The sequence below is a fragment of the Physella acuta genome, unplaced genomic scaffold (assembly GCF_028476545.2).
Source record: "Physella acuta isolate Inbredline_101_S28 unplaced genomic scaffold, ASM2847654v3 ptg000196l, whole genome shotgun sequence".
Taxonomy (NCBI): domain Eukaryota; kingdom Metazoa; phylum Mollusca; class Gastropoda; family Physidae; genus Physella; species Physella acuta.
In genome coordinates, this window is record NW_026731715.1 from 355,615 (window position 1) to 485,000 (window position 129,386).

The 129,386-nt window shown below is 41.5% G+C and overlaps 1 protein-coding gene and 1 long non-coding RNA gene across 7 annotated transcripts; both read right to left on the reverse strand.

Annotated features, from left to right (window-relative positions):
• Positions 1–30,592: 30,592 nt before the first annotated feature.
• On the reverse strand, positions 30,593–31,950 carry LOC131936937 (uncharacterized). 2 transcript variants are annotated; one of them, XR_009386124.1, is made up of 2 exons: positions 31,743–31,950; positions 30,593–31,405 (listed from the first exon to the last, which is right to left on the reverse strand). It is a non-coding gene; the product is annotated as an uncharacterized LOC131936937 (long non-coding RNA). The 2 variants fall into 2 exon arrangements; XR_009386125.1 differs by lacking the exon at positions 31,743–31,950 and adding an exon at positions 31,557–31,586.
• A 2,049-nt stretch (positions 31,951–33,999) lies between these two features.
• On the reverse strand, positions 34,000–121,687 carry LOC131936928 (homeobox protein six1). Of its 5 annotated transcripts, XM_059294058.1 has the most exons (5): positions 121,041–121,687; positions 107,914–108,134; positions 73,396–73,452; positions 45,695–46,358; positions 34,000–35,345 (listed from the first exon to the last, which is right to left on the reverse strand). In XM_059294058.1, exons 2-5 carry the CDS (start codon positions 107,972–107,974, stop codon positions 35,027–35,029), a joined length of 1,101 nt encoding a protein of 366 aa, XP_059150041.1. In that variant the 5' UTR covers positions 107,975–108,134; positions 121,041–121,687; the 3' UTR covers positions 34,000–35,026. The 5 variants fall into 5 exon arrangements, with proteins under 5 accessions (XP_059150041.1, XP_059150045.1, XP_059150046.1 ...); XM_059294062.1 differs by lacking the exons at positions 107,914–108,134; positions 121,041–121,687 and adding an exon at positions 107,842–107,860; XM_059294063.1 differs by lacking the exons at positions 107,914–108,134; positions 121,041–121,687 and adding an exon at positions 107,806–107,819.
• Positions 121,688–129,386: the final 7,699 nt, after the last annotated feature.

A 129,386-nucleotide genomic window follows, 5' to 3' on the forward strand; every position in this document is an offset into this window, starting at 1 on the left:
CTCACAACCCTAACACCTCACCCCACCCTAACCCCACCCTCACAACCCCAACACCTCACATCAACCAACCCCACCCTCACAACCCCAACACCTCACCCCACCCCACCCTCACAACCCCAACACCTCACATCAACCAACCCCACCCACACAACCCCAACATCTCACCCCACCCCACCCACACAACCCCAACACCTCACCCCACCCCACCCACACAACCCCAACACCTCACCCCACCCTAACCCCACCGTCCCCAACACCTCACGAAGGTTTAATGGTCGTGTCCAACAGACCGTTACATGATCACCTTACATAGGTGGGGTCAGATCACGTGACTCCCGTCTCTGCTCTAAACTCGACATATCACGTTGCTGACACCGCCGCCATTTTTTTACCACAAATTATCTTGGCGTTCACATTTCAGTCCAGATGTGATGTCGTAAATCACACAATTGGAACAAGATACACCAGCCACACCATGGCATTGGCACGTTTTTTTTTGGTAACACTAACATACACGCATTTATATATATATATATATATATATATATATATATATATATATATATATATATATATATATATATATATATATATATATATATATATATATATATATATATATATATATATATATATATATATATGCGTATATACGTATATGTATGAATATCAAGTATTGGCAAATAAAAAATTGTCCAAGAATGTACCGAGCAGATGGTAAATTTATCTCGACTATGAAACCAGATTTGGCATCCCAACTTGTCCCGGCCAAAGTTTTTATTTGAAAAGTTCATTTGAAGATCTAATATATGGCCAGAATCGTGGAATAATAAAAGCCGGGAGCTTGTTCCAGGCCCGCCAACAAGGTGCTGGTAATGCCATTAGGGGCGATATCATTACGGTCTCAACTCATCCGTGACGGCCTCGGCTGGCACCGGCCCCGGTCTCACGTGATTTGCCTGAGCTGACACCGTGAGCAAAAACTTGAGGCACGCGCACTCACCTCGGCCAGATTAAAATAAACAACGTCAACAAACATGGCGGATGATGAGCGCTGGCCGACTTTGCTTTTCTTAAGTTGATAGATAAACGACGATGGGCGGTTTTTTAATCTATCAAATAAAGATTTGTTTTTAAATTCTACAGAAGTAAGAATTTTTTTTTTTTTTTTTTTTTTTGTAAATAGAATAGCTGGTGAAACATCGCATGATGGCCAAAGTTCAAAGTTTATGGTCAGATTTGTGTGTGGGCTGTGTGGTTTTTGTGTGGGCCGCGTGGATTTTGTGTCGTTAAAAGTGTACGAGATTGGTAGCCACACCAAATCGTGTGGTGGCTACCACAACCCAAAATGTGTGGCTACCACTGGTAAAATGTGTGGCTACAACCACACGAATCCTGTAAACGTGCAATAGTTGAAGTGTCACCCACAGCAACTAGTTTGGAATATGTCGTTTTTGTTGTACAACATTAGATACAACAAGAGTTTCTTCCAGGCATCTCTTCGGGGGGGCTTTGCCCCCCCCCCCCCCCCCGAAATTTTTTTACCGCCCCCCCCCCCCCCCGAACGAAATGAAATTTATATAATTTATATAGAAAATATATACTTTTAACAGTGTCCGCCCCCCCCCCCCGAAGAAAGTTTACCGCCCCCCCCCCCGAAGATTTCAAGTGCCCCCCGGAGAAAAAAGTCTGGAAGAAACACTGGATACAACTAGCTCCAACAAGATGGGGTTAGATCAAACTTATGTCAATTGATTTAAATCTCGACATCTTCATCTATGACGAGTAGTTGAAAGCTTTAGAGATGGGCGGACACACAAAGATGGGTCAACTCAATTGATGGGTCACCATGATGGGCAGTATGATGGGCATCCAAGGATGGTACCCTAAATAGTCGGAAAATGTAAATAGACATAGCATAATTATGTCACATGGTTTTAAAAAGTATAATTTTATTTTAAAATAGTATCGGCAAAGTTTGGAGCCCACATTTCTACAAATTGGGGTTTACAGAATATCGATCAATAATCGATCACGCAGTATCTGTACAATGCTTGTCTTACGAAAGTGAAACTTTAGGTTATAATTTAGGCTTAATGAAAATTTGCAACCTTCATATCATTATTTCTTAAAATATTAAATTTAAAAAAAAAAATTAAAAACTAGTTATTTAGTTTTTTAATTTTTTTTATGGCCGCCATGAAGGCAAAGTTAACCAAAAATGAACCAATCTCTACAACGTCTTTTGCTTTCATTGATAGACATCAAATGATGGTACCCCATATTGACTGACCCCCTAATGATGGTACCCCAATCGGAGTGTCAGCAGTGATGGTACCCATCTAAAACGTTTCTCTGGTCTTGCGGTCAACTACCACCACAGGAGAAGTGCGCTACATGCACCCCTCCCCCCAACCGTTACACCAGTCCATCATTCACCAAAGCTAGCTAGCATCCCGGGACTCATTCCAGGTTTCATCGCTTGTGTTTGTGCCGACGCCGCGTCACGATGACTCCCCAGACTGCTATTATTGAAAGCGTAGCACGGAGAAACTTCTAGTGCTCCACAAGCTCACCTCTAAAGCTGGTGCACAATTGCCTGGTTTTCCTTGCTTTATACCATCTTTACACCATCTTTACACCATCGACCTCAACTTTTCTGTCCACCTTTTAAGTCAAGCTCTAATTATATTTACTTAAAACTTTAAGTCAAATTCTAAATATATTTTTTTAAATCTTTAAGTCAAACTCTAATTATATTTACTTAAATCTTTGAGTCAAACTCTAATTCTCTAAATAAGTCAAACTCTAATTATATTTACTTAAATCAGTCAAACTCTAATTATATTTACTTAAATCTTTAAGTTAAACTCTAATTATATTTACTTAAATCAGTCAAACTCTAAATAAGTCAAACTCTAATTATATTTACTTAAATCAGCAAACTCTAAATAAGTCAAACTCTAATTATATTTACTTAAATCAGTCAAACTCTAATTATATTTACTTAAATCAGCAAACTCTAAATAAGTCAATCTCTAATTATATTTACTTAAATCTTTAAGTTAAACTCTAATTATATTTACTTAAATCTTTATGTGACGTCACGAGGTTAGAAAACAATGGGCGAGAAAAAAGTCACAGAAATAAAAAAATATATTTTTGATATCTGATGTTGTACTACGTAATATATAACCATCTGATGTCGTTGTACCACGTGGTCTAACCATCTGATGTTGCTGAATTATTTTTATTTGACAAATATTTTCTAAAAAATGATTTGTCCTTCTATAATGCTACGCTACCATATATTTTTATCAGCTGTTCTAAACATTTTCGCCAAGAAAGAACTGCATCCCCATGACAAGCCGGTGGGTCAGTACTGAGAGCTAAGCTGTTCGTTGTGTGTTGTACTTGGCGCTAGCCTCCCCCCCCCCCCCCACAATCCCACCCCACCCACGGATCAATCCCTCTCCGGGAGACAAAAATCGCTCCATCAAAGGAAACCAAAAAAAAAAAGGCAGGCTGTGGTCAGACAAATCGCTTGTCCGATTTCTGAGATCAGTCATCTTCTAGAACAATCTGGGACCTCTGTCGTGTGACAGCCAGTAGGTCATCCGTCATCCGCGGCCTGACGTCATCTTACACACGTGCGTGTCAACACACGATGTGACACACACACACACACTTGTGTCGATCTGTGGCTGTATCACACACACACACACGCAGACACATACACACATCTTGTGATAACCGAATGCCTAAGATACCAGACTTAAATAAACTTACACAATATCCGACTCGTTTAGTAATAAATAATCTAATTCTAATTTAATTAATTGCAACTTGCAATTGTGCTGACCACTGACACATGTTTGTCATTAATTTATGCTAATTATTACGATCTCTGTGACGTCACGTTTATGTTACTGGCTGTGTTGTTGGACTTGCTTAGCATAAAGATGGGTGAACAATGATGTGTTGATGGGACGTGTTTGATGTTAGATATGTTTAGAAATGATGTGTTGATGGGAAGTATTTTTGTTAGACCTACATTTATAGAAGACCTCTAGACCTACATGTATAGAAGACCTCTAGACCTACATGTGTAAAAGACCTCTAGACCTACATGTGTAAAAGACCTCTAGACCTATATGTGTAAAAGACCTCTTGACCTACATGTGTAGAAGACCTCTAGACCTACATGTGTAGAAGACCTCTAGACCTACATGTGTAGAAGACCCTTAGACCTACACGTATAGAAGACCTCTAGACCTACATGTGTGTTTAAAAGACCTCCATGACGTGTACCCCACCTCTAGTTAGCCAGTAATGCATGACACATTCTCCTGCCATCCTAATCCCCGCTACCTATTTAGCATGGAGGTATGTTCAGCACTGAAGCTACTGCTGGGGAAAAAGACGTTAAAAAGAAATGGAATTGGGAGAGAATGATTGTGTCTTGTAGCTGGCGTGGTTGGCCGCAGTGCGCATGCTCCATCACTCGCCATCCACCAGGTCCCTAGGAGACGAGCTGCGCCATCTGACGAGCAAGCAGCAGAAACAAAGAGAAGGTAACCGGATACTTTCGAGCCAATAATGGATTTTGCTCAACGGTTATTCTTTCCCTTACAAGCCGTACTCCCCCCTCCACCCCACCCATAAGGTTGTTTTTTTTTTTTTTTAAAAAAAGGAATTACTCTTTAGTTTTTAGATTTTTTTTACTTCATTTTTTTGTTTGTTTTTAAAAACCGTATCATTTCTTTTCTTCAGCAATTGAAAGAAAAAAGAAGTTAAGTAATTAGCAGTGAGGTAACGAGTTTAAGTATTATTAGTCGCCAGTGTGAAAATTGAGCTTTATTAGTGGGCCCTATCTGAGAGTAGGATCTTAGAAAGGGACATCTGTTAAGGTTTGAAATAACTGTTTTGTTGTTGCTTGCCCCGAGTTAATACCATGTCATCAGACGGGGGCAAGCGGGGAGAAATTAATCTCATTAGAGCTGCCAGCCCTACAGGCTGCTGTAGCGGGGTATGCGTGTAATTACCACAGATCATAGTCCACATCATCGCCGTCTTGGCCGGCTGGAATCCAATTGATCCACCAGTCAAATAATAACGGCACGAAGGCGTCAAGCCTAGCCTTAGGGCCCGGGACTCACCGGGCGTCCAACAAACAGCTCTCGACTAGGTGGGGAGGCGGTGCTACCTCAGTCCTCAAACTCTCGGGTCCTCGAGGTCCTACAGGTCCTGTAGGCTCACGAATGTCCTACTAAGTAAACAAGTGAAATCACGCCTACAAAACAAGAGCCACATCACGACAATCAAAGTCTCTCACGCTCATACAAATCTTTCAAGCACAGCTCAGATCGGCGGCTAAGTATAGACAAGCAGCGGCTAAGTATAGACAAGCAGCGGCTAAAGGCTAGTCATCGACCAGACGCTCCTCTCGGGCAATCGGCCTAAATAAATATCTGACCTGAGAGGACGTAAAGCGCTTGCTGTTTGGGAAAGTTCGATATTCTCTGGTCGATCGCCGGATCGTTGGTCTAGCTGCTGGGCCGTCATATGGCCAGGATTGTACGCACTGGTGGGCCGTCATATGGCCAGGATTGTACGCACTGGTGGGCCGTCATATGGCCAGGATTGTACGCACTGCTGGGCCGTCATATGGCCAGGATTGTACGCACTGGTGGGCCGTCAGATGGCCAGGATTGTATGCACTGGTGGGCCGTCATATGGCCAGGATTGTTCCCTCTGGTAGGCCGTCATGTGGCCAAGATTGTACGCACTGGTGGGCCGTCATATGACCAGGATTGTACGCACTGCTGGGCCGTCATATGGTCAGGATTGTACGCACTGGTGGGCCGTCAGATGGCCAGGATTGTATGCACTGGTGGGCCGTCATATGGCCAGGATTGTTCCCACTGGTAGGCCGTCATGTGGCCAAGATTGTACGCACTGGTGGGCCGTCATATGACCAGGATTGTACGCAGTGGTGGGCCGTCATATGGCCAGGATTGTACGCACTGCTGGGCCGTCATATGGCCAGGATTGTACGCACTGCTGGGCCGTCATATGGCCAGGATTGTACGCAATACTGGGCTGTCAGATGGCCAGGATTGTACGCACTGGTGGGCCGTCATATGGCCAGGATTGTACGCAATACTGGGCTGTCAGATGGCCAGGATTGTACGCACTGGTGGGCCGTCATATGGCCAGGATTGTACGCACTGGTGGACCGTCATATGGCCAGGATTGTACGCACTGCTGGGTCGTAATATGGCCATGGTTGTACGCACCACTGGGCCGTCCTAAGGTCATGATTGTACGCACTAGTGGGCCATCATGTGGCCTACCATGGTTGTACGCAATATTCCGCCACCCCAATCCTGCTTCCACGCCTAGGCTCAATCTGTCACCCACGATAGCCTCAATCTGACACCGACCTATCCCGACCCATCCCCGACCCATCCCCAACCCATCCCCAACCCATCCCTCTACCAAACTTGAAGCCCATCCCTCTACCAAACTTGAAGCCCATCCCTCTACCAAACTTGAAGCCCATCTCTCTACCAAACTTGAAGCCCATCCCTCTACCAAACTTGAAGCCCATCCCTCTACCAAACTTGAAGCCCATCCCTCTACCAAACTTGAAGCCCATCCCTCTACCAAACTTGAAGCCCATCCCTCTACCAAACTTGAAGCCCATCCCTCTACCAAACTTGAAGCCCATCCCTCTACCAAACTTGTCACTACCTGCTGTAGCTTGTCACTACCTGCTCTAACTTATCTGGTCACTACCTGCTCTAACTTATCTGGTCACTACCTGCTCTAACTTATCTGGTCACTACCTGCTCTAATTTATCTGGTCACTACCTGCTCTAACTTATCTGGTCACTACCTGCTCTAACTTATCTGTTCACTACCTGCTCTAACTGATCTGGTCACTACCTGCTCTAACTTTTCTGGTCACTACCTGCTCTAACTTATCTGGTCACTACCTGCTCTAACTTATCTGGTCACTACATGCTCTATCTGGTCACTACCTGCTCTATCTGGTCACTACCTGCTCTAACTTATCTGGTCACTACCTGTTCTAACTTATCTGGTCACTACCTGCTCTAACTTATCTGGTCACTACCTGCTCTAACTGATCTGGTCACTGCCTGCTCTAACTTATCTGGTCACTACTTGCTCTAACTTATCTGGTCACTACCTGCTGTAGCTTGTCACTACCTGCTCTATCTGGTCACTACCTGCTCTATCTGGTCACTACCTGCTCTAACTTATCTGGTCACTACCTGCTCTAACTTATCTGGTCACTACCTGCTCTATCTGGTCACTACCTGCTCTAACTTATCTGGTCACTGCCTGCTCTAACTTATCTGGTCACTACCTGCTCTATCTGGTCACTACCTACTCTAACTTATCTGGTCACTACCTGCTCTAACTTATCTGGTCACTACCTGCTCTAACTTATCTGGTCACTACCTGCTCTAACTTATCTGGTCACTACCTGCTCTAACTTATCTGGTCACTACCTGCTCTAACTTATCTGGTCACTACCTGCTCTATCTGGTCACTACCTGCTCTAACTTATCTGGTCACTACCTGCTCTAACTTATCTGGTCACTACCTGCTATAACTTATCTGGTCACTACCTGCTCTAACTTATCTGGTCACTACCTGCTCTAACTTATCTGGTCACTACCTGCTATAACTTATCTGGTCACTACCTGCTATAACTTATCTGGTCACTACCTGCTATAACTTATCTTCTATCTGACCACAATCCCCGTATTTACAGCCAAATGGACAAAACATTCCCGAGTGACCTTTTAATGTTTTGTTTTACACCAATTCGTTCCCCTGTTTTCCAATGCTCTTCTCATCCCCCACCCTTTCCCCCACCCTTTCCCCTACACTCCCCCTACCCCACCTGTCAGCATGTCTCCTCCCCCCCCCCTCCTCCGTTAGCATGTAGTTTTCTGGTTTCAGCCTTTCAAAAGCATGTCAGTTGTTTCACATTCTGGAACTTTTTATACAGTCGCTTGAGTTGACTGGCTAGTTCTCAGCCAGATGTAGCTCACTCTAGCTAGTTCTCAGCCAGATGTAGCCCACTCTAGTTAGTGCTCAGCCAGATGTAGCTCACTCTAGCTGGTTCTCAGCCAGATGTAGCTCACTCTAGTTGGTGCTCAGCCAGATGTAGCTCACTCTAGCTAGTGCTCAGCCAGATGTAGCTCACTCTAGCTAGTGCTCAGCCAGATGTAGCTCACTCTAGCTAGTGCTCACCCAGATGTAGCTCACTCTAGCTGGTTCTCAGCCAGATGTAGCTCACTCTAGTTGGTGCTCAGCCAGATGTAGCTCACTCTAGCTAGTGCTCAGCCAGATGTAGCTCACTTTAACTAGTGCTCAGCCAGATGTAGCTCACTCTAGCTAGTGCTCAGCCAGATGTAGCCTCACTCTAGTTGGTGCTCAGCCAGATGTAGCTCACTCACTCTAACTAGTGCTCAGCCAGATGTAGCTCACTCTAGCTAGTGCTCAGCCAGATGTAGCTCACTCTAGCTAGTGCTCAGCCAGATGTAGCTCACTCTAGTTAGTGCTCAGCCAGATGTAGCTCACTCTAGTTAGTGCTCAGCCAGATGTAGCTCACTCTAGCTAGTGCTCAGCCAGATGTAGCTCACTCTAGTTAGTGCTCAGCCAGATGTAGCTCACTCTAGTTAGTGCTCAGCCAGATATAGCTCACTCACTCTAGCTAGTGCTCAGCCAGATGTAGCTCACTCTAGCTAGTGCTCAGCCAGATGTAGCTCACTCTAGTTAGTGGTCAGCCAGATGTAGCTCACTCTAGTTAGTGCTCAGCCAGATGTAGCTCACTCTAGCTAAAGCTCAGCCAGATGTAGCTCACTCTAGTTAGTGCTCAGCCAGATGTAGCTCACTCTAGCTAGTGCTCAGCCAGATGTAGCCCACTCTAGCTGGTGCTCAGCCAGATGTAGCTCACTCACTCTAACTAGTGCTTAGCCAGATGTAGCTCACTCTAGCTAGTGCTCAGCCAGCTGTAGCTCACTCTAGCTAGTGCTCAGCCAGATGTAGCTCAGTCTAGCTAGTGCTCAGCCAGATGTAGCTCACTCTAACTAGTGCTCAGCCAGATGTAGCTCAGTCTAGCTAGTGCTCAGCCAGATGTAGCTCACTCTAGCTAGTGCTCAGCCAGATGCAGCTCACTCTAGTTAGTGGTCAGCCAGATGTAGCTCACTCTAGTAAGTGCTCAGCCAGATGTAGCTCACTCTAGCTAGTGCTCAGCCAGATGTAGCTCACTCTAACTGGTGCTCAGCCAGATGTAGCTCACTCTAGTTAGTGCTCAGGCAGATGTAGCTCACTCTAGCTAGTGCTCAGCCAGCTGTAGCTCACTCTAGCTAGTGCTCAGCAAGATTTAGCTCACTCTTGCTAGTGCTCAGCCAGACGTAGCTCACTCTAGTTAGTGCTCAGCCAGATGTAGCTCACTCTAGCTAGTGCTCAGCCAGATGTAGCTCACTCTAGCTAGTGCTCAGCCAGATGTACCCCCCCCCCCCCACACACACTAGGACAGCAAAGTTGACCAGCTTGTTTGGTCTAGTCTAGCCCCCCCACACACTAGGTCAGCAAAGTTGACCAGCTTGTTTGGTCTAGTCTAGCCCCCCCCCCCCCACCCATACACATACACTAGGTCAGCAAAGTTGACCAGCTTGTTTGGTCTAGTCTAGCCCCCCCCACACACTAGGTCAGCAAAGTTGACCAGCTTGTTTGGTCTAGTCTAGCCCCCCCACACACTAGGTCAGCAAAGTTGACCAGCTTGTTTGGTCTAGTCTAGCCCCCCCCCCCCACACACTAGGTCAGCAAAGTTGACCAGCTTGTTTGGTCTAGTCCCCCCCACACACTAGGTCAGCAAAGTTGACCAGCTTATTTGGTCTAGTCTAGCCCCCCCCCCCACCCATACACATACACTAGGTCAGCAAAGTTGACCAGCTTGTTTGGTCTAGTCCCCCCCACACACTAGGTCAGCAAAGTTGACCAGCTTGTTTGGTCTAGTCTAGTCCCCCCACACACTAGGTCAGCAAAGTTGACCAGCTTGTTTGGTAGCTCACTCTAGCTAGTGCTCAGCCAGATGTAGCTCACTCTAGCTGGTGCTCAGTCAGATGCAGCTCACTCTAGTTAGTGCTCAGCCAGATGTAGCTCACTCTAGCTAGTGCTCAGCCAGCTGTAGCTCACTCTAGCTAGTGCTCAGCAAGATGTAGCTCACTCTTGCTAGTGCTCAGCCAGATGTAGCTCACTCTAGCTAGTGCTCAGCCAGATGTAGCTCACTCACTCTAACTAGTGCTCAGCCAGATGTAGCTCAGTCTAGCTAGTGCTCAGCCAGATGTAGCTCACTCTAGCTAGTGCTCAGCCAGATGTAGCTCACTCTAGTTAGTGCTCAGCCAGATGTAGCTCACTCTAGTTAGTGCTCAGCCAGATGTAGCTCACTCTAGCTAGTGCTCAGCCAGCTGTAGCTCACTCTAGCTAGTGCTCAGCAAGATGTAGCTCACTCTTGCTAGTGCTCAGCCAGATGTAGCTCACTCTAGCTAGTGCTCAGTCAGATGTAGCTCACTCTAGTTAGTGCTCAGCCAGATATAGCTCACTCTAGCTAGTGCTCAGCCAGATATAGCTCACTCTAACTAGTGCTCAGCCAGATGTAGCTCACTCTAGCTAAAGCTCAGCCAGATGTAGCTCACTCTAGCTAGTGCTCAGCCAGATGTAGCTCACTTACTCTAGCTAGTGCTCAGCCAGATGTAGCTCACTCTAGCTAAAGCTCAGCCAGATGTAGCTCACTCTAGTTAGTGCTCAGCCAGATGTAGCTCACTCTAGTTAGTGCTCAGCCAGATGTAGCTCACTCTAGTTAGTGCTCAGCCAGATGTAGCTCACTCTAGTTAGTGCTCAGCCAGATGTAGCCCACTCTAGCTAGTGCTCAGCCAGATGTAGCTCACTCTAGCTAAAGCTCAGCCAGATGTAGCTCACTCTAGCTAGTGCTCAGCCAGATGTAGCCTACTCTAGCTAGTGCTCAGCCAGATGTAGCTCACTCTAGCTAAAGCTCAGCCAGATGTAGCTCACTCTAGTTAGTGGTCAGCCAGATGTAGCTCACTCTAGTTAGTTCTCAGCCAGATATAGCTCACTCTAACTAGTGCTCAGCCAGATGTAGCTCACTCTAGCTAGTGCTCAGCCAGATGTAGCTCACTCTAGCTAGTGCTCAGCCAGATGTAGCCCACTCTAGATAGTGCTCAGCCAGATGTAGCTCACTCTAGCTAAAGCTCAGCCAGATGTAGCTCACTCTAGCTAGTGCTCAGCCAGATGTAGCTCACTCACTCTAGCTAGTGCTCAGCCATATGTAGCTCACTCTAGCTAAAGCTCAGCCAGATGTAGCTCACTCTAGCTAGTGCTCAGCCAGATGTAGCTCACTCACTCTAGCTAGTGCTCAGCCAGATGTAGCTCACTCTAGCTAGTGCTCAGCCAGATGTAGCTCACTCTAGCTAGTGCTCAGCCAGATGTAGCTCACTCTAGCTAGTGCTCAGCCAGATGTAGCTCACTCTAACTAGTGCTCAGCCAGATGTAGCTCCCTAGCTAGTACTCAGCCAGATGTAGCTCACTCTAGCTAGTGCTCAGCCAGATGTAGCTCACTCTAGCTAAAGCTCAGCCAGATGTAGCTCACTCTAGCTAGTGCTCAGCCAGATGTAGCTCACTCTAGTTGGTGCTCAGCCAGATGTAGCTCACTCTAGCTAGTGCTCAGCCAGATGTAGCTCACTCTAGCTAAAGCTCAGCCAGATGTAGCTCACTCTAGCTAGTGCTCAGCCAGATGTAGCTCACTCTAGCTAGTGCTCAGCCAGATGTATCTCACTCTAGCTAGTGCTCAGCCAGATGTATCTCACTCTAGCTAGTGCTCAGCCAGATGCAGCTTCACTCTAACTGGTGCTCAGCCAGATGTAGCTCAGTCTAGCTAGTGCTCAGCCAGATGTAGCTCACTCTAGCTAGTGCTCAGCCAGATGTAGCTCACTCTAGCTGGTGCTACATTTCATTCACTGCCGCATGTAGCTTTTGCTTTTTTAGCTTTCACCAGCTAGTATTAGAAATGTTGTTGGTAAACCGATCTTTTTAAAGGTTTAAACTAAAAAGGTTAACGTTTTATGATGCACTTTTTAATATACATCGACCGAATATATTTAACCTATAATAATTAGTGAAATTATTAAACCTAAAACACCATCTAACTTTACAGCATGGACGATTGAACCTATCAAACAACATGTTGAACAATGTGAAACCACCATATTGTCTTGCACTACACCTCACCAAAGCAAGTCAACATGAGCCGAGATCTAGCAGCGTAATCAAACATGGAGAATTATGATACAGAGAACGGCCACTTGCTTGATGTACGTTACTGAAGGACCGTGTGATCAAACGCTACCACACACAACCACACAGGCTACCACGACGTCTTGGCTTACTGTAAGACGAAACCACAACAGCTGGTTAGCGTTACGTCTTGGGCTGGTCACGTGACTGTTCTCACACTAGGTCAGCAAAGTTGACCAGATAGTTTGGTCTAGTCCCCCCCCCCCCCACACACACACTAGGACAGCAAAGTTGACCAGCTTATTTGGTCTAGTCTAGCCCCCCCCCACCCGTACACATACACTAGGTCAGCAAAGTTGACCAGCTTGTTTGGTCTAGTCTAGCCCCCCCACACACTAGGTCAGCAAAGTTGACCAGCTTGTTTGGTCTAGTCTAGCCCCCCCCACACACTAGGTCAGCAAAGTTGACCAGCTTGTTTGGTCTAGTCCCCCCCCACACACTAGGTCAGCAAAGTTGACCAGCTTATTTGGTCTAGTCTAGCCCCCCCCCCCCCCACCCATACACATACACTAGGTCAGCAAAGTTGACCAGCTTGTTTGGTCTAGTCCCCCCCACACACTAGGTCAGCAAAGTTGACCAGCTTGTTTGGTCTAGTCTAGTCCCCCCACACACTAGGTCAGCAAAGTTGACCAGCTTGTTTGGTCTAGTCCCCCCCCCCCCACACACTAGGTCAGCAATGTTGACCAGCTTGTTTGGTCTAGTCCCCCCCCCCCCACACACTAGGTCAGCAATGTTGACCAGATAGTTTGGTCTAGTCCCCCCCCCACACACACTAGGTCAGCAAAGTTGACCAGCTTATTTGGTCTAGTCTAGCCCCCCCCCCCCCACCCATACACATACACTAGGTCAGCAAAGTTGACCAGCTTGTTTGGTCTAGTCCCCCCACACACTAGGTCAGCAATGTTGACCAGCTTGTTTGGTCTAGTCCCCCACACACTAGGTCAGCAAAGAAAAACGTGTGTCTAAAGCCAACATACTTGGTCTGTGTTCTGTGGCAAGTGACATCTATATGTGATAGTCTACCACTAGCTGGTTGTCATTGTGACATCTATAGTTTTATTCATGTTTTATGTGGGCTGTTCATGTTTTATCTAGGGATGTTCATGTTTTATGTGGGCTGTTCATGTTTTATGTGGACTGTTCATGTTTTATCTAGGACTGTTCATGTTGTATCTAGAGCTGTTCATGTTTTATCTAGAGCTGTTCATGTTTTAGCTAGGGCTGTTCATGTTTTATGTAGACTGCTCATGTTTTATGTGGGCTGTTCATGTTTTATCTAGAGCTGTTCATGTTTTAGCTAGGGCTGTTCATGTTTTATGTAGACTGCTCATGTTTTATGTGGACTGTTCATGTTTTATCTAGAGCTGTTCATGTTTTATGTGGACTGTTCATGTTTTATCTAGAGCTGTTCATGTTTTATCTAGAGCTGTTCATGTTTTATCTAGGGCTGTTCATGTTTTATCTAGAGCTGTTCATGTTTTATGTAGACTGCTCATGTTTTATGTGGACTGTTCATGTTTTATTTAGGGCTGTTCATGTTTTATCTAGGGCTGTTCATGTTTTATCTAGGGCTGTTCATGTTTTATCTAGAGCTGTTCATGTTTTATGTGGACTGTTCATGTTTTATCTAGAGCTGTTCATGTTTTATATGGGCTGTTCATGTTTTATCTAGGGCTGTTCATGTTTTACCTAGGGCTGTTCATGTTTTATCTAGGGCTGTTCATGTTTTATCTAGGGCTGTTCATGTTTTACCTAGGGCTGTTCATGTTTTATCTAGGGCTGTTCATGTTTTATCTAGAGCTGTTCATGTTTTATGTGGACTGTTCATGTTTTATGTGGGCTGTTCATGTTTTATCTTTTGACGATTTATTTGTTTAGAGTTATCAACCAACGGAATAAATAAAGTGCCCAAGTTTCATTAAAAAACGTTTTATTTGCGGGAGAAAACAAAAAATCCATCGGAATTATTTGTACGGCTCTCAGCTCTGGCGACAAGAAAAACACGCGTAATTCGGCTCCGTTTTCTTTAGACTCCCAATGGGGGGACGGGGGGTGCCACGGGAGGGGGCACTGGAGGGGAGGTAATCCTGCAACTCCAAGATTCCCTTGGAGTCTGGAGAAGTAGGAACAACAAACGGGGAAACCCGATATGGCACAGGAATCCTTGACGAGGAAGGTGTGGCGAGAGAGGGAGGGAGAGATAAGGAATGAGAGAAAGTGTTTGTGGGGAGAGGCTGAAGTTGGTGGACCAAAATAGACATCAACATTTCCCCCACATTCTGGGCATTCGGTCGGTAAAGAACAAAATACTATTGGCTACAGTGAGGTGTAGAGGAAATATACAAGACTTGACTGTGCTAAAATATACAAGACTTGGTGCTTGACTGTGCTAAAATATACAAGACTTGGTGCTTGACTGTGCTAAAATATACAAGACTTGGTGCTTGACTGTGCTGAAGTATATTTTAAAAATTAAACTATGACCAGCAGTGTAATACGCTGCAACATATGAGAACTATGACTGTTAAGTGGAGGGTGTTGGATGGTGGATGGTGGATTGTGGAGGGTGGATGGTGTATGGTGGATGGTGGGTGATGGATGGTGGAGGGTGGATGGTGTATGGTGGATGGTGGGTGGTGGATGGTGGAGGGTGGATGGTGTATGGTGGATGGTGGGTGGTGGATGGTGGAGGGTGAATGGTGAATTGTGGATGGTGGAGGGTGAACGTTGGATGGTGAATGGTGACGAGTAGTTGATGATTGGTGGCTGATAATTGTTGTCTAGCTGATGACGTGTACTGTCGTACCAATTTTACTGTTAGTAAGTGGTTTCTATATTTTGACGCTAACATATTTTAAACCCAAGTTCAAATTGAACGTTTAAAAAAAATTACCAAAAAGAAAGATAAACAGATAAAATTTGATCTTCTTTTATCTATTAACTGCAGCGGCAGACAACTCCAATTTTTTACCTTTAAATATGTGTAATGATTGTGGAGATAAGATGATTAGTTCAGCATGGATTATTTGATTACATAAATCACTCATGAGCTCTAACCGACAAGAGAAAATAGAACTCGGGTGTGAAGGTTCCCGAGGCTTGTTTGACCAGTTGATGTTCCTTTCAACAGCCAGGGAACAAATTGGCGCGGACATGCTTAGCGCCAGACGGAGTTACGCGCCCCTGGTATATTATGATTAGCCCAGACTTTCCGCTAGTCCGCTCACGTAGAAATTTCTTGGAGATTTTTTTTAACTTCTGGCTCACACTTGGTCTTCTCGTCCGCAGGTTCTAAAAACATCTGGCCAAATATCTGCCTTACATGATAAGTTGGCCAAATATCTGCCTTACATGATAAGTTGGCCAAATATCTGCCTTACATGATAAGTTGGCCAAATATCTGCCTTACGTGATAAGTTGGCCAAATATCTGCCTTACATGATAAGTTGGCCAAATCTCCGACAATATAATATTTTATCTATGGCATTTTGGTCAAATTTCCACCAAACGTTATATTGTGGTTAATTGTGCTCTAAGCGTGATATGTTTGCAAAATATTCGCCACCAATGTTATTTTGGCCAAATTTCCAACACAATTTAATATAATATTTTGGCAAAATATCCCCTAAACACGAGACTTTTGCCAAATATCCGCCATACATCGTTTTGCCAAATATGTTGACATTTTGGCCTAATACCGATAAAAGAAAAGACACATCATTTTTTTTCCTTTTAAAAAAAACAACAAAACAACTACTCAACCCATATTTTTTTTGTCTTGTTACAACAAAAAAAAAAACTACTCAACCCATATTTTTATTGTCTTGTTTTGCCTTTCAAGCAAATGGGCGGGCCACGTTAGATCTATAAAAAGAATTCCATAACTTTGCTTGCTGAGTTTTCTTGAACCTCTAGACTTACTGTAAAACATTTTATAATCGGCTTCTTCTTGCTAACCCCAGTAATCTTTCTAAGGCGACTTGTTAGAGATAGGATGGATCGAATGTCATTTCTTCCCGCCGAGAAAGACATCACTTCCGTTTCCGGTTCATACTTTGACTAGCAGAAGATGACTTGAAAACAGTTGAAGTTGTAGTCTTGGCGTAGCAGCAACATCTACTCCTCTACAGGGGAGCTCTCATTAGCTCCATATAAGGTCTTCTGACGTCATGGCCTGCTTATACTGACCTATAGGCTTAGTGGATTCTGTAGACGACATTTTAAACTTTAGCTGGGTAACTCGCCAAAGTTTTCTGTTGGTTTCTGGAAGAACTGGGGTAGCCGCCTAACAGCTGGTGTAGCCGGCTCACAGCTGGTGTAGCCGGCTCACAGCTGGTGTAGCCGGCTCACAACTGGTGTAGCCGGCTCACAACTGGAGTAGCCGGCTCACAACTAGACTAGCCGTCCACAGCTGGTGTAGCCGGCTCACAGCTTGTGTAGCCGGCTCACAACTGGTGTAGCCGGCTCACAACTAGACTAGCCGTCCACAGCTGGAGTAGCCGTTCACAGCTGGGGTTATTCCGGCCTGTTTTGTTTTACCGGAAAATATCAGTGTTTGTGCTAGATCTTTGCTGGGTTGGTGCTAGTTGTGTGTTACATGGGTCTTAGCACCAGAGTTGGTGCTAGTTGTGTGTTACATGGGTCTGTTAGCACCAGGGTTGGTGCTAGTTGTGTGTTACATGGGTCTTAGCACCAGAGTTGGTGCTAGTTGTGTGTTACATGGGTCTGTTAGCACCAGGGTTGGTGCTAGTTGTGTGTTACATGGGTCTTAGCACCAGAGTTGGTGCTAGTTGTGTGTTACATGGGTCTGTTAGCACCAGGGTTGGTGCTAGTTGTGTGTTACATGGGTCTGTTAGCACCAGGGTTGGTGCTAGTTGTGTGTTACATGGGTCTTAGCACCAGAGTTGGTGCTAGTTGTGTGTTACATGGGTCTGTTAGCACCAGGGTTGGTGCTAGTTGTGTGTTACATGGGTCTTAGCACCAGAGTTGGTGCTAGTTGTGTGTTACATGGGTCTGTTAGCACCAGGGTTGGTGCTAGTTGTGTGTTACATGGGTCTTAGCACCAGAGTTGGTGCTAGTTGTGTGTTACATGGGTCTGTTAGCACCAGGGTTGGTGCTAGTTGTGTGTTACATGGGTCTTAGCACCAGAGTTGGTGCTAGTTGTATGTTACATGGGTCTGTTAGCACCAGGGTAGGTGCTAGTTGTGTGTTACATGAGTCTGTTAGCACCAGGGTTGGTGCTAGTTGTGTGTTACATGGGTCTTAGCACCAGAGTTGGTGCTAGTTGTGTGTTACATGGGTCTGTTAGCACCAGGGTTGGTGCTAGTTGTGTGTTACATGGGTCTTAGCACCAGGGTTGGTGCTAGTTGTGTGTTACATGGGTCTTAGCACCAGAGTTGGTGCTAGTTGTGTGCTACATGGGTCTGTTAGCACCAGAGTTGGTGCTAGTTGTGTGTTACATGGGTCTGTTAGCACCAGGGTTGGTGCTAGTTGTGTGCTACATGGGTCTGTTAGCACCAGAGTTGGTGCTAGTTGTGTGTTTCACGGATCTGCTCGTATGAAAGCTGGTGCTAGAACTCATTCTTTCCTTTGCACGTTTCGTCCAGTTCACCACTGGATGTCCTAGTTGTCCTGTTCATCACTGGATGTCCTAGTTGTCCTGTTCATCACTGGATGTCCTAGTTGTCCTGTTCATCACTGGATGTCCTAGTTGTCCTGTTCATCACTGGATGTCCTGTTGATTGTATCCAATCAAATCTCACCGAACCAATCAGGTGATATTTCCGGCGTACACACTTGAGCTCATTTTTCACCTGTAGCTGGCGATGAGGAGACCCCTACCCCCCCCCCCCCCCTTTCCTCCGTTCCTACCACCACCCCTCGAGTCAGATTGAAACGTTTTCATCACATCTTGAAACTTGATCTATCACAAATTGACAAGAGCCAATTGACAAGGAAAAAAAGTGTCAAATTTAATCATCGACCGCTGGTTGTTCAAAACATTTTTTTTTCATATGTAGAGTTCAGTTGGCTCGCCAAAGACAGCATTTGAAATTAGTTTTGCAACAATCATTATCAGACAATCGTTAAGTTTTTTTTTAAAGCGTCATGGTGTCATTTGGGATTGCGAAGTTGCGACAGCAACAATCTACAACATATACGTGTCGCAAATACCTCAAACTACAACATATAAGTGTCACATATACCACAAACTACAACATATAAGTGTCACATATACCACAAACTACAACATATAAATTTCACTAATACCTCAAACTACAACATATAAGTGTCACATATACCACAAACTACAACATATAAGTGTCACAAATACCTCAAACTACAACATATAAGTGTCACAAATACATCAAACTACAACATATAACTGTCGCAAATACCTCAAACTACAACATATAAGTTTCACTAATACCTCAAACTACAACATATAAGTGTCACAAATACATCAAACTACAACATATAACTGTCGCAAATACCTCAAACTACAACATATAAGTTTCACTAATACCTCAAACTACAACATATAAGTTACACTAATACTTCAAACTACAACATATAAGTGTCACAAATACCTCAAATTACAACATATAAATGTCACATATACCACACACTACAACATATTCCAACTATTCCAACCACATGTACAATTAATCTCAAGTCATGCCATATGTTGAAGTCAAATATTTTATTTTCAAGATTTAGTGTCAGAAACCAAATATTTCACTACAGTTTTTTTATTAGATGTCACCAAACTGATCAAGAAAATAGTTGTAATGGAGGCAAAGTAGTGGTCTAACTTTGACTGTTGTCTACTTATGACAGTGGTCTAACTTTGACAGTTGTCTATTTATGACAGTGGTCTAACTTTGACAGTGGTCTAACTTTGACAGTTGTCTACTTATGACAGTGGTCTAATTTTGACAGTGGTCTAACTTGGACAGTGGTCTAACTTGGACAGTGGTCTAACTTTGACTGGTCTAATTTTGACAGTGGTCTAACTTGGACAGTGGTCTAACTTTGACAGTGGTCTAATTTTGACAGTGGTCTAACTTTGACAGTGGTCTAACTTTGACAGTGGTCTAATTTTGACATTGGTCTAACTTTGACAGCTGTCTAACTTTGACAGTATATAATTCCTCAATGCAGCTCAGAACGAACCTTTTATATTTTTACCCCGTTTGGCGCCCCTCGACCCTAATATCTGTGCCTGGGGCGGCCGTCCCACACGGTCTCACTTAGCTACGCCTCTGGTGGGGAACCACTGGTAGCGGTCAGACTGACACTGTAACTAAATCCACTGCCACCAACTCATAAATATTGAAAGGTAAAGCCCCCCCCCCCCTCCATAGGTAGCCGGAGTTGTCACCCGGCCAACCAAACCGGGAGGTGTGAGACACATCCCCACATAAATCAGCCGACCGCGGCAGAAAAATGGAAGCACCAAATGACGAAGGCCACATCTCGGCTTTCCGTCGAACCGTAAGAAAATCCTGGTCTACCTGAGGTAACCGTATACTTCCCACTTGATCCGCTGCTCATAAATTTAATATGCCACGGTTTCAATCGCTGAGCTGCCGGCCTGACAGCCATTAAATTCTGCCACAGTTTTGGGGCAGCCATTGTTGGGGTCTTACCGCCAGTTTTCCATGTCACCTTATCCGGCTGGCTAATCGCTGCTTGTTCATTTCAAGGCCCAGTTAAACCAACAGTAGGACGGGGAGAGGGGGGAGGGGGGGGGGGGCGGGTTGAGGTCTTGGGGTAGGTATGCGGGCTGGGGGTAGATGAGTGGTGTGGGTAAGTGTGAGAGGCGTGGGGTAGGTGTTATTGGGTATGAATTAGTGGGGTTGGTGTGAGTGGGTGGGGTAGATGTGAGTGGGGTTGGTGTGAGTGGGGTAGGGTGGGTGTGAGTGGGGAGGTGTGAGTGGGGTGGGGTCGGTGTGAGTGGGGTAGGGTGGGTGTGAGTGGGGTAGGGTGGGTGTGAGTGGGGAGGTGTGAGTGGGGTAGGGTGGGTGTGAGTGGGGTAGGGTGGGTGTGAGTGGGGAGGTGTGAGTGGGGTAGGGTGGGTGTGAGTGGGGAGGTGTGAGTGGGGTGGGGTCGGTGTGAGTGGGGTAGGGTGGGTGTGAGTGGGGTAGGGTGGGTGTGAGTGTGAGTGGGGAGGTGTGAGTGGGGTGGGTGTGAGTGGGAGGTGTGAGTGGGGTGGGCTAGGTGTGAGTGGGGTAGGGTAGGTGTGAGTGGGGTAGGGTGGGTGTGAGTGGGGTAGGGTGGGTGTGAGTGGGGAGGTGTGAGTGGGGTGGGTGTGAGTGGGAGGTGTGAGTGGGGTGGGCTAGGTGTGAGTGGGGTAGGGTAGGTGTGAGTGGGGTAGGGTGGGTTTGAGTGGGGAGGTGTGAGTGGGGTAGGGTGGGTGTGAGTGGGGTAGGGTAGGTGTGAGTGGGGTAGGGTGGGTTTGAGTGGGGAGGTGTGAGTGGGGTAGGGTGGGTGTGAGTGGGGTAGGGTGGGTGTGAGTGGGGTAGGGTGGGTGTGAGTGGGGAGGTGTGAGTGGGGTAGGGTGGGTGTGAGTGGGGTAGGGTGGGTGTGAGTGGGGAGGTGTGAGTGGGGTAGGGTGGGTGTGAGTGGGGAGGTGTGAGTGGGGTGGGGTCGGTGTGAGTGGGGTAGGGTGGGTGTGAGTGGGGTAGGGTGGGTGTGAGTGTGAGTGGGGAGGTGTGAGTGGGGTGGGTGTGAGTGGGAGGTGTGAGTGGGGTGGGCTAGGTGTGAGTGGGGTAGGGTAGGTGTGAGTGGGGTAGGGTGGGTGTGAGTGGGGTAGGGTGGGTGTGAGTGGGGAGGTGTGAGTGGGGTGGGTGTGAGTGGGAGGTGTGAGTGGGGTGGGCTAGGTGTGAGTGGGGTAGGGTAGGTGTGAGTGGGGTAGGGTGGGTTTGAGTGGGGAGGTGTGAGTGGGGTAGGGTGGGTGTGAGTGGGGTAGGGTAGGTGTGAGTGGGGTAGGGTGGGTTTGAGTGGGGAGGTGTGAGTGGGGTAGGGTGGGTGTGAGTGGGGTAGGGTGGGTGTGAGTGGGGAGGTGTGAGTGGGGTAGGGTGGGTGTGAGTGGGGAGGTGTGAGTGGGGTAGGGTCGGTGTGAGTGGGGTAGGGTGGGTGTGAGTGGGGAGGTGTGAGTGGGGTAGGGTGGGTGTGAGTGGGGAGGTGTGAGTGGGGTAGGGTCGGTGTGAGTGGGGTAGGGTGGGTGTGAGTGGGGTAGGGTGGGTGTGAGTGGGGTAGGGTGGGTGTGAGTGGGGTAGGGTCGGTGTGAGTGGGGTAGGGTCGGTGTGAGTGGGGTAGGGTCGGTGTGAGTGGGGTAGGGTGGGTGTGAGTGGGGTAGGGTGGGTGTGAGTGGGAGGTGTGAGTGGGGTAGGGTGGGTGTGAGTGGGAGGTGTGAGTGGGGTGGGTGTGAGTGGGGTGGGTGTGAGTGGGGTAGGGTGGGTGTGAGTGGGGTAGGGTGGGTGTGAGTGGGAGGTGTGAGTGGGGTAGGGTGGGTGTGAGTGGGAGGTGTGAGTGGGGTGGGTGTGAGTGGGGTAGGGTGGGTGTGAGTGGGGTAGGGTGGGTGTGAGTGGGGTAGGGTGGGTGTGAGTGGGAGGTGTGAGTGGGGTAGGGTGGGTGTGAGTGGGAGGTGTGAGTGGGGTGGGTGTGAGTGGGGTAGGGTGGGTGTGAGTGGGGTAGGGTGGGTGTGAGTGGGAGGTGTGAGTGGGGTGGGTGTGAGTGGGAGGTGTGAGTGGGGTAGGGTGTGAGTGGGGTGGGTGTGAGTGGGAGGTGTGAGTGGGAGGTGTGAGTGGGAGGTGTGAGTGGGGTGGGTGTGAATGGGGTGGGGTAGGTGTGAGTGGGGTGTGCTAGGTGTGAGTGGGGTGGGGTATAAGTGTGTGGGGTAAATGTGATCTGGATAATAGACTAAGCAGGTGGTCTTCTCATGCTAATTACTTTAATAGTGACCTTCATGACGGTAACAGACGAGAACATAAACAACGGGAACATTGGAACATAACAGGTCACTAAACAATGGGAACATTGGAACATAACAGGTCACTAAACAATGGGAACATTGGAACATAACAGGTCACTAAACAATGGGAACATTGGAACATAACAGGTCACTAAACAATGGGAACATTGGAACACGAAGGAACATTCATAATTTAACTTAAAAAAAAATATTTAAAAAAAAATTTTTTATTCTGAACATTGAAACATCAGAAATATTTGAAAAAAATATATAAAAAAACCGGGAGTGATCTCCCCTAAACTTTCTCGAATATTCTTATATAACACTTTTTGCATTTCTGAGTAGCCATACACAAGATATGTTATTCTAATGTGCAGTGTTTCTTCCAGACTTTTTTCTCCCGGGGGGGGGGGGGGGGGCACTTGAAATTTTCGGGGGGGGGGGGGGTTGAGCGGACACTAGTAAAAGTGTATGTTTACTATATAAAATCCATGCCTGGAAGAAACTCTGCTAATGTGTATTTAGGAAATACATTTTGAAAGTATTTTACAATTTTACAAATCCTATTTTTGTGGAAGTCAAAAATGCCTGAGCCCTTATCCCGCGAACGTTATTTTATGTCAAGTCCCATACACATGTCAACAGCAGCATCGCAAAATGATCACTCAGAGATGATGTGTAATTCCCTTGTAAAATTTAATTGAATCTAAATCAATGTTATTCCAGGGTCTCAAGTACCCCCTCCCCCACCCCCCTAACGCACGTAAGATGGGCACGCGATGTTTTATGCTCTGTTGGTTCAGCGGGGATTGTTTGGCGAAACCCAAGATGGCGGAACAAATACGAGTCAAGCCCGCGCCCAGTGGCGGGCCGGGACCCATTCAAATCTCATCAAACCCTGGCTAAAGGCTGGAGGGCCGCACACAGAAAGGATGAGACGCTCTTTAGGCTCAGCCAACTTGACATTACATTATGGACTCAATGAACATCGGCGCTAACAGCTAATTATGAATAATATTATTCTATTTTAATGGGAGAGTTCTCGCGCTTCCTAATGTTTTTGGAGCAAACAGATTTTGGTTGAACGGGACCAACTCAAAGGCCGGATGGTCACAATTTGATTGACTGGATGGTCACAATTTGATTGACTGGATGGTCACAATTTGATTGACTGGATGGTCACAATTTGATTGACTGGATGGTCACAATTTGATTGACTGGATGGTCACAATTTGATTGACTGGATGGTCACAATTTGACGAGATGCTCACAATTTGACTAGATGGTCACATTCTTTTATCAGCAGACTTGACCAAATCCACTAATAACACACACACACACAGAGACAACGAGTCCCTGTCCCTCACTATATATATATAAATAAATATATATATATATATATATATATATATATATATATATATATATATATATATATATATTTATATTTATATATATATATATTTATATATATATATTTATATATAGATGAGTTAGGGCAGACATAGTTTGTTGACCTAACTATGGCCGTCACGGGCTGTTGCTTGCTACAGTCGAGTGCCCGCTGATGTCAATAAACAGACGAGAGCGGCTAATGAAGTTTCCCCAGAAGGCCATTCTGGCCAAAGTTTGGACAGTAAACTTGACCAGGGCCTCCACCCGCTGACACTTGCCGTCAAACCCTGCCCCACCCCACGTGACCACGGACCGTTTGTTTGCCCCTGGGTGCCGGGATGGGCAGGTGTAACCAAGCGTGGCGTAGAATCAACAGCTTCAGCAGGCACTAGCCATCCATTGTGGCGTCTCCTCCGCTTGTTTCAGTCGACCGTGACGACCTTTCACGGCAGGCGTCAATACTTCCGGTCATTAAGCGCGGGACAAAACTGTGACAACTGGCCTCACCACAGAATCAATGTTAGTCTTCGGCTGGATGTCCGCGCGCAAACATGGGTTCATAATGGGGAGGGGGAGGGGGAGGGGGGAATCTTGCCTGTAACAACTTTTTTTTTGCTGTCTACCACACTCTGTTTGCCATATTCTGCTTACCACACTATGCTTGCCATATTTTGCTTGCCATATTCTGCTTGCCACACTATGTTTGCCACACTATGTTTGCCACACTATGTTTGCCACACTATGTTTGCCACACTATGTTTGCCACACTATGTTTGCCACACTATGTTTGCCACACTATGTTTGCCACACTATGTTTGCCACACTTCACGAGCCACATTATCTCTATTACCACACGACTTTACCCCCCTATGTTTAGGTGAACGGAAAGAAAAGTCACAGGAACAAAAAACACAAAAAAGTCAATTTTTGCTAAGAAAAAAAGTCACAGAAAAAAGGTCACAATGGAAAAATTTTATCGGAAAAAAAAGTCACAGAAATAAGGTCACAGAAAAAAGTCATGTTAAGAATTGTAAAATTTTGTATGTTTATTGTTGTGGGTTGTATTTTTTGGATAGCATAAATTAATTATCGACGTTAAAAGCATTATGGTTTATAATAATTGTAAGTAAAACTACTCTAAGATAATTCACACAATAATCTCAACTTTTGTTACGTATTTAATTGAATACACGGTAGAAAAGTTAATTATAAAAGAAATTTAAACACATTATTGTGTTTTATATATGTTTTGCCGTAGGCTATTCTCTGGTCGGTTTCTCCTCAATCGGCCTTGTCCGAACATATGGTGTGTTGTTAGCGTTTTGTGTCAATGACAGCCTTTGAACCTTGTCGGCTTTCTGTTTTGATCGCATGCTTTGTTATGTAATGAGCGTGATAAATAAGGGCAGTAAAGGTGGTTGAACTAATCATAACTATTGTTGCGATGATTTGAGGGCAGCAAGTCAGAAGAACTTACCATTTCACTGTAATTTAATGTTAGTACTTTTTAAAAAAACAAGATGAAAACCAACGACGCTCGAACATTCTATTAAGTGCTATTAATATTATGTTTAACATAAATACAATCAATAAACTTCATAGTAAATATTTTAGATGAATTATAAAAATTACCATGCGTATACAACCTACACACATTACATTATATTTAGTTAATCCTTAATTAATTTGCACTCTCTGAATATTTAATACATAAAAGTATTAAGAAATTCCATGCATATATATATATTTGTAACTTTTTTTCCTGTGACTTATTTTTCTTTCCTGTGACTTTTTTTCTGCGCTTTTTTTTTCCTGTGTTTTTTTTTTTTTTTTGTGACTTTTTTCCTGTGACTTTTTTCTGAGTTTTTATTTCCCGTTGTTTTTTTTTTCCTGTGCCTTTTTCCTGTGACTTTTTTCCTGTGACTTTTTTTCCTGTGACGTTTTTCCCTACAATCTGCCTGTCGCCTCCCCTGAGACATTGCCGCTGACAAGAGCTTTCTAGGCATCTCTGTCCTGGGCTAGTCTCTCCAACTGTCCCCAGGTGTATCCGATCTTCTTGGTGATTCTTCCAGGTCACGTCTCCAGGTCTTTCTTGGTCTGCCTCTCCTCCTCCTGCCCTGTGAATTTCAGGTGAGGGCCTGTCTTGTTATGCTGGATACAGGCTTCCTGAGTGTGTGGCAAATCCATTTCCATTTTCTCTGGAGGATCTCTACTTCCACTGGCAGTGATTGGTCCACTATGTTTACCACAAGACTTTACCCCCTATGTTTACCACACAATTTTACCCGCTATGTTTACCACACAATTTTACCCCCTATGTTTACCACACAATTTTACCCGCTATGTTTACCACACAATTTTACCCCCTATGTTTACCACACAATTTTACCCGCTATGTTTACCACACAATTTTACCCCCTATGTTTACCACACAATTTTACCCGCTATGTTTACCACACAATTTTACCCCCTATGTTTACCACACAATTTTACCCCCTATGTTTACCACACAATTTTACCCGCTATGTTTACCACACAATTTTACCCGCTATGTTTACCACACAATTTTACCCCCTATGTTTACCACACAATTTTACCCGCTATGTTTACCACACAATTTTACCCGCTATGTTTACCACACAATTTTACCCGCTATGATTACCACACAATTTTACCCCCTATGTTTACCACACAATTTTACCCCACGATGTTTGATGGTCCCAATGTTTGCTGTATACCACAAAGCTTGACTATAAACTTTTGTACATGAATTAACCCTACATATGAACTATAAATGCCTCGATTGGTATTAACCCCATAGAGTGTCATAGACTCGATTGGCGATACTTACCTACCCCATTTCTTAAAAAAATAATCTAAATTTTTCCGGCCGACATAAAACTTCGCACCGGAGCGGTGACAATAGCGTCTCCACGCTTGACGCCTCCATGACAAAAGCCGTCTCCGCCACCACGCAACCCTCCATTCAGGTCGCCGCCCAGCCTCCGCCATAAAACCAGCTCCCCGTCCGCCCGGGCCCCCAGAATACATGCCAGCCCAGAAAATACACCTCGCGTCTAATCGTCTGATTCGATCAGCCCAAGTCAAATCCAGCGCTGCTATCTTACAGCGCATCTAGGCCTGTAGCTGGGAGCTCTTTTCATTGGGGGGAGGGTCTATTCACGGCGGCTCTCTAGGTAATCAACTCCACTGTATGAGCGGTGACACCCGGGCACAGGGCACTGTCTGGGGCATCGTCAGGGGCATCGGCATGGGCATCGTCAGGACTACTTTTACAACTGGTACAAGGTCTGGTGTTATGGTTGGCTCTAGGTGACTGGTGTCATGGTTGGCTCTAGGTGACTGGTGTCTATAAGCTCTAGGTGACTGGTGTTATGGTTGGCTCTAAGTGACTGGTGTTATGGTTGGCTTTAGGTGACTGGTGTCATGGTTGGCTCTAGGTGACTGGTGTCTATAAGCTCTAGGTGACTGGTGTTATGGTTGGCTCTATGTGACTGGTGTCTATAAGCTCTAGGTGACTGGTGTCTATAAGCTCTAGGTGACTGGTGTCTATAAGCTCTAGGTGACTGGTGTCTATAAGCTCAAGGTAAATGGTGTCTAAAGGCTAAAGGTTTGAGGTAGTCCAACATCTCGGCATTAAAGTTTTGTTTTAACAAATGATTTAGAATGTGATATACAGAGAGATGTTTGAGGAAGTAGCCGGAGAATGTAGAGCTGTATACCTGACCCTCTCATGGCTGTGTGACCATAGTGGACCCGGCTAATGGGATGCTTGTTGTGGTAACCTGAGGTGGAGGCTGGATGGGGGGGGGGGGGTACTTGACAGGGCGGCCACTGGCAGCATAGACGGCAACCTCATGCTTGTAATAATGGGCCCCTAGAAGTGCACGCCGGGCCCCCGCAAGTGCTCGGCGGGTACTGTCAACAAAAAGACGTTTTCTGCTGGAGTCTTCCCATTCACCGAGGACGAGACGAGTTCCGTCAAATAAAGTGGGCTTTTGGTACGCCAAGTGCGTGCTTAGGTGGCTTAGATTAGCACTGGGTGTCCATTACTAGCTATTTCATGCATGGACAGCAGAGCTGGTCTCATGGTTATACACTTAGGTCCATATATATATATATATATATATATATATATATATATATATATATATATATATATATATATATATATAATACACATATATATATATATATGTGTGTGTGTGTGTTTGTATTTGGCTAACACCTAGAGAGAACATTCACACCGGGGTTAAAATGTTGATGCTCTACGTTTGGAGTGTCACATAAAAATATCAACTGTAGACAGCCCGGATGGCAAGTGCTCTGAGACACGGTTGATGTTTGTTTGTGCCGCGGTGACTTATCTATTCTCCTCAAAGACATCAAGTCTGCGGGCAGGACAAAGGCGAGTCAGCAGGATCCCGTCCCACGGGCCGGGTCTCACCCCGGGGTATCAAGTGATTTCGTCTGGCGGACAAAAGCCGTCACGGTCCCATCCGTGCTGAATAGATCGTCTATTACAGCTAGCCCGTCGCCAGATCTCTCACCTCGTTTTACGTCGCCAGATCACTCACCTCGTTTTACGTCGCCAGATCTCTCACCTCGTTTTACGTCGCCAGATCACTCACCTCGTTTTACGTCGCCATATTACTCGCTTCGTTTTACGTCGCCAGATCTCTCACCTCGTTTTACGTCGCCAGATGACTCACCTCGTTTTACGTCGCCAGATCACTCACCTCGTTTTACGTCGCCAGATCACTCACCTCGTTTTACGTCGCCAGATCACTCACCTCGTTTTACGTCGCCAGATCACTCACCTCGTTTTACGTCGCCAGATCACTCACCTCGTTTTACGTCACTATATTAATGTTCTACTTCAGGCATAATTTGTGTACATGCTATAAAAATAAAGAATACAATTCAAAGTACGTCAAATCGTACAAAAGCGTGTAGTTGAGTTCAACAACTGTGAGTAAAGCTTGGCCTATACATTCAACTATTCTCTGTGTTTAGGGGCGGCGTGGTCGGACAGTAGAGCGACTGATTGCTAACTCCTAAAGTCCCGAGTTCGGACTCCCGTGGACAGCAACCCATCTCGGAGCGAAAACTCCAAAAATCAAACAACTGCTGCCTTATAGATTGTTCTTGGTTGGACTAAGGCTATGGAGAGCATAGGTACACAGAAAAGCAAGCTATGAACGGAGTCAACGGGCCATATTACATGTTGACACACTGTATACTCAAACATCCTAATATATAAAAGCCCATGTGCGCACTCCACTCTCTCTCTCTCTTTCCGCAATTTTTTTAGGCAATGTGGTCAGAATGTTTAGCGATATATGGAGAACTTTAAGATACGGACTTTTGTTGAAAATAATATGTTGGATGTTTAAAATGTATAAACTAAATTTTATTTAAAGAATGAAAATAAAAATAGAGGTATATTCGAATTTAGAAACACAATTTTAATTATGCAACCGGAAAAGCATTTATTGTTGTGAAAAGAAGGCTTCAAACAATGATGTCTTATGTCACATGTTTGAACTACGGAAAGAACACAAAACTAAAGGCGTCATCTTCCAATTTTAAAATATGAAGAAATGAACTATTTCATTCAAATCTGATTTAGATCTATAAAATGTATACACTTTTCTAGGCCAAAAGTAATACACATTACTTTTAAAAAAACCCCATAAATACCATTCAACGGAATCATTAACGGAATCTTTTAAAAGTCTCTTGATAAGTGCGTGCATAATAAATATGGTGTTGTGTTGACTAATATTAGTAATAATGTATATTATTTGTTTTTTTTCTAATAAGTATCGGTAGCCTTTGTTATTTTAAATGTGCTGTTATTTTTGGCTATTTAGTTATTTCTTTGCTTTGTCACTAATATCGCAATGTGTAGTGTTGCATTTAGACTTAGGATTAATTAAATGTAATGTAATGTGTGTAGGATTTATACGCATGGTATTTTTTTATAATTCATATAAAAATATTTCGTATGAAGTATGTAGAATCTATATTGTAACTATGTTAAACATATTATTAATAGCATTTAATAGAATGTTCCAACGTCCTCGGTTTTCATTGTGTTTTTTTTTTAATGCTAACAGTAAATTACCGTGGTAAGTTCATCTAACTTGCTGCACTCAACTCATCGCAACAATAGTTCAACCACTTTTACTGCCCACATTTATCACGCTCATTACATAACAAAGCATAGGATCAAAACAGAAAGCCGACAAGGTTCAAAGGCTGTCATTGACACAAAACGTCAACAACACACGATATGGACGGACAAGGCCGACTGAGAAGCCAAAAAGGAAAGGCCTACGATTTGTACTTTCTGGATTTTAACTTACGTAGAAGTATTAAATTCCATACAAATACTTATTTGTGACTTTTTTCCTGTTTTTTTTTTCCTGTGACTTTTTTTTTTTCCTACAATCCATCAGTCAGTAGGCATGGCGTCAGTCAGTAGACACGGCGTCAGTCAGTAGACACGGCGTCAGCCACTACACACTGCGCCAGTAGACACTGCGTCAGGCCACGCTATAAACACCCGCTAACAACACAGTTTAAGTATTGATCGTGTCGAGACTTAGAATGGCCTTAAAAAAATTAATGTGCATTAATTATTCACACCACACACAGAGTAATTGTTAATTACTGCAAACACATGATCTTAAGCATAACTACACACAAGCTGACACCCTCCACACTTACACACACACACACACATCCTGTTAATAAAAACAATGAAGTCTCAACTTGATTTAAAATTAATTTCTATTTATTTATGGCAAAATGACTGAATAATATTTGAAAAACTCCGCTGTATGTGTGCGGATATTAACACATCTACCCAACACATAGATTTGACATAAGAATGCTGTCAACATACAAAGTCTATTTATAGACACGTACATAAAACATCAAATACTTCGCTTGCACTCAACTTAGTGGAATAGCAATACACACGTATCAATAATACACCAAGATATACATCATAAAACTAGTGTACATTTTATTATGCAAAGTTCGCCACGTGTAGTCATACACGAACAAATAAAACGTCATGTGACGTCATACACGGACAAATATGGCATTGTGGCCTTGGCTCTTTGGTTGGTTGTAATAAAAAAAATGCAATCGAGCAGAACAGTGAGCACCTAGCGAGAATTGTCTTCTCAGAGACATCGATCTATCGATACATGACGAGCATCAAAATCACTTGAGATAATCGATCTATCGATACATGACGAGCATCAAATCACTTGAGAGACATCGATCTATCGATACATAGCTAGCATCAAATCACTTGAGATAATCGATCTATCGATACATAGCTAGCATCAAATCACTTGAGATAATCGATCTATCGATACATTGCTAGCATCAAATCACTTGAGAGACATCGATCTATCGATACATGACGAGCATCAAATCACTTGAGATAATCGATCTATCGATACATGACGAGCATCAAATCACTTGAGATTGGAGATACAAGATTTTAAAATACAAGAATTGCACTGATTCATGTTTGCAGCAAACATCACTGATGATACCACTAAACTTTACCTGACCCCCCGCCACTAAACTTTACCTGACCGCTACTAAACTTTACCTGACCCCCCCCCCCCCCGCCACTAAACTTTACCTGACCGCCCGCCAATAAACTTTACCTGACCCCCCCGCCACTAAACTTTACCTGACCGCCACTATACTTAACCTGACCGCCACTAAACTTTACCTGACCCCCCCCCCCCCGCCACTAAACTTAACCTGACCGCCACTAAACTTTACCTGACCCCCCCCCCCCCCGCCACTAAACTTTACTTGACCGCCCGCCAATAAACTTTACCTGACCCCCCGCAACTAAACTATACCTGACCCCCCCCCCGCCACTAAACTTTACCTGACCGCCACTAAACTTAACCTGACCGCCACTAAACTTTACCAGACCCCCGGCCACTAAACTTTACCTGACCCCCGGCCAATAAACTTTACCTGACCGCCACTAAACTTTACCTGAACGCTACTGACCGCTACTAAACTTTACCTATTCACTTATTATGTTGCTATAAAAATGTAAGCTGGCCAAACACTATGGGCATCAGCCGTCTAGGGGGGGGGGGGGGGGGGTTGAGGGGGGAGGGGGAGGTTGATCTACTAAGTGTTGACAGTAGCACTGGGTTGAAACCTTCTGGAAATGTTCACACGAGATTGTCACTAAACAGTGTGTGTGTGAGAGTGTGTGTATGTGGGGGGGGGGGGGATTGTTGGTTATTATATACTGGCGGGTGGGGGGGGGCTGTTGGTATCGATACAGTATGTGTGTATGTTTGTGTGTCACTATACAGATGACATAGCTTAAATGTGGGGGTCTAGTGGTCACTATACAAAGCTTGTGTGTGTGTTTGTGGGGGGGGGGGGGGGTTCGGTTAGTCACTATACAGTGTGTAAGTATGTTTGTGTGTGTGTCAGTTGGTTACTATACAGATGACAGAGCTATTGTGTGTGTGTGGGGGGAGGGGGTCGTTAGGCTTAAAATGTATTTGGAAGAATAAAAAACATTTAGGTTGAAATATGAGATAAACAAGACTTCCTCCATACTTTGTATATACGAGAAAGTAAAAATTGTGTTGAATAAAGTTCGGTCAAATCATCAGACCGATACGCTTGATTGATCAGAGACGATGGTCATACAGCATTACAACAAAGTCACATACCAGTTTCATACACTATCAAATCAAGCCAACTCAAGTTTACCATACACTTCCATATAAGAAGTTTATCATACACTTCTATACTAGCAGCTTACCATACACTTCCATATAAGAAGTTTACCATACACTTCTATACTAGCAGTTTACCATACACTTCCATACTAAAGTTTACCATACACTTCTAAACTAGCAGTTTACCATACACTTCCATACTAGAAGTTTACCACACAGTTCCTTACAAGATGTTTACCATGCTTGACTTGGGTTAGCCAATAAATTTAGAACATATACAACACATTGTCCAAAACATTTCCAAACATTTTAAATATAATTTTATACCGGTACCTGCACATACAAGCACATATTTTACAGTATTTTGTGCCGGGCAGTGGGCAGATTTAGGCACGTCTGTCCAAGTATGCCCTTCACTATTACAGCGGCTACAGCATTACGCATACATCACAATTACATCATGTAAGCTAACTTAGTACCATGTACACATGTAATAATAGCACATTAGGTTAGTCAAACTCCAATACACACACACACGCACACACACAAAGACACACACACTACAATTACATGGTGTAGGGTAATAATCATGTCACAATTACATTAGGTAAGCTAACACATATAATTTATTATGTTTCACACACCAGGACAAACAAACAAACCAACAAACATAACGACGTATTGACAGAATGAGTGGTTTAGTTAGATGACCAAATCTATCACTGACAGACTGACACATAGATAGAAACAACACCTTCGTAGTCCGGGTCTGGTGCGGGGGGGGGGGGGTAGACTGTACGTGGGTCAGGTCAATGTTGACCCTGGGGTAATGGGCTACACACATAGCTACAAGAGTGTCCGTTCATGGTAGCTGGTGCTAGCTAGTGGTAGCCGGTGGTAGCTGGTGCTAGCTGGTGGCAGTGTAGTGTGGTTGTTTTTAAACGTCACGGGTACAAGTTCTAGCACGTGATGTAACTGGTTGCAGATTGTTTTTTCTTATAAAACTCCATCAACTGACAAAGGAAAAGTTGTCAACAGAATAAACAATCAAGGTGTCAATATTGGTGTCATGACTCCACTGACTAAATAAATATTGACATGGCAGACTGACCGATCAAGTTAATGATGTCACGCTTGTATGTGAAGTTTATACTGTCGTGATTTATCACTTTAGTTTGAGTCACTTTTGTGACATTTCACTGTAGTTTAAATCATCTGTGTGAAGTTTCTCTTTAGTTTGGCTCATATTTATGACATGACTTTGAGTCATGACTGTACAGTTGATGTGTAGGACGCCTTATAGTTGATGTGTAGGACATCTTAGACACCTTATAGCTGTGGTGTCGGACACCTTATAGCTGTGGTGTCGGACACCTTATAGCTGTGGTGTGACACCTTATAGCTGTGGTGTGACACCTTATAGCTGTGGTGTGACACCTTTTAGCTGTGGTGTTAAACACCTTACAATCAAAGTTTTAGAGTGTGCATCTCTCGAGCGATGTCATCAAGACACAGTAGACTGTAGAGCATCGTGTCCAATGGTGTCAGATGTACACACTAGCATGGTGTGTTGGACACATGTGTCGACTGGGTGTGTTGGACACATGTGTCGACTGGGTGTGTTGGACACATGTGTCGACTGGGTGTGTTGTCCTGGGTTCTCGTGTCTGACCCCGTGGATCTCCAAATGGACACGAGATATCCACTGGATACAACAAACACAAGGCTGGACTATCCAGTAGATACTGCTGCAGCATACTTGACATCCACGGAACATCCAGATCAAATAGGGAAATATCCGGGCATACAGTGTGGAGCTAACTTTTATGTAGTGTCAACCAGAGTTATCGCACCTAGCATCACCAACGGAAGGTAATTACCGCCCTTAGACAAGCCTCATAACGATACGACTAATTAAATGTAATCGAATCCCTGCTCCGTATTTAGCTCACCGCTAGCTGGATCAATGCTGGCCGCTAGATCTTCAACGTCACAAACTTGTGTAGGACAAAGCTAGGCAGGGTGCGTGGCGCCGTGTTGGGCTGGGCTCCTCTCTCTCTGAGCCCGGACTGTGAGGGCGCCGTGGGCTCTTCTAACTCTGAGCCCGGACTGTGGGGGCGCCGTGGGCTCTTCTCTCTCTGAGCCCGGACTGTGAGGGCGCCGTGGGCTCTTCTAACTCTGAGCCCGGACTGTGGGGGCGCCGTGTTGGGCTGGGCTCCTCTCTCTCTGAGCCCGGACTGTGGGGGCGCCGTGTTGGGCTGGGCTCCTCTCTCTCTGAGCCCGGACTGTGGGGGCGCCGTGTTGGGCTGGGCTCCTCTCTCTCTGAGCCCGGACTGTGAGGGCGCCGTGTCTCTCTGAGCCCGGACTGTGAGGGCGCCGTGTCTCTCTGAGCCCGGACTGTGAGGGCGCCGTGTCTCTCTGAGCCCGGACTGTGAGGTCGAAGGTGTTGTTGTCTTCAATGTCATAAAGTCTGATAGTCTTGTAACATGTGGTTTACCCCCGGGTTGCCACCCACAGCCGGGTTCTGCAGGTGGTGACTCATGTGAACACCAGGGTGACCGTGGTGACCCATCATACTGTGCATCATACTGCCAGCAGAGGCGGCCATACTGGAGGCCTTCTGGAGGTCAGCGTAGATGGCGGACGGGTGGGGCGGGGACTGCTCATCCAGTTTGGTGTGGGCGCCCAGCGAGTCGGGGCTGTGCTCCTCCTTAATATCTGACCCCGGGGAGTTGGGGTCTTGGGGCATCCCTGGTTGGTTGGGCATACCCGGATGTTCTCTGTGGATACAGGAAGTTCTATTAGATGGACACGGACAAACATGATGAAATAAATACATAAATATAATATTAAAATAAATTTATATATATATATATATATATATATATATATATATATATATATATATATATATATATATATATATATATATATATATATATATATATATATATGTGTGTGTGTGTGTGTGTGTGATATATATGTATATGTGTGTGTGTGTGCGAAATATCAATAAACAGCAATAAATAGCACTGATTCTGCGAATGATATTTTATACTTTCAGCAATAAGTAAATAAATGAAATGTGTATTTCATTTCCTTGTTTGTTTTTCCAATTTTTGTCAGACTAAAAGAGAGTATAATAATTGGTTTGCTTAGCGTGGAGTAGCCGTGTAGTATATAGCGTTTTAAAGTTGTTTTTTTAGCGTGGAATAGCCGTACATTATAATAAATAAAGCTAAAGGTTGTTTTCGCGTGTCATAAGAGCGTAGTATAACAACTAGTGCTAAAGGGTTGGCTTAGCGTGGACTGGCCACTTTGCTAAAGGGTTGGCTTAGCGTGGACTGGCCACTTTTCTTTATTAGTTTGAAGTAATTGACCCGAGCAGAGGAGTTGATAGAATAAATGGTGGCCGGTGCGCGTCCATGGGTCCACTAGTGCCGCCCCCCGGGTCCACTAGTGCCGCCCTACGGCCCTGGGGCCTGGAGTGCCAGACACCACCCTGACATGACGTCACTTCCTATTAGCAGCAGCTCTCCTGACGAGTTAAGTGGCCGTCTAGTGACCGCCCAACCCCCCCCCCCCCCCACGGCAACCAACTGACCGGACCACTAGTAGCCACAAGCCTGTGGCGAATTACCGGCTAATTCTAGCAGCCGGCGAGTTACCGGTTTATTCCGGCTGTAATTGAATATCAGCATTTCTTATTGCAACTAGATCTAAATATACTTCAATAGACTATTCTTGTCAAGTCGGCCGACAACAAAAACATTTACGTTTTCCATCAACTGATTATAGTTCCATCAGTTTCAAATCAACATACAATACTGTCATCCATTTAAAATCAACATAAATACTGCCATCCATTTAAAAAAAAAATATTATAATGTCATCTATCTAAAGTTAACAAATAATAATGTCATCTATTTAAAGTTAACAAATAATAATGTCATCTATTTAAAGTTAACAAATAATAATGTCATCTATTTAAAATAACGTTTACCAAAGTCATGTATTTAAACTCAACGTGCAATAAAGCAATTTATTTTAACTCAACTTGTAATAATGCCATCTACTTAAAATTAACATACACTAAAGCCATCTACATCTGACAACAAAGTACAAAAATAAAAGTCTGAAGTTTAGACAAGTATAATTTTAAGCCGGCGGTTGGAAATTTGGATCGAAATAAAAATTCAGTGCGGAGAAAAGGTCGCCCGCCGGTAAACGCATTAACGCTATGAGGCCGTCATTTGGTGGCGTGTTTGCACACTTTCATGCCGTTGCTAGGCAAAATAGAAACCAATATGGCCGACCAATCAAGGAGGTCAAAGGGCGCAATGCTTTTTTGAGTTTTTCTGTTCAATGGTGACTTCATCTAATGAGGCCATTTTTTTTTCTCCCGCCGTTTTTTTAATGCACAGACATGTACTGGGACTGGTCGGTCTCACGTCAATATCAGCTCATTTTGGGCAGGTTGTGACAACCCCAGTCACACAGCCAGACAACCCACAGACAACCCACAGACAACCCTACATGTGTAGTACATGCATATAATGTAGAGTTAAATATGTGACACAATCACTTCTCAGAGGTGTCGTGTTGCGTCAGTCTACGTCAAGACGGGAGTGTTAAGGTATTATGGGTCTCTGTGTATATGGGTCAACGTGTTTAAAGCTATGTGTCCATGTGATCAGTGTTTCTTCCAGACTTTTTTCTCCGGGGGGGGGGGGGGGCGGACACTGATGAAAGTATATATTTTCTATATAAATTATATAAATTTCATTTCGTTCGGGGGGGGGGGGGGGCGGTAAAAAATTTTCGGGGGGGCCTGGAAGAAACTCTGGGGGGGGGGGGGGGGGTGGGGGGGAGGGTCGGTAGGTCGGGGGAACTGAAAACATAGCTGGAAGAACCACTGGACGTGATGTTTGTGTTGATGGTGTTATCCTTGACATGTACAGTACATGTATAGGTTAACCGCACGAGGTTCTACAAAAGTCTGTTGTTCTACAAAAGTCTGTTGACCGCTCGAGGTTCTACAAAAGTCTGTTGTTCTACAAAAGTCTGTTGACCGCTCGAGGTTCTACAAAAGTCTGTTGACCGCTCGAGGTTCTACAAAAGTCTGTTGGCCGCACGAGGTTCTACAAAAGTCTGTTCTACAAACGTCTGTTGTTCTACAAACGTCTGTTGTTCTACAAACGTCTGTTGTTCTACAAAAGTCTGTTGTTCTACAAAAGTCTGTTGTTCTACAAAAGTCTGTTGTTCTACAAAAGTCTGTTGTTCTACAAAAGTCTGTTGTTCTACAAAAGTCTGTTGTTCTACAAAAGTTTGTTGTTCTACAAAAGTCTGTTGTTCTGCAAAAGTCTGTTGTTCTACAAAAGTCTGTTGTTCTGCAAAAGTTTGTTGTTCTACAAAAGTCTGTTGTTCTACAATAGTCTGTTGACCGCACAATGTTCTACAAAAGTCTGTTGTTCTACAAAAGTCTGTTGTTCTACAAAAGTCTGTTGACCGCACAATGTTCTATGAAAGTCTGTAGACCGCACGAGGTACTCGCCACAATCAGACCCTACCGTCAGACTGTTGCATGTATCAAATGACAATTTTTCCACCCTGCTAGCAATCAATACTGAAACCGTGTGGTTTACACATCTTAACACGACCAGCACAAAGACACACGGACAGACACACGGGCAGACACACGGGCAGACACACGGGCAGACACACGGGCAGACCCGCGTCGTGCCACGACAAAGACAACGTTCAAGTATATGACGTGCTGCTCACAGTACAGGTAATTAACGGCACGCCAACCTGAGACTCGCAGACGTTGAGTTTCACATTTTTAGAACACAATATTCTTTTAAAAGAACAAAATAAAATAATAACGTACCACTATAAAGGAAAGCGTGGGTCGCTATAATATGTATTTATTACCCTTGATAAAATAGTATACACGACAAATATTAATGCGAAACGTTACAATTGAAGGTTTTAAAAAAAATAACGCACAACTAAAAACTTTTGCGTAAGAAATGAACGCCACGAGTATAGTGCTGAGAAAACATGTATAAATAAATCAGTACTTAATTAATTAAATCGGTACTTAATTAATGAAACATCTAATCATGCCAATCATGCCAAATTTTATGTCATATAGCACTGTCATGGGATCTTGACCTACATGTCAAGTTTGAAACAAATCGGCTCGGAAAAAGTGGGTAAAATTTAGCTCGTAAGTTTCGGTTCATCACAACAGTCAGGGCAGGTTGGGAAAATTAAAAAACAGGAATCTAATTCAATACAAGTGTTTGATCAAAACAAACGGGGAACATTGAGACTTCAGTATAAAGCATGGGAATATTGAGACGTTCTTTACATTTTAAATAGTTTTTATTATTTAAAATTCCAAGATCATACATTTTGTTTTTAGTATTGTAAATTTCAAGACCATAAATGTTATTATTTTATAGTACTGAAAATTTCAAGTTCATAAATTTTAGTTTTAAATTTTGTATGGTTCCAGATGTTCAAATTGTAAGGCAATTCTTTATTTTTTTCTGTGTTTTCTGTGTTTTTGTTTTCATAGTAATACAATCATCATTTAGACATTTATTTAAAATAACGTTACTCTCGTAGGGTTAACATTTACAATTATAAAATTTGGTAATTAGTGTAAGCTTTCAAGTTGATTTCATTTTAAAATGTTGCAATTATAAGCTACTTGATATTTAAACTTTCAAATATTCTAATCGTAGGCTTTTGTGTAAAAAAAAAAAAGACGGTAATTACTGAATGCTGCGCGAATTTTGTATCAAGTTGAATGAGGTCCAGTTTGATAAGGTGAAGGTCAGTTGTCCAGTTTGTTAAGGTGAAGGTCAGTTGTCCAGTTTGTGAAGGTGAAGATCTACTGTCCTGTATTGACTTAGTCAACGGATATAGCATCAAACATCTAATGTGACATTGTCTGACACGCGCGAAACCTAAAGCATAGACTTCATTTATATGTGTGTAGAGCCTATATCAACATCAGCTGGTATATAAAGTTATATATTTCTATATCAACATCAGCTGGTATATAAAGTTATATATTTTTCTATATCAACATCAGCTGGTATATAAAGTTATATATATTTCTATATCAACATCAGCTGGTATATAAAGTTATATATTTCTATATCAACATCAGCTGGTATATAAAGTTATATATATTTCTATATCAACATCAGCTGGTATATAAAGTTATATATTTCTATATCAACATCAGCTGGTATATAAAGTTATATATTTTTCTATATCAACATCAGCTGGTATATAAAGTTATATATATTTCTATATCAACATCAGCTGGTATATAAAGTTATATATATTTCTATATCAACATCAGCTGGTATATAAAGTTATATATTTTTCTATATCAACATCAGCTGGTATATAAAGTTATATATATTTCTATATCAACATCAGCTGGTATATAAAGTTATATATTTTTCTATATCAACATCAGCTGGTATATAAAGTTATATATTTTTCTATATCAACATCAGCTGGTATATAAAGTTATATGTTTCTATATCAACAACAGCTGGTATATAAAGTTATATATTTTTCTATATCAACATCAGCTGGTATATAAAGTTATATATGATTCTATATCAACATCAGCTTGTCTATAACATAACGTTACATATGTGTAGAACCTATATCAACATCAGCTGTTATATAACGTTACATCTGTGTCTATATCAACGTCAGCGTGTCTATAACATCCCGCTCTATTGTTTTGTCTCATTATCTGTGTCACTGACTGGCCAGATCAATACAGGAGTCAAGAGACCAAACCAATCAGCAGACGACAGAGTTGCCATAGAAATCTCGCGTTCTTGTCCACACGCTACATGTTGGCACTTCACTTGATCATTCTTGTACAATGTAACCTTATTATTTTTTTAAATTTTACATCTAGTTGTTTGAAGGTACAAATCTCATTTTTTAAAATAATATTCTATCTGTACGGGCGTAACAATCATTTAAAAAAATTTATTCTGTTTAAAAGTAACACTTTTGGCAAGGCAATATTTACTTTTCTCATAGTAAAATTTACTATAAACCGTGTCCGATTTTTTTTAAATGGTTGAAAGACAAAACAGATAGACCCCAAATGTGAAACAAAGGTGAAACAAAAATAAAACAAAGGTGAAACAAAGGTGAAACAAAGATGAAACAAAGGTGAAACAAAGATGAAACAAAGGCGAAATAAATGTGAAACAAAGGTGAAACAAAGATGAAACAAAGATGAAACAAAGGTGAAACAGAGGCAAAATAAATGTGAAACAAATGTGAAACAAAGATGAAACAAAGGTGAAACAAAGATGAAACAAAGGCGAAATAAATGTGAAACAAAGGTGAAACAAAGATGAAACAAAGATGAAACAAAGGTGAAACAGAGGCAAAATAAATGTGAAACAAAGGTGAAACAAAGATGAAACAAAGATGAAACAAAGGCGAAATAAATGTGAAACAAAGGTGAAACAAAGATGAAACAAAGGCGAAATAAATGTGAAACAAAGGTGAAACAAAGGTGAAACAAAGGTGAAACAAAGATGAAACAAAGGTGAAACAAAGGCGAAATAAATGTGAAACAAAGGTGAAACAAAGGGGAAACAAAGATGAAACAAAGGTGAAACAAAGATGAAAAAGATGAAACAAAGGTGAAACCTATAGAAGAATGAAGCTTAACTAACATTTACACATACAAAATAAAAATAGAGAACAATAACACAATTACTAGACAATAATAGCACAATACCAGCCGACAATAACAGACAAACTTTAAAACTTTTACGCAATAACCTGTCAACAATTACATACAAGTTTGGGAAGTTTAAAAAAATTATCCTATGCAATATCGTATTTTGGTCCTCTCAAGTTAAGTGAAGAGAGAGGAGGGGTGGGAGTGGGTGGGTTCAATGAATAGTGTGGTTTAATTATAGAGCTCATGAACTGACATCAACTTAAAGAAAAGTAAACGATATCCGTGGTTTAAAGACTTGAATAATCAAGATTTCAGTTGTTTAGTCCCTATGAAACATCATTAGTTTTAAACGACACAACTGATGACAAGATACAAATCTAGAAGTGAGAGAGCCTGCCCAGAGTGCCACTAAAGAAAAGCCTCCCAAGTACATACACAGAAACCCCAACAACACCTCCATATGCCAACACCTCCATATGCCAACACCTCCATATGCCAACACCTCCATATGCCAACACCTCCATATGCCAACACCTCCATATGCCAACACCTCCATATGCCAACACCTCCATATGCCAACACCTCCATATGCCAACACCCCCACCCCCACAGACATATATATATAGTCGTATCTCCTTGTATCTCCGCCCTGGCCAACTGGCCAACCTGTCAAGCGGAAGTGGTGGGACCGCCATCTTCTCTTATATCTTATCACTTTGTTATCGGCATTGTCGCTTCTTTCATGGGACAAAAGATGACACCTTTTTCACGGCCACAACCTCTCTGGGACAAAAGATGACACCTTTTTCACGGCCAAAACATCTCTGAGACAAAAGATGACACCTTTTTCACGGCCACAACATCTCTGAGAAAAAAGATGACACCTTTTTCACGTCAACTACCCCGATCTGAGGGACAATTCGAAAACTAAACATTTTTAAGTGTTGCATAATTAATTGCTAGCACATGACTCAATCGCCGTCACTCATCGTGTTTTAGCGTTGTGTTTTAGCGTTGTGTTTTAGCGTTGTATTTTATTGTTGAATTTTAGCGTTGTATTTTAGCGTTGTATGTTAGCGTTGTGTTTTAGCGTTGTGTTTTAGCGCTGTGTTTTAGCGTTGTGTTTTAGCGTTGTATTTTATTGTTGAATTTTAGCGTTGTATTTTAGCGTTGTATTTTAGCGTTGTATTTTAGCGTTGTGTTTTAGCGTTGTGTTTTAGCGTTGTGTTTTAGCGTTGTGTTTTAGCGTTGTGTTTTAGCGTTGTGTTTTAGCGTTGTGTTTTAGCGTTGTGTTTTAGCGTTGTGTTTTAGCGTTGTGTTTTAGCGTTGTGTTTTAGCGTTGTGTTTTAGCGTTGTGTTTTTGCGTTGTGTTTTAGCGTTGTGTTTTAGCGTTGTGTTTTAGCGTTGTGTTTTGGAATTCACGAAAATTAAATAAATTAGAAAAATGTCTTATTTTTCTTATTCTAATTCTACCCCCCCCCCCCCCCCCCCCCCCCCCCGTCAAATTACGGAGAAAACGGCTTATCCCAGTTTTTATCTCAAGTTGACTAGTTGGAACAAGAAAGAGATCGGGAATTCAACTTTTAGAGTTAGTCGACTGTGCTGTAGAGCTGTACTTTTTACTTTCTCGTATACAGAGTACAGAGGAAGATTTGTAATCGTGCACAAAAATCACATGACATTTTGACAGTTTTCCCCGTATACGGAGTATAGGGGAATTATTTTAATCGGGCAAAAATTATAAATCTAGATTTATCAAAATTTCGGCGTTTTATGCTTAATCGTGTCGGAAAAACTGGGTTCTGCAATTCAGCCCGTATGTCTGAGTGTGTGTGTGTGTGTGTATCTCTGTAAACACGAAAACTTGAGTACCGTTATAGCTATGTTGATGTAATTTTATATATAAATATTATATCAATTTTGTAGTTCTGTATCAACTTTTCAGCAATTTCTGATAACCGGAAGTGGGACTTATTCTAGTTTTAGATTTTTCAGATTGATAAAGAAATTTCACATATAAGTAAAAGATCTAGTTTTCTGCCTTCTGTCAAATTTTGAGTAATTTCCGTCCACCGGAAGTAGTAATGTACGCTCTTTCCGATTTCTCAATAAACGAAAATGTATTTATAAAATACTAATAATATTCCTAACTAGTATACATATATTGTTTGCCATTTACTTGGTGCGCAATTTTTTTTCAGCGCGATTCTATTCTTTTAAAAAAAATTAAGTAATTAAAAATGGATTAAAAATCATGTCTATATCCAGAGTTGCCATTTCGGGGAGATCACTTTTACTAGTAAATCTCTGCAGGTCTGTTGGCTGATACCCCGAGCCAGGGTATGTTGTAGCTAACATCTGTGGACATGGCGCGAGCTACATCAAACATGTATAACTATGTAGACTAAATTTTGTAACATATAGCTAGCTACATCAAACATGTATAACTATGTAGACTATATTTTGTAACATAAAGCTAGCTACATCAAACATGTATAACTATGTAGACTATATTTTGTAACATAAAGCTAGCTACATCAAACATGTATAACTATGTAGACTATATTTTGTAACATAAAGCTAGCTACATCAAACATGTATAACTATGTAGACTATATTGTATAAATGAAGCTATCTGTATTAACCAGAGGGGTGTAAAACTGTTGTATTAAGAAAGACCTCAAAAACAAAGTACACTGGTGCTATAAACACATGCATAAAAAAAACCAATTACATTACATTTCAAGTAGGCCTAATTTCTGATATATCGCCCCCATAAGCTTTTTCGATTTTCTGTCCGCTTTCTGGTAAACCCCTAGGATATATATATATATATATATATATATATATATATATATATATATATATATATATATATATATATATATATATATATATATATATGTATATATATGTATATATATATATATGTATATATATATATATATATATATATATATATATATATATATATATATATATATATATATATATATATATATATATATATATATATATATATATATATATAGTCAATCAGGGCAGATAACTCTACTGCCCTATCATCACGGCAGATAACTCTACTGCCCAATGAACACCACTTGAATAGAGCACGTAATAAAACAACGCAATTAAAAATATCATTTCTCTGTACGTGAGAGTAACAAAGCAATACAAGCCATAAAACCCACGGAGTGCAACTTTAATGAGCTGCGATGGTACATTTTGTACGGTTAGATTGATTGGAAACTGAAGAAAACAATTTTAATTAATTTTACCATTAGTTGAGCCCAGCTCCCCCCTCCCTCGCACATGGCGGTCTTTAGAATTGTACCACGTGACTTGAGAGGCTGAATATTTGATTGGTTGCTTTTATTCTACTAGCGACGCAATCTAACAAAGCCTACTTTAGTTAATTATGCTAATGAATGCATAAACAATCTGGTTAAACCAAGATCGGACTGATATTTCCACATCGGTCGGATGCCGTTCATTAAAAAAATACGTATGCATATAAATTATCGCTAATAAAAGTTACACTTTTTTTTGTTTGTTAGGGCGATACTAGGGTTACATAGGGTTACACGGGCAAATGTCAGGTGTCTAGGTCACGTGATGAAACGTTAGTGTGAGACATCACGATGTCAAGATGTCATGGGTAGAGACATCACGACATCAAGATGTCATGGGTAGAGACATCACGACATCAAGATGTCATGGGTAGAGACATCACGATGTCAAGATGTCATGGGTAGAGACATCACGATGTCAAGATGTCATGGGTAGAGACATCACGATGTCAAGATGTCATGGGTAGAGACATCACGATGTCAAGATGTCATGGGTAGAGACATCACGATGTCAAGATGTCATGGGTAGAGACATCACGATGTCAAGATGTCATGGGTAGAGACATCACGATGTCAAGATGTCATGGAATAGAGACATCACGACATCACGATGTCATGGAATAGAGACATCACGATGTTGTGGTCTAGAGACATCACGATGTCATGGACTAGAAACATCACGATGTTATGGACTAGAAACATCACGATGTTATGGTGTAGACACATCATGCCATCATGATGTATTGTATACATCTGACACACAAAGATCAAATGCTCTATGACTGTAATGTCCAATGTAGGTGTGGGCCGTGGGTGTGAAACAACAAGTTAATTACAACTCCAGCAGTCCCAACCCCCAGATTACCCGGGGGGGGGGGGGTGCTGATGTAAACAGACAAGACCCGGCAAGGGAGGGCAGCGCTCAGTGTGTAAACATATCATAAAGGGAAGTAGGAAAGGGATATAAAGGGAAGTAAGAAAGGGCTATAAACATATCATAAAGGGAAGTAAGGAAGGCACGACTTACCTGTCTTTTGCCTCTGCGGCTCTGTCTCGCTGCCGCCTGTTTTTGAACCAGTTACTGACTTGTGTCGTCGTCAGACCCGTCGCCTCGGCCAGCTCCCTCTTCTCGCGGGGGGAGGGGTACGGGTTGTGTGAATACCATTCCCTTAAAACGGTCCTTGATTTTTCTTTGAAGCAGTAGCTAGTTTCCTCTCCGTCCCAAATGGTTCGGGGAAGCGGGAATTTCCGACGAACTCGGTATTTCCCGACGGCACCTAGCGGCCTGCCCCGAAGTTTCTCGGCCTCGACGTAATGGGCCTTGAGCCAGAGGGCCTGCAGCTTGGGGTGGTTGTGGGGGGAGAACTGGTTGTTCTCCAGGATCTTGTACAGCTCCTTGAAGTTGCCGCGGTGGAAGGCCACAACGGCCTTGGCCTTGAGCACGCTCTCGTTTTTGTGTAGATGTTCACATGCCGGCAGGGACCAGAGAAACCTGGCCAGTCGGTCAATGTTGCCGCCCTGTTGCAGGACCTCACACACGCAGGCCACCTGCTCCTGCGTGAAGCCGAAGGATGGCAGCATGGCGCCCCCGCCCCCGGACGGGGAGCCCCCCACGGAGCTGCCGGTCTGGTCGTGTAGCATGGGGACGCTGGGGAAGGGACGGACGGAGGCCCCGTTGTCTGGCCTGAACACTGTGGACGATAGAAGGTTAAACCGTCGGTTAAACAGTCGGTTAAACAGTCGGTTATACAGTCGATTAAACGGTCGGTTATACAGTCGGTTATACAGTCGGTTATACAGTCGGTTAAACAGTCGGTTAAACAGTCGGTTAAACAGTCGGGGTTACACAGTCGGTTAAACAGTCGGTTAAACAGTCGGGGTTACACAGTCGGTTAAACAGTCGGTTAAACGGTCGGTTAAACGGTCGGTTATACGGTCGGTTATACAGTCGGTTAAACAGTCGCTTAAACAGTCGGGGTTACACAGTCGGTTAAACAGTCGGTTAAACGGTCGGTTATACAGTCGGTTATACAGTCGGTTATACAGTTGGTTATACAGTTGGTTAAACGGTCGGTCATACAGTCGGTTATACAGTCGGTTAAACGGTCGGTTATACAGCCGGTTATACAGTCGGTTAAACATTTGGTTATACAGTCGGTTATACAGTCGGTTAAACAGTACAAGTAACTGTGGTATGACTTCATGTGGTGACATTTGTGATTTGTTACAAAATAATCCAACAACTTTGTTTTCTGTGGTGGCTTTACACGATACAGTGGCCTTTTCCCACATTGGCAGTTGCAAACATGCATTTGAAAAAAAAAATAATAGAATAACATAAAATATAGAACAAAGACATTAATATGTAAAAAGCTTGGATACATATATATATATAGAAGGATATTTCAAAATAGGTGGGCCATCAACACAGACTGGGCCATCAACTGACGCCAATACTGAGCCATCAACTGACGTCAACACTGGGCCATCAACTGACGCAGATTTTCCAAAGCGGGGTGGTGGTCGCGTTAGAATTCCTAATGTCACATGACTAGGTAATGATAGAGTACCATGTAAAGTTGAAGTCACATGACTAGGTAATGATAGAGTACCATGTAAAGTTGAAGTCACATGACTAGGTAATGATAGAGTACCATGTAAAGTTGAAGTCACATGACTAGGTAATGATAGAGTACCATGTAAAGTTGAAGTCACATGACTAGGTAATGATAGAGTACCATGTAAAGTTGAAGTCACATGACTAGGTAATGATAGAGTACCATGTAAAGTTGAAGTCACATGACTAGGTAATGATAGAGTACCATGTAAAGTTGAAGTCACATGACTAGGTAATGATAGAGTACCATGTAAAGTTGAAGTCACATGACTAGGTAATGATAGAGTACCATGTAAAGTTGAAGTCACATGACTAGGTAATGATAGAGTACCATGTAAAGTTGAAGTCACATGACTAGGTAATGATAGAGTACCATGTAAAGTTGAAGTCACATGACTAGGTAATGATAGAGTACCATGTAAAGTTGAAGTCACATGACTAGGTAATGATAGAGTACCATGTAAAGTTGAAGTCACATGACTAGGTAATGATAGAGTACCATGTAAAGTTGAAGTCACATGACTAGGTAATGATAGAGTACCATGTAAAGTTGAAGTCACATGACTAGGTAATGATAGAGTACCATGTAAAGTTGAAGTCACATGACTAGGTAATGATAGAGTACCATGTAAAGTTGAAGTCACATGACTAGGTAATGATAGAGTACCATGTAAAGTTGAAGTCACATGACTAGGTAATGATAGAGTACCATGTAAAGTTGAAGTCACATGACTAGGTAATGATAGAGTACCATGTAAAGTTGAAGTCACATGACTAGGTAATGATAGAGTACCATGTAAAGTTGAAGTCACATGACTAGGTAATGATAGAGTACCATGTAAAGTTGAAGTCACATGACTAGGTAATGATAGAGTACCATGTAAAGTTGAAGTCACATGACTAGGTAATGATAGAGTACCATGTAAAGTTGAAGTCACATGACTAGGTAATGATAGAGTACCATGTAAAGTTGAAGTCACATGACTAGGTAATGATAGAGTACCATGTAAAGTTGAAGTCACATGACTAGGTAATGATAGAGTACCATGTAAAGTTGAAGTCACATGACTAGGTAATGATAGAGTACCATGTAAAGTTGAAGTCACATGACTAGGTAATGATAGAGTACCATGTAAAGTTGAAGTCACATGACTAGGTAATGATAGAGTACCATGTAAAGTTGAAGTCACATGACTAGGTAATGATAGAGTACCATGTAAAGTTGAAGTCACATGACTAGGTAATGATAGAGTACCATGTAAAGTTGAAGTCACATGACTAGGTAATGATAGAGTACCATGTAAAGTTGAAGTCACATGACTAGGTAATGATAGAGTACCATGTAAAGTTGAAGTCACATGACTAGGTAATGATAGAGTACCATGTAAAGTTGAAGTCACATGACTAGGTAATGATAGAGTACCATGTAAAGTTGAAGTCACATGACTAGGTAATGATAGAGTACCATGTAAAGTTGAAGTCACATGACTAGGTAATGATAGAGTACCATGTAAAGTTGAAGTCACATGACTAGGTAATGATAGAGTACCATGTAAAGTTGAAGGCTTGAACTGCGACGGGTAGATTTTAGTAGATTTTTGTTGGTATCTTTCAACAAGGGTAGATTGTGACGGTATCTTTCAACAAGGGTAGATTGTGACGGTATCTTTCAACAAGAGTAGATTTTGACGGTATCTTTCAACAAGAGTAGATTTTGACGGTAACTTTTGACAAGGGTAGATTTTGACGGTAACTTTCGACAAGTTGAAATGTTGTCAGGTAACTTTTGAGAAGTTGAAATGTTGTCAGGTAACTTTTGAGAAGTTGAAATGTTGTCAGGTAACTTTTGAGAAGTTGAAATGTTGTCAGGTAACTTTTGAGAAGTTGAAATGTTGTCAGGTAACTTTTGAGAAGTCGAAGTAACAAGTTGGGCAACAAACAAATCAGAATCTATCGCCCGACATTGTTGCAATCGGCTGGTTGTTTGACCTCCTGTGATGGTTTAACACAGCGATGGAGGGGTGGAGGTTAATCTGGCCCTGAATATCGGCCACAGTAAGGTCACATTTTTTTTTTTTAGTTGACACCCGGTGCTCAACATGGAGGTCTGTTGTGGTCTGTTGTGGTCTGATAAAAGTACTATCTGTCAACGTGTGTACTTAGAGCATTAAAATTGACATAATGTTGGACATTACTTTTCATTTTATTGCTAAAAGTACATAACCGGCGTGTGCAATTTGTGTGAGTAGATGTGTGCAAGATGTGTACAAGATGTGAGCAAGATGTGTACAAGATGTGTACAAGTTGTGTATGAGTACACTTTAATGGATAGCAAATTATTGATGTTCAATGGATGAACAAATAAATGTGTTTGATGTTCAATGGATGAACAAATACATGTTTGATGATCAATGGGTGAACAAATACATACGTTTGATGTTCAATGGATGCACAAATACATATGGATTAACAACTACATGTGTTTGATGTTCAATGGATAAACAAATACATGCATGATGTTTGAAGAAAAACATTATCTCCCACTAGGTGATCGTGTTTCTTTACTAGCACCCCACGCCTCCAACCCAACGCCTCCACCCCCACCTACGGCAATACAATTTACAGGCACTCCCCTGAGAGATCTACACCCCCACACCCCCACACCCACCCACATATACCCTATTCACTAGCCTCTCTACGTTGTTCCCATATTGAAAGTAAACCATGCTAGCGTCAGTGTGGCTGTGATTAGAAATTAATTATTAGACATATGGAAACAACACTCTGTTTACTTGGGTTTCAGCGGACTCTTCTATAAACGAATCAAGTCAGTCTATGTAATGAATAAAACTAACACATCAAGTCAGTCTATGTAATGGCCAGTCTGTAATGAATAAAACTAATACATCAAGTTAATCCATGTAATGGCCAGCCTGTAATGAATAGCGACACATTTAGTTGTAAAACTGGGAAATAACACACACTATGTTCAATCTTCTAATATATATATATACACACACACACACACACACACACACACACACACATATATATATATATTTATTTATTTATTTGTATAGTAGAAGATTGAACATGGTGTGTGTTATTATTTTTATTTTTTTTTTAAATTAAATTTATTTTTTATTATTTTATTAATTTATTAGTTTAAACACACCCATACAGACAGAAATAGTAACCTATTTTTAACCTGCGTAACACTTCTAACCTATGTCAGATTACACATTTAGCCTGTGTAACACATTTAGCTTGTGTCACAGATTTAGCCTGTGTAACACACAACACATTTAGCCTGTGTAACACACAACACATTTAGCCTGTGTAACACACAACACATTTTGCCTGTGTAACACAACACATTTAGCCTGTGTAACACACAACACATTTAGCCTGTGTAACACAACACATTTAGCCTGTGTAACACACAACACATTTAGCCTGTGTAACACATTTAGCCTGTGTAACACACAACACATTTAGCCTGTGTAACACATTTAGCCTGTGTAACACATAACACATTTAGCCTGTGTAACACATTTAGCCTGTGTAACACACAACACATTAAGCCTGTGTAACACATTTAGCCTGTGTAACACATTTAGCCTGTGTAACACACAACACATTTAGCCTGTGTAACACATTTAGCCTGTGTAACACACAACACATTTAGCCTGTGTAACACATTTAGCCTGTGTAACACACAACACATTTAGCCTGTGTCAAACACAACACATTTAGCCCGTGTAACACATGTAGCCTGTGTAACACACAACACATTTAGCCTGTGTAACACACAACACATTTAGCCCGTGTAACACATGTAGCCTGTGCAACACACAACACATTTAGCCCGTGTAACACATGTAGCCTGTGCAACACACAACACATTTAGCCTGTGTCACCCACAACACATGTAGCCTGTGTCAAACAACACATTTAGCCTGTGCAACACACAACACATTTAGCCTGTGTCACACACAACACATTTAGCCTGTGCAACACACAACACATTTAGCCTGTGTCACCCACAACACATTTAGCCTGTTTCACCCACAACACATTTAGCCTGTGTCAAACACAACACATGTAGCCATGCATCAGAAGCTACAGTGTGAGCAGTAATCAGTTTGAAAGCTCCCCCACCCCCTGATGAGGCCAGGTTTTGACGAGTGCCGTGAGGGACACATGGAACGTCCAGATAACGAGCCGGCCATGAGAGCACAAATACAAAGATGGCCACAAGATGACGTCATAGCACAACAATCGGGAGACAGTTTTTTGTAATGGATGATTGAAGCTATTGTCTGTTAAGTTAATTAGACATGCTTAACGAGGCCTTTGGATTATGCCTTGCTAAACGTCGGTAGTTTAACTTAAAGGAATATGAAAATGTCTATTATGTCTATTTTCTATTTTGTCTATTTTGTCTATTTTGTTTAAATGCAAATGTCGATTTTTATTTTTTAACGGGCTATGAAATTATCCAGAAATTAAAAAGGTTAGCTGTTAATTGGTCCATTTTTTTTGTAAAAAATTACTTTTTTAAAATACCATAAGCTAAAAAAAAAAATCAAAATCGAGATTTTCACAAATCTCAACGTTTTACACCTCTCTGAGTCGGAAAAACATAGTTTTGCAATTGTATCCGTCTGTATGTCTCTGTGTGTATATGTGTGTGTGTGTGTGTGTGTGAACACGATAACTTGAGTACCGTTACAGCTAGGTTAATGACATTTCATATATAAGTATTATTTCAACGCTGTAGTTTTGTAACAGCGTTTCAACAATTTCCGATAATCGGAAGTAGAACTTATTCTGCTTTAAGTTTTTCAAAAGCCTATAACTTGAGTACTGTTTCAGATAGATAAAATGAAATTTCACAAGTAAGTAACATATTTAATTCTCCGCCTTCGTTCAAATTTTGAGTAATTTCCGTTGGCCGGAAGTAGTATTTTACGCTATTTCCGATTCCTCAAGAAAAAAAGTACTTATAATATTCCGCACTTTTATATACATAATGTTTGCCATTCACTTGATGCGCAATTCTTATTTTCTACAATATTCTATTTTATTTTAAAAAGTTTAAGTAATTAAAAATCATGTCATGGGAGATCACTCCCGATTTATATATATATATCGTGATTAAATTGTGTTGGTTGTCATCATATTAAGAAACAGTGTTTATTTCCGGGGGGGGTGGGGGTGGGGAGGGGTTGGTTCTAAATAATATTGATTAGACTCATTAATAGAGCATTAAACTAATAAACCAGTAAGTACATTTTTAAAAGTTTGAAGTATTATTTTAAGGCAAATCATCCGCTTGATAGATCTGAGTAACGAAACAGCTTTATGTAAATAGACCAGCTTTACAGCTAGTGTCAGTGTGTATGTATGTTTTTGTATATGTGTATGTGTATCTCAATAATAAAATAAAACTGAAAATATATTCAAATCTAAACTAAAACAACTTCTATTTAATGACCTCATTGCAACATTTCTCATTCATCTGTTTTATTCTCATTCTATCTCATTTTGTATTATAACTATGTAATATTATTTCTTTATTCCAAATCTTTGAATGCTATGTTACTGCTATGTGTTTACTACCCCATTGCGTTTTATCACAATGCTGTTATGTTGTTTTTTAACGACCAATGTGAAAACAGACCTCTGTTGTTACCATTAGTGAATAAATTGAATACAAAAATTGAACCAGTGTGTAATGTAAACTGCTTTGGTAATATGACGTGTACCACAAAACTGCTACACACATTACCCATATCAGCCGAGATGAACAGACAAAACAATCATCAGCACAGGCGCAGGCAATCATTACAAGCAATTACACAATACGATACAAGCAGTAGCGACGATGACACACATACATACAGTTACACATTATAAAAACAACACATATATTAAACAGAACAGTTACACGTTATGAAAACAAGACATACATACAGTTACACATTATGAAAACAACACACATATACAGTTACACATTATGAAAACAACACATATAGTAAACAGAACAGTTACACATTATGAAAACAACACATACAGTTACACATTATGAAAACAACACATACAGTTACACATGAAAACAACACATACAGTTACACATTATGAAAACAACACATACAGTTACACATTATGAAAAAACACATACATACAGTTACACAATATGAAAACAACACATAAAAACAGTTACACATTATGAAAACAACACATACAGTTACACATTATGAAAACAACACATACAGTTACACATTATGAAAAAACACATACATACAGTTACACAATATGAAAACAACACATAAAAACAGTTACACATTATGAAAACAACACATACAGTTACACATTATGAAAACAACACATACAGTTACACATTATGAAAAAACACATACATACAGTTACACAATATGAAAACAACACATAAAAACAGTTACACATTATGAAAACAACACATACAGTTACACATTATGAAAACAACACATACAGTTACACATTATGAAAACAACACACATGATAAACAGAACACGCCTATGGCCTTTGTGGCCAATGTTTATCTTTGTTTTTATCTTTGTTTTTGTATCTTTGTTTGTATCTTTGTTTTTATCTTTGTTTATATTTTTGTTTTTATTTTTGTTTTCGTCTTTGTTTTTATCTTTATTTTTATCTTTGTTTTTATCTTTGTTTTTATCTTTTTTTCAGTTTACAGCCAACATCACTAGAAATACAACATCTTTGTTTATAAACATCACCAGAAATACAACAACTTTGTAACAAATAACATCACCAGAAATACAACAACTTTGTAACAAATAACATCACCAGAAATACAACATCTTTGTAACAAATAACATCACCAGAAATACAACAACTTTGTAACAAATAACATCACCAGAAATACAACAACTTTGTAACAAACAACATCACCAGAAATACAACAACTTTGTAACAAATAACATCACCGGAAATACAAAATCTTTATAACTAACAACATCACCAGAAATGGTGTAGGGATTATAAACAGATCAACACCACTTGATGGGATGTGTGTATATTGAAATACACGTTGTATGCTTGTATGTGGTATGTGTATAGGCAGCATAATGTCAAGTGTTCACTAAGAACATAAAGAACAGACAAACTTCGCGTCTAGATTGACCAAGGAACAGATAACTCTAGCCCGGTGTTTTAGCTATACAAATAACTTCCCGCTACTGCTGAGATGTGCGGGTGAAGTAGATCAGCGGCCCTTAGGTCGAGGCTAAAGTGAAATATTCAACCCAAAACAAAACCTACTCACCGCTTTAAAAAAATATACTCAACTCGCAACATTAACCGGCTCAATGCTATAAATAAACCTATCAAACCTAAACCTACTCGCAACAAACATGTTTGTCGGGATAAAAATTAAATCTAAATATCGCTAATTATGAAACTTCTCACAGTTAAATTTAAACTTTACAAAAAATAAAAAAATAAAAAATATATAAATTTAAAAAAAAAAAACCAACAGCAAACAATGGATCCGTTTATTTTAAGGAGCCTTGACGTTAATAATTGACTGTCGGACCGCTAATTGTAATATTATAGGCCGAATTCTACCGAACACAAATGTAAACATACTTACCGCTAGTTATAAACCTACTAACTTGAACCTACAGGTAAAATAAATAAACCTACTCATTGCTAAACACGAAATCATTGCCCGTAAAATTGCAACTTACTTAATTAAACCTACTCACTTGACTCACCGCTAAAAATTGAACCTACTCACCGCTAAAAATTAAACCTACTCGCCGCTAAAAATTAAACCTACTGGATACTCAATTAAACCTACTCACCACTGAAATAAACCTACTAATCGCAAGAGTAAACCTACTGACGGCAAAAAATAAACCTACACGCCGCAAACTAAACCTAGTGACGCTAAAAAATAAACCTACTGACCGCAACACATGAACCTACTCACGGCTAACAGTAAACCTAGTGTCCGCTAAAAATAAACCTACTCACCGCTGATAGTAAGAAATAAATCCCTGACTACATCCCGAAGGTTCGAACCTGCCCGTCAAACAAGCGAATGTACTGAAACACAGAGGCGGCCCAAGTTTCTACAACTTGTCTAGCACCGTCATAGGTGAGAGACTCCATCGAGTGGTCAGTGGGCCGGTCATCTCGGTATAGGAAGTCTGGCACCACAAGACAGGTGGGACAGCGGTCACTAGGTCCAGAGACCAGCACAATAGATGCTGGCATAGAATCAAGCAGCGGCCGCTGGAAGAATGAAAGCGCTGGGCAGGCGACTGCTGCCGTGTGCACGTAAACCAGCCGACACGTCTCAAATTCCATTGGCTGAGGCCGCCACCTCGCCCGTATAGCGTTACGGGCTGCGTGCTATTCAAACACGTCCCCATGACAACCACGTCAATCAAGTCACTCGAGACGCCGAGAGGCGGACTTTAGAGGAGTCTCGTTCTGTTAGGGCTGGGGCCTCCACCGCTAGCTCTAGACTTTAGAGGAGTCTCGTTCTGTTAGGGCTGGGGCCTCCACCGCGGGCTCTAGACTTTAGAGGAGTCTCGTTCTGTTAGGGCTGGGGCCTCCACCGCGGGCTCTAGACTTTAGAGGAGTCTCGTTCTGTTAGGGCTGGGGCCTCCACCGCGGGCTCTAGACTTTAGAGGAGTCTCGCTCTGTTAGGGCTGGGGCCTCCACCCACTGGCTCTAGACTTTAGAGGAGTCTCGTTCTGTTAGGGCTGGGGCCTCCACCGCGGGCTCCAGCGTACAGGGCCTGACACACGGATATACCCGGGTATCCAATACAGCCTGACAGTGATATACCAGGGAACACAACCCGACACAGTAATATACCAATGTATAAAACCTGTTATATATATACCAATGTATAAAATCTGTCACAGGTAATACCTATGTATAAAACCTGTGTTTGCTATTTGATTACTCTAAAGCGAAAAACAAAAGGAAACTTTGATTCAATTTACTTTGGAACTCCTAGGTAAGTCGTCTCTGTTAGACGATTTACCTGGATCTGTTGATGACGTCATCAGTACCACTGGCCTAACCCCCAGAACACCTCACTGTGATTTATGTCCGAGGTTACAAGTTTAAAAACTGGCCCTAACTTTTATCCTAACCCCTGCGTTTGATAACCGCCCTATCATACAATAATTAGAATAAATTAGTTAAAACACGCTCTTTAAAACACAGCCATTTTTTTATACTGCTTGTAAAACCGGTACAGAAATTTGGTGGACCGCCTAGAAGAACCGGCACTAATGGCTGGACCGGCTAGCTAGAAAAACCGGCACTAATAGCTGAACCAGCTAGAAGAACCGGCACTAATAGCTGGACCGGCTAGCTAGAAAAACCGGCTCATTATTAGCTATATAGACGCTGGTCTATATGACCTGGTATAAAACACACTCCTAAGGCGTTGTCTATTGAGTGCCGTCCCTTGTCTATTGAGTGCCGTCCCTTGTCTATTGAGTGCCGTCCCTTGTTTATTGAGTGCCGTCCCTTGTTTATTGAGTGCCGTCCCTTGTCTATTGAGTGCCGTCCCTTGTCTATTGAATGCCGTCCCTTGTCTATTGAGTGCCGTCCCTTGTCTATTGAATGCCGTCCCTTGTCTATTGAGTGCCGTCCCTTGTTTATTGAGTGCCGTCCCTTGTCTATTGAGTGCCGTCCCTTGTCTATTGGCTGCCGTCCCTTGTCTATTGAGTGCCGTCCCTTGGTCCTAAGATGAGACAACTCTCCTCACCAACGGGCCATCCTTGAATCAAGGGGACTGAACCACAGGTCTACTGGTCTATTGTATGGATCGTAAGGGGCACTAACCGCGGCCAGGTATTTCAACACAATGGCAACAAATGTCGCCAGCTACAGCTTGTGTCGTTAGCCGTTGTGACGACACAGGGTCTAACGGCAAGACCAATAGAGACCTAACGACATTAGAATAAGGCCTTACAACAAGACCTAACGACATTACTACAGGGCCTTATAACAAGACCTAACGACATCCTTAAAAAAGACCTACTGACATTACAACAAGACCTTACAGCAAGACCTTACAACAAGACCTTACAACAAGACCTTACAACAAGACCTTACAACAAGACCTTACAACAAGACCTTACAGCAAGACCTTACAACAAGACCTTACAACAAGACCTTACAACAAGACCTTACAACAAGACCTTACAACAAGACCTTACAACAGGACCTTACAGCAAGACCTTACAACAAGACCTTACAACAAGACCTTACAGCAAGACCTTACAACAAGACCTTACAACAAGACCTTACAACAAGACCTTACAACAAGACCTTACAACAAGACCTTACAACAAGACCTTACAACAAGACCTTACAACAAGACCTTACAACAAGACCTTACAACAAGACCTTACAACAACAAGACCTTACAACAAGACCTTACAACAAGACCTTACAACAAGACCTTACAACAAGACCTTACAACAAGACCTTACAACAAGACCTTACAACAAGACCTTACAACAAGACCTTACAACAAGACCTTACAACAAGACCTTACAACAACAAGACCTTACAACAAGACCTTACAACAAGACCTTACAACAAGGTGTATGCCCGCATGACTAACACACCCTCACACGACAGCAGTAGCGTGACGTCATCGTATTGACTGGTCACGAGTGAACACCTGAACCAGGCTTGATGGATGGGGGGGGGGGGGGGGGGAGGGGCTGGCTAACCGACCCTGTTGGAGGGGGGGGGGTGGGAGAGGGGAGGGGTTGGCTAACCGACCCTGTTATCTTTAATGTTGACACATGCGGGACAGTTAACACGGACATATTACGTCATAGTTTTAGCCGGCTGTCCAGCAATCGCAAAAAGTGTACAGTGACGTCACTTTAATTAGTCCAATAATGCCAAGCTCTAATCAAGTAATATTGGAGTTAAGACCAAAAACTAAATGTTAAAAGTCTTAATTGCAGGTTAAGGTCAAGGTGAAATCTGTAGAACAGCCGACGTGGTCCAATCATTTGATGCAGCTTTTTATTTAGCGGACATCAGCAACTGTCGTCTCTTGGACGTCTTTCATCATTTACATAGCTCACTGATACAGCCCAAACATACGGTAGCGCTAGTCGCTACAGGTAGCCCATAGAAGGTAGGAGTAGCTGCTAAAAGAAGCTATAGAAGGTAGCACTAGCCACAACAAGAAGCCCCATAGTAAGGTAGCACTAGCAGCCACAGGTAGCCCGACAGAAGCCAGCCAGGTTCTGAGACTCTAGCAGCAGACGATATTTGAATATGGAAATGAGGACAAGAGCGTGGGCAGACGTTAAGCAAACCCGGCCTTTCATATTTTATAAGCTCTTCAATCGTTAACAAGTGAAAAGTTTGTCGTCTCATTCAACAAGTGGGGGACGGACGGCCAACGGTGACATTAGATTATTGGACGGCCGGACAACGGTGACATTAGATTATGGACGGCCGGACAACGGTGACATTAGATTATTGGACGGCCGGACAACGGTGACATTAGATTATTGGACGGCCGGACAACGGTGACATTAGATTATGAACGGCCGGACAACGGTGACATTAGATTATGGACGGCCGGACAACGGTGACATTAGATTATGGACGGCCGGACAACGGTGACATTAGATTATTGGACGGCCGGACAACGGTGACATTAGATTATGGACGGCCGGACAACGGTGACATTAGATTATTGGACGGCCGGACAACGGTGACATTAGATTATTGGACGGCCGGACAACGGTGACATTAGATTATGGACGGCCGGACTGGATTAGGTGAACAAATTGGAGAGCCAGCAGTGACGCTCTGATGTTGAACCATAACAGTTAGATAACAGACCGGAAACACAACTTCTCTATTGGAGGAATGATGGGAAGATGTACTGATGAGTGGCGGGGTGGGGGGGGGGCGAGTAAGGCGCCTCTGGACGCCAGAACAAGAGAGTGACCGGCAAGGACATGAGATTGTGTCTTCTAAAAGACAATGACTAGATGAGCGCTGCCAATCAGCTGTCATCCCTGGGACCGGCTAACATGCCGGGGGTCAGGGGGGGGGGTCGCTACAGGCGTCTAACAACATTTGATGGCCAACTGGTCAAAGCTCGCGGGACTGGCCGCCATATTGTTACGTCATCAGAACAAGCCCGTGTTCTTTTGTTTCAGACAAGCTGTATACAGCTACAGCTAATGGTGTCTGGACCACAGCTGATGGTGTCTGGACCACAGCTGATGGTGTCTGGACCAGCTACAGCTGATGGTGTCTGGACCAGCTACAGCTGATGGTGTCTGGACCAGCTACAGCTGATGGTGTCTGGACCAGCTACAGCTGATGGTGTCTGGACCAGCTACAGCTGATGGTGTCTGGACCAGCTACAGCTGATGGTGTCTGGACCAGCTACAGCTGATGGTGTCTGGACCAGCTACAGCTGATGGTGTCTGGACCAGCTACAGCTGATGGTGTCTGGACCAGCTACAGCTGATGGTGTCTGGACCAGCTACAGCTGATGGTGTCTGGACCAGCTACAGGCTGATGGTGTCTAGACCAGCTACAGCTAATGGTGTCTGGACCAGCTACAGCTAATGGTGTCTGGACCACAGCTGATGGTGTCTGGACCAGCTACAGCTGATGGTGTCTGGACCACAGCTGATGGTGTCTAGACCAGCTACAGCGTATTGTGTCTGGACCAGCTACAGCTGATGGTGTCTGGACCACAGCTGATGGTGTCTGGACCACAGCTGATGGTGTCTAGACCAGCTACAGCGTATTGTGTCTGGACCAGCTGCAGCTGATGGTGTCTGGACCACAGCTGATGGTGTCTGGACCAGCTACAGCTGATGGTGTCTTGACCAGCTACCGCTGATGGTGTCTGGACCACAGCTGATGGTGTCTGGACCACAGCTGATGGTGTCTGGATCAGCTACAGCTGATGGTGTCTAGACCAGCTACAGCGTATTGTGTCTGGACCAGCTGCAGCTGATGGTGTCTGGACCACAGCTGATGGTGTCTGGACCACAGCTGATGGTGTCTGGATCAGCTACAGCTGATGGTGTCTTGACCAGCTACAGCTGATGGTGTCTGGACCACAGCTGATGGTGTCTGGACCACAGCTGATGGTGTCTGGACCACAGCTGATGGTGTCTGGATCAGCTACAGCTGATGGTGTCTTGACCAGCTACAGCTGATGCTGTATATGGTTTAGCCAATATATGGGCGGGGTAAAGTAAATAAAGTTTTAGGACAAGAAATTTTACAAAATCAAATTGAAGACAATATTCATGGACCTCATTTCTCATACATCTTCTACAGCAACAAATGCCTACCCCATACAGAAACAAATGTCCTACCCCATACAACAAATGTCCTACCCCACACAACAAATGTCCTACACCATACAACAAATGTCCTACCCCATTCAGCAACAAATGTCCTACACCATACAACAAATGTCCTACCCCATACAGAAACAAATGTCCTACCCCATACAGCAACAAATGTCCTACCCCATACAACAACAAATGTCCTACCCCATACAGCAACAAATGTCCTACCCCATACAACAACAAATGTCCTACCCCATACAGCAACAAATGTCCTACCCCATACAACAAATGTCCTACCCTATACAACAAATGTCCTACCCCATACAACAAATGTCCTACCCCATACAGCAACAAATGTCCTACCCCATACAACAAATGTCCTACCCTTTACAACAAATGTCCTACCCCATACAGCAACAAATGTCCTACCCCATACAACAACAAATGTCCTACCCCATACAGCAACAAATGTCCTACCCCATACAACAAATGTCCTACCCTATACAACAAATGTCCTACCCCATACAACAAATGTCCTACCCCATACAGCAACAAATGTCCTACCCCATACAACAAATGTCCTACCCTTTACAACAAATGTCCTACCCCATACAACAAATGTCCTACCCTTTACAACAAATGTCCTACCCCATACAACAACAAATGTCCTACCCCATACAGCAACAAATGTCCTACCCCATACAACAAATGTCCTACCCTATATAACAAATGTCCTACCCCATACAGCAACAAATGTCCTACACCATACAACAAATGTCCTACCCCATACAGAAACAAATGTCCTACCCCATACAGCAACAAATGTCCTACCCCATACAACAACAAATGTCCTACCCTATACAACAAATGTCCTACCCCATACAACAAATGTCCTACCCCATACAGCAACAAATGTCCTACACCATACAACAAATGTCCTACCCCATACAGAAACAAATGTCCTACCCCATACAACAACAAATGTCCTACCCCATACAACAAATGTCCTACCCCATACAACAACAAATGTCCTACCCTATACAACAAATGTCCTACCCCATACAACAACAAATGTCCTACCCCATACAGCAACAAATGTCCTACCCCAAGCAACAAATGTCCTACCCCATACAACAAATGTCCTACCCCATACAACAAATGTCCTACCCCATACAGCAACAAATGTCCTACCCCATACAGCAACAAATGTCCTACCCCATACAACAAATGTCCTACCCTATACAACAAATGTCCTACCCCATACAACAACAAATGTCCTACCCCATACAGAAACAAATGTCCTACCCCATACAACAACAAATGTCCTACCCCATACAGCAACAAATGTCCTACCCCATACAACAAATGTCCTACCCCATACAACAACAAATGTCCTACCCCATACAGCAACAAATGTCCTACCCCATACAACAAATGTCCTACCCTATACAACAAATGTCCTACCCCATACAACAAATGTCCTACCCCATACAGCAACAAATGTCCTACCCCATACAACAAATGTCCTACCCTATACAACAAATGTCCTACCCCATACAACAAATTTCCTACCCCATACAACAACAAATGTCCTACCCACACAACAACAAATGTCCTACACCATACAGCAACAAATGTCCTACCCCACACAACAAATGTCCTACCCCATACAACAAATGTCCTACCCTATACAACAAATGTCCTACCCTATACAACAAATGTCCTACCCCATACAACAAATGTCCTACCCCATACAGCAACAAATGTCCTACCCCATACAACAAATGTCCTACCCTATACAACAAATGTCCTACCCCATACAGCAACAAATGTCCTACCCCATACAGCAACAAATGTCCTACCCCACACAACAAATGTCCTACACCATACAACAACAAATGCCCTACCCCATACAACTGCCGTGGTCTTCCAGCCCCTAGAGCGCCACTAGACCCCCCTCCCCCTCCCCTACCTCTAGCACCTCTGGAAGCGTCTAGCGCCGCTAATTCGACCTATTGTTTATGTTTACACCAGGCTAATACGACATAATCTCCCGTGTAAACATGGACGCTGACCTTTAGCAGCGGAAATGCTTGTGAGCGGCGGGCAGGGAAAGGTCTTCTATCGCCAGATACTGTGTTCCTTTACAGATTTACAGATTACACCGAGTTTACAAGCTGTGGCTCCGTCTGTAGGAATATATGGCTCCGTCTGTAGGAATACATGGCTCCATCTGTAGGAATATATGGCTCCGTCTGTAGGGATATATGGCTCCGTCTGTAGGAATATATGGCTCTGTCTGTAAGAATATATGGCTCCGTCTGTAGAAATATATGGCTCCGTCTGTAGGAATATATGGCTCCGTCTGTAGGAATATATGGCTCTGTCTGTAGGAATATATGGCTCTGTCTGTAGGAATATATGGCTCCGTCTGTAGAAATATATGGCTCCGTCTGTAGGAATATATGGCTCCGTCTGTAGGAATATATGGCTCCGTCTGTAGAAATATATGGCTCCGTCTGTAGGAATATATGGCTCCGTCTGTAGGAATATATGGCTCTGTCTGTAGGAATATATGGCTCTGTCTGTAAGAATATATGGCTCCGTCTGTAGGGATATATGGCTCCGTCTGTAGGAATATATGGCTCCATCTGTAGGGATATATGGCTCTGTCTGTAGGAATATATGGCTCTGTCTGTAAGAATATATGGCTCCGTCTGTAGGGATATATGGCTCCGTCTGTAGGAATATATGGCTCTGTCTGTAAGAATATATGGCTCCGTCTGTAGGAATATATGGCTCCATCTGTAGGGATATATGGCTCCGTCTGTAGGAATATATGGCTCTGTCTGTAAGAATATATGGCTCCGTCTGTAGGAATATATGGCTCCATCTGTAGGGATATATGGCTGCGTAGTTATGGTGAGTTGTGATCACCATCTATAACAATGGTGAGTTGTGATCACCATCTATAACAATGGTGAGGTGTGATCACCATCTATAACAATGGTGAGTTGTGATCACCATCTATAACAATGAGTTATGATCACCATTTATAACAATGGTGAGTTATGATCACCATCTATAACAATGGTGAGTTGTGATCACCATCTATAACAATGGTGAGTTGTGATCACCATCTATAACAATGGTGAGTTGTGATCACCATCTATAACAATGGTGAGTTATGATCACCATCTATAACAATGGTGAGTTATGATCACCATCTATAACAATGGTGAGTTGTGATCACCATCTATAGCAATGGTGAGTTGTGATCACCTTCTATAACAATGGTGAGTTGTGATCACCATCTATAACAATGGTGAGTTGTGATCACCATCTATAACAATGGTGAGTTGTGATCACCTTCTGTATTCAGACAAAGACAATCCCTCAACAGCCCGAGATAAAAGTGGCCCTCGTCTACAAGATGGCGGAGCTTGGAATAAATCTCTCTCTATTGTTTACACGAGGAGTCAACATGCCAGGGGCGATGACTGGGTCTCAGCACTTTAGTCCAGAACATTCTCAGGCATGGGCGGAACCTACAGCCTGCAGGAATACTAGGCCGGTCTTTAGAGATCCCACTGTGTTTAACTGCTAGAGATCCCATTGTGTTTAACTGCTAGAGATCCCACTGTGTTTAACTGCTAGAGATCCTAACTGCCAGAGATCCCATTGTGTTTAACTGCTAAAGATCACATTGTGTTTAACTGCTAGAGATCCCATTGTGTTTAACTGCTAGCGATCCCAATGTGTTTAACTGCTAGAGATCCCACTGTGTTTAACTGCTAGAGATCCCATTGTGTTTAACTGCTAGAGATCCCATTGTGTTTAACTGCTAGCGATCCCAATGTGTTTAACTGCTAGAGATCCCACTGTGTTTAACTGCTAGAGATCCTATTGTGTTTAACTGCTAGAGATCCCATTGTGTTTAACTGCTAGAGATCCCATTGTGTTTAACTGCTAGAGATCCCAACTGCTAGAGATCCCATTGTGTTTAACTGCTAGAGATCCCATTGTGTTTAACTGCTAGAGATCCCATTGTGTTTAACTGCTAGCGATCCCAATGTGTTTAACTGCTAGAGATCCCACTGTGTTTAACTGCTAGAGATCCTATTGTGTTTAACTGCTAGAGATCCCATTGTGTTTAACTGCTAGAGATCCCATTGTGTTTAACTGCTAGAGATCCCAACTGCTAGAGATCCCATTGTGTTTAACTGCTAGAGATCCCATTGTGTTTAACTGCTAGAGATCCCATTGTGTTTAACTGCTAGAGATCCCATTGTGTTTAACTGCTAGCGATCCCATTGTGTTTAACTGCTAGAGATCCTATTGTGTTTAACTGCTAGAGATCCCCATCCCATTGTCCTATGTCCGTTAGATGTTGAATGGACTTTAAATGAAAACAAAATGCACCACGGTGCTATGGCATCACACGTAAAGCACCATTCTCATTGTACGGGAAATGTTGTAAATACAATGACATAACTAGAATATAAGAAACATAAACATAGTGAATACAATCACATAACTAGAATATATGAAACATAAACATAGTGAATACAATGACATAACTAGAATATATGAAACATAAACATAATGAATACAATGACATAACTAGACTATATGAAACATAAACATAGTGAATACATTCACATAACTAGAATATATAAAACATAAACATAGTGAATACAATGACATAACTAGAATATATGAAACATAAACATAGTGAATACAATGACATAACTAGACTATATGAAACATAAACATAGTGAATACATTCACATAACTAGAATATATAAAACATAAACATAGTGAATACAATGACATAACTAGAATATATGAAACATAAACATAGTGAATACAATGACATAACTAGAATATATGAAACATAAACATAGTGAATACAATGACATAACTAGACTATATGAGACACAAATCAGCTAGACCATGCATAACAAAGACGTTGGACCTAATTAGTCAGACTACAAGATGATTGAATGAAGTCTGGCGTCTGATGACGTTAGCCATTGCCAGAATCAAGTCCAATCCATGATCACAATCATTTCAGTTTTTTATTTGCATCTTTACCAGGTTCCTTAATTCACAGTTAGTAGTTATTTAACCAAGTAAACAAAGTAGATTTTTTTAACTAAGTAAGATTTCAACTCCAAAATATTAGAAAATATGTCACTAATCAACAACTTATTGGTATACGACCTTCATTGACGGTAATGTATGGCGAAAACGTCACTGGGGTTTAAATGTGGCAAAACCTTTATTGACCATTAATTAGTGTACAATCGACATTGACCATTAATTAGTGTACAATCGACATTGACCATTAATTAGTGTACAATCGACATTGACCACTAATTAGTGTACATTCGACATTGACCACTAATTAGTGTACAATCGACATTGACCATTAATTAGTGTACAATCGACATTGACCATTAATTAGTGTACAATCGACATTGACCACTAATTGTTGTACAACCTTGACCTCATTGACTCCACTAGCTCAAACAATAACATGACCTACTTACATGAACAGCCGTGAAGTTCGAATCACGCTAAGAGCAACAGATCCCTTAAACTTCTTTCAATAGCACAGCGGTGGATCTAGAACAATATCCATGACACAGCGGTGGATTTAGAAAAATGTATCCATGGCGTCCAGAAGTGGATGACTGGTGCTAAATGCTAATCAATCATGACCTTTGCGCGTGAGTTGGGAGCACACAGTCCACCATTGCTCCCACACACACACTGAGGCCGCTCTCACCCCACACACAACACAGATTAGCACAGGAACGCTGGGTACAGGCGAAGGTAGGAATCTCGCCCCCCTCTACCCCACCTCCCTTATCTACCCCCTGATTTCCATCAGCGCATTATTGCTTTTCTCTCGACGTGACGGGATCTAGAACCAAGGATGAAGATGCCAGAACAACTGGAATTCCCGTTCCATTTTTTTTTACAAAACTTGGGCAAGCTTCAGCAGGCGAAAGATAAGCGCGGCAATAACGGGGGGGGGGGGGAGTAAGGGAATGAGTGAGGTAGGGAGGGAGTGGGGAAGAGGGTGGGGCATGGTTTAGAGCAGGGTGGGGCAGAGTTTAATCGTGTTAAGAGAGAGTGTAAGGCTGGTCAGTGGAGGGAAAGCTTGAGGAGAGGCAGGGGAGAGATGGGTAGGACAACAGGGAGGGTAGGGGAGGACCATAGGGAGGGTAGGGGAGGACAACAGGGGGAAGGGGAGGACAACAGGGGAAGGGTAGGACAATCGGGGAAAATCTGTTTTCACAAACGGGGACCTTAAACCACGGATTTACCCTACATTGGTCTGTCTTTTACAGTGGTATTTTTTTTCCCTATCCGGTGTGTGGTTCACTTCTCCCTATCCGGTGTGTGGTTCACTTCTCCCTATCCGGTGTGTGGTCCACTTCTCCGAGGTTCACTTGATCAAATTATGTCCAAGACCACTTCTAGCAATTAGATACAAGGTACACTTTTGAAAATAAAATACAAGGCTCACTTTTAAATTAGTGGTTCACTTATTGAGATAACTGACGTCAGAATTGGGGTCTCTCGCCAGATCTTCGTACACGGCTGTGTAGAGATGTAGGGACCGGCAGACCAATGTAGGGGACCGGCAGACCAATGTAGGGGACCGGCAGACCAATATAGGGGACCGGCAGACCAATGTAGGGGACCGGCAGACCGATGTAAAAGACCGGCAGACCAATGTAGGGACCGGCAGACCAATGTAGGGGACCGGCAGACCAATGTAGGGACCGGCAGACCAATGTAGGGACCGGCAGACCAATGTAAAAGACCGGCAGACCAATGTAAAGACCGGCAGACCAATGTAAAAGACCGGCAGAACAATGTTGTAGACCGGCAGACCAATGTAAGAGACCGGCAGACCAATGTAAAAGACCGGCAGACCAATGGAAAAAAACCGGCAGACCAATTTAGGAGCAATGTAGAAGACCGGAAAACCAATGTTGTAGACCGGCTAATAAATAAAGACCGGCATGCTGTTCTCAACACTGCTGTTTGTCTGTGGTTAACTCTTTATGTCGCCCTCTTGTTAAACATCGACAGGTCATGTGCTCGCCACCTTTAAGGGGTTAAACTTGTCACGTGATTTAGGTATCTACTCAGTCAAAAGTTGTTGTGGTAGGCACGAATACACAGTCAAGAGTTGTTGATGTGGTAGGCACGAATACACAGTCAAAAGTTGTTGTTGTGGTAGGCACGAATACACAGTCAAAAGTTGTTGTGGTAGGCACGAATACACAGTCAAAAGTTGTTGTGGTGGTAGGCACGAATACACAGTCAAAAGTTGTTGTTGTGGTAGGCACGAATACACAGTCAAAAGTTGTTGTGGTAGGCACGAATACACAGTCAAAAGTTGTTGTGATAGGCACGAATACACAGTCAAAAGTTGTTGTGGTAGGCACGAATACACAGTCAAAAGTTGTTGTTGTGGTAGGCACGAATACACAGTCAAAAGTTGTTGTGGTAGGCACGAATACACAGTCAAAAGTTGTTGTTGTGGTAGGCACGAATACACAGTCAAAAGTTGTTGTGGTAGGCACGAATACACAGTCAAAAGTTGTTGTGGTAGGCACGAATACACAGTCAAAAGTTGTTGTGGTAAGCACGAATACACAGTCAAAAGTTGTTGTGGTAGGCACGAATACACAGTCAAAAGTTGTTGTGGTAGGCACGAATACACAGTCAAAAGTTGTTGTGGTAAGCACGAATACACAGTCAAAAGTTGTTGTGGTAGGCACGAATACACAGTCAAAAGTTGTTGTGGTAGGCACGAATACACAGTCAAAAGTTGTTGTGGTAGGCACGAATACACAGTCAAAAGTTGTTGTAGTGGTAGGCACGAATACACAGTCAAAAGTTGTTGTTGTGGTAGGCACGAATACACAGTCAAAAGTTGTTGTGGTAGGCACGAATACACAGTCAAAAGTTGTTGTTGTGGTAGGCACGAATACACAGTCAAAAATTGTTGTGGTGGTAGGCACGAATACACAGTCAAAAGTTGTTGTTGTGGTAGGCACGAATACACAGTCAAAAGTTGTTGTGGTAGGCACGAATACACAGTCAAAAGTTGTTGTGGTAGGCACGAATACACAGTCAAAAGTTGTTGTTGTGGTAAGCACGAATACACAGTCAAAAGTTGTTGTTGTGGTAGGCACGAATACACAGTCAAAAGTTGTTGTTGTGGTAGGCACGAATACACAGTCAAAAGTTGTTGTTGTGGTAGGCACGAATACACAGTCAAAAGTTGTTGTTGTGGTAGGCAAGAAACGCTGAGAACGTTAACGTAGACACAGCAGTAGCAGGTGGAAGAGGAATCGGCAGGCTACACACGTCAGTCTCATAATGTGAACATAGGTCTTTTATCTCTACCAGTCTCATAGTGTGAATATAGGTCTTTTATCTCTACCAGTCTCATAATGTGAATATAGGTCTTTTATCTCTACCAGTCTCATAATGTGAACATAGGTCTTTTATCTCTACCAGTCTCATAATGTGAACATAGGTCATTTATCTCTACCAGTCTCATAATGTGAACATAGGTCTTTTATTTCTATCACATCAGTCTCATAATGCGAACATAGGTCTTTTTTCTCTACCAGTCTCATAATGTGAACATAGGTCTTTTATTTCTATCACATCAGTCTCATAATGCGAACATAGGTCTTTTTTCTCTACCAGTCTCATAATGTGAACATAGGTCTTTTTTCTCTACCAGTCTCATAATGTGAACATAGGTCATTTATCTCTACCAGTCTCATAATGTGAACATAGTCTTTTATCTCTACCAGTCTCATAATGTGATCTTTTGTCTCTTTTATCTCTTTTATCGCTATCTTTTATCTCACAATCTTGACTGTACAATACCATTCTCATTTTAATATTTAAGAAGACAACAAGCTAAATCTGTATGAGGAATAGATTTTTTAAATCAAAACCTGTTTCAATGTACGTCAACAAAAGATGTTTATGGCAAATATTCCATAAGCACGTATTACATAAAGTTGACTAGAAATGTAAGTACACAATGTATCGATACCATCAAGTATTGACTAGAAATGTGAGTACACAATGTATCGATACCATCAAGTATTGACTAGAAATGTGAGTACACAATGTATCGATACCATCAAGTATTGACTAGAAATGTGAGTACACAATGTATCGATACCATCAAGTATTGACTAGAAATGTGAGTACACACAGCAATGTATCGATACCATCAAGTATTGACTAGAAATGTGAGAACACAATGTATCGATACCATCAAGTATTGACTAGAAATGTGAGTACACAATGTATCGATACCATCAAGTATTGACTAGAAATGTGAGAACACAATGTATCGATACCATCAAGTATTGACTAGAAATGTGAGTACACAATGTATCGATACCATCAAGTATTGACCAGAAATGTGAGTACACAATGTATCGATACCATCAAGTATTGACTAGAAATGTGAGTACACAATGTATCGATACCATCAAGTATTGACCAGAAATATGAGTACACAGAGCAATGTATCGATACCATCATGTATTCGGCATGACTCAAATAAGAGTACTACCTACTCCCACCCCCTCCCATTTGTCAAGTTTCCCACAGCCAGGAGCAGCAGGTCCCAGACTTTTGATTGAAGGCAGCAGTCACGTGGCCATGTCTGTAGTTACAGTAGTCACTCAGGTCCCGCTCTATCACATACCTGTAGAGGTCCAGTCTATCAGGAACCTGTAGAGGTCCCGCTCTATCACATACCTGTAGAGGTCCAGTCTATCAGGAACCTGTAGAGGTCCCGCTCTATCACATACCTGTAGAGGTCCAGTCTATCAGGAACCTGTAGAGGTCCCGCTCTATACCTGTAGAGGTCCAGTCTATCAGGAACCTGTAGAGGTCCCGCTCTATCACATACCTGTAGAGGTCCAGTCTATCAGGAACCTGTAGAGGTCCCGTCTATCAGGAACCTGTAGAGGTCCAGTCTATCAGGAACCTGTAGAGGTCCCGCTCTATACCTGTAGAGGTCCAGTCTATCAGGAACCTGTAGAGGTCCAGTCTATCAGGAACCTGTAGAGGTCCAGTCTATCAGGAACCTGTAGAGGTCCCGTCTATCAGGAACCTGTAGAGGTCCCGCTCTATACCTGTAGAGGTCCAGTCTATCAGGAACCTGTAGAGGTCCAGTCTATCAGGAACCTGTAGAGGTCCCGTCTATCAGGAACCTGTAGAGGTCCCGCTCTATACCTGTAGAGGTCCAGTCTATCAGGAACCTGCAGAGGTCCAGTCTATCAGGAACCTGTAGAGGTCCAGTCTATCAGGAACCTGTAGAGGTCCCGCTCTATACCTGTAGAGGTCCAGTCTATCAGGAACCTGTAGAGGTCCAGTCTATCAGGAACCTGTAGAGGTCCAGTCTATCAGGAACCTGTAGAGGTCCTGTCTATCAGGAACCTGTAGAGGTCCAGTCTATCAGGAACCTGTAGAGGTCCAGTCTATCAGGAACCTGTAGAGGTCCAGTCTATCAGGAACCTGTAGAGGTCCAGTCTATCAGGAACCTGTAGAGGTCCAGTCTATCAGGAACCTGTAGAGCAGTGGCGTAGCGAGGTCGGGTGTCACCCGGTGCGGCACTTAATGGTGTCACCCCCCAGAGGCTTAGCGACCCTTCCCGGGGACAAACTTTCAAATTTTCGATTTGTACCCCGTCCTCAAACTTTCGATTTGCACCACCTCCCCCCCCCCCCCCCTCAATTTTTCTCTATATATTTTGCTATTTTTTGCCTTGGTGTCACCCCCCGCCCCCTAAATGGTGTCACCCGGTGCGGTCCGCACCCCCGCCCCTCCCCCCCCCCTCGCTACGCCTCTGCTGTAGAGGTCCAGTCTATCAGGAACCTGTAGAGGTCCAGTCTATCAGGAACCTGTAGAGGTCCAGTCTATCTATCAATATCCAGTGTATTAAAATATCAGAAAGTTGGAAAAGTGCAATTGGTCCAGTCAATCCATGGTTTACAAACATGAAAGTTTAGAGTGTATCAGGCTGGTAGAGATTAGAGGTGTTGGACGCTGTTATCGTCTTCACTCGCTCAATGGGTTGTTTACTTAAATACATTGTCGGAAATTTATGTGCTCAAATACATTGTCGGAAATTTATGTGCTCAAATAAATTGTCGGAAATTTATGTGCTTAAATAAATTGTCGGAAATTTATGTGCTTAAATAAATTGTCGGAAATTTATGTGCTCAAATAAATTGTCGGAAATTTATGTGCTTAAATAAATTGTCGGAAATTTATGAGCTCAAATAAATTGTCGGAAATTTATGAGCTTAAATAAATTGTCGGAAATTTATGAGCTCAAATAAATTGTCGGAAATTTATGAGCTTAAATAAATTGTCGGAAATTTATGAGCTCAAATAAATTGTCGGAAATTTATGAGCTTAAATAAATTGTCGGAAATTTATGCGCTCAAATAAATTGTCGGAAATTTATGCGCTCAAATAAATTGTTGGAAATTTTTTGCGTTTAAATAAATTCTCCGAGAAATATGTGCAGGCATAAAGTGTGTGAAAGTTGTGTGGTTGACAGATCGAAGTGTGCACGCACATAATTCTGTGTGTGAGCGTCTGGTGTTAACAGGCCGTTGGTGTCATTTCCTTTTGTTAAGTCATTAATTAATGAGGTGGGCGGGGCTAAAAATACCCGACGAAGACAAACATGAGATGACGTGAATGAGATTTGGTTGGTACATTTACTTACACAGCCAGCTGGGGTTTTGTAGACAGTCAAAAACACACATCTGGCTAGTAGGTTTGTTGTATACAGCAACCTACTCGAACCTAGCAAGTAGGTTTCAACTTGGTTTAAAACCTAGCGCGCTGTCTGCCGGCCAAAGGTTTCTTCTGACTCCCACAAATCACCCGCCCCGCTTATCCGCTCGTCATGCTATTGCAAATTTACGTCGTTTCCGCTACAAGCCAGGGGCGATAACTAATCGCGTTGGACTTACGCATGCGCATAACAAGACGAGAAATGGATAGAGATTGGGGTTAAATGTTATGCACGTGTTGTGAATGTGAGTAGATTTGGGCCACAAATTCTAGGGAGTGGGGGTCTAAGGGTGGGGCGGGCAGGATTTAAGCTGAAAAACTTGCAGTGTTGAAGGTTTAAGCTTGGCTGTATGTGGCTTTTCTTTTCTTTTGGTGGTGTGGGGGGGGGGGGGGGGGGGGGGTGGGGGAGGGGGGGGGGGTTGACTTGCTGCGTGAAGTAAACAATAAAGACACGGACAATAACAAACGAAAAATAGATGACATACAAGGAAGACAGAATATAAATGTCAGACGTTGTAACCAACAGACAATAGAAGATACAGAAAACAGAATACAGACTAAAGAAGAAAGACGACATCAGACAAGCACATCAGGACAGAAAACAAGAAGTAAGACGGACAAAAGTAAGACAGACAAAAGTAAGACAGACAAAAGTAAGACAGACAAAAGTAAGACAGACAAAAGTAAGACAGACAAAAGTAAGACAGACAAAAGTAAGACAGACAAAAGTAAGACAGACAAAAGTAAGACAGACAAAAGTAAACACAGATAACAGACAGCAGCGACCACGCTAACTTTGATCTAAGAGCGAGCTAGCAAGGGTAGAGAACTCACCATCTGATTTGCTGACGTAGCCACTTGAAGGAAAGGCCGACAAGCGCGGGAAGTTGCCTGGGGAAGAGAGAAAGTTGTTTGACATTTTGTTTTCACAGACTCATGGTGGTTGGTGGTAGTGGTGGCAGCTGCTGGTGTCATGTCTGGTGTTAACATGGTGTCATATCTGGTGGTGATTGAGGGTAGTCCACCTACCTCGATTCTCAACAGCGTACAACATCATGCGGGTCACCACATACTACCACGCGGGTCACCATATAACTACACTAGGGTCACCATATAACTACACTAGGGTCACCATATAACTACACTAGGGTCATCATATAACTACACTAGGGTCATCATATAACACCAGCTGCCAGTGGCTACAGGTGTCGGACACACCAGCTGCCAGTGGCTACAGGTGTCGGACACACCAGCTGCCAGTGGCTACAGGTGTCGGACACACCAGCTGCCAGTGGCTACAGGTGTCGGACACACCAGCTGCCAGTGGCTACAGGTGTCGGACACACCAGCTGCCAGTGACTACAGGTGTCGGACACATCAGTGGCTACAGGTGTCGGACACATCAGTGGCTACAGGTGTCGGACACACCAGCTGCCAGTGACTACAGGTGTCGGACACATCAGTGGCTACAGGTGTCGGACACACCAGCTGCCAGTGGCTACAGGTGTCGGACACACCAGCTGCCAGTGGCTACAGGTGTCGGACACACCAGCTGCCAGTGACTACAGGTGTCGGACACATCAGTGGCTACAGGTGTCGGACACATCAGTGGCTACAGGTGTCGGACACACCAGCTGCCAGTGGCTACAGGTGTCGGACACATAAGTGACTACAGGTGTCGGACACACCAGCTGCCAGTGGCTACAGGTGTCGGACACATAAGTGACTACAGGTGTCGGACACACCAGCTGCCAGTGGCTACAGGTGTCGGTATATTATAACAGTGCACAATTCTATAAAGGCCAATGTCATACCCGGCATCTGTATATACATGCATGCAGTGTTTCTTTCAGACTTTTTCTTGAAACTTTTGGGTAGGGGCGGACACTTTTCAAAGTATATCTTTTCTATATAAATTGGCCGACATGTCGTACTTGTTAGCTCGGTGTTAGAAAACAATTTTAATTTTTTTTATATTTCAACAAAGAAACAAATCGCCAGCATCCCACCAACATCCTGAATAGATGTAAAGATAGCCCTTACAATGTGTGAGTTATGCTGTATATTACCCAATCGATATCCCAATAACCAATAGCCGGCCACAGATCGATGTCCCCATTGATCCCCATCCGTCAATGTCTGGTACCCACCCCACGACTTTAAAGCACGCCACTGACTAGCTCACGTGACGCCCGTCAATGTTTCATGGCCGTTACACTCAGGATATGAACAACATAGCCGTTCTTACATCAGCATGAACGACACCCCACCCCACAATTACTTCCCTGAATGCCCCTTCCCCCCCCCCCCACAATTACTTTCCCCACACACCGACTGACCCTTCCCCCCACAATTACTTTCCCCACACACCGACTGCCCCCTCTCCCCACACAATTACTTTCCCCACACACCGACTGTCTCACACACTGCCCCCACTCACTGACTGCCCTTTCCCCCCCCCCCCACCCCACACATACCTAAAACGCATCTATCAAACAGCAACCAGCATTGACAGCAAACCACAAGTACTCTAGAAACTTCAAAGCCATGTGATATTTAGCCGGCTAAAAATAACCGAAACATCTATGGCAGATTGAAACATGATAGGCTGTCTCTCGTGAGATGATTGACGTCTGTCTAAGAACCAATCAAATCGCCCCGTCTGACGAGCGTAATGCATGCTCCCATTCGATCGTTTGTTTGTACGGCGAAAGTAAAGACAAACACAATAATCCTTTCAACTCGCCGCTCCATTGGCGCTCCGATCTTTAGTTTCAAGGGGCGGAACTCCGGCATTGTTTTCCCCGAGTTGCGTGGTCTGTGTACACATGTAGTCGTGCTCAGTGGACGGGCGAGCACGGTACACACTCGGGGCAGGGCAAGCTTAGGGCTGGTTAAACACCGGTTAGGGTTAGGGATGGTTAAACACATGATGGGCGGGGGTGGTTAAGTCTGTTGTCGTATGGGTGGTTAAGTCTGTATGGGTGGTTAAGTCTGTATCAGGTGGTTAAGTCTGTATCAGGTGGTTAAGTCTGTATGGGTGGTTAAGTCTGTTGTGTGGTTAAGTCTGTATCAGGTGGTTAAGTCTGTATGGGTGGTTAAGTCTGTTGTGTGGTTAAGTCTGTATCAGGTGGTTAAGTCTGTATGGGTGGTTAAGTCTGTATCAGGTGGTTAAGTCTGTATGAGTGGTTAAGTCTGTATGGGTGGTTAAGTCTGTATGGGTGGTTAAGTCTATATGGGTGGTTAAGTCTGTATCAGGTGGTTAAGTCTGTATGGGTGGTTAAGTCTATATGGGTGGTTAAGTCTGTATGAGTGGTTAAGTCTGTATGGGTGGTTAAGTCTGTATGGGTGGTTAAGTCTGTATGGGTGGTTAAGTCTGTATGGGTGGTTAAGTCTGTATCAGGTGGTTAAGTCTGTATCAGGTGGTTAAGTCTGTATGGGTGGTTAAGTCTGTATCAGGTGGTTAAGTCTGTATGGGTGGTTAAGTCTGTATGGGTGGTTAAGTCTGTATGGGTGGTTAAGTCTGTATGGGTGGTTAAGTCTGTATGGGTGGTTAAGTCTGTATGTGTGGTTAAGTCTGTATCAGGTGGTTAAGTCTGTATGGGTGGTTAAGTCTGTATGGGTGGTTAAGTCTGTATGGGTGGTTAAGTCTGTATCAGGTGGTTAAGTCTGTATGGGTGGTTAAGTCTGTATGGGTGGTTAAGTCTGTATCAGGTGGTTAAGTCTGTATGGGTGGTTAAGTCTGTATGGGTGGTTAAGTCTGTATCAGGTGGTTATGTCTGTATGGGTGGTTAAGTCTATATGTGTGGTTAAGTCTGTATGTGTGGTTAAGTCTATATGTGTGGTTAAGTCTGTATGGGTGGTTAAGTCTGTATGGGTGGTTAAGTCTGTATCAGGTGGTTAAGTCTGTATCAGGTGGTTAAGTCTGTATGGGTGGTTAAGTCTGTTGTGTGGTTAAGTCTGTATCAGGTGGTTAAGTCTGTATGGGTGGTTAAGTCTATATGTGTGGTTAAGTCTGTATCAGGTGGTTAAGTCTGTATGGGTGGTTAAGTCTGTATCAGGTGGTTAAGTCTGTATGGGTGGTTAAGTCTATATGTGTGGTTAAGTCTGTATGGGTGGTTAAGTCTGTATGGGTGGTTAAGTCTGTATGGGTGGTTAAGTCTGTATGGGTGGTTAAGTCTGTATCAGGTGGTTAAGTCTGTATGGGTGGTTAAGTCTGTATGGGTGGTTAAGACTGTATGGGTGGTTAAGTCTGTATGGGTGGTTAAGTCTGTATGGGTGGTTAAGTCTGTATGGGTGGTTAAGTCTGTATGTGTGGTTAAGTCTGTATGGGTGGTTAAGTCTGTATGGGTGGTTAAGTCTGTATGGGTGGTTAAGTCTATATGTGTGGTTTCGCCAAGTTATAAACCTATCAGTATGAGAATGAGATCTACCAGCTAATTTGTTACTAATTAATTGTTTTTATATCACCATCGTGAGCTGTTGTGTGCATGGTTTGTACATGATGTGTACACACTTCCCTCACATACACACATACTCACACACTCACATACACACTTTATTTACATACACACATACACACTTTAATCACATACACACTTTACTCACATACACACTTTAATCACATACACACTTTACTCACATACACACTTTACTCACATACACACTTTAATCACATACACACTTTATTCACATACACACATACTCACACACTCACATACACACTTTACTCACATACACACTTTAGTCACATACACACTTTAATCACATACACACTTTACTCACATACACACTTTATTCACATACACACATACACACTTTACTCAAATACACACTTTAGTCACATACACACATACACACTTTACTCAAATACACACTTTAGTCACATACACACATACACACACACTCACATACACACTTTATTCACATACACACATACACACTTTACTCAAATACACACTTTAGTCACATACACACATACACACTTTACTCAAATACACACTTTAGTCACATACACACTTTAATCACATACACACACACTCACATACACACTTTACTCACATACACACACACTCACATACACACTTTACCCACACCCACCTCCTCCATCCTAGAACAACTTTAGTGTCTTGTAAGGCCACAACCGACTCATAACGACATAATCTTACAGCCCCCCCCCCCCCCCCCATCCATCAGAGGAAAGAACTCGATAAGACAAAACGTTTTTATCTGCTCTAGGCCACGTCAGTGAAAACCTACTGATAACACAGGTCAGCGTGACACTAAACCTACATGTGTAGGTTGCTATGTGTAGGTTTAGGTTAGGTTTATGTTTAAAACTGTATCAATGTTAAATGTTTAGGTTAGGTTTATGTTTACAACATTATAATGGCCGTGTCCTCTATAAAATACCACATTATAATGGCCGTGTCCTCTATAAAATACCACATTATAATGGCCGTGTCCTCTATAAAATACCACATTATAATGGCAGTGTCCTCTATAAAATACCACATTATAATGGCCGTGTCCTCTATAAAATACCACATTATAATGGCAGTGTCCTCTATAAAATACCACATTATAATGGCAGTGTCCTCTATAAAATACCACATTATAATGGCAGTGTCCTCTATAAAATACCACATTATAATGGCAGTGTCCTCTATAAAATACCACATTATAATGGCAGTGTCCTCTATAAAATACCACATTATAATGGCAGTGTCCTCTATAAAATACCACATTATAATGGCAGTGTCCTCTATAAAATACCACATTATAATGGCAGTGTCCTCTATAAAATACCACATTATAATGGCAGTGTCCTCTATAAAATACCACATTATAATGGCCGTGTCCTCTATAAAATACCACATTATAATGGCAGTGTCCTCTATAAAATACCACATTATAATGGCCGTGTCCTCCGGCATCTAGGACCAGGACGATCAGAGGACACGTGACAGGCGGCGAGGCTCGGATAGAGTGACACGACTCATTAAAAACTGCGCTAAGTCTGATGGGGAGTGGGGAAAATTGAATAGAACGGAATGGCTGGCTTAGTGAGCGAGAAACCAAGGGACACGATCCATGAGATATTGTTCTCTCCCCTTACACCGTCTTCGTGTGACGAATAGATTAGGAAGTCACACCGCCTCAAGGTGAAAGTTAATTCTAGAATTTTTTTTTTAAATAGCCACAAACTGACACCAGCTCCCATGTTAATATCTGGATATTGACCATCACATGTAGATATTGACCATCACATGGAGATATTGACCATCACATGTAGATATTGACCATCACATTCAGATATTGACCATCACATTCAGATATTGACCATCACATGTAGATATTGACCATCACATGCAGATATTGACCATCACATGTAGATATTGACCATCACATGCAGATATTGACCATCACATTCAGATATTGACCATCACATGTAGATATTGACCATCACATGTAGATATTGACCATCACATGTAGATATTGACCATCACATGTTGATATTGACCATCACATGTAGATATTGACCATCACATGTAGATATTGACCATCACATGTAGATATTGACCATCACATGTAGATATTGACCATCACATGTAGATATTGACCATCACATGTAGATATTGACCATCACATGTAGATATTGACCATCACATGTAGATATTGACCATCACATGTAGATATTGACCATCACATGTAGATATTGACCATCACATGTTGATATTGACCATCACATGTAGATATTGACCATCACATGTAGATATTGACCATCACATGCAGATATTGACCATCACATGTAGATATTGACCATCACATGTAGATATTGACCATCACATGTAGATATTGACCATCACATGTTGATATTGACCATCACATGTAGATATTGACCATCACATGTAGATATTGACCATCACATGCAGATATTGACCATCACATGTTGATATTGACCATCACATGTAGATATTGACCATCACATGTAGATATTGACCATCACATGCTGTACAATATAATTCCTTCTGAGCTTTGAACTAAGCTGGATAAGGCCAATATCCACATAACTTAGACAAAACACAACGACCATCTGTCAACTTTCAAGATCCTCCTACATGACGTAATACGTCAAGCGGTCTGTCATGACGTCATCGAGTAAATCAGGTGACGTCTAACCCGACAGCTCTACCTCAACATACAGTTAGAATTAGACACAAAACATTAGCCATTTTAACTCAAACAAACATGCCGTTTAAAAAAAACGAATCTCTAAAGCTGCAGCTATTAAAGTTTATGGTCTATAAAAAAACAGGAATCAAAGTTGTCTTTTTTCGGCAACTGAAAAACAAACGGTAGTTTGAAAACACTAGGGCATTGTGTGGTCTATCTTCAAACCGGTCTCAGTTTACTCAGAGAAATGTAGTTAAACCCAGAGAAATGTAGTTAAACCGGAAAACGTTTCTCTTACAAGAAACACGAGGCTCGTATTGAGTTAGTATCTATTTGAATTGGAGAATGACTCCATGATTCCAGACGGTTACCAGCATCGGTCTAAGCTTACAGCCTTGCCAGATATTGATACGTCGCTCACAACGATGCTCCATTCATAGCTGATCAATACTCCTTCCATCACGATTTCTAACCATTAAAGCGATAAACATCCGACATTCTGAGATAACGATTCTTCATTCCGATACCAAGTTTGGTTGGGTAATGATTAATGACAAGATCATTGCGGTTATAAGCAATGCAAATAACGAAGATAAAAAAAAACGATACTTTAATACTATAACCGTTTTTAAGACAGGCTACAACAAAACACGTTAACTAGACAGGCTAGGGTTAGGGTTAGTGTTATGGTCAAGGTTAGGCTTAAAAAAATGTCTAGAGTTGGTTTGGTTTTGTGTTAAGTTTTAGGCTGAGTTGAATGCTTAGGTGTTGGTCTTTTTATTAAGGTTAGGATTAAGGTAAGATAAGGTATAGAATTTGCGTTAGAGTTAGGATTCTAACTTGAGGGGGGAGGGGGTAATTCCCCGGGGTTGTAATTGATAGGGAATAATTGACGGGAGGGGGGAATACGGGGGGGGGGGGGAGTGCGGAGAGTAATTGACGGGAGGGGGGGGAGTAATGACGTCTTTTAGACAACTAGACAGGCTACCACAAAACATGGTAGCTACCCATCAAATAAGGTAGCCACTAACTCAGTGCTACTTAAAATGCTACGCTGGATCACAACAATCCTATGTTGGCTCGTCGTTGATTCGTCCAGTTTCGTAACACACTTTAAACTGTTGATTCGTCCAGTTTCATACCACACTTTAAGTTATTTAAACTCTATAACAGTCACACTATTTAAGCTCTATAACAGTCCCACTATTTAAGCTCTATAACAGTGCCACTATTTAAGCTCTATAACAGTCCCACTATTTAAGCAATAAGTCACTTATTAAACATTAAAATAATTAACATCGGCCTGAACTAGCAGATAATGTAATTAATGTGACGCTTGATGAAGCCACCGTTTAGCCACTGGCCGCCACTTAGTGGCTACAGCCCCGGTAGCAACAGGTGCTGTCAAAGAAAAAACAATCCATTAAAATTTGATGCCGACTTTTTAACCACTTCAAGCGACGCAGGTTGGCGGACGTCCGCGAAAAGCGTGTTTAAATGTCATGATACACAAATCATCTTCAATTCAACTCAGGCGTGTTTGGCTTAATGTCACTCATTAACATAATGTAGCACCACTTGAAACAGGACTGCACAAGCTGTCTCACACCAACAGCTGACCTGGAGTGTCACACATTCAAATCTTCACGACACACGTGCATACACCGCACCACTACACACGACATACGACATACACCGCACCACTACACACGACACAAACACACGCGCTTCATTACTCCGACAAAGCGCCACAGATAAAAATACATGCGACAAAATGACCGACGACGTATTGGCTCCCGACAAAATGACCGACGGCTTATTGGCTCCCGTCAAAATAACCCCCGACAATTTCGGGACCGATAAAATGACCCCGACTTCCTACATCGCCATACAGGTCCTCTTGACAAACTATCCCCAACAACTTGACCCTTGCAAACTGTCCCCAACAAAATGTTAAAGATGTGCTAGTGTGAAATCAATGACACGTAGAGATGGGCCAAATGTGCTAGTTTTGAAATATGAAAGCATACCAACGTGGAACTTCGTGTTTTACTTGAGTATGACCTAAGCTCATGAGATTTGATGTACAGTTATGGCGCGGTCCTATCGACACGGGAACTTTTGTCTGCAGCCCTTTGCTCGTGAGTTTTATTGTCTGTTTGCTGGGGGATCATTTTACCGCAGGAAATATTACCAGTACAATTAACGAGAGAATCAATAGCTGGCGACTTTAAGACAGCTCGGTCTATGGGTCTCTGGTCTAAAGATCTGTATTAAAACCACACACATTACCTCAAATATACCATTCTCATTTACACGAAATAAATTTATAACCGAAATAAATTTACCACCAAGATTACCGCCGAAATAAATTTACCACCAAGATTACCACCGAAATAAATTTACCACTAAATAAATTTACCACCGAAATAAATTTACCACCGAAATAAATTTACCACCGAAATAAATTTACCACCGAAATAAATTTACCACTGAAATAAATTTACCACCGAAATAAATTTACCACCGCCAATCATTGACCACCAGTAGCCACCATAACACCTGTTGACGTCATCTGACGACCGTCCTGACCACATCCGGTACGTACCCGGCCTGGTGTGTCATGACGCATCGCAGACGGTCAGTGAAAGTTTTTTTTTTTTAATAAGACGTCATTATATGCCAACAGTTTTACCAGTAGGATGACGTCATACAGTCCAATAGTTTGACCTGCAAGAAGACGTCATACAGTCCAACAGTTTGACCTGTGGATGACGTTGTGATGTAGAAAGATGCTAGAGAGACGAGTGGGGGCGGAATATTGATGGTTAATATCTGAGATCAATTGGTAGGACAATATCTTTGGGGACCCAAGGTCATGTAGTCTCACTACATGAAAGAGGTCATGTAGTGGACTAACGGAGGTCAATCTATTACGACAAGAGAACAATGAACCGCCGTCACAGAGATGAAAGACACGCTAGAGTGAGCAGATAGCGCGAGATTCTCTAGTGGCACCAGGCTGGTCCTGCCTCTGATGTCAGGATAACATTGGACCATGCTTGTCGCCACCACCTCACCCACTCCCCATGATAACACTACATCCCCCCCTCACCCCCGCCCCGACACTCCGGAATAAAAAAAAATATTCGAGCACGTTGGTCCCCGGTCATGTCAGCCGCCAGTTGTAAATCAAAGTTTCCTGTCAGACGATTGACATCTGGACGGCAGCCGTGCTTCCTTTATCGTCTGCTCATAAAGGCTCGCTTTGGTGCCGTCCATCTCGGTCTTAGCATTGGTTCCATTCACGGGACCACACAGCAGTTCAGTGTATTTGTTAACACTAGCTTGTGATGTTAACACTAGCTTGTGTTGTTGACACTAGCTAGAGAAACGGTAGTGTGTCGCTAACACTAGACTATCAGAGAAAGTTAGTGTCGCTAACATTCGACTATCAGAGAAAGTTAGTGTCGCTAACATTCGACTATCAGAGAAAGTTAGTGTCGCTAACATTCGACTAACAGAGAAAGGTAGTGTCGCTAACAACATTCGACTATCAGAGAAAGTTAGTGTCGCTAACATTCGGCTAACAGAGAAAGTTAGTGTCGCTAACATTAGACTAACAGAGAAAGTTAGTGTCGCTAACATTCGACTAACAGAGAAAGTTAGTGTCGCTAACATTAGACTAACAGAGAAAGTTAGTGTCGCTAACATTAGACTAACAGAGAAAGTTAGTGTCGCTAACATTCGACTAACAGAGAAAGGTAGTGTCGCTAACAACATTCTACTATCAGAGAAAGTTAGTGTCGCTAACATTAGACTATCAGAGAAAGTTAGTGTCGCTAACAACATTCTACTATCAGAGAAAGTTAGTGTCGCTAACATTCGACTAACAGAGAAAGTTAGTGTCGCTAACATTCGACTATCAGAGAAAGTTAGTGTCGCTAACATTAGACTATCAGAGAAAGTTAGTGTCGCTAACATTAGACTATCAGAGAAAGTTAGTGTCGCTAACATTAGACTATCAGAGAAAGTTAGTGTCGCTAACATTCGACTACCAGAGAAAGTTAGTGTCGCTAACATTAGACTATCAGAGAAAGTTAGTGTCGCTAACATTCGACTATCAGAGAAAGTTAGTGTCGCTAACATTAGACTATCAGAGAAAGTTAGTGTCGCTAACATTCGACTACCAGAGAAAGTTAGTGTCGCTAACATTAGACTATCAGAGAAAGTTAGTGTCGCTAACATTCGACTATCAGAGAAAGTTAGTGTCGCTAACATTAGACTATCAGAGAAAGTTAGTGTCGCTAACATTCGACTATCAGAGAAAGTTAGTGTCGCTAACATTAGACTAACAGAGAAAGTTAGTGTCGCTAACAACATTCTACTATCAGAGAAAGTTAGTGTCGCTAATGTTACGACCACTTGGTGTTTAACCTGGGCTGACCCGTATGTTGGGGTAGCGATCTCACGCTCATCCATCAACCTGGCGGTGGTCAGAGGCTGACCAGTGCTGGCCGTGAGAACCTTTGGGCCGTGACGGCCACACCGGATTGGGTACCACACTGTGGGCAATGCATACCTGGTGTCTTGGGGGACTCGGCTATTAACGTGGCCAACAGCCCATAAATTACCTGGTGACACCACGGGCTGACCGTTGATGCTTGATCTAGGCTAGTGACGGTCCGTGTTTTACGGCTGGGAAAACCTTCCAGATCGCACAGGGCCGAGATGGACGGTCATGTCCTGACCTGACCTGACCTTGGGGTCAGGCTCGATTAACAAGGTTCCCACACTAGCGAGGGACGACTTGAGTACTTTAGGAGGGTATACCGGAGACTAGGGGGACACAGACACTCTCGACAGACACTCGGGGGACACACTCGGAGACGGACGGACGTCTCGGATAGCTAGGTTTAGAGGAGACATGGGTCGTCTCTGTGAGCTAGTGGAAAGCCACGACATGTTTTAGACTTAGGCTAGGCTTGACAGTTAGGGACAAGTAGATTAGTCAAATTAAGGACTTTAGTTGTAGATAGTTGTGTATTTTTCCTATTGTGTTCCATGTGGTGGCGGGTTAATGTTAGATGTTGTGATTTGTGGCGAATAAATAGAGATTATTGAAGTTGGCTTTTATTTATTTTTATTTTTCTTCTTCTTGTTTACGATTCCCCTGACTAGTTCGAAAGGATTAGAGAAGGGGGTACGTAACAATTGGTGGCTAGCGTCCCGGGATTGAATAGACAACGAGGCCGTAGTTGAATAGTTTCTTTATATGCCATTTTCAGTTGGGGGCTCACGAGCTTGTGTTTTAGTTTTAAGTTTTATGAGTAGTGACAGTAAAATTGTTCACGGAATCAGGAGAGTTTTCCAAACATTGAGTAAGTAGCGAGCTTATCACCTTTGTATTGACACTGAGTTTATTTTGCTTGATTTTTATGTTGGTCCAGTAGAGCTGGAATTTTCTTTTTTATTCAGTATAGCTGGAGGGATTAATGCCCAGTATACTTGAATGTTTTTTGTGTGGTCCAGTGGAACTGGAGTGTTCGAGTTTATTCAGTACAGCTGGAGGGTCATTCCCAGGTACGTGAATAAATTCGTAAATTTTTGTTTGGTTTGCTCAGTATAGCTGGAGGGTCAATTCCCAGTATACGTGAGTAAATCGTTTGTGGTCCAGTGGAACTGGAGTGTTCGGGTTTATTCAGTACAGCTGGAGGGTCATTCCCAGGTACGTGAATAAATTCGTAATTTTTGCTTGGTTTGCTCAGTATAGCTGGAGGGTCAATTCCCAGTATACGTGAGTGAATCGTTTGTGATCCAGTGTAGCTGGATATTTAGTTTGGTTGGCCCAGTATAGCTGGTGTCTACCTGTTTCAAGTGTCAAAGGTGATAGCCCTACTTTTAATGTTTAAGTTAAAGTGTTTGTTGTAAGCCACATTTTAGTAATTAACCGCCACCATTTAGCTGGATAAGTTCCGTAAGTGTGAATCATGGACGTAATGAGTTTTATTGAGTGTCCAACTCTAGAAGTTTTAGACAGGTTTTGTCGCTTAGAGTTGTTGTGTCTAGTTGAGGAGCTAGGACTAGAGGTTGATGTGTCGGATAGAGATAGAGTTCTACGAGATCATATTTGTGTGGAGTTAGTAAATACAGGTAGATTAGAGGAGGAGTGTCTAGACTCGATAGAATATTATGAGATCGGACGTATTAGGGTTGAAGAAATTGAGAGAAAGTTTCAAGTTAAGTTGTTAGAGATCGCGAGAGAAAAAGAGGAGAAGTTGTTAGAGATCAGGAGGGATATATTCATGTCAGAATCTTGGAAGGAAATTAACATTAAAAGTTTAGAGAAACTGTTCGGACATGAAGTTAAACTATTAGAGATCAGGAGGGAACGGGATTTACTTAGGCTATGGGAGGAGGCGCAGCTTAGTGGGTTGTTTGACTTTCCAGAATCTGTCTCTGTTTTCTCTCAGGCTAGTGTAGTAGTTTCCGAGGATCGGTATAGAGATGAAGATAGTTTGTTGTCTGATAGAGTAGGTAGTGAGTTTTGTCAGTCTCAGACTAAGGCTGCCACTAGCTTTGGCTCAGTCCCTGAAGTCGACTCTAACCTAGCAGAATCAGCACAAACGTCAAAACGTGCTGATAGCTTACGAGTCGAAAGTTGTCTGCCGACAAGTACTGAAGGCAGTCAGCAAATTATTGGTTTAGATAAAATCACGGCGACCACTCTGTTGTTGACCAGTCATGAAAAGGGGCTGTCAATATCTGACCCAGTGGATACAACCACCGATGATATAACGGCAACCACTCTGATGTTGACCAGTCATGAAAAGGGGCAGTCAATATCAGAACCAGTGGTTACAACCACCGCTGAAATCACGGTAACCACCGAGAGAGTGAATACCCATGAGAACAGGCTGTCCTCGTCTGAACCTGAACCAGTAACTGCATCTGATCAAGACCTTACTACTTGTCATCTTGATGGCGTCATGACCTTATCCGGAGGTCATGTGAATGGTGACCTACACCTTCAGTTAGACGAGTCAACGAATCTTCTGCCAGCCGCGGTAACAGACGAAATTGTTACCCATTGTCTTGGAGGTGAGCCTAACACGGGCTGTCCTCCCATTATCACGGCAGTATTTGATTTCTCCCCGACCAAGTCCAGCAACCCAGAGGCCATGACCTCACCTGGAGGTCACGTGGATGGTGTTCTACATCCAGAGATAGACAAGTCAACGAATCTTCTGCCAGCATCAGTAACGGACGGAATCGTTACCCATTGTCTTGGAGGTGAGCCTAACACGGGCTGTCCTCCCATTATCACAGCAGTATTTGATTTCTCCCCGACCAAGTCCAGCAACCTGGAGGCCATGACCTCACCTGGAGGTCACGTGGATGGTGTTTTACATCCAGAGATCGAGGAGACGGTGAATCTTTTGTCCGCGTCGGCGACGAGCCAAGTCATTACCTCTTGTTTTGGAGTTGAGCCTAACTCAGGCTTCCCTCCCCTTATCTCGGAGCTGATTTATTGTTCTTTGACCGACCCGGGGAAGATCGGTAATGTGACCTCAGCGGGTCACACTTCTCCCGTCAACCGAGAATGTGTACATGTGAGCGCATATCACCTCACTTTCACAGAGACGGGGCGTGAAATCGACCTCTCTTTGTGCGGCTCGGTGTATTTGTTGTGGGCGGATAATATCTCCGTCACTAAAATTGTGCTGCGCCGGTATAAAGTTCGGCTAAAGATTTATATTTACGGACTCATGATGACCCGCAAGACGGAAACATAATGACAATGTGTACCTTTGTGTTTCAAACCTATTAGAACTGTTCCCAAGATAGACTGTTTCATGTTTTCCCAGGATGCAAGTGTTCTAATCAAAATGAACTGTTTTCAGGCTTAAAGAATGTACCTTTTACATGTCTTGTAAAAAAAAAAAAAAAATGTGTTATTGATGTTTTACATGATGATGAATTCGTGACAGTTTTTAATTGTATTGACAGGTTTTGTTGACTGATGACGTAACTATCAGTAAAACGAAGACTGTTGGTTTTCAATCTTAGCATTATTTGCGACAGTGACACATGTGTTGCAGATTTGCTGTTTTATTTACTTTGATGTCTATGTTTGATGACATTGTGTTTGGGGTATTTAGTCAAACTTGTTATTGTGACTAAATCATCCACGTTTCTTATCTTTTTAGTAATGATTATGTTAAATGGATTTAGTCCCATTTAGGTTTATTCTGGGACTTTTGAGGAATTGTGAGATTGGTATGGTTGTCTAGTAAGAGAGGTTCAATTAATTCACCATGTGGTGGCGAATTAATTTCTTGAAGGGTGGGGGTGTTACGACCACTTGGTGTTTAACCTGGGCTGACCCGTATGTTGGGGTAGCGATCTCACGCTCATCCATCAACCTGGCGGTGGTCAGAGGCTGACCAGTGCTGGCCGTGAGAACCTTTGGGCCGTGACGGCCACACCGGATTGGGTACCACACTGTGGGCAATGCATACCTGGTGTCTTGGGGGACTCGGCTATTAACGTGGCCAACAGCCCATAAATTACCTGGTGACACCACGGGCTGACCGTTGATGCTTGATCTAGGCTAGTGACGGTCCGTGTTTTACGGCTGGGAAAACCTTCCAGATCGCACAGGGCCGAGATGGACGGTCATGTCCTGACCTGACCTGACCTTGGGGTCAGGCTCGATTAACAAGGTTCCCACACTAGCGAGGGACGACTTGAGTACTTTAGGAGGGTATACCGGAGACTAGGGGGACACAGACACTCTCGACAGACACTCGGGGGACACACTCGGAGACGGACGGACGTCTCGGATAGCTAGGTTTAGAGGAGACATGGGTCGTCTCTGTGAGCTAGTGGAAAGCCACGACATGTTTTAGACTTAGGCTAGGCTTGACAGTTAGGGACAAGTAGATTAGTCAAATTAAGGACTTTAGTTGTAGATAGTTGTGTATTTTTCCTATTGTGTTCCATGTGGTGGCGGGTTAATGTTAGATGTTGTGATTTGTGGCGAATAAATAGAGATTATTGAAGTTGGCTTTTATTTATTTTTATTTTTCTTCTTCTTGTTTACGATTCCCCTGACTAGTTCGAAAGGATTAGAGAAGGGGGTACGTAACACTAACATTAGACTATCAGAGAAAGTTAGTGTAGCTAACATTCGACTATCAGAGAAAGTTAGTGTCGCTAACATTCGACTATCAGAGAAAGTTAGTGTCGCTAACATTAGACTATCATAGAAAGTTAGTGTCGCTAACATTAGACTATCAGAGAAAGTTAGTGTCGCTAACATTCGACTATCAGAGAAAGTTAGTGTCGCTAACATTAGACTATCAGAGAAAGTTAGTGTCGCTAACATTAGACTATCAGAGAAAGTTAGTGTCGCTAACATTAGACTAACAGAGAAAGTTAGTGTCGCTAACATTCTACTATCAGAGAAAGTTAGTGTCGCTAACATTCGACTATCAGAGAAAGTTAGTGTCGCTAATAACATTCTACTATCAGAGAAAGTTAGTGTCGCTAACATTAGACTAACAGAGAAAGTTAGTGTCGCTAACATTAGACTAACAGAGAAAGTTAGTGTCGCTAATAACATTCGACTATCAGAGAAAGTTAGTGTCGCTAATAACATTCTACTATCAGAGAAAGTTAGTGTCGCTAACATTAGACTAACAGAGAAAGTTAGTGTCGCTAACATTAGACTAACAGAGAAAGTTAGTGTCGCTAACATTAGACTAACAGAGAAAGTTAGTGTCGCTAATAACATTCGACTATCAGAGAAAGTTAGTGTCGCTAACATTCGACTATCAGAGAAAGTTAGTGTCGCTAACATTAGACTATCATAGAAAGTTAGTGTCGCTAACATTAGACTATCAGAGAAAGTTAGTGTCGCTAACATTCGACTATCAGAGAAAGTTAGTGTCGCTAACATTAGACTATCAGAGAAAGTTAGTGTCGCTAACATTAGACTATCAGAGAAAGTTAGTGTCGCTAACATTAGACTAACAGAGAAAGTTAGTGTCGCTAACATTCTACTATCAGAGAAAGTTAGTGTCGCTAACATTCGACTATCAGAGAAAGTTATTGTCGCTAATAACATTCTACTATCAGAGAAAGTTAGTGTCGCTAACATTAGACTAACAGAGAAAGTTAGTGTCGCTAACATTAGACTAACAGAGAAAGTTAGTGTCGCTAATAACATTCGACTATCAGAGAAAGTTAGTGTCGCTAATAACATTCTACTATCAGAGAAAGTTAGTGTCGCTAACATTAGACTAACAGAGAAAGTTAGTGTCGCTAACATTAGACTAACAGAGAAAGTTAGTGTCGCTAACATTAGACTAACAGAGAAAGTTAGTGTCGCTAATAACATTCGACTATCAGAGAAAGTTAGTGTCGCTAACATTCGACTAACAGAGAAAGGTAGTGTCGCTAACATTCGACTATCAGAGAAAGTTAGTGTCGCTAACATTCGACTATCAGAGAAAGTTAGTGTCGCTAACATTAGACTATCAGAGAAAGTTAGTGTCGCTAACATTAGACTAACAGAGAAAGTTAGTGTCGCTAACATTCGACTATCAGAGAAAGTTAGTGTCGCTAACATTCGACTATCAGAGAAAGTTAGTGTCGCTAACATTCGACTATCAGAGAAAGTTAGTGTCGCTAACATTCGACTATCAGAGAAAGTTAGTGTCGCTAACATTCGACTATCAGAGAAAGTTAGTGTCGCTAACATTAGACTAACAGAGAAAGTTAGTGTCGCTAACATTAGACTAACAGAGAAAGTTAGTGTCGCTAGTTTCATTAACCTCTGACTACCGCGTCACGATGCCCCTCCCACTTGTGATTAGATTTTTTTTAAATGACGACGGAAAAAATTCTAAGCAATAATTCTTCGCATCGGGAATTGTTCGTGGCAACCATGGACGGGGTCAAAGAGACAGGGGTCACGGAGACAGGGGTCACGGAGACAGGGGTCACGGAGACAGGGGTCCCGCAGACAACAAAGGGGACAACACTCCGTGTACACGGTCTGAACTAACGCACACAGACTGTTTGCGAACGTTTGTCATTTTCATCTCCGCGATCTTAAACCCTTCATTAGCGTGCCGGGCGATAGGATAACGCCCCCTTCTAGGTCGGCGGAGAATTTACTGTTGGGTGGGCGTGACGGTGTCGACTTAATGAAGGGGTGGGATACCAGGCCGGGGACGGGACAAAAGGATCTGGACTAGCCCGATTGAAGACCATTAAGTTTGGCCGTACGACATTTGTTATGGTCTGAGTGACCCACTGAGAGGGACCTTGAATCAGGCCACAACCCGCCCAGCGGAACCCCCGCTCCCTAGACACGCCCTAACACAGTAAACACGATGGGCAGCTTAAACTACTTTAAGTGGCTACCTCTATCTTCAAATTAAAATCTTTAAGTGGCTACCTCTATCTTCGAATTAAAATCTTTAAAAGGCTACCTCTATCTTCGAATTAAAGTCTTTAAAAGGCTACCTCTATCTTCGAATTAAAATCTTTAAAAGGCTACCTCTATCTTAAAATTAAAATATTTAAATGGCTACCCCTATCTACGAATTAAAAACTATAAATGGCTGCATATATCTACGAATTAAAACCTTAAATTGCTACCTCTGTCTACGAATTAAAACCTTAAATTGCTACCTCTGTCTACGAATTAAACCTTAAATTGCTACCTCTGTCTACGAATTAAAAACTAAATGACGCCTACACTATGCGAACAAAAAGCAAGTTTGATACCCAGTCCATGAGACTAGCATATGAGAGGAGACTAGCATAGAATAATGTCCATGAGACTAGCATATGAGAGGAGACTAGCATATGAGAGGAGACTAGCATAGAATAATGTCCATGAGACCAGCATATGAGAGGAGACTAGCATAGAATAATGTCCATGAGAGGAGACTAGCATAGAATAATGTCCATGAGACCAGCATATGAGAGGAGACTAGCATAGAATAATGTCCATGAGACCAGCATATGAGAGGAGACTAGCATAGAATAATGTCCATGAGACCAGCACAAGAGATGAGACTAGCATAGAATAATGTCCATGAGACCAGCATATGAGAGGAGACTAGCATAGAATAATGTCCATGAGACCAGCATATGAGAGGAGACTAGCATAGAATAATGTCCATGAGACCAGCATATGAGAGGAGACTAGCATAGAATAATGTTCATGAGACTAGCATATGAGAGGAGACTAGCATAGAATAATGTCCATGAGACTAGCATAGAATAATGTCCATGAGACCAGCATATGAGAGGAGACTAGCATATGAGAGGAGACTAGCATAGAATAATGTCCATGAGACCAGCATATGAGAGGAGACTAGCATAATGTATTGATTGAATCCAATTATTAGAGTCTGACAGGTGACACACGAACAAATGGTACCCCCATCTAGGAGTTCCATTTAGATTCTAGACAAACGGCAGGGCACCGCCGGCCCAGGGTCTGTCTCGGCAGACAGATACCCATTTTACCCAGTGGTGGTCGGCGGCACGTCAGTCACTCTGTCACGTGGTCTCTGGCACCGTGGCAGACCTGTGTGTGGGAACGTCGACCAGACGTGTGGCTGTTACGTCACAGTTGACCCACTTTATTCACATGTGTCATTTACACCGACACACAATAAACAATAGCAGTCAGACGTTGAGTAAAACTAGCAGACGTTAAAGTAAAACTAGCAGGCGGAAAGTAAAACTAACAGACGTTAAAGTAAAACTAGCAGACGTTGAGTAAAACTAGCAGACGTTAAAGTAAAACTAGCAGACGTTAAAGTAAAACTAGCAGACGTTAAAGTAAAACTAGCAGACGTTGAGTAAAACTACCAGACGTTAAAGTAAAACTAGCAGACGTTGAATTAAGCTAGCAGCCAAAGATTTAAAGTGTACAAAAGCTCTTAGTGAAACTTAACCAGACAACAAACCCATTTGCCATCAGTTTAGATGCCGTAGTTGCACACTAAACTGCACCTTAACTAGAAGTTTAGATGCCGTAGTTGCACACTAAACTGCACCTTAACTAGAAGTTTAGAATCAACAGTTGTGGTCTTAAATGTTTGACAACTTGGTCATTCGATACATTTGTTTAATCGAATCGATACCCAATCCCAGTATGTGAATAAACGTAGAAAAATTGAGGAATCGATTTTATAGTTCACACGCAAACGATAATGGGCGAAAAAAATTCCACCGGCGCATACCTTGCGAGATTGCCATTAAAATTCTCTGTCCTTCTTCTTTGTAAATGTCCCTGTGGAAGTTTTCCCTGTGCCCTGGTTCGGGAATTCCCATTTAGTACTTATGTCGTTAATTTCCGTCCCATTGTCCGGGCTGGCTCAATGGGGAGACAGGGGAAAGGAGATCACGTGATGCCCGACATTTATCACAGCTGCTGTTTTCTGGGCGAAATTTGAGGCTGAACTTTTGTGGGGGTGGGGCAGGAGTTGGGGGTGGGAGATGGGGGTGGGGGAAATGTTTTAAAAAAGAATGGAAATAAACAAATAACAAAAACATGTCTACAATGAACACGTTACATAACATCTAACATGAATAATTTTCCAACTTTAAGACTCTAGAATTGAATACCTCAACTCAGTTATGTGTAGTGTACATGACAACGGTGACTTCATTAATGTGTACATGTGAACGGTGATTACACAATACATCCGCAGTCCCTACTACACATCAACAGTGAAGACAAGATATAACACATCTGATATCTCCACACGATATAACACAGCTAGTCTACACACGATACAACACAGCTAGTCTACACACGATACAGCACAGCTAGTCTACACACGATATAACACAGCTAGTCTACACACGATACAACACAGCTAGTCTACACACGATACAACACAGCTAGTCTACACAGGATACAGCACAGCTAGTCTACACACGATATAACACAGCTAGTCTACACACGATACAACACAGCTAGTCTACACACGATACAACACAGCTAGTCTACACACGATACAACACAGCTAGACTACACACGATACAACACAGCTAGTCTACACACGATATAACACAGCTAGTCTACACACGATACAACACAGCTAGACTACACACGATACAACACAGCTAGTCTACACACGATACAACACAGCTAGTCTACACACGATATAACACAGCTAGTCTACACACGATACAACACAGCTAGTCTACACACGATATAACACAGCTAGTCTACACACGATACAACACAGCTAGTCTACACACGATATAACACAGCTAGTCTACACACGATACAACACAGCTAGTCTACACACGATACAACACAGCTAGTCTACACACGATACAACACAGCTAGTCTACACACGATACAACACAGCTAGTCTACACACGATATAACACAGCTAGTCTACACACGATACAACACAGCTAGTCTACACACGATACAACACAGCTAGTCTACACACGATATAACACAGCTAGTCTACACACGATACAACACAGCTAGTCTACACACGATATAACACAGCTAGTCTACACACGATATAACACAGCTAGTCTACACACGATACAACACAGCTAGTCTACACACGATACAACACAGCTAGTCTACACACGATATAACACAGCTAGTCTACACACGATACAACACAGCTAGTCTACACACGATATAACACAGCTAGTCTACACACGATATAACACAGCTAGTCTACACACGATATAACACAGCTAGTCTACACACCACCACGGACGTATCACAACCCGAGCAGACTTCAGCCATAAAACAGACAACGGCTAAGACAGCTATAGCGACAATAAACTTTGTAAAGGCGCGCTAACGTCACACATACACGTCATAGAGAACTGCGTTAAAAAGTAAATAACGGTCACGTGACTTGTATAGACAGGACTCGCAGTTAAACACGTGCATTCTTTCTGTCCGATGCAGTTGTGATAACTTGATGTAACACCTTGACAGTGTTCAAGTGATACCATTATGTTTATACTGATAGTATTATTGTATAGGGCTATACATTTCATAAATCAAAAAACCATATGTCACGAACTATGGTTGTCTATGTATGGCTATCATTATGGCTGTGTATGGATATCATTATGGCTATGTGTGGCTATCATTATGGCTATGTATGGCTATCATTGTGGCTATGTATGGATATCGTTATGGCTATCATTGTGAATAAGTATGGCTATAATTATGGCTATGTGTGGCTATCATTATGGCTATCATTATGGCTATCATTATGGCTATGTGTGGCTATCATTATGGGTATGTGTGGCTATCATTATGGCTATGTATGGATATCGTTATGGCTATCATTGTGACTAAGTATGGCTATAATTATGGCTGTGTATGGCTATCATTATGGCTATCGTTATGGTGGGCGGCTATGTCATAATAACATCATTTAGAAACGGTCCTTACAATTTTGGGTTAAGCGAGACAACTGAGAGATTGTAGCATCAGACGACACAACTGAGAGATTGTAGCATCAGACGACACAACTGAGAGATTGTAGCATCAGACAACACAACTAAGAGATTGTAGCATCAGACGACACAACTCAGAGATTGTAGCATCAGGCGACACAACTGAGAGATTGTAGCATCAGACGACACAACTGAGAGATTGTAGCATCAGACGACACAACTGAGAGATTGTAGCATCAGACAACACAACTAAGAGATTGTAGCATCAGACGACACAACTCAGAGATTGTAGCATCAGGCGACACAACTGAGAGGTTGTAGCATCAGACGACACAACTGAGAGATTGTAGCATCAGACGACACAACTGAGAGATTGTAGCATCAGACGACACAACTGAGAGATTGTAGCATCAGGCGACACAACTGAGAGATTGTAGCATCAGGCGACACAACTGAGAGATTGTAGCATCAGGCGACACAACTGAGAGATTGTAGCATCAGACGACACAACTGAGAGATTGTAGCATCAGACGACACAACTGAGAGATTGTAGCATCAGACGACACAACTGAGAGATTGTAGCATCAGACGACACAACTGAGAGATTGTAGCATCAGACGACACAACTGAGAGATTGTAGCATCAGGCGACACAACTGAGAGATTGTAGCATCAGACTACACAACTGAGAGATTGTAGCATCGGACGACACAACTGAGAGATTGTAGCATCGGACGACACAACTGAGAGATTGTAGCATCAGACGACACAACTGAGAGATTGTAGCATCAGGCGACACAACTGAGAGATTGTAGCATCAGACGACACAACTGAGAGATTGTAGCATCTTGCGATAGACGACACAACTGAGAGATTGTAGCATCAGACGACACAACTGAGAGATTGTAGCATCAGGCGACACAACTGAGAGATTGTAGCATCAGGCGACACAACTGAGAGATTGTAGCATCTTGCGATAGACGACACAACTGAGAGATTGTAGCATCAGACGACACAACTGAGAGATTGTAGCATCTTGCGATAGACGACACAACTGAGAGATTGTAGCATCAGACGACACAACTGAGAGATTGTAGCATCAGACGACACAACTGAGAGATTGTAGCATCAGACGACACAACTGAGAGATTGTAGCATCAGACGACACAACTGAGAGATTGTAGCATCAGACGACACAACTGAGAGATTGTAGCATCAGACGACACAACTGAGAGATTGTAGCATCAGACGACACAACTGAGAGATTGTAGCATCAGACGACACAACTGAGAGATTGTAGCATCAGACGACACAACTGAGAGATTGTAGCATCGGACGACACAACTGAGAGATTGTAGCATCAGACGACACAACTGAGAGATTGTAGCATCAGACGACACAACTGAGAGGTTGTAGCATCAGACGACACAACTGAGAGATTGTAGCATCGGACGACACAACTGAGAGATTGTAGCATCAGACGACACAACTGAGAGATTGTAGCATCAGGCGACACAACTGAGAGATTGTAGCATCTTGCGTTAGACGACACAACTGAGAGATTGTAGCATCAGACGACACAACTGAGAGATTGTAGCATCAGACGACACAACTGAGAGATTGTAGCATCAGCCGACACAACTGAGAGATTGTAGCATCTTGCGATAGACGACACAACTGAGAGATTGTAGCATCAGACGACACAACTGAGAGATTGTAGCATCAGACGACACAACTGAGAGATTGTAACATCAGACGACACAACTGAGAGATTGTAGCATCAGACGACACAACTGAGAGATTGTAGCATCAGACGACACAACTGAGAGATTGTAGCATCGTGCGATAGACGACACAACTGAGAGATTGTAGCATCAGGCGACACAACTGAGAGATTGTAGCATCAGACGACACAACTGAGAGATTGTAGCATCAGACGACACAACTGAGAGATTGTAGCATCAGACGACACAACTGAGAGGTTGTAGCATCAGACGACACAACTGAGAGATTGTAGCATCGGACGACACAACTGAGAGATTGTAGCATCAGACGACACAACTGAGAGATTGTAGCATCAGGCGACACAACTGAGAGATTGTAGAATCAGACGACACAACTGAGAGATTGTAGCATCAGACGACACAACTGAGAGATTGTAGCATCAGACGACACAACTGAGAGATTGTAGCATCAGACGACACAACTGAGAGATTGTAGCATCAGGCGACACAACTGAGAGATTGTAGCATCTTGCGATAGACGACACAACTGAGAGATTGTAGCATCAGACGACACAACTGAGAGATTGTAGCATCAGACGACACAACTCAGAGATTGTAGCATCAGACAACACAACTGAGAGATTGTAGCATCAGACGACACAACTGAGAGATTGTAGCATCAGACGACACAACTGAGAGATTGTAGCATCGTGCGATAGACGACACAACTGAGAGATTGTAGCATCTTGCTATAGACGACACAACTGAGAGATTGTAGCATCAGACGACACAACTGAGAGATTGTAGCATCGGACGACACAACTGAGAGATAGTAGCATCAAGCGACACAACTGAGAGATTGTAGCATCAGGCGACACAACTGAGAGATTGTAGCATCAGACGACACAACTGAGAGATTGTAGCATCAGACGACACAACTGAGAGATTGTAGCATCAGACGACACAACTGAGAGATTGTAGCATCAGACGACACAACTGAGAGATTGTAGCATCAGACGACACAACTGAGAGATTGTAGCATCAGACGACACAACTGAGAGATTGTAGCATCAGGCGACACAACTGAGAGATTGTAGCATCTTGCGATAGACGGTCTGACGGATTAGGTGACACCACCAGCACGACTGACCAGAGGGACGCTGACCCTAATGAGCTGTGATTGATCTAGACTCTGGCTTCAGCTTCCGACAGCTATCCTCAGCGGCCACACGCGCCGGACAGTGCTTTCCTGTGGCTGTCTAGATGGCCATTCCATGCAGCTGTCTAGATGGCCATTCCATGCAGCTGTCTAGATGGCCATTCCATATAGCAGTCTCGGTGGCCATTCCATGCAGCTGACTAGATGGCCATTCAATATAGCTGTCTAGATGGCCATTCCATGCAGCTGACTAGATGGCCATTCAATACAGCTGTCTAGATGGCCATTCCATGCAGCTGACTAGATGGCCATTCAATATAGCTGTCTAGATGGCCATTCCATGCAGCTGACTAGATGGCCATTCAATATAGCTGTCTAGATGGCCATTCCATGCAGCTGTCTAGAAGGCCATTCCATGCAGCTGACTAGATGGCCATTCAATATAGCTGTCTAGGTGGTTATTCCATGCAGCTGACTAGATGGCCATTCAATATAGCTGTCTAGATGGCCATTCCATGCAGCTGTCTAGATGGCCATTCCATGCAGCTGTCTAGATGGCCATTCAATATAGCTGTCTAGATGGCCATTCCATGTGGCTGTCTAGATGGCCATTCTATGCAGCTGTCTAGATGGCCATTCTATATAGCTGTCTAGATGGCCATTCCATGTGGCTGTCTAGATGGCCATTCCATGCAGCTGTCTAGATGGCCATTCCATATAGCTGTCTAGATGGCCATTCAATATAGCTGTCTAGATGGCCATTCTATGCAGCTGTCTAGATGGCCATTCAATATAGCTGTCTAGATGGCCATTCCATGTGGCTGTCTAGATGGCCATTCTATATAGCTGCCTAGATGGCCATTCCATGTGGCTGTCTAGATGGCCATTCCATATAGCTGTCTAGATGGCCATTCAATATAGCTGTCTAGATGGCCATTCCATGTGGCTGTCTAGGTGGCCATTCTATGCAGCTGTCTAGATGGCCATTCTATATAGCTGTCTAGATGGCCATTCCATGTGGCTGTCTAGATGGCCATTCCATGCAGCTGTCTAGATGGCCATTCTATATAGCTGCCTAGATGGCCATTCCATGTGGCTGTCTAGATGGCCATTCCATATAGCTGTCTAGATGGCCATTCCATTCTTAACGTTAAGAAGAAACTGTTTACCAATGCTTATCATAATGTTTAGTTGTTTTTTGTTTTTACTTCGGCAAAAGAAAATGTTTTTGACTAGATAAAAACCAGGTAACAATTGTTTCAATGTTGCGTAAAGATTGTGTCGTTTCTCCACTTGAATTCTTTTGTTTGTGAGCAAAAAACCAGGTAATGGCGTTATATAGCCCTAGCCTCTTTAGCGACTGATGGCTCTATATAGCCCTAGCCTCTTTAGTGACTGATGGCTCTATATAGCCCTAGCCTCTTTAGTGACTGATGGCTCTATATAGCCCTAGCCTCTTTAGTGACTGATGGCTCTATATAGCCCTAGCCTCTTTAGTGACTGATGGCTCTATATAGCCCTAGCCTCTTTAGTGACTGATGGCTCTATATAGCCCTAGCCTCTTTAGTGACTGATGGCTCTATATAGCCCTAGCCTCTTTAGTGACTGATGGCTCTATATAGCCCTAGCCTCTTTAGTGACTGACAACCAAAATCATCTGCATAGTATACACTGGACAATTTAACCCGTCCATCTTTTAACCACTGGACAATTTAACCCGTTCATCTTTTAACCACTGGACAATTTAACCCGTTCATTTTTCTAACCACTGGACAATTTAACCCGTCCTGTTTCAACACATAAATTACACGTTTTAAACAAAAGCACAGATTCCCTACAAACTGAACTATAGAACATCGCTACATTGTCCAAACTAAACTATAGGACATCGCTACATAGTCCAAACTAAACTATAGGACATCGCTACATAGTCCAAACTAAACTATAGGACATCGCTACATAGTCCAAACTAAACTATAGGACATCGCTACATAGTCCAAACTAAACTATAGGACATCGCTACATAGTCCAAACTAAACAATAGGACAACGTTAGCCCAATTAATTATCACATAATTTGAACGCTGAAGCTTAATGGATGTCTACATGTTTTAGGTGTACCATCTTATTTGATTGATAGAACAGTTATAATGGCGGGGTTATGTAAGAAGGGCTAATTAAATGATGAGTATTTAATTATGTTATCCATGAGAACATAACACGTAACAAATTAAAAGTATTAAAAAAATATCTAAAATCAATTGGGGTACAACATAAAAACCAATTTCGTTTCATTTTTATTTTATTTTCTCGTTCGAATTTTTATACAAACAGAAGTGCTTATATCCGTCAACCATAGAGGAAATACGCAACGTGCTTAAATCCGCTCACATCCGGTCGCTATATATATATATATATATATATATATATATATATATATATATATATATATATATATATATATATATATATATATATATATATATATATAATATTTGACATGATGCTGTATAATGTTTCCAGGGCTAGATGCGTGATGACGGTGCTATCACGTGGGTTGCTGGGCCGGGACCTATTTAATCAATTAAAATATATGGCGTTTGTTTTTCACGTTTTGGTTTATTGTCCTAATGACATTTATTGTATGATTTTAGCATATTACCTCTTAAAATAAAATCGTCGGGTTAAGTTAGCCAGGTGTCATGAGACAATTGTTATAGTTTTCTTAGCATGGTTTAAATATTAACGGGTTAGGGTAAGGGGATTGGGTTAAGGTTAAGGGTTAAAGATTAGGATTTGGGCTAGGCTAAGAAAATAGTTATAATGCTTTTAATGAGAACACATATTTAAAATTGTATCTGATCAAGAAAAAAGCATCTTCTTAAAGCATCCAAGTGTGGTGAAGGCGTCTTTGTTTCACCTCAGATAGTTTTCGTTATGTTAGAGCAAACGAACAACGACCGTTTTTCATCGACAGCCCATTAGAGGATATAATATAAGCACAATGCCTTTTTCTTCAACAGCCCTTTAGCAACTTTTGTATTTCCCTTATTGTTGGCCGCAATAAGCACTGCCCTCACACAATCCTTATCATACGTGTTTTGATACTAAATAAATTAAATGTAATCAAATCAATCAAATTATTTTTAGTGAATAATATTATTTTTAATGAACCAAATCACTATTCCTAGTGAACTACATTATTCTCAGTGAATCACATTATTCTCAGTGAATCACATTATTCTATTAAACGTGTCTGACCATCGCTGGATATAATGACCCAACGGCATGAAACTTTGTAAACAAACCAAAGAACTTGCCACGTGGCTGACATTGACAGTCGTGAAATTGGTGATACCAAACTAGGCTAGACAGGCAGTTAATTTAAGTGTAAAATAGTAAAATGGTTTTAGCTTAACTAATCTACAATTATTTAATTAAAGAATAAACAAAACAAATCCCCCTCCCCCCCCCCCCCCAAAAAAAAAAAGTTTGTTTCTAAATAAATATTGAGATGGGGCCCAGAGTATCAGTAGGCCCTATATATTCATTACGTATTTTTGTATATATATATATATATATATATATATATATATATATATATATATATATATATATATATATATATATAAGATGTAGATGTAGATGTAGATGTAGATGTAGATGTAGATGTAGATGTAGATGTAGATGTAGATGTAGATGTAGATGTAGATGTAGATGTAGATGTAGATGTAGATGTAGATGTAGATTTATGAAACATATACAGATAAATAACGATGTTTAAAGTTAAATATAAAAAAACTATTTGTCTGAATTTTAAAAAATAGGAAGAAACTCTACCATAATCCCAGTAACAAGAAAAAGAAAAGAAACTTGATCATTGAATCACTGACAAGAAACGAAACTTGATCGTTAAACTCTATTCAAACGACGAAACTAGATACTGGCGTCAGTTTAAAAATATGAAGAAAATATTTTTCAACAACTTAAAATATTATTTCCCTTTTCAAATCAAAGTTAAATAATGTAGGAGTTTCTATCTAAATGAAACAGGTACTCGGCTAATCAAAGACTCGACTGGTTAGAGATTTCTGGCGGGAAGATGAGTTGTATAGCGAGATCCCCCTAGGAACCAGTTCCACTGGTGCCACGCCCACCCTAGGATGCATTCTGTTACATTATTGCCAATAGATAGCATTGTTGATGGTGATTTCTGGGATTGGAAACACGAGCGTGGGGCGATAAAGAAACTGAGGCCTCCCAGAGGGCCGCACTCAGCTCCAGAGCCCGGCACCGCTACGTGTACAGCTGCAATATTCATCAGCCACGATATTCACAATTGCTGCCGTCGTTCGGATTGCGCCATGAGTCGACTGCATCACGACACAACACTAACTACACAAACTATCCACAGCCACTATCTAGAGCCACTACCTACAGCCAAACCTACAACCACTACCTACAACCACTACCTACAACCACTACCTACAACCACTACCTACAACCACTACCTACACACATTAACTACAACCACTACCTACAACCACTACCTGCAACAACTATCTACACACACTACCTACACACACTAACTACAACCACTACCTACACACACTAACTACAACCACTACTACACACACTAACTACAACCACTACCTACACACACTAACTACAACCACTACCTACACACACTAACTACAACCACTACCTACACACACTAACTACAACCACTACCTACACACACTAACTACAACCACTACCTACACACACTACCTACACACACTAACTACAACCACTACCTACAACCACTACCTACACACACTACCTACACACACTAACTACAACCACTACCTACCACCACTACCTACAGCCACTACACTATATATTGTATAACAACATCGTCAAGCGTGATACATTCAAGGACTCGTGCATAATATGTCGCGGAACAAAAGATTTCCGTCCTAGAGTGTGGGCATGTAGAAAATAATGGAGGTCCCGAATAGCCCAATCACAGATTGCCTAGCTTATGTGAAACTTCTGGTTCAAATGTCGGTTAGGTTTATGTAATTAGACATGTAGCCTTAAAGGCAAAAATAAAATAAAATCTCAGATTCTCTGCATTAACAAATAATTAGTTTTAACATCATAAAATAACTGTTCAAATACTCACAACACAAATTTACAAATTAATTTTTCCCCAAAGAAACAATAGTGATATGGTCCCAGCAATTGGACAAGTTGACAAAAATCCTTCCAGCTTTATTCTTGATATGGATAAAAACCGTGTTTTTGACCATTTTTGCCTTCATTAAAAAAATAAACCGGGAGTAATCTCCCCTAAACTTTCTCGAATATACTTATATAACACTACGGGGTATGGCAACTCGGAATATGGACATGATTTTTAATCCATTTTTAATTACTTAAACTTTTAAAAATAAATAGAATATAATAGAAAAAAGATTTGCGCATCAATTGAACAACAAACAATGTGTGTAAAATAGTGCGGAATATTAGTACTTTATAAATTCATATACGTTTTTTTTATAATCGGAAATTGCGTAAAGTCCTACTTCGGGTACACGGAAAATACTCAAACTTTGACAGAAGGCAAGAAATTATATCTTTTACTTACATGTGAAATTTCGTCTATCTATATCTGAAGCAGTACTCAAATTATAGGCTTTTGAAAAACCAAAAGTAGAATAAGTTTTACTTCAGGTTATCGTAAATCGCTGAAAAGTTAATGCAGAACTACAAAGTTGATGCTGAAAAGTTATCGTGTTCACTGACACACACACAGACATACGAACAAAATTCCAAAACTAAGGAAGGTATAAAACGTCGAAATTTTCCTCGAATTTTTGCATGATTACAATACTTTCTCTATTATTCGTATACGAGAATGTAAAAAACTAAGCTCGAAATAATTTTATCAATGTAATTGTAATATTTTCGTTAAGAATCTTAGTGATTTAACGTTCTAGTGAAGTTTAAAATATTTTTTTTAGTTTAAGGCTACATTTCTATTTATATCAATCAAGCCTAAATTACAACCTGAAGTTTCCCTTTCGTGAGACTAGTATTGGCTGTACATCAAGCAGTGATAGATCTTCTGAAAACACCACTTTCTAAATCTAGTAATTTGTACTCAAAACTTTGCTGATACAACTTTTTAATAAAATTATACTTTTTTTTTAAAACCACATTCCTGGTTGTGCCATGTTTATATCAATTTTCAGTCACAAAATGTAATCAAGCAAATTGTTTTTTATTTTAAATTATTTTATTTAGTTTACTTACCGATCCTTAGTCAAACAAAAACGAAACCATTTTTTATAACCATAATAATACTTACAACACCGTACAGGATTTTAAAAATATTTAATGCGCCTTTTGAATAATTTCGAGACTATTCTCGGTTGGGTCCATAGATTTAATTCAAATGATTTCAGGAACATTATAAAGCTAAGGTTTACTAGATGTGTACACGTGTTAAAGCCATATAAAGCAATGGTTTTCTCATACTTGTACACATATAAAGCAATGGTTTTCTCATACTTGTACACATATAAAGCAATGGTTTCTCTGATTTGTACACATATTGAGGCTATATAAAGCAATGGTTTCTCAGACTAATACACACATGAACCAACAGTCCATGGGTCACTAGCCGCTCAAATCACGTGCTACAAACGCGAGTTTTAATTAACCTTATGAGTTATAGCCCCTCCCCCTGCCATTGTCTAGTATTTATTATATAACAATCAAGCCGGTGTCGACGAAGATATTACAGGCAGATAATGCCCGTATAATTCACAGTGCCCTGTGCCATCATGTGACAGCCCAATCAGCTCGTATGACAATCCCCTCCCCTCACACAACCGTTAGCCTCCCCCGCCTCACACCACCCACCCACGGGCGCAGATTTTCGAAGGTCATTGTTTCCACTGCCACTGTGAAGATCAAGGACAAGACATTTTAATGGAATCAGTTGAAAAAAAAACTTCATTTATTTTTTAATGCGTTTATGATATTGAATTCCACACGATAGACTTGTTACAAAGACATATATGAGCATATGAACATACACACTGAAGGCCTACAATAACACAGTAATAGTAGACCGTAAAATTCTACGGGCGTAAAACTTTTTGTCAGGCATAGACACAAACACATATTTGATGGGTGTTTTAAAACAAAGACAGGTTCTCAACTGATACGCGGAGAAATGTGTAGAGAAATGTGGAGAGAAATGTAGAGAGAAATGTGTAGAGAAATGTGGAGAGAAATGTGGAGAGAAATGTAGAGAGAAATGTGTAGAGAAATGTAGAGAGAAATGAGGAGAGAAATGTGGAGAGAAATGTGGAGAGAAATGTGGAGAGAAATGCACTGGCATGTGCCATTAAGCTGTGAAAAACATTGCGAGCCAGCAGTTCTAGAGGTGGGAGAAAGTTCTATAAGATTATGGTACAGGATTGTGATGAATGTGGTGCAGTATTGTGGAGTAAGATGTGGACCATGATTGCGTAGTAAGATTGTGGTAAGTGATTGTGATCGTCTAACTCTAGTGGTAATGACAACTACATGTCTAGAGTATGTTAGCGTGTCAAGATTTGATCAAGGGAAATAACCCAACCCATGCTCGCAGAACACGCGATTTTCATGATTTAATGACAGCACAGAGTACTGCGCGTAGCACAGAGTACTGCCCGTAGCACAGAGTACTGCATGTAGCACAGAGTACTGCCCGTAGCACAGAGTACTGCCCGTAGCACAGAGTACTGCCCGTAGCACAGAGTACTGCATGTAGCACAGAGTACTGCCCGTAGCACAGAGTACTGCCCGTAGCACAGAGTACTGCCCGTAGCACAGAGTACTGCATGTAGCACAGAGTACTGCCCGTAGCACCGAGTACTGCCCGTAGCACCGAGTACTGCCCTTAGATCTCCCTATGTCTGCCTACATCACACAAATTTTTTTTTTCAAACTAGACACGTAGGTCAAGACAACAATTAAATGTGACATAAAATTTGACTTAATTAGATGTTTTTGTACTCATGTATAGCGCTGTTATACACACCTTGTTTGCGATCATCTATTAAATGTAGTTGTGCAATTTGATTTATGTGCAATTTTATCTAAAGAGGATGTATTTTTTTACTTTCTCGTATACAGAGTAAAGATGAAGAATTGTAATAGTACACAAAAGTCAGATGAAATTTTGACAGTTTTCATCGTTTTACACCTTAGTACTTCATCGTATAATCGGGCAAAAAAAAAATACATTTATCAAAATTTCGGCGTTTTACTCGTAATCGAGGCGGAAAAAATAGGCTTTGCAATTTTGTCCGTGTGTCTGTGTGTGTGTGTGTGTATCTGCGTCTGTGAACATGAAAACTAGAGTACCGCTACAGCTAGGTTGATGAAATTTCATATATAAGCATTATATCAAATTTGTAGTAATGAATCAATTTTTCAGCGATTTCTGGTAACTGGAAAAGGAGTTTATTTTAATATCGGCTTTTCAAAAGCCTATAACTTGAGTACTGTTTCTAATATATAAATAAAATTTCACAAATAAGTAAAAAAAAATCTAATTCTCAGTGTTCTGTCAAATTTTGAGTAATTTCCGGTGAACGGAAGTAGTACTTTACGTTATTTCCGATTTCTCTGAAAACGGATATGATTTTATAAAGTACTTATATTCCACACTATTACATACACCTGTTTATTTGAAGCGCAATTCGACAAAAAAACGAGGAATCAAGTTAATAAAGGCTTATAAAATTTAATAAAAACTTTTATAATAACAAGATTTTATATGCTAAAAAAAGAAAATAAATAAATTTGTTTAAATAAGCACGAATACACCAAACTTAAAATAAGTAAAAAGCGCGGGTCGATATAAAATAGATTTTGTTTTTTTTCAAGACAAAATTCAATCGTCGTCTTAGATTACCCATCCCATAATTAACTTATTTTCCAGAGACATAGCTTCACCCACTCTGAAGCTAACTTGGAACAATGTTAAAAATGTTTATTTATTTATCTGATTCTATATCTCTGTATTCACTTGATCTACCAACAATGGTGATAGTATTTCTTTATTGCATATTGTAAATGCTATTTTATTGATACGCCTTTATTATTTAAATGCTAGTTTATTATTATGTCAATATGTTTGTTGCTAACGGCCAATGGGAATCACATAAAACGTGACTACTTTTGCAGCCGTTACAAAATAAAAATGTATTAATTACCATTACAATAATTATCTGAACTACCCACGCTTTCTTATTAGTTATTTAAATAGTGGTCTATTATATTTTTAAAGTAAGACATTGATTTTCTTCATTCTCGTGCACATATAAGGGCTTGGTATAATAAGTGTTTGGTTTTATAAATGGACCTATGCACGCAGAGGCGTAGCGAGGGGGGGCGGGGGGGGGACATATGTCCCCGGGCGCCGACCTTAGGGGGGGGGGGCGCCAAATTGAAAGTTTGAGGGGGGGGGGTGCAAACGAAAGTTTGAGGGGGAGGGTGCAAATGAAAAGTTCGAAGGGGGGGGGGTGCAAATCGAAAATTTGCTCCCGAGGGGGGCGCCAAATTGAAAGTATGTCCCCGGGCGCCGGGAAGGATCGCTACGCCTCTGTATGCACGCGACTCACATGTAGAGTAAGAATAAGGATTCATCATAGACTTACCTGTAGAGTAAGAATAAGGATTCATCATAGACTTACCTGTAGAGTAAGAATAAGGATCCATCATAGACTCACCTGTAGAGTAAGAATAAGGATCCATCATAGACTTACCTGTAGAGTAAGAATAAGGATCCATCATAGACTGGATATCTAGGTGGTGAAAGTCCATCATGGTGAATGGCTTGACCGGGCACCGCTTGGGTCTCACAGTAAGCCTCAATTTAATCCGGTAGTTAAATAATTAGCCTCAGTCTATTACCGACCGAGTGTCCATATCACAGAAGGCGGCTATCACGTGGGTGGTCATGTGTGTGTTACATCACCCAAAGTCCCTGCAATAAAAAAATAAACATCCTGAAATACTTGCTTGTTTTTTTTTTTTTAATTTCACCCATCGTTACCGGCATATGGTGTAAACACACATCAACACACACACACACATCAGCACACACACACACACACACACACACACACTTCACCCATCGTTACCGGCATCTGGTGTAAACACACATCAACACACACACACACATCAGCACACATATACAAATCTAGCCTGGATTAATTAACTACCTTAATCATCGTCCATGCAGTTTTGCGAGCTTGGGTGTAAGAAAGTGGTGATTGGGGGGGGGGGGGGGGTAGGGGGGGAATGATCATGTGGTAAGAGGAGCATGGATATTTCTGTGCTGAGCTTTACTGATGGTATACTGTTGGTGTACTGTTTGTGTACTGTTTGTGTGCTGTTTGTGTACTGTTTGTGTACTGTTTGTGTACTGTTTGTGTACTGTTTGTGTACTGTTAGTGTACTGCTGGTATATTGTTGGTATACTGTTGGTATTTAGAGACCAGCATTGCTTTAGTTATGAATGGGCGTGTTCGCACGGTAGGACGTATGGTTATTAACATGAAAGGCAGGCGTTCGGATCCCGGGCTCATGTCTGTAAGACGTCACCCAGCTCTGGTGGTCACATGACTGACTGTAGGGAAAGTAAAGACGGCTGGACATAGTGCTAACGACAGTATCTCTTTATATGCCGAGCTCACACACACTTCATCTGCCTTACTGACCACCAAAAACCGTTACATATTAAAAATGTGTGTGTGTGTGCATTCTACAACATTAGTCGTCAGCAAGATGCAAGGGGTGGAAGTACCAAACCCCAGCGCGGGAGGGGGGGGGGGGTGTGGTTGATGGACGTTTAGAAGGCCCAAAATCCGACCAAAGAATATTGTTACTCTTACACCTTGATGGTGGTTTTGTAAAAATAAGAACAGATCTACTACAGCAGTGATTGTTTTACAGTAATGTGAATGATAGACCAAGGTTTAAACCACTTCCATGACTTATTGCTCCTAGTTAAATAGTCAAATATGGTTGCCCATAAAGCTCGTTTCAATGGTTTTGTACTAAGCAAAGTGAAAAGCAATGACTGCTCTTAAATGTTATTTAAATAAAGCATAAAAAATGAAACAGCAATAAAAAGCAATTGCTTCAAAATTATGAATATAAACACACAACAAACACGAGAAACCACATCAAGCTTGAAGGACTTGCCACTTATGAGGGGACATTTTGTTCGGCGGGTCTAAAATGAGATGAAATATTTGAGGACTTGACTACTTACCCCGTCAACAGAAAAAATAACTTGCTACTATAAAACGATGCCTGAAAGAAAGTCTGCTTAGAAAAATGGCAAGTCTAGTCCCCCCCCCCCCAACCACATTAAAGTTTCTGGCGAGGGTACTAGACCCACCCAACGTTTCCCCTCCCCCTTTTTTCATACACACAAATACACACACATACACACAAATACACACACATACACACACATACACACACATACACACACATACACACACATACACACACATACACACACATACACACACAAACACGTTATGATATCTGTGAGAAAACGCTGATCTAGAAAAAATATTTGCGCAATATCCACATCGATGAACACTGATTTATGCCCGCTCTCTAATGACATCAATTATCGAACTATTTTAATAATTGTGACTACTCATGACACATCTTAATAACAACATTATAGAACAAAAGTATATAACAAAATTATATAACAAACGTATACATCAAACTTATATAACATTTTTTTCTATCTAAAAACGTGATGTTCAAAAAAGCTTTAGTATAACATTGAGTCGTTTTATACATTCACACAATTTAACATTAAATCGTTTTCAACATTCACACTATTTAACATTGAGTCGTTTTCAACATTCACACAATTTAACATTGAGTCGTTTTCAACATTCACACAATTTAACATTGAGTCGTTTTCAACATTCACACGATTTAACATTCAGTTGTTTTCAACATTCACACGATTTAACATTGAGTCGTTTTCAACATTCACACAATTTAACATTGAGTCGTTTTCAACATTCACACGATTTAACATTGAGTAGTTTTCAACATTCACACAATTTAACATTAAATCGTTTTCAACATTCACACTATTTAACATTGAGTCGTTTTCAACATTCACACAATTTAACATTGAGTAGTTTTCAACATTCACACAATTTAACATTGAGTCGTTTTCAACATTCACACGATTTAACATTCAGTTGTTTTCAACATTCACACGATTTAACATTGAGTCGTTTTCAACATTCACACAATTTAACATTGAGTCGTTTTCAACATTCACACGATTTAACATTGAGTAGTTTTCAACATTCACACGATTTAACATTGAGTTGTTTTCAACATTCACACGATTTAACATTGAGTTGTTTTCAACATTCACACAATTTAACATTGAAAAGTTTACATCATTCAAACAATGTAACATTGAAACGTTTATACATTTTTAAAATAAACGGGAGTGATCTCCCCTAAACTTTCTCGAACATTCTTATATAACACTACGGGGGATGGCAACTCGGACTATAGACAATATTTTAAATCCTTTTTTAGTTACTTAAACTTTTTATAAAAGAATAGAATAGAATTGCATACCAAGTGAACGCCAAACAATCTGTGTATAATAGTGCGGAATATTATTAGTACTTTATCAATTCACATGCGTTTTTTGGGAAATCGGAGATAGCGTAAATTAGTGCTTCCGTTTAACGGAAATTACTCAAAATTTATAAGAAGGCAAAAAAAAAAATAAAAAAAAAAAAAAATAGATCTTTTACTTACGTGTGAAATTTCATTTATCTATCTGAAATAGTACTCAAGTTATAGGCTTTTGAAAAATTGAAAGTAGAATAAATACCACTTCCGGTTACCGGAAATCGCTGAAAAGTTGATACAGACCTACAAATTTGATATAATACATATGAAATTTCATCAACCTAGCTGTAACGGTACTCAAGTTATCGTGTTCACAGACACACATACATACACCCATCCACACACACAGTCATACGGACAAGATTGCAAAGTTATGTTTTTCCGACTCAGTGAGGTGTAAAACGTCGAGACTTGCAAAAATCTCGATTTTTTTTGCACTATTACAATACTTTCTCTATACTTATATACTTGTGAGAAAGTGAAAATCGACACGTTTGATATCATCTAATTTTACACTTATTATATACTATGTACATATAACAACCATTATCTAAGTAGATACAAGAAGAAACATCTCAGTAAAATAAAGAACCACAATACAGCCACCACCATCTACAACATACAAAATTCACATTCCAATCGTCTAGTTCTATTTTTGTGCAGGAAAATGAGTATTTTGTTTAATAACGTTTTAAGGATTGGTTGTTATATAAGTGAGTGGTTATATAAGTTTGTTGCTATATAAATATGTTGTAGAAGTTTCTAGCCGCGAAAAGCTACAGACAATGATCACATGACTATAGAACCAGACCCTGCTTGATCAACCAGACGGATAATACAGAAGCCATAAGATGGGGGGGGGGGGGCAAGAGAGAAGGTGATGAAGTAGATCTACCACAGGGACAGTCGGGAGATTTTTTAGAACATTGGACACTAAAGTACCAGATGAACAACGGCAGACTTAGATTTTTTAAAATATTGGACACTAAAGTACCAGATGAACAACGGCAGACTTAGATTTTTTAAAACATTGGACACTAAAGTACCAGATGAACAAAGACAGGCTTAGATTTTTTAGAACATTGGACACTAAAGTACCAGATGAACAACGGCAGACTTAGATTTTTTAAAACATTGGACACTAAAGTACCAGATGAACAACGGCAGACTTAGATTTTTTAAAACATTGGACACTAAAGTACCAGATGAACAACGGCAGACTTAGATTTTTTAAAACATTGGACACTAAAGTACCAGATGAACAACGGCAGACTTAGATTTTTTAAAACATTGGACACTAAAGTACCAGATGAACAACGGCAGACTTAGATTTTTTAAAACATTGGACACTAAAGTACCAGATGAACAACGGCAGACTTAGATTTTTTAAAACATTGGACACTAAAGTACCAGATGAACAAAAGACAGGCTTCAAAACACAATCATTTTTAGACCCAATAGCAACTTATATGACGAAAATGGAACAAGCTATTGAATAGAATGTTAGCCTAACACAATATGAAATGCATCATTCATGGAGGTAGACTAACACAATATGAGTTAATTCATTCAAGGAGGTAGGCTATCAAAATATGAGATACATCATTCATGGAGGTATGCTATCAAAATATGAGATACATCATTCATGGAGGTAGGCTATCAAAATATGAGATACATCATTCATGGAGGTAGGTTATCAAAATATGAGATACATCATTCATGGAGGTAGGCTATCAAAATATGAGACACATCATTCATGGAGGTAGGCTATCAAAATATGAGATACATCATTCATGGAGGTAGGCTATCAAAATATGAGATACATCATTCATGGAGGTAGACTATCAAAATATGAGATAAATCATCATCTAAGGATGTAGACTATCAAAATATGAGATACATCATTCATGAAGGTAGGATATCAAAATATGAGATACGTCATTCATGGAGGTAGGATATCAAAATATGAGATACATCATTTGTAGAGGTAGGCTATCAAAATATGAGATACATCATTTGTAGAGGTAGGCTATCAAAATATGAGATACATCATTTGTAGAGGTAGGATATCAAAATATGAGATACATCATTTGTAGAGGTAGGCTATCAAAATATGAGATACATCATTCATGGAGGTAGGCTATCAAAATATGAGATACATCATTCATGGAGGTAGGCTATCAAAATATGAGATACATCATTTGTAGAGGTAGGCTATCAAAATATGAGATACATCATTTGTAGAGGTAGGCTATCAAAATATGAGATACATCATTTGTAGAGGTAGGCTATCAAAATATGAGATACATCATTTGTAGAGGTAGGATATCAAAATATGAGATACATCATTTGTAGAGGTAGGCTATCAAAATATGAGATACATCATTCATGGAGGTAGGCTATCAAAATATGAGATACATCATTCATGGAGGTAGGCTATCAAAATATGAGATACATCATTCATGGAGGTAGGCTATCAAAATATGAGATACATCATTCATGGAGGTAGGCTATCAAAATATGAGATACATCATTCATGGAGGTAGGCTATCAAAATATGAGATACATCATTCATGGAGGTAGGCTATCAAAATAAACATACATAAATCATGGAGGTATGGAGGAAGGCTGACAACTGTATTTGAGATTGGCTCCGAGGGAGCGTTAAAGAAGTCTTACAGTAGCAGACTGGATCATGCAAGGTACCTGAGTGAAGGAAACAAACATGTGTGGACACCTTTAAACAAACGTGTGTGGACACCTTTAAACAAACGTGTGTGGACACCTTTAAACAAATGTGTGTGGACACCTTTAAACAAACGTGTGTGGACACCTTTAAACAAACTGTGTGGACACCTTTAAACAAATGTGTGTGGACACCTTTAAACAAACATGTGTGGACACCTTTAAACAAACGTGTGTGGACACCTTTAAACAAACGTGTGTGGACACCTTTAAACAAACGTGTGTGGACACCTTTAAACAAATGTGTGTGGACACCTTTAAACAAACGTGTGTGGACACCTTTAAACAAACTGTGTGGACACCTTTAAACAAATGTGTGTGGACACCTTTAAACAAACGTGTGTGGACACCTTTAAACAAACTGTGTGGACACCTTTAAACAAACGTGTGTGGACACCTTTAAACAAATGTGTGTGGACACCTTTAAACAAACGTGTGTGGACACCTTTAAACAAACGTGTATGGACACCTTTAAACAAATGTGTGTGGATACCTTTAAACAAACGTGTGTGGACACCTTTAAACAAATGTGTGTGGATACCTTTAAACAAACGTGTGTGGACACCTTTAAACAAATGTGTGTGGATACCTTTAAACAAACGTGTGTGGACACCTTTAAACAAACGTGTGTGGACACCTTTAAACAAACGTGTGTGGACACCTTTAAACAAACGTATGTGGACACCTTTAAACAAATGTGTGTGGACACCTTTAAACAAACGTGTGTGGACACCTTTAAACAAATGTGTGTGGACACCTTTAAACAAATGTGTGTCGACACCTTTAAACAAATGTGTGGACACCTTTAAACAAGCTGGAGGACTTTGATGAAATCAAAGCGGGAACTATAGGCAAACTTAGCATCTAGGCAGAACATAACTTCTAACCAAACTTAGCATCTAGGCAGAACAAAACTTCTAACCAAACTTAGCATCTAGGCAGAACAACATGTTAACCAAACTTAGCATCTAGGCAGAACAAAACTTCTAATCAAACTTAGCATCTAGGCAGAACAAAACTTCTAATCAAACTTAGCATCTAGGCAGAACAAAATGTTAACCAAACTTAGCATCTAGGCAGAACAAAATGTTAACCAAACTTAGCATCTAGGCAGAACATAACTTCTAACCAAACTTAGCAACTAGGCAGAACAAAACTTCTAATCAAACTTAGCATCTAGGCAGAACAACATGTTAACCAAAATTAGCATCTAGGCAGAACAAAATGTTAACCAAACTTAGCATCTAGGCAGAACAAAACTTCTAACCAAACTTAGCATCTAGGCAGAACAAAACTTCTAACCAAACTTAGCATCTAGGCAGAACAAAACTTCTAACCAAACTTAGCATCTAGGCAGAACAAAACTTCTAACCAAACTTAGCATCTAGGCAGAACAAAACGTTAACCAAACTTAGCATCTAGGCAGAGCAAAACTTCTAACCAAACTTAGCATCTAGGCAGAACAACATGTTAACCAAACTTAGCATCTAGGCAGAACAAAATGTTAACCAAACTTAGCATCTAGGCAGAACAAAACTTCTAACCAAACTTAGCATCTAGGCAGAACAAAACTTCTAACCAAACTAAGCATCTAGGCAAAACAAAATATTAACCAAACTTAGCATCTAGGCAGAACAAAACTTCTAACCAAACTTAGCATCTAGGCAGAACAATATGTTAATCAAACTTAGCATCTAGACAGAACAACATGTTAACCAAACTTAGCATCTAGGCAGAACAAAATGTTAACCAAACTTAGCATTTAGGCAGAACAAAACTTCTAACCAAACTTAGCATCTAGGCAGAACAAAATGTTAACCAAACTTAGCATTTAGGCAGAACAAAACTTCTAACCAAACTTAGCATCTAGGCAGAACAAAATATTAACCAAACTTAGCATCTAGGCAGAACAAAACTTCTAACCAAACTTAGCATCTAGGCAGAACAAAACGTTAACCAAACTTAGCATCTAGGCAGAACAACATGTTAAACAAACTTAGCATCTAGACAGAACAAAATGTTAACCAAACTTAGCATCTAGGCAGAACAACATGTTAACCAAACTTAGGATCTAGGCAGAACAAAATGTTAACCAAACTTAGCATCTAGGCAGAACAAAATGTTAACCAAACTTAGCATCTAGGCAGAACAAAACTTCTAACCAAACTTAGCATCTAGGCAGAACAAAACGTTAACCAAACTTAGCATCTAGGCAGAACAAAACTTCTAACCAAACTTAGCATCTAGGCAGAACAAAACTTCTAACCAAACTTAGCATCTAGGCAGAACAAAATGTTAACCAAACTTAGCATCTAGGCAGAACAAAATGTTAACCAAACTTAGCATCTAGGCAGATCAAAATGTTAACCAAACTTAGCATCTAGGCAGAACAAAATGTTAACCAAACTCAGCATCTAGGCAGAACAAAATGTTAACCAAACTTAGCATCTAGGCAGAACAAAATGTTAACCAAACTTAGCATCTAGGCAAAACAAAACTTCTAACCAAACTTAGCATCTAGGCAGAACAAAACGTTAACCAAACTTAGCATCTAGGCAGAACAAAACTTCTAACCAAACTTAGCATCTAGGCAGAACAAAACTTCTAACCAAACTTAGCATCTAGGCAGAACAAAACGTTAACCAAACTTAGCATCTAGGCAGAACAAAATGTTAACCAAACTTAGCATCTAGGCAGATCAAAATGTTAACCAAACTTAGCATCTAGGCAGAACAAAATGTTAACCAAACTCAGCATCTAGGCAGAACAAAATGTTAACCAAACTTAGCATCAAGAAAAGTCGGACGTAAATTAAGTGAAAGCAAGTCAAGAATATTTCAAGTGAGCAAATATAACATGAACATATTAGCAGATACAATAGGTAGAATAGTTGACATATCTGGACAGTATGGGGTATGGGGTGGGGGATCTGTGGTACAATAGTTGACATATCTGGACAGTATGGGGTGTGGGATCTGTGGTACAATAGTTGACATATCTGGACAGTATGGGGTATGGGGTGGGGGATCTGTGGTAGAATAGTTGACATATCTGGACAGTATGGTGTATGGGGTGGGGGATCTGTGGTACAATAGTTGACATATCTGGACAGTATGGTGTATGGGGTGGGGGATCTGTGGTACAATAGTTGACATATCTGGACAGTATGGTGTATGGGGTGGGGGATCTTTGGTACAATAGTTAACATATCTGGACAGTATGGTGTATGGGGTGGGGGATATGTGGTACAATAGTTGACATATCTGGACAGTATGGTGTATGGGGTGGGGGATCTGTGTTAGAATAGTTGACATATCTGGACAGTATGGTGTATGGGGTGGGGGATATGTGGTACAATAGTTGACATATCTGGACAGTATGGGGTGGGGGATCTGTGGTACAATAGTTGACATATCTGGACAGTATGGTGTATGGGGTGGGGGATCTGTGGTACAATAGTTGACATATCTGGACAGTATGGGGTATGGGGTGGGGGATATGTGGTACAATAGTTGACATATCTGGACAGTATGGTGTATGGGGTGGGGGATCTGTGGTACAATAGTTGACATATCTGGACAGTATGGGGTGGGGGATCTGTGGTACAATAGTTGACATATCTGGACAGTATGGGGTGGGGGATCTGTGGTACAATAGTTGACATATCTGGACAGTATGGTGTATGTGGTGCGGGATCTGTGGTACAATAGTTGACATATCTGGACAGTATGGTGTATGGGGTGGGGGATCTGTGGTACAATAGTTATCATATCTGGACAGTATGGTGTATGGGGTGGGGGATATGTGGCAGATATCAAGGTCAGATTACAGAAGGCAAGAGGAGATTTAGCAAAAAAATTTATGAAGCTCAAAGTCTATCAAATAAGACCAAATTACGAATCTTGAACGTGAATGTAAAATTGTTTTATTCTATACAATAAGACCAAATTATGAATCTTGAACGTGAATGTAAAATTGTTTTATTCTATACAATAAGACCAAATTATGAATCTTGAATGTGAATGTAAAATGTTTTTATTCTATACAATTAGACCAAATTACGAATCTTGAACGTAAATGTAAAATTGTTTTATTCTATACAATAAGACCAAATTATGAATCTTGAACGTGAATGTAAAATTGTTTTACTGTACAGCGTTGTTAGCCAAAGAACTTCATCTATTCAGTTACTTCAGTTTGTTGTATTTTAACATGAGCAACTATGGGTCCTGTCGATGGCCAAGTATGTGTCCTGCTAATGGTCAAATATGGGTCCTGTTGATGGCCAATAATAGGTCCTGCTGATGGCCAAACCGGCTAATGGCCAAATATGGGTCCTGTTGATGGCCAAATATGGGTCCTGTTGATGGCCAAATATGGGTCCTGTTGATGGCCAAATATGGGTCCTGTTGATGGCCAATAATAGGTCCTGCTGATGGCCAAACCGGCTAATGGCCAAATATGGGTCCTGCTGATGGCCAACTATGGGTCCTGCTGATGGCCAACTATGGGTCCTGCTGATGGCCAGACGTATTGCGTGGATCGTGTGGGTGGGTGAGAAGGGCGAGTAACTGGAGCTAGTTGCCGAGTCCAATTTTTAATTGATTTTAAATCTGTCTAAGGCGGGTTGACCGTGGCTAGATGGCTCGTGGGCACGCGAGCAGCAGCATTAGTCACTCGGTTCATTACTTGCTCTAAGTCACGACAATCTGACTTAAGTCATTTTCCCAGTCTCTCTTTATTCGCAACACAATAGTGTATGTAGGAGCAAATATAAAGCTGTATTTTGTTTACCGAGAAAATATTGCAGACCCAAGTGTTGAATTATCCCTACGGTGTATTTTTGGGATTATGTTGTATAGGCCAAAGTGTTGAATTATCCCCACGGTGTATTTTTGGGATTGTTATGTTGTATAGGCCAAAGTGTTGAATTATCCCCACGGTGTATTTTTGGGATTGTTATGTTGTATTGGCCAAAGTGTTGAATTATAACTATGTTGTATTTTTGGGATTATGTTGTATAGGCCAAAGTGTTGAATTATCCCCACGGTGTATTTTTGGGATTGTTATGTTGTATAGGCCAAAGTGTTGAATTATCCCCACGGTGTATTTTTGGGATTATGTTGTATAGGCCAAAGTGTTGAATTATAACTATGTTGTATTTTTGGGATTATGTTGTATAGGCCAAAGTGTTGAATTATCCCCACGGTGTATTTTTGGGATTGTTATGTTGTATTGGCCAAAGTGTTGAATTATAACTATGTTGTATTTTTGGGATTATGTTGTATAGGACCAAGTGTTGAATTATCCCCACGGTGTATTTTTGGGATTGTTATGTTGTATTGGCCAAAGTGTTGAATTATAACTATGTTGTATTTTTGGGATTATGTTGTATAGGCCCAAGTATTGAATTATAACTATGTTGTATTTTTGGGATTGTTATGTTGTATAGGGATATGTTGGCTAACATCGTTGTGAAATGGTAACACACATATACACAGACATATATACATTATTTAATACACAGACATTATATATACATTATTTAATACACAGACATTATATATACATTATTTTATACACATACATTATATATACATTATTTAATACACGGACGATGAAATTAGCTCATTAAGGCTCAACACTGTCCGGCCGTCATTTAGGGGCATCAACCGTCCGTCATTTAGGGACATCAACCGTCCGTCATTTAGGTGCATCAACCGTCCGTCATTTAGGGACATCAACCGTCCGTCATTATGGGACATCAACCGTCCGTCCGTCGTTTAGGGACATCAACCGTCCGTCATTTAGGGGCATCAACCGTCCGTCATTTAGGGGCATCAACCGTCCGTCATTTAGGGACATCAACCGTCCGTCCGTCATTTAGGGGCATCAACCGTCCGTCGTTTAGGGACATCAACCGTCCGTCATTTAGGGACATCAACCGTCCGGCCGTCATTTAGGGGCATCAACCGTCCGGTCGTCATTATGGGACATCAACCGTCCGTCATTTAGGGACATCAACCGTCCGTCCGTCATTATGGGACATCAACCGTCCGGCCGTCATTATGGGACATCAACCGTCCGTCCGTCATTATGGGACATCAACCGTCCGGCCGTCATTATGGGACATCAACCGTCCGTCCGTCATTTAGGGGCATCAGCCGTCCGGCCGTCGTTTAGGGGCATCAACCGTCCGTCCGTCATTTAGGGGCATCAACCGTCCGTCCGTCATTTAGGGGCATCAACCGTCCGTCATTATGGGACATCAACCGTCCGGCCGTCGTTTAGGGGCATCAACCGTCCGTCATTATGGGACATCAACCGTCCGTCATTATGGGACATCAACCGTCCGGCCGTCATTATGGGACATCAACCGTCCGTCCGTCATTTAGGGGCATCAACCGTCCGTCCGTCATTTAGGGACATCAACCGTCCGGCCGTCGTTTAGGGACATCAACCGTCCGTCATTTAGAGACATCAACCGTCCGTCCGTCATTTAGGGGCATCTACCGTCCGTCATTATGGGACATCAACCGTCCGTCATTTAGGGACATCAACCGTCCGTCCGTCATTTAGGGACATCAACCGTCCGTCATTTAGGGGCATCAACCGTCCGTCATTTAGGGACATCAACCGTCCGTCCGTCATTTAGGGGCATCAACCGTCCGGCCGTCATTTAGGGGCATCAACCGTCCGTCATTATGGGACATCAACCGTCCGTCATTATGGGACATCAACCGTCCGGCCGTCATTTAGGGACATCAACCGTCCGTCATTATGGGACATCAACCGTCCGTCATTATGGGACATCAACCGTCTGTCATTATGGGACATCAACCGTCCGGCCGTCATTTAGGGACATCAACCGTCCGTCATTTAGGGACATCAACCGTCCGGCCGTCATTTAGGGATTTAGGGACATCAACCGTCCGTCATTTAGGGACATCAACCGTCCGTCATTTAGGGACATCAACCGTCCGGCCGTCATTTAGGGACATCAACCGTCCGGCCGTCATTTAGGGGCATCAACCGTCCGGCCGTCATTTAGGGGCATCAACCGTCCGTCATTTATTGACAGTTTCTTCCAGGCATCTCTTCGGGGGGGGGGGGGGGGGGAGACGACGACTTTGCCGAAATGAAATTTATATAGAAAATATATACTTTAACATCGTAACAGTCCCACCCCCGAAGAAAGTCTACCCCCCCCCCCCCCCCCCGTCCTTCCGAAAATTTCAAGTGCACCCCCGGAGAAAAAAGTCTGGAAGAAACACTGTTTAGGGACATCAACCGTCCGGTCTACTAAAAGTGACGTTTATATCCTCCTAGTTATACCATATGCTAGTTATACGAATTGTACCGCTATACCTTATCTATACAACAGTTATACTTCAGTTGTTCAATGATTTCACCCCCCCCGTCCCCCCACAATTAAGTTGAAACTTACCCCTCGGGAGCACACAATCCCAGCAACAAGAGAGAGCGGTGTCTCACATGTTTAGAGACCTTCAAACTTCAGACACTCTACACTTGCAAATGTTTAGATACTCCAAATGTTTAGATACTCCAAATGTTTAGATACTCCAAATGTTTAGATATAATCCAAATGCTTAGATACTCCAAATGTTTATATACTCCATTAGCAAAGATACTCCAAGAGTTTAGTTATCCCAAAAGTTGAGGTACTCCAAAAGTTTAGAAATTCCAAAAGTTTAGAAACTCCAAAAGTTAAGATACTCCAAAGGGAAGAAACTCCATCAGTTGACTTACTCCATGAAATATGGCAGGACCGGCCCAGACGTACCTACAAGACAATCTGTTGACCACAGCAGTAGATAGCCATTGTTTATTTTATAGTCGAGCTTCTGACAGTCATATCTTTCTTTTTAGTTGTCCTGACCGACTCTAGTCTCTCTCCCCCACACGAAAGGCACATCTCCCATAGAGCCTGCAACTTGAGCCAGACGGTAGTGCCTATGACTTTCAGACTTAGATGCTCACTTTTCCTATTCGGGCTGCCTATGTCCTTTTAAGAAAAACAATCCTAATGCCTTTGAACATATTTTTTCTGCTGGTTGTGAAAACTAATTCCCTGCTAAGTTTGTAGCGGTGTCACGTGTACAGCCAACCACCGCGCGCCGACCGTCATAGTGGCCCGGTATTCGCGGCTCTGGCTGTGGGATCTCAAGCCACGCCCACTAAGGGGAAGTCAATCGCTTTGTTTCTCTGCCCGATCCGCCACCTCACTAGCGGGCCGCTTGGGCCGTGTCGCGGTAACGGGATGTACCGCTGCTGATTGGCTAAAGAGGAGGTGGGCTCGTTTTAAGGGGATTTGCTTGCCACATTTGAGTCCTGTCCCGCGCGATTAGCCCCGCCCCGTTGGCTTGTCTGCGTGCGGTCCCCGGCGTGGCAAAAGTAAAAAGCAAGATAACTGAGATTCTACGTAACTCTCCCCCTGCCAGTTCAAGAAAAAACCTTGTTTATTTTCTTTATTCTTGCCAAGGATTTTTTTTCAAGAAGTTTGATTTGATATTGTTTGCCTCTTCTTGGTGGTCCTTGTGTTCTAAGTAATTATGTCTAATCTAGGAGCACAGGATGCTGACATGAAATTGTATTGATTCTATCCATACGTTACTACTTAAGTGTACCGTTATTGTAGTTGTAGCATTTAACACATTAATTCGGCTCTAGTTGTAGCCTAGAATGCATACACTAGCCCGAGTCCATATCGGATCTAGAGGTGTTTGGTGTTTGGTGGAGAAATAGACCACTGGAACCTTTTATTAAAAGTTTATTTTTTATATTTGCACATTTATAATATTGAATATAGTATGTTCTGCTCTTAAGGTAGATCTATATCGTTTTCCGTTCGTGCCCAAGACATAGGGGGTAGACGAAGTAGAGTTCATCTGCTTCAGAGACCTCGGCATATGAAGGGATAGCGTGGTCAGCATTATGCCAAGGCGCCATTGTTTCTCTAATGTGAGTTAGGTACCCATCCGAGCTGGGTAGACTAAGGGACGTTCCTCTTATTTAAACCCGGATTCGAACTTACAGTGGCGTAGCCAGGATCGTCACACACACACACACACACATATATATATATATATATATATATATATATATATATATATATATATATATATATATATAAATATATATATATATATATATATATATATATATATATATATATATATATATATATATATATATATATATATATATATATATATATATATACAGTGGCGTAGCGAGGTCGGGTGTCACCCGGTGCGGCACTTAATGGTGTCAGTCCCCTCCCCCCAGAGGCGTAGCAACCCTTCCCGGGGACAAACTTTCAAATTTTCGATTTGCACCACCCCTCAAACTTTCGATTTGCACCCCCCCCCCCCTCAAACTTTCGATTTGCACCCCCCCCCCCCTCAAACTTTCGATTTGCACCCCCCCCCCCTCAAACTTTCGATTTGCACCCCCCGATCAAGTTTTCGATTTGCACTCCTCCCCTCAAGTTTTTCTCTATATATTTTGCTATTTTTTGCCTTGGTGTCACCCCCTAAATGGTGTCACCCGGTGCGGTCCGCACCCCGCCCCCCCCCCCTCGCTACGCCCCTGTATATATATATATATATATATATATATATATATATATATATATATATATATATATATATATATATATATATATATATATATATATATATATGTCATTGCTTCGCTATGATGTAAAATAAATTGTAAGTAGTACTCTGAAGAAATAAGAAAAAAAACACATAATGTAGGCCGACAAAACAAAACAATGTATCACTCTAAACATAAAAAACAAACAAAATATACACACAATACAACCAAACACAATGAACGCAACATAATCTGTATTGTAATCCTTGTAAAAAAAAACAATTTGACGTAATGATTGCTAGAATATTAAGACAAGCGTACTAGGGGAATTAATCACTCTCTTAATATAAGTATGTATATTTCTACAAATTTAATTGTAATTGTCTCTTAATATAAGTATGTATATTTCTACAAATTTAATTGTAATTGTAAATAAACGGGGAGTGATCTCCCCTAAACTTTCTCGAATATTCTAATATAACATTACGTGGGATGGCAACTCGGAATATAGACATGATTTTTGTTTACTTAAACTTTTAAAAATAGAATAAAATCTAGTAGAAAAAAGAATTGCGCACCAAGCGAACGCCAAAACAAAATGTGCATAATAGTGTGCAATATTATTAGTACTTTATAAATTTACATGCGTTTTTTGAGAAATCGGAAATAGCGTAAATTAGTACTTCCGGTCAACGAAAATTACTCAAAATTTGATAGAAGGTAGAGAATTAGAATTTTTACTTACGTGTCAAATTTTATTTATCTATCTGAAATAGTACTCAAGTAACAGGCTTTTGAACAATTCAAAGTAGAAAAAAATGCCACTTCCGGTTACCGGAAATCGCTCAAAAGTTGATACTGATCTACGATTTTGATAAAATACATATATATGAAATTTCATCAAGCTAGCTGTAACGGTACTCAAGTTATCGTGTTTACAGACAGACAGACAGACAGACAGACAGACAAACACACAGACATACGGACAAGATTGCAAAATTATGTTTTTCCGTATCAATGAGGTGTAAAACGTCCAGATTTGTAAAAATCTCGATTTTAAAAAAAAAAAAATTTGCACGATTACAAGACTTTCTCTATACTTCGTATATACGAGAAAGTAAAAAAGATCAATAATTACTTACGTATGTAATATAATAGCTTAATACTATTCGTTTTTCCAAAAATGTTTTCTCTACATTCAGAATTAAATATATTATCATTAAAATACTAAAATATTACAGCATAGTGAAAGTTTTTAAAATCAGAGTTGTTATAAAATCAAGTATTTTTAATCCACACGAAAACTAAATTTAATAAGTGGAACAGTTTGAATTATAACTTACACATTACTAAAGTATTGTCTTACAGTTCAGATCATTCATTTTTAATTATCTACTGTTAGTATGTTCTTTAAGGATCATTTTTAACATAATGATATGGTACGGGTTAGATCACTGCAGGGGCGTAGCGAGGTCGGGTGTCACCCGGTGCGGCACCCGAGTCGGGATTTGGCCAATTTCATACACCACTGTCTGGTCACTTTAGGTCAATTATCCTACCCAGCGTATACTTAGGTGTGACATTAAGGTCACTCTACACAATTACGGCCTGTCCCGTTTTAGGTGATGAGGTGGGGGGGGGGGGGGTTAAGATAACCAACTCAGATTGAACATAGCGTCAGTTTTAGATGACTGTTCTAAACATACATATACAATTATACATATATACTGATTCAGAAATAGATTTAAATAAGTAACAGTGGCAATATGACTGTAAAAAAAATTTTTGTAACTTCCCTACCCCACCCCCTGCCTACGCCACTGCGAACTCAAGACTCTCGGGTTAGCAGTCTAGCACTCTACCGCTGTTTGCGGATAGTAGAGTGGGGTGAAGGGATGGGTGGGGGGTATGAAAGCTTAGATGTTTCCAACACAAAGACACAAGCAGGAATTCATTACATTACGTCTAGTTGTAACTACAGAATTCGTGTCAATATAACTATATCAAGTCTGTGATGTCAATATGACCATACTTAGGTCAATATGACCATACTTAGGTCAATATGACCATACTTAGGTCAATATGACCATATGAAGACTGTGATGTCAATATGACCATACTTAGGTCAATATGACCATACTTAGGTCAATATGGCCATATAAAGTCTGTGATGTCAATATGACCATACTTAGGTCAATATGACCATACTTAGGTCAATATGGCCATATAAAGTCTGTGATGTCAATATGACCATACTTAGGTCAATATGACCATACTTAGGTCAATATGACCATACTTAGGTCAATATGACCATATAAAGTCTGTGATGTCAATATGACCATACTTAGGTCAATATGACCATATAAAGTCTGTGATGTCAATATGACTTAGGTCTACATATGTCATGAAAAGCTAGCAGATAATTTGATAAGACTCAGTTATGCACAAGTTGTATCGGAGCAAAGGAATGTGGTCAGATAATTAGACATAGATCACATGACCCCCACTCTCCAATTGATAGTCCCCTGGCATTAGCCTAATACAGTTATGACACGGGGTCAGTTAGGATCCCATTAGCTGACATGTCTGCCGTATCAGTGGCGTTAATGAAATAGTCGGTCAGTTGCCCCAGTGGGATACTGGCTCGCTCCAGCCAGTCGGTCTAAGATGGACAGATAGAGGTCAAATAGAGGAGAAGAAATGGTGGATTGGATGAATGTTGTTAGAAATTTATGTTGTTACGAAATATTGTTATACTCAATAAATGAGTATTGTATTGAATGAATGAATGTTGTTTTGAATGAATAAATGTTGTATTGAATATATATTTTATTGAATGAATGTTATATTGCAAGATGTTGTATTGAATGAATGTTGTTACGAATTAATATTGTATTGAATAAATGAATTTTGTATTGAATGAATGTAACATTGAATAAATGTTATATTGAATGAATGTTGTATTTAATGAAAGCTGTATTGAATAAATGTTATATTGAATAAATGAATATTGTATTAAATGAATGAATGTTGTATTGAATGAATGAATGTTGTATTGGATAAATTTTGCGTTGAATGAATTTCGTGGGGATTTTTTTTATACCAGTGTCTGATAATAGCATCTTCTTAAAAAAAGGGTGCTAATTGCTGGGTGCTAAGTGCTAGGTGCTAAGTGCTAGCAGGGGCGTAGCGAGGGGGGGGGGGGGCGGGGGAGTGCGGACCGCACCGGGTGACACCATTTAGGGGGGTGACACCAAGGCAAAAAATAGTAAAATATATAGAGAAAAACTTGAGGGGGGGTGCAAATAGAAAGTTTGAGGAGGGGGGGGGGGGGTTGAAAATCGAAAACTTGAGGGGGTGGGTGCAAATCGTAAGTTTTGAGGGGGGGGGGTATGCAAATTGAAAATGTGAAAGTTTGTCGCTACGCCTCTGGGGGGGGGGGGTGGGGGTGACACCATTAAGTGCCGCACCGGGTGACACCCGACCTCGCTACGCCACTGAGTGCTAGGTTACTGTAAGTAAACTAAAATACACATATGGCTTGCTAATGACAATGCTAACCCTATCTCTAACCCCAACCCTAATTTCTAACCACAAAATTAGTCGAAATTACAAAACTACTAACAACCCAACAAACCTATTTGAGGAAGAGTATTTTCGAAAAATCGGTATCTTCATTAACCCAAATGTTGAACTGAATGAATGTTGTATTAAACGGATGTTGATATGAATTAATGTTGTATGGAGTGAATGAATGTGGTAGTGAACAAATAAAAGTTGTATTGAATGAACGTTGTATTGAATGAAAGTTATGTTGAATTAATGTTGTAATAAATGAATGATGAATGTTGCATTGAATGAATGATGTATTGAATGATTGCTGTAGTATTGAATAAATGTTGTATTAAACGGATTTTGATATGAATTAATGTTGTATGGAGTGAATTAATGTGGTAGTGAACAAATAAAAGTTGTATTGAATGAACGTTGTATTAAATGAAAGTTATGTTGAATTAATGTTGTAATAAATGAATTAATGTTGCATTGAATGAATGAATGATGTATTGAATGATTGCTGTAGTATTGAATGAATGTTGTATTAAATAAATGAATGCTGCATTGAATAAATGATGTATTGAATGAATGTTGTATTGAGTGAATGTATTGAATGAATAAATGATGTATTGAATTAATGAATGTTGTATTGAATGAATGAATGATGTATTGAATGATTGCTGTAGTATTGAGTGAATGTTGTATTGAATAAATGAATGCTGCATTGAATGAATGTTTTATTGAGTGAATGTTGTATTGAATGAATGAATGATGTATTAAATGAATGAATGTTGTATTGAATGAATGAATGTTGTATTGAATGAATGAATGTTGTATTGCGTTACATTTACATCAAACACACATGGCTTTGATCCGCGTCCTGAAAAATGGTATCTGGTTACCGTAATGTGGTGGTCTAAATGCCATGAGCTGACATCTGGATGTCATTTAGACATGTAACTTGTGGATGTTATAATGTCATTGATAGATGTGGATGAGAACATCATAACACCACAAAACAGCTCACTCTAATGGAACAATTACGCTATTAGCAATAGTTTGGTCATAGGCCTACTTCATATGATAGTTTCCTCATTGCGAATATACATGCATCTATATATATATATATATATATATATATATATATATATATATATGATTACAGGCGTAAGCGCGCTTGTGTGTGTGCGTTAGTAACACCGTGGTGAGTACTGACATGGTCAGCCCATGAGGCCAGTACTCCAGCTCTGCACGGTTTGACCAGGTCTGTAAGACGATCCGCTTCATTATCTTAAGGACCTGCCATGTCTCCCAGACGTGAGTTAACAGACGATAAGATGCCCGGACCAGGAGAGTTACGTACAAGTCGGCGCGAACAGATAGTGAAACCACGTGACAGGCTATTTTTAACCACAGTTCTATTGAAGTTGTCATGAGATGTTAACTAGTGTAGGTAAACGATTGACTTAATTTGTTGGGATGTTGACTAGTTTTGTTGGGATGTTGACTAGTTTTGTTGGGATGTTGACTAGTTTTGTTGGGATGTTGACTAGTTTTGTTGGGATGTTGAGTAGTTTTGATGGGATGTTGACTAGTTTTGTTGGGATGTTGAGTAGTTTTGTTGGGATGTTGACTAGTTTTGTTGGGATCTTGACTATTTTTGTTGGGATGTTGACTAGTTTTGTTGGGATGTTGACTAGTTTTGTTAAGATGTTGACTTGTTTTGTTGGGATGTTGACTGGTTTTGTTGGGATGTTGAGTAGTTTTGTTGGGATGTTGACTTGTTTTGTTGGGATGTTGACTAGTTTTGTTGGGATGTTGACTGATTTTGTTGGGATGTTGACTAGTTTTGTTGGGGTGTTGACTAGTTTTGTTGGGATGTTGACTAGTTTTGATGGGATGTTGACTTGTTTTGTTGGGATGTTGACTGGTTTTGTTGGGATGTTGACTAGTTTTGATGGCATGTTGACCAGTTTTGTTAAGATGTTGACTAGTTTTGTTGGGATGTTGACTAGTTTTGTTGGGATGTTGACTCGTTTTGATGGGATGTTGACCAGTTTTGTTAAGATGTTGACTCGTTTTGTTGGGATGTTGACTAGTTCTAGTTGCATGACGTCCATCTGGTCACGTCAGTCGTGTCGGCCATGACGTCAGCTGTCCAGCAGCACCATAGATATTCCGACAAGGTCCTTGTGTGGTTCGCTCCAGCTCAGCCAACGATAATTGGCTGTTTGTGTTATTGCCGCACCTTCAAACAGATCAGGTAACGCGGAGCTGCTAGATGTTTGTGGAAATGGGATGCTTGTATAGACGCCAGCCTCGTGTGTGTGCAACACCCAGATGGAGATCCGATTCCAACAAACAAAACATAGGCACAGAGCTGTATTGTCATCGGTTGGATGAGAGGAACACTCGACAACACAACTGGATCTAATGGAGGAGCATTCAGAGAGCAGTTTTCTTTCTACAGCCTGGCAGGAGGAAAGAGATTTTTTTTAAATGACTCAATGATATATTCCCAGCTATATACGTATATATATATATATATATATATATATATATATATATATATATATATATATATATATATATATATATATATACACACACACACATA

What these genes read in the sequence shown, in the direction of transcription:
- LOC131936928 (XM_059294058.1), bottom strand. Translation starts at nt 107,974, where the DNA reads ATGATGGACTTTCACCACCTAGATATCCAGTCTATGATGGATCCTTAT. An exon ending in TCCTTATTCTTACTCTACAG is followed by an intron (nt 73,453 to 107,913) that starts GTAAGTCTATGA and finishes TCTCTTCCCCAG; the next exon opens with GCAACTTCCCGCGCTTGTCG. An exon ending in CTACGTCAGCAAATCAGATG is followed by an intron (nt 46,359 to 73,395) that starts GTGAGTTCTCTA and finishes TATCGTCCACAG; the next exon opens with TGTTCAGGCCAGACAACGGG.